The 144,179-nt window shown below is 44.4% G+C and overlaps 1 protein-coding gene and 1 long non-coding RNA gene across 5 annotated transcripts; both read left to right on the top strand.

The window, feature by feature from the left end:
* Positions 1 to 42,885: 42,885 nt before the first annotated feature.
* Positions 42,886 to 64,119, top strand: LOC141085701 (uncharacterized). Its single transcript, XR_012231376.1, has 2 exons — positions 42,886 to 42,948; positions 63,891 to 64,119. It is a non-coding gene; the product is annotated as an uncharacterized lncRNA (long non-coding RNA).
* Positions 64,120 to 68,818: 4,699 nt separating this feature from the next.
* NPL (N-acetylneuraminate pyruvate lyase) lies at positions 68,819 to 128,356 on the top strand. 4 transcript variants are annotated; one of them, XM_073571336.1, is made up of 13 exons: positions 70,766 to 71,021; positions 84,112 to 84,169; positions 97,069 to 97,152; positions 100,402 to 100,475; positions 103,484 to 103,571; positions 107,357 to 107,414; positions 107,694 to 107,769; positions 108,076 to 108,168; positions 108,557 to 108,699; positions 108,782 to 108,828; positions 116,456 to 116,540; positions 125,697 to 125,736; positions 127,124 to 128,356. In XM_073571336.1, the coding sequence occupies exons 3-13, from the start codon at positions 97,085 to 97,087 to the stop codon at positions 127,267 to 127,269; spliced, it is 918 nt and encodes a 305-aa protein (XP_073427437.1). In that variant the 5' UTR covers positions 70,766 to 71,021; positions 84,112 to 84,169; positions 97,069 to 97,084; the 3' UTR covers positions 127,270 to 128,356. The 4 variants fall into 4 exon arrangements, with proteins under 4 accessions (XP_073427439.1, XP_073427437.1, XP_073427438.1 ...); XM_073571338.1 differs by lacking the exons at positions 70,766 to 71,021; positions 84,112 to 84,169 and adding an exon at positions 68,819 to 68,930; XM_073571337.1 differs by lacking the exon at positions 84,112 to 84,169.
* Positions 128,357 to 144,179: the final 15,823 nt, after the last annotated feature.

Here is a 144,179-nt window from a genome sequence, read left to right as displayed (position 1 = left end):
CTGCTGCCACATGTGTCCCTATTACTGCACCTGATACCCCAATACTGAGCCACTGCTGCCGTATGTGTTATGATTGAGTCACCGTAGGAGGCAAAAACATAAACGCTAGCTAAGTCCAGAAAACCAGAGAAGTTGGCAACTATCACATTGCAGACCCCTGAACCTATCAACACAACTAGCAGTAGCCGTGGGGGGTTCCTACGATGACCTAGACCCCTCGATCACAGCCGGAGAGATACATAGGCCTAAAGAAGGAAAGGGGAAATCTAACTGCCCCAGAGCAGACCCCAAAGCAATAGGCAGCCCCCCACATATAATGACGGTGAAGCAAGATGAAAACACTTACACAGACAGAAAGACAGGCTGAGCAAAGACGAGGCCCAAAAACTACCTAGATAGGAACGGATAGGAAGGCTGCTGTCTGCAATCTGCCAAAACCCTATCAGAGACAAAAGCCAACAAGCTGATATAAAAATGGCCCTGAAGCAACTAAGCTTCAAAAACTAAATCAGCACTCAGGTACTTTCAGAAGACAGAGCTAACGGAACACTGCACACTCCAGCAGGGAGTGGCAGAATCCAAAAAGCAAGAAAAACAAAATCTTAAATGCAAAAAGGCAAAACAGAAAACTTAGCTTTAGGAGAGCAGGAATCAGACTGGTGTCCAAGAGTCCACAGAGAAATCACCCGCAGGGCAGAAAGGGCGTAGGTTGCCTTAAATCCAGTCAGTGACTCCACTCTGCCAATCGTCTTCATTAGTCCCAGGTGCCTGATAATCAGGCTCACTACCTTCCTTCACTAGAACAGGGAGTTCACCAGGCCTCAGTGACGGAGGGGAAAATGAACTCACAACAGTACCCCCCCTTGAGGAGGGGTCACCGAACCCTCAACAACGCTACCAGGGCGATCAGGGTGAGCCCGATGAAAGGCACGCACCAATCTTCTGGCATGAATATCAGAGGCAGAGACCCAGGAATTATCCTCCTGACCATAACCCTTCCACTTAACCAAATACTGGAGTCTCCGTCTAGCCAGACGGGAATCCAGAATTTTCTCTACCTCATATTCCAAGTTACCTTCAACCAATACAGGGTCCGGAGGTGTCACCTCAGGCACAACTGGCTCAACAAACCTCTTCAACAAGGACTTATGGAACACATTATGGATCTTAAATGTGACAGGAAGAGCCAAACGAAAAGAGACCGGATTAATAATCTCCAAAATCTTGTAAGGTCCAATAAATCTAGGCTTAAACTTAGGAGAAGCCACCTTCATAGCAATATTTTTTGATGATAACCACACCATATCACCAACCTTAAACTGGGGACCAATGGTCCTATGTCGATTGGAAAACCGCTGGGCCATTTCCTGGGAGAGAGATAACTTATCCACCACTTGGTCCCAGATCTGGTGCATTCTCTCCACCACAGTGTCAACACCTGGGCAGGCAGAGGGCTCCACCTGCCCTGAAGAAAATCGAGGATGAAACCCAAAGTTACAGAAAAAAGGTGACATCAAAGTGGCAGAACTAGCTCTATTATTTAAAGCAAATTCGGCCAAGGGCAAAAATGAAACCCAATCATCCTGATCAGCGGAAATAAAACATCTCAAATACGACTCCAAGGTCTGGTTTGTTCTCTCTGTCTGCCCATTGGTCTGAGGGTAAAAAGCAGAGGAGAAGGACAACTGAATTCCCAACTTGGAACAGAACGTCCTCCAAAATTTAGACACAAATTGAACTCCTCTGTCAGATACAATGTTCTCAGGAATCCCGTGCAAGTGAACCACCTGTTGCAAAAACAGGGGCACCAACTCAGAGGAAGATGGCAACTTAGGGAGTGGTACAAGTGAACCATCTTAGAGAACCTATCACAAATCACCCAAATAACAGTCATTCTTTGAGAGACCGGCATATCAAAGATGAAATCCATTGAAATATGGGTCCATGGCCTCCTGGGGACCGGCAAAGGCATCAACAACCCACTGGAGCGAGAACAATATTTAGACCGGGAGCAAGTCCCACAGGACTGCACAAAATTCCTGACATCATGAGACAAGGTGGGCCACCAAAAAGAACGACTCACCAGATCTCTAGTACCAAAAATACCCGGATGACCAGCCAATGCAGAGCAATGAACTTCAGACATCACTCTCTTCTTCCACTGGTCAGGAACATACAACTTTCCACTGGGACAACGCTCAGGTTTGTCCTCCTGGAACTCTTGCAGAGCAAGTCTCAAATCGGGCGAGATGGCAGAAAGAACTACCCCTTCGCCTAAGATGGTAGCAGGCTTGGTCACCACAGGAGAATCAGCAAAGAAACTCCTAGAGAGGGCGTCTGCCTTGACATTCTTAGTTCCAGGAAGGAAAGAGACCACAAAATCAAAACATGTAAAAAACAATGCCCACCTAGCCTGTCTGGGGTTCAAGCGTTTAGCTGACTCTAGGTAAATCAAATTTTTGTGGTCAGTGAGGACCACAACTTGATGTTTGGCTCCCTCCAACCAATGTCTCCATTCCTTAAATGCCCATTTCATGGCCAACAGTTCCCGATTCCCCATATCTTAGTTACGTTCAGATGAAGAGAACTTTCGGGAAAAGAAAGCACAGGGATTCATTTTAGATGTTACCGGATCCTTTTGGGACAACACTGCTCCTGCACCAATCTCAGAAGCATCCACCTCTACCTGAAACGGGAGTGAGACATCAGGTTGCCGCAGAACCGGGGCGGAGGTAAATCTACGCTTCAGCTCCTGAAAGGAAGCAACCGCCTCCGGAGACCAATTCAACACATCCGCACCCTTCCTGGTCAGGTCAGTCAATGGTTTGGCAATACTAGAAAATTTTGCTATAAATTTCCGATACAAATTAGCAAAACCCAAAAACTTCTGGAGGGCCTTCAAAGAAGTGGGCTGAACCCAATCATAAATGGCCTGTACCTTGGCCGGGTCCATTTCAATAGTTGACGGAGACAAAATAAATCCCAAAAAAGAAATTCTCTGTACTCCAAAAAGGCATTTTGATCCTTTGACATACAGAGAATTCTCTCTCAAGATCCGGAACACAGTCCGAATATGTTCCACATGAGCATCCCAATCCTTGGAGAAGATCAAAATATCGTCCAGATAGATAATCAAAAATTTATCGACAAAGTCTCGGAAAATATCGTTCATGAAGCACTGGAAGACAGAAGGGGCATTAGTGAGCCCAAAAGGCATCACCAGGTACTCAAAATGTCCCTCCGGAGTATTAAACGCCGTCTTCCATTCATCCCCCTGCTTAATGCGGATAAGATTATACGCCCCCCTGAGGTCAAGCTTGGTAAACCAGCAAGCACCTCTGACTCTAGAGAATAGATCCGAAATCAGGGGTAACGGATACTGATATTTAATAGTAATTTTATTGAGGGCACGATAATCAATACAAGGCCTTAAAGAACCATCCTTCTTGGCCACGAAAAAAAAAAACCGGCACCTAAGGGTGAAGAGGATGGTCTAATATGACCCTTCTCCAACGCCTCCTTAATATAGGACCGCAAAGCCTCGTGCTCGGGTACAGATAAATTGAAGAACCGACCCTTAGGAAATTTACACCCCGGGCTTAGTTCAATTGCACAGTCATAACTCCTATGAGGAGGCAAGGACGCAGACTCATTCTCACTAAATACATCATAGAAGTCCGCCAAATAGTCAGGAACCTCATGCGACTGAGGAGAGGTGGAAAAAAACGGAGCCTCACTAAAGGTACACCGGCAACCCCAACTCACCACAGACACAGACTTCCAATCCAAAACTGGATTATGAATCTGCAACCAGGGAAACCCCAGAACAACGGCATCATGCAGACCATGCAACACCAAAAATCTGCAATTTTCTTGGTGGTCTGGGGCGACCCGCATGACCAACTGGGTCCAAAACTGAGGTTTATTTTTAGCCAGAGGGGTAGCATCAATCCCCCTCAAAGGGATAGGCGTCTGCAGAGGTGTCAACGGAAATTCACAACGTTTAGCAAAATCCAAGTCCATTAGGTTTAGCGCTGCTCCCGAATCCACAAAAGCCTTGGCGGAAAATGTGGACAGGGAACAGATCAGAGTAATCGCCAAAAGAAACTTAGGCTGAACCCCACCAACAGAAAACGTGTGTGCAAGCGTTTAGGACAAACAGAAATAATATGTGAGGCATCTCCACAGAAAAAACACAGCTTATTGCGCCTTCTGAATTCCTGACGTTGCGCCTTAGACAAAACTCTATCACATTGCATAGGTTCAGACGTCTGTTCAACCGGTGGCAACACCTCTCGTGTAATCCTTCGTTCACGTAAACGCCGATCAACCTGAATGGCTAAAGACATAGAATCGTCCAGACCAGAGGGAACAGGAAATCCCACCATAGTATCTTTTACGGCTTCTGACAAACCCTTCCGAAAGAGAACAGCCAAGGCACTATCATTCCAGGTAGTAAGGACCGCCCACTTTCGGAACTTTTGACAGTACAACTCTGCAGATTCTCGACCCTGGTTCAATGCTAACAGGGTCTTTTCAGCCTGATCAATAGCATTAGGTTCGTCGTACAGTAACCCCAAGGCTTGAAAAAATGCGTTCACATTAGTCAGAATAGGGTCATCTGGTTTCAAAGAAAACGCCCAATCCTGGGGATCGCCGCGCAGCAAAGAGATGACAATTTTAACCTGCTGCGCGGGGCTCCCTGACGAGTTAGGCTTCAAAGCAAAAAATAATTTACAATTATTTTTGAAACTCAAAAATTTAGATCGATCCCCAAAAAATACATCAGGTGTGGGGACCTTTGGTTCAACAGCATGTGAACGAGCAAGATAGGCGGAAATTCCTCGCACTTCAGCAGCGAGCTGCTCCACACGATCAGACACTTGCTTTATCTCCATTGAGAGAAAAAAAAAAAATTCCCCCTACGGCCTCAGAGATATAGAGGAAAGAATATACACACTCTTTTTTTTTTTTTTTTTTAAACACAATTCTTTCCTGCTATTGAGTACCCCAGGATCTGCGGTTTGGCGGGTGATTCTGTTATGATTGAGTCACCGTAGGAGGCAAAAACATAAACGCTAGCTAAGTCCAGAAAACCAGAGAAGTTGGCAACTATCAGATTGCAGACCCCTGAACCTATCAACACAACTAGCAGTAGCCGTGGGGGGTTCCTACGATGACCTAGACCCCTCGATCACAGCCGGAGAGATACATAGGCCTAAAGAAGGAAAGGGGAAATCTAACTGCCCCAGAGCAGACCCCAAAGCAATAGGCAGCCCCCCACATATAATGACGGTGAAGCAAGATGAAAACACTTACACAGACAGAAAGACAGGCTGAGCAAAGACGAGGCCCAAAAACTACCTAGATAGGAACGGATAGGAAGGCTGCTGTCTGCAATCTGCCAAAACCTTATCAGAGACAAAAGCCAACAAGCTGATATAAAAATGGCCCTGAAGCAACTAAGCTTCAAAAACTAAATCAGCACTCAGGTACTTTCAGAAGACAGAGCTAACGGAACACTGCACACTCCAGCAGGGAGTGGCAGAATCCAAAAAGCAAGAAAAACAAAAACAAATCATAAATGCAAAAAGGCAAAACAGAAAACTTAGCTTTAGGAGAGCAGGAATCAGACTGGTGTCCACAGAGAAATCACCCGCAGGGCAGAAAGGGCGTAGGCTGCCTTAAATCCAGTCAGTGACTCCACTCTGCCAATCGTCTTCATTAGTCCCAGGTGCCTGATAATCAGGCTCACTACCTTCCTTCACTAGAACAGGGAGTTCACCAGGCCTCAGTGACGGAGGGGAAAATGAACTCACAACACGTATGTGTCCCTATTACTGCACCTGATACCCCAATACTGAGCCTCTGCTGCCGTATATGTTCCTATTACTGCACCTGATACCCCAATGCTGAGCCACTGCTGCCGTATGTGTCCCTATTACTGCACCTGATACCCCCTATACACACAAGGCTCTGCTCCACACCCCCTATACACACACGGCTCTGCTCCGTACACGCTGTACACATGCGGCTCCGCTCCATACACCTTGTACACACCTGGCTCCGCTCTGTACACCTTGTACACACACGGCTCTGCTCCGCACACCCCGTACACACGCGGCTCCACACCATACACCTCGTACACATACGGCTCAAATCCGTACACCTTGCACACACAGCTCCACTCCGTACACGCCGCACACACACGGCTCTGCTCTGTACACCCCCCGTACACACACGGCTCTGCTCTGTACACCCCGTATACACTTGGCTCCGCTCCGTACACAAACAGCTCTGCTCACCCCATACACACACGGCTCCGCTCCTCTGTACACCTCATACATGCATATCTCTGCTCCGTACACCTTCTAAACACACGGCTCCGCTCTCTACACTTCATATACACACACAGCTCTGCTACATCCACCCTGTAAACCAATCCTGACCCCACACAGAAACCTACTTCACCTCATCCAGCACCATGACAACCAGCACAGTAGAGACCTGTGCTGAAGCCCCTGATCATGTGACCCCCTGACTCCGCCCCTCCTGTGACCTCATCACAGGTCCTGTGCGCACAGAAAAGCTCAGGACGACATTGCTGGCTGTGAGGTAGGGGGCCCACTTCTGGCACCAGGACCCCCCACCGCCTTCTCAGGAGCCCACAGCGGCTGGGCGGCAGAGTAGGGAGATCGATTCTCCCTGCTCTGCTGCAGAATGTAACTGTATGGGCACGCTGTGCACGCCGATACAGTTACAGTAGCGTAGCTCTGGTGGGCCCCTCAGAGCTCGGGGCCCGGGGCGACCGCCCCCTCTGCCCCCCCGGTAGCTACCCTACTGCTTCACGACCATGTGCCTTACTCCCTGCCTTCTTCATCTTGGTAGACTGATAAAGATAGGCAGAAAAGTACTAAGGGCTTAGTGTGTTTATTCCTGAACAGCTGCTAACAGGTATAAGAAACACTAATTTTATAAAGTGTGGACTAGATTTTAATATGAGCTAATGTGGCCTACACATGGCCATTCCAGAACATTGTAATTGTTCCTCTGCATGAATGCCTGAGTAGATTTGGAGCGGTGTTTTTGATCATTGTCTTGCTGAAATATCCATCCCCTGCGTAACTTCAACTTCGTCACTGATTCTTGCACATTATTGTCAAGAATCTGCTGATACTGAGTTGAATCCATGCGACCCTCAACTTTAACAAGATTCCCGGTGCCGGCATTAGCTACACAGCCCCAAAGCATGATGGAACCTCCACCAAATTTTACTGTGGGTAGCAAGTGTTTTTCTAGGAATGCTGTGTTTTTTAGCCTCCATGCATAACGCCTTTTTGTATGACCAAACAACTCAATCTTTGTTTCATCAGTCCACAGGACCTTCTTCCAAAATGTAACTGGCTTGTCCAAATATTCTTTTGCATACCTCAGGCGACTCTGTTTGTGGCGTGCTTGCAGAAACGGCTTCTTTTGCATCACTCTCCCATACAGCTTCTCCTTGTGCAAAGTGCGCTGCATTGTTGACCGATGCACAGTGACACCATCTGCAGCAAGATGATGCTGCAGGTCTTTGGAGGTGGTCTGTGGATTGTCCTTGACTGTTCTCACCATTCTTCTTCTCTGCCTTTCTGATATTTTTCTTGGCCTGCCACTTCTGGGCTTAACAAGAACTGTACCTGTGTTCTTCCATTTCCTTACTATGTTCCTCACAGTGGAAACTGACAGGTTAAATCTCTGAGACAACTTTTTGTATCCTTCCCCTGAAAACTATGTTGAATAATCTTTGTTTTCAGATCATTTGAGAGTTGTTTTGAGGAGCCCATGATGCCACTCTTCATAGGAGAATCAAATAGGAGAACTACTTGCAAGTGGCCACCTTAAATACCTTTTCTCATGATGTGATACACCTGGCTATGAAGGTCAAAGCTCAATGAGGTTACAAAACCAATTTAGTGCTTCAGGAAGTCAGTAAAAAGTAGTTAGGAGTGTTCAAATCAAGAAAATGATAAGGGTGCCCATACTTTTGCACCTGTCAAATTTTGCTTAAATGCAGATTGCACATTTTCTGTTAGTACAATAAACCTCATTTGAATCCAGAAATATAACTGAGTCCATCAGTTATTAGATATATCAAACTGAAATAGCTGATGCCAAAAACAAAATTGTTATAAGGAAAAAAGGTTAACATTAATAGGGGTGCCCAAACTTTAACATATGACTGTATAGCTCCTGATCAGGAACAATGCAGCATATTAATGAAAAAAATTGCAACTAAGGGTGGATTCACCTCATGTTAACCACTTCCTGACCATTTTCCATTTTTGAACATTTGTTGTTTCCTCCTCTTCTTCCAAGTGCCAGAAGTTTTTCAATGACACCATTCATTTTACCATATAATGCACTGAAAAACAGGGGAAATCCAAGTGTTTCGAAATGGTAAAAAAGTACAAATTCTGCCATTGTTTTTACGAGTTTTGTTTTTATGACCTTCATTGTGCAGCTAAAGTGACCTAGGACCATGGCTCTACATGTCAGTATAACTATGATGACACTAAACTTGGTTTGTGTTGTGTATTTTTGAGAGAGATCCAGAACATTTACATTTTTCTGTTGATAGAGCTGTATGAGAACTTGTTCGTGGGAAGCTGACATTTTGGGGATCAAGTATTTTAGAGTATAACAGAGTGATGGAGGGGTATAAATATTTTGGAATATAAGATAGTGAATGGAAAGTTATTTAGGGGTATAACTATTTTCAGGTATAACACAGCCAGCATTTGTCATGTCATGTGTAGAGCCGGATCAGCTCCTGTCTTGAGCTCACTCCATACACAAGCCCCTGATGTATGATGAATATTTAAGTCACATGCTGCAAAAAGGTTATATTGGTATTGTAATCAACATTTATCATAACCTTTTAACAAAATAGGTCATAAATGTATGATTGCTAAGAGTCTGATCAACCTCATCTGGTCATGAGAAGCTCCCCACAGTGAAAAAAGTGATAGTGAGCATGTGCAACCACGTTTCCATTCACTATCTAAAGCAGTGGTGGTCGCACATGCTCACTACTGTTTTTTACACGCAGAAGGCTTTGGGATCTCCTTTTTGGAGGTTGACTGGGGTCTCGATTGCTGTACTACCAGTGATGATATGTTTATTATCTATTCTGATAACATCTTAGAGGCTTGGAGGTTATTATAGAAGAGGTAAAAGTCACCCAATATGAATAATGATACGCCTTAATAGACTAATTCACTGGTATACAGCGATTTTGGTGCCAACGATGTCTGAATGGTTATGTATTACATGTATAGTACTGATTAAGAATATGACTTCAGCTTTGCCTGATTGGCTCTAGTTTCTGAGATATTTAATAGTTAATTAATTACAGTAGAATTCTGGCTTCAAAAAGTCGCTTTTATAGCAAATTGAAATACAAAATAGTTATAATGGATATTTCATTACCTAAGACACTGCTAAAGAGTCAAAAGACAGAACAAAAGCTATTGCATTGGGGGAACGCATTATTTTCATGGATGAATTATCTCAAAAACTAGAATAAATTCAGCCGAAATAATGGGATTTTTTAATTCCGCACCCTAAAAATACCCTTATCCTTTAAAAAAAAAACCCTTGGCACCTGAAACAACTTTTTTTGTAGACCTGTGAATTATGTTTGTTTTCCTAATTAAAATGTCTCTACAATGAAATATGTGTCTTTTTTTATTTTCAGGCGCACAGATACAGCCATGTCCACTTGGATATGCCGGTAAGAACTATACATTTTAGCTATAATCATGGAGAATATCAAATAATAAGACATCTAGTTTCATTTTTTTCACCGTAAATATTGTGTAAAAAACCTGTTCCAAATTATAGCAATATATAATGGACGCAAACGTCCCATATTCATAATATAGATTCCCTACAGACAAATGTAAGACCTTTCAAAAACTCCCTAGGGAAGATTTATAAAAATGTCTAAAATAAAAGTAGTCATTGTTGTCCACTGCAACCAATCACAGCGCAGCTTTCATTTCTTATAGTGTGCTTGAAAAATGAAAGCTTTGCTGTGATTGGTTGCTATGGGCAACAAACACAATTTTTCTTTCAGGCAGGTTCATAAATCTGCCCCTTATTTATCAAAACTGTATGAAAGGAGCTGTCCACTACTGGGCAATGCCTTTTTAACTGGTGAAGTGCTCCACATACCATTAAAGAAAACCCATTTATTTACCTGCCAGACCTGCGCCGCTCCTGCGTTGTTGGCACTTCCCAGTGGTCAAGTGATATTACTAAAGACAACCCCTTCAATGAGCATTTTTTAAATGAATTTTCCCGTTTTTTGTTTTTTTAAAAAAAGTGGTCTCGTTTCAATAGCACTCATGTAAAATAGCAAAATCAGGCGATAGTCTCCCCAGGTTCAGCGTCGACTCTCCACCATTGCTTTGGTCTCTGTGTTTTGGCTGCAGCGTTGACTACACACATCATTGCTGCAGCCAATCACAAGCTCAGCGACACTGCTAATGTAAATGGCACAACACACTGAGCACAGAGATTGGCTGCAGCGGTAATGTGTGCAGGTGATATGACATCACCGCTTCAGGTTTTCAAAGCACAAACACAGTAGGGAAAAGCTGGCACTGGACCTCGGGAGGGTGAGTACCGTCTTATTTTGTTATTTGTGGACCACTTTTTAAAAACTGGAAACTGTTTTAAAGCAACCTGGGTTATAATCTGTTCCAAGTCTTCTCTGTGGTTCAGTAGAGTTTTCTGAGTCTTACAAACAGCTTTAAAACAATACATTTTTGTAGCTTCTTGGTCTGCAACTCACAACTTGCGGTTGCACATCAGACCCCAATCAGAGGACAATAAAACATCCGGACTCCTTATCTATGAACTGGTCCAATATTTATGTTTCTCCCTCTCCCATATTGATAGTTCTGCTTCACGTCACTTGTCTCATCTATTGCATTTTTTCTGTGCTGTATTGTGCATAAATATGTGACTCTTCAGATTTTGTATTAGTCTATGCCTGATGAAGAGACCTGAGTAGTCTCGAAAGCTTGCAATGTGTTACCATCTTTTCAGTTATCCATTAACCCCTTAATCTCATATGACGTATTATCCCGTCCATGTGCCCTGGGACTTAATTCCCAGGGACGGGATAGTACGTCATAGCGATCAGCGGCGCCCACGTGGTGAGCGCCGCTGATCGCAGCCGGGTGTCAGCTGATTATCACAGCTGACACCCGGCACAATGTGTCAGGGGCGGTCACGGCCCACCCCCGACATGTTAACCCCTTGTACACCACGATCAAACACGATCGCGGTGTACCGGGGGTTAAAGGGAAGCATCGGCAGGGAGGGGGCTCCTTCCATGCTTCCCTGAGCCCCCCACAGCAGCGCAATGTGCAGCGCTGATGCGGGGGGCTCTTTCCCTACAGGCCCCCGCATCCAAGATGGCAACGGGGACCTTCGGGGCCCTGTAGGGAGCTGACTTCCTCACTGCCTGCAAAGCGCAGGCATGAGGAAGTCTGCAGCAGTGCCTGTGACAGATCAGCGATCTGTCACAGGACAGTGATGTCCCACCTGGGACAATGTAATAAAGTTAAAAAAAAAAGTGTAAAAATAATTTTTAAAAAATCGCTAAATAAATTAGTAAAAAAAAAAAATGCCCCAATAAATTCATTTTTTGAAAATAAAAAAAACAATAAAAGTACACATATTTGGTATCGCCGCGTCCGTAACGACCCGCCCTATAAAACTGTCCCATTAGTTAACCCCTTTAGCGAACCCCTTAAAAAATAAAAATAAAAAACGAAGCAAAAAATAATGATTTATTATCATACCACCGAACAAAAAGTGCAATAACGCGCGACCAAAAAGACGCATATAAATATCCATGGTACCGCTGAAAACGTCAGCTTGTCCCGCAAAAAACGAGCTGCCATATAGCAACATCTGCAAAAAAATAAAAAAGTTACAGCTCGCAGAATAAAGCAATGCAAAAATAATTATTTTTTATATAAAATAGTTTTCATTGCATAAAACCGCCAAAACATAAAAAAAGACCTAAATGAGGTATCGCTGTAACCGTACTGACCTGAAGAATAAAAGTGCTTTATCAATTTTACCGCACGCGGAACGGTGTAAACGCACCCCCCAAAAGGAAATTCATGAAACTCTGGTTTTTGTTCATTCTGCATCCCAATAATCGGAATAAAGAGCGATCAAAAAATGTCACGTGCCCAAAAATGGTACCAATAAAAACGTCAACTCGTCCTGCAAAAAATAAGACCTCACAAGACTCGGTGGGTCAAAATACGGAAAAATTATAGCTCTCAATATGTGGTGATGCAAAAATTATTTTTACAATAAAAAGCGTCTTTTAGCGTGTGACAGCCGCCAAACATAAAAACCGCCATAAATAGTAAATCAAACCCCCCGTTATCACCCCCTTAGTAAGGGAAAAATAATAAAATAAAAAAATGTATTTATTTCCATTTTCCCACTAGGGTTAGGGCTAGGGCTAGGGTTAGGGTTAGGGCTAGGGTTAGGGTTAGGGCTGAGATTAGGGTTGCGGGTGTGTTGGGGTTAGGGTTGGAGTTATAATTGGGGGTTTCCACTGTTTGGGCACATCAGGGGCTCTCCAAATGCAACATGGCGTCTGATCTCAATTCCAGCCAATTCTGCGTTGAAAAAGTCAAATGGTGCTCCTTCCCTTCCAAGCTCTGCCATGCGCCCAAACAGTGTTTTACCCCCACATATAGGGTATCAGCATACTCAGGACAAATTGCAAAACAACTTTTGGGGTCCAATTTCTCCTGTAACCCTTAGGAAAATAAAAAAATGGGGGCAAAAATATCATTTTTGTGGAAAAAAATGATTTTTTTATTTTCACGCCCAGGCGTTATAAGCTTCTGTGAAGCACTTGGGGGTTCAAAGTGCTCACCACACATCTAGATAAGTTCCGTGGGGGGTCTATTTTCCAAAATGGGGTCACTTGTGGGGAGTTTCAATAGTTTAGGTACATCAGGGGCTCTCCAAACGCACATGACACCCGCAGACCAATCCATCAAAGTCTGCATTCCAAAACGTCACTACTTCCCTTCCGAGCCCCGACGTGTGCCCGTATAGTAGTTTTCTCCCACATATGAGGTATCAGGGTACTCAGGACAAATTGGACAACAACTTTTGGGGTCCAATTTCTCCTGTTACCCTTGGGAAAATAAAAAAATGGAAACTAATTGATCATGTTCGTGGAAAAAAATACGATTTTTTTATTTTCATGCCTGGGCATTATAAACTTCTGTGAAGCCCTTGGGGGTTCAAAGTGCTCACCACACATCTAGATAAGTTCTGTGGGGGGTCTAGTTTCCAAAATGGGGTCATTTGTGGGGCTTTCCACTGTTTTGGTACATTAGGGGCTCTCCAAAGGTAACATGACACCTGCAGACCATTCCATCAAAGTCTGCATTCCAAAACGTCACTACTTCCCTTCCGAGCCCCGACGTGTGCCTATACAGTAGTTTTCTCCCATATATGGGGTGTCAGCGTACTCAGGACAAATTGGACAACAACTTTTGGGGTCCAATTTCTCCTGCTACCCTTGGGAAAATAAAAAAAATCGGGACTAAAAGATGATGTTTGTTGAAAAAATACGATATTTTTATTTTCACGTCCGGTCGTTATAAACTTCTGTGAAGCACTGGGGGGTTCAAAGTGCTCACCACACATCTAGATAAGTTCCTTAGGGGGTCTAGTTTCCAAAATGGGGTCACTTGTGGGGGGTTTCCACTGTTTAGGTACATCAGGGGCTCTCCAAAAGCAACATGACACCCGCAGACCATTCCATCAAAGTCTGCATTCCAAAATGTCACTACTTCCCTTCCGAGCCCTGACGTGTGCCCATACAGTAGTTTTCTCCCACATATGAGGTATCAGCGTACTCAGGACAAATTGGACAACAACTTTTGGGGTCCAATTTCTCCTTGTACCCTTGGGAAAATAAAAAAATTGGTGACTAAAAGATCATGTTTGTGGAAAAAATACGATTTTTTTATTTTCACGCCCGGGCGTTATAAACTTGTGTGAAGCACTGGGGGGTTCAAAGTGCTCACCACACATCTAGATAAGTTCCTTGAGGGGTCTAGTTTCCAAAATGATGTAATTTGTGGGGGGTTTCTACTGTTTTGGTACATAAGGGGCTTTCCAAACGCGACATGTTGTCCGATCTCAATTCCAGCCAAAAACGTCAAATGGTGCTGCTTCCCTTCCAAGCTCTGCCATGCGCTCAAATAGTGGTTTACCCCCACATGTGGGGTATCAGCGCACTCAGGACAAATTGCACAATATCTTTTAGGGTCCTGTTACCCTTGGAAAAATAAGAATTGAGGGTGAAAAGATCATTTTTGTGGAAAAAATATGATTTTTTAATTGTACGGCTGTATGTTATAAACTTCTGTGAAGCCCTTGGGGGTTCAAAGTTCTCATCACACATCTAGATAAGTTTCTTTGGGGTCTAGTTTCCAAAATGGTGTCATTTGTGGGGGGTTTCCACTGTTTTGGTACATCAGGGGTTTTCCAATCGCGACATGGTGTCCGATCTCAATTCCAGCCAAAAACGTCAAATGGCGCTGCTTCCCTTCCGAGCTCTGCCATGCGCCCAAATAGTCATTTACACCCACATATGGGGTATCAGCATACTCAGGACAAATTGCACAATAGCTTTTAGGGTCCTGTTACCCTTGGAAAAATAAAAATTGGGGGTGAAAAGATAATTTTTGTGGAAAAAATATGATTTTTTAATTGTACCGCTGTACGTTATAAACTTCTGTGAAGCCCTTGTGGGTTCAAAGTTCTCACCACATATCTAGATAAGTTCTGTGGGGGGACTAGTTTCCAAAATGGGGTCACTTGTGGGGGGGTTTCCACTGTTTAGGTACATCAGGGGCTCTCCAAACGCGACATGGCGTCCGATCTGAATTCCAGCGAATTTTGCATTGAAAAAGTCAAACGGCGCTCCTTCCCTTCTGAGGTCTGCCATGCGCCGAAACAGTGGTTCCCCCCCACATATCAGGTATCAGCGTGCTCAGGACAAATTGCACAATAACTTTTGCAGTCCAATTTCTCCTGTTACCCTTGGTAAAATAAAAAAAATTGAACCTGAAGTATTTTTTTTTGTGAAAAAAAGTTAAATGTTCATTTTTTTTAAATATTCAAAAAATTCCTGTGGCGCACCTAAAGGGTTAATAAACTTCTTGAATGTGGTTTTGAGCACCTTAAGGGCTGCTGTTTTTAGAATGGCGTCACTTTTGGGTATTTTCTACCATATAGACCCCTCAAAGTGGCTTAAAATGTGATGTGGTCCGTAAAAATAAAATGGTGCTGCAAAAATGAGAAATCGCTGGTCAATTTTTAACCCTTATAACTTCCTAACAAAAAAAAATTTTGGTTCCAAAATTGTGCTGATGTAAAGTAAACATGTGGAAAATGTTATTTATTAAGTTTTTGTGTGCCGTATCTCTGTGATTTAAGGGCATAAAAATTCAAATTTGGAAAATTGTGAAATTTTCAAAATTTTCGCCAAATTTCCATTTTTTTCACAAATAAACGCAAGTTATATGAATGAAATTTTACCACTAACATGAAATACAATATGTCACGAGAAAACATTGTCAGAATCACCGGGATCCATGGAAGCGTTTCAGAGTTATAACCTCATAAAGGGACAATGGTCAGAATTGTAAAAATTGGCCCGGTCATGAACATGCAAACCACCCTTGGGGTTTAAGGGGTTAAAAGGTATCAACCACTGAGGACTCTCAATTCTGAATATTTTTCTATCTACTGGCTAACACGGTACAAAGATATACATCTTTCCTGCTAGGTCAGGAGCGTTCAGAAGCCGTCAATACATTCTGTTTTTTCTTCCACAAGTTGTAAAACCGTAGTGAGATAAGTATTTTTGCTTTCAACTTCTTTCATTGCTCTTCCAGTTTTAGTTCCTTGCCTTACTACATCAAAACATCTGACAAGTGACACAACAGAGTGAGTATCACGCTATTGCCTTGTGCTTCCATCTACATTATCAGTGATGGTGATAAACTAAAGTGCCCCTCTGAGTGCAAAGTCTGTGTGGTGTGTTGCAGGAGTAATAGACCCTAGAATATGGTGCTGCTACTACAGGAGTCAATAGAGCCTTGTTCACAATAGGATTTGCACGATCAACCTCTAGCGGCAGGCAGTGGAGAATGCTCTTGCTCTTTAGATGGTCCTGGTAATGGAGGTGGCAATGTTGCTAGCATCACTTAGTGACACAGGCACGGTCCAGCCATGTATTGTCGTGGCTCTGATTTTTGCTACTGCCCAGCCAGGGATTAGATTTTTTTTTACAAAACAGCTGGTCAGCAAATGTAATTACATCCTCAATTTCACATTTCACCCCCCAACTTATTTATATGTACAAGGTTGCTTTTTCAAAGACAAGTCCAGCAATACCTTTAGATGGCCAGTCCATTCCTCCGCTACTAAGATATCAGCATTTGAATTAATATGCAAATGAGAGTTAAGGACTATGGTAGATCTGAAGCCTCTGTCCCTCCAACTCTATTCCTCGCCCAGAGCCACCTTGACTGACAGCCTGAATTCCTTGTGACTTCAGGCAAAGGAGCCGTAAGTCAATCAGAAAGAGGCGATGCTAGACGAGGAATAGAGCTGGAGTGACAGAAGCTTCAGATTAACCATAGTCCTTCAGCCTCACTTGCATATCAATTCAAATGCTGTTTTCTCAGTAATGGAGGAGCGGACTGGCCATATACAGGTGTTGTTGAACTTGTCTTTGAAAGAGCTACATATCGATATAAATAATTTGAGGGGTGAAATTCTGTTGATTTTTGCGCTTTAAAAATGAGTCTGCCAGATCATGAGCTAGTCTAATGTAGCAGCTCTCCATTCTGGCTCATAAGAGTATCCTACTCTATTACTTTATCAAGCCCATATGGCAAAATAAGTTGTTTGGACCTGAATTGTCTCTATAATGTAAAAGGCAAATATCAGTGCAATAAGTGAATGAATGTTGCAGCTAAACAGTCATCTGGGAGACACCACACTTTCTCTGCCATAGCAGAGCAGTGTTAGCTGTCCACACACTATAGAACAGACCTGGGCAAACTGCAGTTGTTCCAATTCAGCCCATGGACCGAATGGCTGAAACAGTGGACCACGGGTTGCACCCTAACCTCCAATGCCCACTGTCACCATTATCCACATACTCAGGATACAGACAGCAGTGAATACATTGAAGGAGGAGGGGCCTCCAACCCCTTCTTAAACAAATCAGCATGTTAGACAGCAGACATGACGTCATTTAATTTTTTCAGCTGTGCACTGTGGAGAGTCAGTGCATCGGAAACAAGAGCAGAGTGTTTGTATATACATAGGAGGCTATGTGGGGCTCATGCTGTATATGGGAGGCTATGTTGGGGTCATACTATATATGGGAGGCTTCATGAGGCTATACTGTATATAGGAGACTATGTAGGGCTCATGCTATATATAGGAGGCTATGTGGGCCTCAGACTGTATATGGGAGGCTATGTGGGCTCACACTGTATATGGGAGGCAATGTGGGGCTTATGCTGTATATGGGAGGCAATGTGAGGCTCACGCTATATATGGGAGGCAATGTGAGGCTCACGCTGTATATGTGAGGCAAAGTGAGCCACACGCTGTATATGTGACGCTATATGGGGCTCATGCTGTGTATAGGAGGCTATGTGGGGCTCATGATGTATATAGGAGACTATGTGAGGCTCATACTATACTACTCTTCCGACAAGCCTATAACCTGCAGTAACCACCGATCGACCAAACCGCTGCACGACCAGCTCTACCCTCGCCTACTGTATTATCACCCATCCCTTGAAGATTGTGAGCCCTCGCGGGCAGGGTCCTCTCTCCTCCTGTACCAGTTATGACTTGTATTGTTTAAGATTATTGTACTTGTTTTTATGTATACCCCTCCTCACATGTAAAGCGCCATGGAATAAATGGCGCCATAACAATAAATAATAATAATAATAATAATAATAATACTATACATGGGAGACTATGTGGGGTTCATGCTATATATAGGAGACTACGTGGGGCTCCTGCTGTATATAGGAGGCTATGAAGGGAACAATGTATATGGGAGGCTATATGGGGCTCATGCTGTATATGGGGAGGCTATGTTGAGCTCATGCTGTAAAATGGAGGCTATATGGTGCTCATGCTGTATATGGTAGGCTATTTGGGACTTATGCTATATATGGGAGGCCATGTTTCAGCTCATGTTGTATATGGGGGCTCACACTGTTTATAGGGAACTTATTGTAGTGAAACCTCCATCAGGGGGAGCTGGTGAGGGAAGAGAGGTTATACACTAAGAGCAACAACCCTGAGCAACAGCACAGGTGCCACAGGTAACGAGAGAGAATAGTCAGACGAACCGAGTCAGAAACTAACAGGAGCAGACGTACCAGAAGGAGCAGCAATACACGTAGTCAAAATACCAAAGCCGAGAGTCAGAAAGCCAGAACATGAGCACGGGGTTCAAAACGTGAGACGAAATACGTGGTCGGGGTACAAGCCAGGGAGTCAGATGCCAGAGAGGGAACGTAACAGCAGAGACGAATACCAAGAGACGGGGTCAGAAATCAGTCCGGGTCATACACGTGAATATCAGTCAAAGGCAGGAGGATCACCAGGGTACAAGGGTCAGCGGCTCTAAACTGCAAGCTAGAGCTATCACCAACACTGGTCAGCAGGCTGTGAGGGATTTAAATAGCCCAGCTAGCTCCAGAACGAAGCTGAGGAGATTAACCCCTGCATGACCAGTCCGGAGTGAAGACAGCAGAAGATAAACTCCGGACTGGACCATGACACTTATGTTGGGTTCATACAATATATACAGTGAGAAAAAGAATTATTTGCAAGTTTTCCCACCTACAAAGAATGTGTAGGTCTGTAATTTTTATCATAGGTATGCATCACCTGTGAGAGCCAGAATGTTAAAGAAAATCCAGAAAAATCACATTGTATAATGTTTACATAATGAATTTGCATTGAATCAAATAAGTATTTGGTCACTTGCAAACCAGCAAGATTTCTGGCTCTCACAGACCTGTTAGGTTTTCTTTAAGAAGCCCTCCTTCTCTGCATATAGGTAGGCTATTTTGGGCTCATGCTGCATATAGGAGGCTAGATGAGGGCTATGTGAAGGGTCATGCTGTATATAGGAAGCTATACTATATATAGGGGCTATGTGGGGACTCATACTGTATATAGGAGGCTGTGGGGGCTCATACTGTATATAGGAGGCTATGTGGGGGCTCATACTGTATAATAGAGTCTATGTGGGGGCTCTTACATTATATAGGGGGCTGTGTGCAGGCTTATACAGTATATAGGGGGATGTCACCATATTTAATTCTGCTCAATATTAAGTGATACAATTAACCTAAAATAATTATAATTAATATGTTAATTTTAATATTGAGCAGAATTAATTTCAGCCTATTGGTTCAGACCTCAACAATAGTCATAGTCTTTCATGTGGCCTCTCTGGAAAAATTATTGCCCACCTCTGCTATAGAACAATCTTTATAATCTTTGGGACTGCAGCAGCGACAAGCAGGTGGCAATGTCCAATAGAATTCAATTTTATATTTTATTTTAATTAATATTACTATATTCCTTTTGTCTTGCAGTGTTTATTGTCCAGCTGGATGTATGAGCAAAAATCTTTCTGTATGGGGAACAAACATCTATACAGAGGTAAAACAATGTATATTTCTCCATGATATTTTTATCTTCCCTTACTCCATTATATCATGTGATTCCCAGCCTAAGACTGGGGTCACATGAGCGTATAAAAATATTAGGTCCCATTCTCAGGCAGAAAAATGGTACGATTTTTTTCTCACTTGTCATCCGTGTGCTGTCCGTAAGCAATCCATTTTTTTTTACTCAGCAGCTATTAATCTTTTACTGGACATTTACAATTTCCCATGTAACATAACTGCAATGTATGGATAAAAAAGGGAGGGGGTTCATAATTCTGCAGTCACACAGACTGACTGCAGACATATCGATTTGGTTCGGACAACCCCTTTAAAGGGAATCTTTCAGCAGGATTTCATCCTACAAACTATTTATATGAACATGTAGCTCTTTCAAAGACGAGTTCAGCAATACCTTTACCCAGACCTGCTGGGACTGTTGCACCCGTGCAGCCACGGACAACGGCGTTCGGTGTCAAGCGCTCTTCCCTGGGGTGAGCTTGGTCACAGCTCCAATCCCGAGGTTTTCCTAAACTTCCACTTTCCTCTCTCTTTACTCTGCTCTTGGGACGAGCTCCTCACAGCTCCTGTCCCCTGTACAAACTTTCACAGACGGCCTAACCCTGCCTCCAGGCCAGAACTAATAAGGCAGCTTTATTGAAATGAAAAGAAAATGGTATAAAACCAAAGCCAGCTCACCAACCAGACCATCAGGTGCACGGAACTCCATCCTGATGTGATGTCATCTTGTAATGATAAGAAAAAAAAGTTTGCTCCAGCGCCTTTAAAAAATTTTTATCCTTTAATGATTCCAAAAAGATTTCACACGATTAAAAACTCCACAGACAGTGTGCAAATATGTGTGAAAGCTTTTTTGGAATCATTAAAGGATAAAAAAATTTTAAAGGAACTGGAGCAAACTTTTTTTTCTTATCATAGCTTTCTTGAAACTAGGTTTTGAGCTCCCCCTTCTGGTCTGGAGTCAGGAAAGGTGTTGTATGCTGGTGTTATCTGGCTAGGGAAACCCTCCTTGCTTCCAGGCATGACGTCACCCCCTGTGAGGGAGGCAATGCCACTGTGGCAACTGGACTCCTGAGGTGCCACACAACCGTCTTAAGCCGTTTATATGTGCATGTAGGACATAGGAAGCTGAATAAAATGATACCTTGATATCTGCGATATGATGTTTTAATCCAGAGAAATCCACATTTTGGATATATTTAAAAGAGCTGTTCAGTGCTGCAAGCAAGACACTGATCTCCCTGAGAATCTGCCTCCAGAGATTATTTTAAATGAAAGGGGCGTTATTAATGTGATGTGAAATAACCGCTTTCCTGAACTCACTGCAGAGCTGTATGTGAATATAACAGACATATCTGCAGATTCCTCTCAGCGCTTTAGCTTCCTTCGAATAGGCAGACAGAGCTTCAATATTTGAAAGCTACAAAGGCAAAGGAGCATGATGCCCTCAAGGACAAATGCAATAATAAATTTAATAGGTTAAAAATAACTTTTATTGCACAAAATCTAAAAAGACACAAAAAATAATAATAATGACAGTAACAATATAGGTGAGGATACAAAAAGTATATGCCTGGACAAAGCCTCTAGGCACAACACTAGAAAGCACTAACTTGATTACCCCAAAATTTTCATATCTATGGAGTTTTCTGGATCAGGTCCCAACAGTGCTCAGATGAAATAATCAACAGTGTAGATGCAAAGCGCCAGTGGGATCAAGAACCCAACAATCCACGTAATATTCCTTTCAATAAAGTACAAGAATGAGGCTGAAAAGTATGAAATCTATTGATCAGTATTGCCAATGAGAAGGAGAAAAATAGAGAGGGGGGGCGCTATTCCCTAACTAAAGTGCGGGACATAGTGCAAACAAGGTTAAAAGTGCATGTAAGTGCTTACCCATGTGGGTGGTTATGCAAGATGATCTGCCAGGACCTTGCCCCAACGCACGTTTCGCTCGCTGGGCTTCTTCGAGGGGGCGGTCATTATTTTTTGGTTCAACCACTTAACCCTTGTCTGCCAGTGTGTCCAGTCAAATTGAGCACATGAGCACCAATGTTAAAAGAATGTTCAAAACTATTTATTGAAACATGACACAAAAAGGGGTCAAGGTAATCGTGGAGCTTTCTCTCTCTGTATGGCTTTTCTAAATGCATCTTCTATGTTCTCCAATAATTTGCACATTATAAGCTTCAATATTTTTTCAATTCAGCAGAGCTGTAAGTGCTGCTGCAAATTTGTTTGTTGGAGACAAGATTCAGTTTTACAATTCTGTGTCAGTTACATATAATTCACACTGGTAACATCCCCTTTCATCTAAAATAAGCCCTGAAGTCAGATTCTTGGGGAGATCTATGTCCACCCCATAGATCTTAACAGCTCATTTACAAATAAGTAAAACATGGATATCTCTTGAATAGAACAATCAGATCACAAATATCAAGGTGTCATTTTATTCAACCTCCTATAACATACATGCCCATTTAAGAAACAATACTGAGGCTAAATTTTGGTTGTAAGTAAAACAGTACATGTCTAAAGCCCTGTCAAATGCAGCATGTTGTAGACTTAGCAAATTTTAGAAAGCTTTTGTATTGCCGTATTTTTGTCATGTAAACATCTATAGTTTTTCTTTTTCCCCTGGATAAAAAAAAAAAAACATTTACACTATGAGTTATGCATTTTTTAGAGGGAATTCTGTTGCATTTTTCACAAGTTATGTGAATCTTAGAAGGTCCATGACACTCAAAATTTATGAATCACATGAATATAAACAGTGCATAAAAAATAAGAGCTACCAAAATGTAAGCTGTAGAACACATCATTTGGGGGAAAAAAAGAAATGGAAAAAAAATAATGTACCAAAAAAATTGGTGGCATTTTTACATGTCCTTTTTCATACTTGCTAAAAGCTACCATTTTGCTGAGACAATCTTTGAAAATGGGGTGAGGTTTATGGAAACTTCACTTAAAATAGGGTGCTATTATGTGCTTTGGAAGGATTTCTGAATGGTTTGGGGGGCTGGGCTGAAACCTAGTTTAGTGCGCTGCACTGTTAATGAATAAGTTTTCTTGCAGTAAATGCTGCTGAACATCTCGATATGTGTATGTTTGTATGTGTTATGTTATATGTGTAATGGTTGTCCTCATCTTCTCTACAGAGCACACCCATATGCCTAGCTGCTATTCATGCTGGTATCATTTCTAATGGAGGAGGGTATATTACGGTGCAGAAGATGCCGGGCCAAGAGGCGTACACGGGATCCATTTTAAATGGAATACTGAGCCTAAATTATGGATTATCTACCACCTCCTTTACCTTTCCTAGTTTATCCACACAGATGGTGACTTCTAACAAACCTCCAAGTACTACTCTTTCTACTAATGCTGCCACTGCCAGCACAGCCCTTGCCAGTACTACTCCTAGTACCAATTTTACTTCTACTTTTCAGATGACTACTACTTCTACTACTATTCCGATTCCAACTACAATAGTAACTAATATTGGTAAGATTTTCATGAAATGTACTCTAAAATCTCACAGTTTTCAAGAACATTTCAGTGTTTCATTCCTTTGCTGCTTTTCATAAATATAGACGAGTAATTGACAACTGGGTGCTGATGTAGGTACCAACAGGTTCTTAGGATGCAGTGACGAGACATGAGACTGAGTATGATTTTGGAAAGCAACGTTTATGAACTGGAGCAACTAGGGCTATGCTGAGCAACCAAAAAGGGGTAACAATTATTTGTCCACACAGGGACTCAACAACAATAACAATGCATTTCTTATCGAGACTACGGCTAACCCGGCAGGGCCGGCTAATATAGGCCAAGTACGGCCAACTATGAGTACTTATTTCCTAAAGTCAACTTATCCTTCTGGTCGTCCTTCGGTGTCACTGGCGGGTCTGCTTCGAGGTCTCTGTTGCGGCTGTTTTGACGTCACTGATGTGTCTGCTTTGACGTCGCAACCGCTAGGCCCACCTACTGAAGGATGGCAGTGATCTTAGGCGTCTCAGTATCCAAAAGAAGTTGGGGCACAACAAGCCCTGAAGGATCTGTGCTGTTGGGGCACAACAGGCCCAGTAGTAATCCTGAAGCTGGGGGCACAACAGGCCCTGAAGGATCTTGGCTGTCGGGGCACAACAGGCCCTGGAGTAATCCAGAAGCTGGGGGCACAACAGGCCTTGAAGGATCTTGGCTGTCGGGGCACAACAGGCCCTGGAGTGATCCTTTTTAGAGATACCCCCCCTATCAACACGGTGGGGTCGGCCTTTCAGAAAGTCTTGTCAGGCTTCTCTCTCCAAGCGGGGATGTGACGCAGTTTTTAATAGTATGATAAAATGAAAACCTGGCACTCAACTTAATGCTTGGTGAGGCAGTTTATTGTAGTACCAGAAAACGTTTCGGTCGATATAGACCTTTATCAGTTACTACAGTGTGAAAAAAATAAATAAATAAACAAAAATAAATAAAGTATTTACAAAAATCACATAGAATGCAATTCGGTCGTGGATATATACAATATTATACAAGAAATACTACAACAGAGACCAAAAAATATTCAGTTTTTAATAGTGACCGTTGGCAGGCCTATGCTAAGGGTCCCTCTGTAGGCGGGGAGTAGGCCTCAACTGCCGACTGTGGCGAGATGGCGCCCGCTGTGGCCGGTGATGAAGGGGCCGCAGCCACGGGCTGAGGCAGGGAGGCAGTGTCCAGGTCGCCGCAGCGGGCTGGTGTCTCGTGACAGCGGCGGCTAGGGGTCGCGGACCAGCTGCACCAGAGCAAGGGACAGCGGTAACGGCTGCGGCCGACCGTGGATGGAGAGTGGCCCAGGATTGGGATGAATCACAAGCCTCTTGTTGGGCAGTTCGCGGCTTACCCTCCACAGACTACTGATGATCTCCCCGCTGATCAACGTCTGACATGCCCACTCTCTCTACCTTCCACGGTCTCTCTCCCCCTGTCAGCCTCTCTGCCAACTGAACTCCCAACGCGCTCCCTGCTCCTTTTTCCTTAGCCCCGCCCCCTGCTTGCCCTGCTGTCTCTAGTCGCCCGCTTTACTTCGTTGGCCCCCTGGTACCGTTTCTTCAGGAACCCAGATGGCGATCCCCTTGGTTCCGGTCCAGACACTTTACGGGAGTCCTCCTCCCCACATCATCATGGCATCCAGGTGTACTTCCTCCTTCACACTGACATTCACATTGGCATAAATCTGTCGATGTTTGCACCGGTTAGTCAGTGTCAGACTGTATAGTGACATCCACTCTCAACTGGTGACAACTGGTTGTTAATTAATTTATACATTTCAAGGAGGAATAATAGGGGAAGGGCACAATACAGAACTATAGGAAATAATGCATCAAAGCTGCTATTTCAAGAGAATCTGGCAAGAAATTCATGCTGCCAGAACCATACTTTTAAGATCCAACCAGAGACCATGCATCTCAGATGACTATCCCAAGAAGCTTTTCCCTGCAGCTTCTTCCTGTCAAGCTCCCTTAGACTGATAGGTCTCTCCCTAGGTTTCTGTATAGAGAGAAACCTCTATCTAGAGGTGTGGGGCATAGAGTAGCTCCCGGGCACCGGAATCTGACTAGTCATCCAAAACGTATAGTCCTGGATGAATTTTCAAAGTATTTTTTTTTTTTCTGACACACTGCAGCATTTCAGAAAAAAAAAAAAACAAACACAAAAAAATTTGGATTCATGCTGCCTGTGGCTTGGAGAACATGAATTTCCAGTTAGATTCACAATTTTAATAACATTATGTTTTGTTTCAACCACTGACTTAGCCCTTGTCTGTCAGTGTGTCCAGTAAAATCGAGCACATGGGCACCAATGTTAAAAGAATGTTCATAAATATTTATTTAAACATGACACAAAAAGGGGTCATGGTAATCGTGGAGCTTTCTCTCTCTTTATGGCTTTTCTAAATACATCTTCTATGTTCTCCAATAATTTGCACATTATATGCTTATACTAATTACATGGCAAATAGAGCTATTCAGAACACAGGTACTTTACTTTTTTGATATTTGTCGTAGAATGATATAATCCATATATGCATTATCCGTTGAATTAAATTCATAATACTTTCTCGGGCATCGTATTTCTTTAATTCAATCTATCTTCCATATTCATTTTTACTATGAATTGGGGTCATGCTCTGTGATCCTATATTAGCATTTAACTATTCATTCCTTACATGTTACTACTTTTCTTGTGACAAATAGACTAATTTATGCACAAGTACTTTACATTTGTACTAGACTTTCTGTAAATATATAGAAAAATCCTTTTTGTTCCTCCATTGTTCCCTGCTGATGTTTCATCATCCACTGTGGTTTTGTTCCTACTAAAAAATCTTTTAACTTTGGTGCTCATGAATTCCAATTTTGGATTAGTGATATTTGGATATCTGAGTTTGCACCCATTCTTTTGTCACTCCATTTACGTGCAATAACAATGTCGTTTTCTTTTCTTCATATATAGTATTTTTAAGCACATATTTTTATGCTGTATTGTGGTTTGATTGCCAGCGGGAGAACGCTCACTCCTTAACTATTTGGATGACAGAAAACGGAGAATCCAAATTATAATCCTTTCAGTTTCCCTTTTATTTCTGTCAATATGGAGATAAGATGAAGGCTGTAGATGGGAGTCCTGTAAACCGCCTCTTACTGGATGGCATCCCTTGCTCCTCTTTTGATTAGCTGTTCAGGCGCAATGTCATTGTTGTGGTGTGATGCTCACGTGACATCGTATCAGCCTTTTAATCAAAAGAAGAGCCGGTAGTTAGGAGGCAGGTCACAGAGCTTGAGTCCAGCGGCCACAGATTACTGAGATAACCGCTAGACTGTGTCTTGCGAATCATATCACTACTTAATTCTTAAAAGTTAACTGGAGAGCTGTTTCTTGCAACTACCTGTGCAAAGGTGTACTAAGATAATATACATACAGTAAAGAGCAATGTTTTGAACGTTTGACTTTCAGGCCCAATATCTCGCCATCTACTACTGCTTTGATTGTGAGACTACCATCATTTTATAGACAATCTTCTTGGCTATCTCATACATAAATTTGACTTGCAACTATTAAGCATATGATTAGTTATGCAAATTCTTGTCATGTCACTGCATTGGTAATGTTTTGCTCCTGGTGGTGGAAAAATCTTTTTCTTCCTGAATACTACAAAATTCAACCTGTTCTCACATTACCTCATTGCTCAGTGTGTTATTAGATTGATTCCCAAGTGAAAGGTCATTGATTCAAATCGAAAATCAGCCATGAAGATGATTTCCCAAGAAAAAGAGAAACAGCATCATCCAGCTCATCGATAGCGGTCTCTTAGCTAAGAAAATTGCCAAACTGCATCATATGAGTGTCATGACAGTTGGGAGAATACGAAATGAAGTCCGTCTATCCATTCAGAAGCCAAAGGGTAGACATCCAGGGAAAATATCGGAGTCAACAAGTCGGCTCAACCCAAGGTCTATCAGTTCTGGCACGACAAACTCGGCAGTGGAGGTGGCTAATATGCTTCATAATAGTGAGATCACAGACCAATGCAAGCACCGTGCAACACACATTATACAAGTCTGGAATGGTGGCCCGAAAAAAGGTGAAGAAGCCTCAACTTCAATATTGTTATAAGAAGCGTCAGTTTGAGTTTGCAAACAAGAACAAAAGTGGACATTCAAAGATTTGAAACTGGTGATTTGGAGCAATGCCACGAAAGTCAGTAGACTAGGCTCTGATAGGTGCAAATGGGTCTGAAACAAACAAGTGAAAATGGGGCTAACGGATTGAGAAATGGAATTAAATTTCACGTTCATTGGAGGAAACCTGATTATATTGAATTGTATCACAGCCAAAGGCATTGGATACTTGACCAGGATTGATGTTGGTCTCAATGCTGAGCTATATGTGAGTATCCTACAAGATGAGTTACTTCGTAAACTCAAGTACTATGGGTATGAAAAGGACTACATAATGTTCCAACAGGACAACCTCACGCAGCATAAATTATTATGAGGAAAGGTTGCAGGATTTGGGAATGTTTAGTTTGCAAAAGAGAAGACTGAGAGGAGACTTAATAGCTGTTTACAAATATCTAAAGGGCTGTCACATTGTAGAAGGATCAACTTTATTCTCATTTGCACAAGGAAAGACTAGAAGCAATGGGATGAAACTGAATGGGAGGAGACACAGATTAGATATTACAAAAAAACTTTTTGACAGTTAGAGTGATCAATGAGTGGAACAAGCTGCCACGAGAAGTGGTGAGTTCTCCTTCAATGGAAGTCTTCAAACAGAGGCTGGACAGACATCTGACTGGGATGATTTATCGAATCCTGCTTTGAGCAGGGGGTTGGACCAGATGGCCCAGGAGGTCCCTTCCAACTCTACGATTCTATGATTCTATGATTATTATTATTTATATAGCGCCATTAATTCCATTAGTTCCATTAATCGAGATTGACAAGGAATTGGTTCAATGAGAATGAAGCAGAGGTGCTGGAATGGCCCTCACGGTCCCCAGACCTTAACCCAATAAAACAATTGTGGGTAGAATTGAAGAAAAAAAACTATACATAATCAAGTGAGTCGACCAGTATGCACCAACTTTGGGAACGTGTAGAAGAGACCCGAGATCAAATTTCGGTCCGCACATGTTTGAATCTGATTGAGAGCAAGACCAGAAAGATTCAGGCAGTGATTATGCCAAAGGTAGATTTGCAAAATACTAACAAAATAATAAAAAAATAAAATTTAGATCTTCAGGAGCAAAACAGTAACAATGCAGTGGCATGACAAGAATCTGAATCACTAATCATATGCTAAAATAGTTGCAAGTCATATTTACGCATGAGATAGTCACATACCTCCCAACTTTTGAAGAAGGGAACAAAGGGACAAAGGCTGCGGAAAGAAAGAAGGGATAGAAAGAAAGAACAGAGAGATAGAGAGAAAGAAAGAGGGGAAAGAAAGAATGAACAGAGAGAGACAGAGAAGGAACAGAGAGAAAGAAAGAAGTAAAGAAAGAAAGAACAGAGAGAAAGAAAGAAAGAGGAAAGAAAAAGAAAGAAAGAAAGAAAGAAAAAAAAGAAGAGGGGAAAGAAAGAGCAGAGAGAGCGAGAAAGAAAAAAGAAAGATTAGAGGGAGAAAGAAAGAACAGAGAGAGAAAGAACATGAGAGGGAAAGACAGAACAGAGAATGAGAAAGAAATATGTGGCGCCCCTGAGGCTCAGTCGCCACAGAGGTACTGCACCTTCTCCTAAGGTGTAGTGCCCCACCAACTAGGTAAGTTGGGAACTCCTTTCCGAACTCCTTTCCGCATGTGCTGGGAGGTGGGTGGAGTTAGTATAAAAGAGGGGGAAAGTGGAGAATTGTAGGTCAGTCTGACAGAAGGTCAGTCTGGGGTGAGTCCCAGAGAAGTTCAGTTCTGAAGTTAGTTTTGAGTTCAGTTTGAGTTCAGTTTAGAAAGAGTGCTGCAGCTGCCTCAGTGATCTGAGTCAGCTGGCACAAGAAAGAGAAGAGAAGGACGTAGACCTGCAACCTCAGCTTCCATAAGAGAGAGAAGGAACAGCGCGGAACGAAGGAGTAAGAGAACAGAGAGGAGTTGTGGGTTGGAAGAGGAACACTGCCTATAGGTTCTCAGCGCAAGGCCGGGGCCCAGTCCCCGAGGTTGTATGGACACTTATGGTTCTGCAGCAGACACCTTTGGAGTAGTTGGCTGTAAATGCACTACTCCCATCAAAGACTTGGGAAACAACAGCAACTGGATAGGGAGCCAGGACTTTGGAGAAGGGAGTCCCAATAGAGGCTACAGCTGTCTGTCATACAAGTAAGGTTCTAGGAACATCTGACAGGAGGAATTCCAGAGAACTACGGTACTGGAGTTCTTCACCCTAAAAGGCGCAATAGAGGAGTCGTTCAGGAAAGGCACATGTTGGCGGAGTGTTGGAGAGGAGAACCCTGACTTGCCTGGGAGGTTCACTAAGTCTCTACCCCAGAGGACACGGCATGGAGGCAGGCACCAGTGGGTACCACAAACTGTGAATAAAGCTTTGAAACTGCAAGCCCTGGTGTCCTCCATTCATTCGCCATCAACAACTTCAGCACCGCTACATCTGGGTACCAGCATCTATACCATTCTGCGCCTCTGCTCATCCATTGCACCTACACTGCCCTGGGACTACAGCTCCACCTGTGGGGAGCTATACCATCTTTGCTGCACCACACCATCAGTCCCAGCAGATCTGCATGCAGCGTTGGCTTACCATCTCCCTTGCCAAACACCACGGGTGGCGTCACGAACTATTCCAATAAACTTTAACACCATTAACACCACCGCCATTGATATTGGGCACCCAGGGCCACGGACCGGGTCACTGCTGCTGTGACACCTTCCCCCTGACACTGGCACGGTACCGGGTACACCGCTGCCCTGGGTGTGAGGGCGACCCAATTTTGGCGTCACGAACAGGATGACGAGACCCGATGCCATCGGGTTCTGTGCGCCTGAAATTTGTGAGACTTTGTGCTTTTTGACCTGATTTAATAGACTGTAAAATGGACATTAGAAATGGCCGCTGACGCGGAGAAGAAGGGTGTGAAGAGATGAGAGGTCCTAAGAAAAGACCGCAAAGAGTATTGGGCCTTCCCTGCCTGAATTACTATGTGACAGATACATGGCCCACCCCCCGAGGGGTTCGTATACTGGCTTGGTATGGAGGCAATGGAAGAAGACGCCGCCCCCGGAAGGAGGGGAAGAAGAAGCCAGTGGCGGGAAAGGGGCCAAGGCAGGAAGAAGAACGCCAGAACGCCATTTTGGAGACTGAGGGAAGGAGGCCTGCGGAGCGCGGGGAAACGGATCTCCCTGGCGCCATGGCTGACGGCTCCAACCCGATCCATGAGATGAACTGCCGGCATTTGGAAGAAGAAAGAGTCACGCTGACCACCCGGCTGCGGCTGAGGCAGGAGGCCTTGGGGAGACTGAGCCGGCAGCGCACCCAGGAGGGGCCTACACCTGCAGTACCCGCGACACTGGTACCCGCCGCTGCTGCACTGGATCTTTTCCTGGCCGACCTTGCGGGGCTTGGAGCCGCTGCCATGCCACCAGCAGCGTACTCTGTCCCCTCTTTGCCGCTAATACCGGAGGAGCTGTACGCGGCCCAGGGAGCTGAAGTGGAAGAAGAGAGGCCCCTGCCCAGACCTGGTGCGGCTGCACAGGTCCCGCCTGCGACCCCCGCGGAACCGGAGCTACTATTGGCTCCACCGCCATCCCCGGTGTCTCACCGGGCAGCACCCGCTGCCACCACACCTGCACCGGAGCAGAGGCCGCACCGTCGGGAGCTCCCAGGTATATACCCCGGCCTTCCTAATGGGTTGATGGGGAGGAGGAGGACCATGCTGGTGGGGGTACGGTTGGAGCCGGCGTGCCCGATTCGACATCTACAGGCCAGAAGGGGGTTTGGATCGTTTTGGGACGATGATTTCAGGATTCCTTCACTGCCAAGTCCCCAGGTAGTGGCCTGTCAGAGCCTGCAAGCTGCGGAAGCCCAAGGAGCTAGACCTCGTACCAGAACAGTGGAAACACCTATCGAGGAAGAACAGTTGATGGGCATTGAGATACATCATGGGTTCCATTTGCCACAGCTTCAAGGCCCTTTAACAAGAAGCCAGAATCACGATGATACCACCTCTGAGAACAGTTCCAGTTCAGCTTCCAGAACTCCAGGAGGGGACTACAATTAAGAAACAATTTCAAAATTTCTCGTTACCCAGGAGGGTTTTGTTTGCAGCAGTTGTGCTTTGTTGTTTTTGCTATCATGTTTTTCCGGTAGCACTTTTGTTGCCCTGCTTTTGATTGGCAGCATTTTTCTACATTTGGAAGTAAGGAGATCATGAACGCTGTATGATCCAAAACTTTTATTGTAAATAGTTTGCACCTCTTTAGGTGCCCTTTCTTGGTTTTACATATAAAGACACTTTTTGAAGATGATGGCTACCTCAAAGGACACTGCAAGAGATCCCGGCTGGGAGCGGCATCCAGCACCTTACAAGAATAACTGTTGAATGTTCTACTGTGAAGTATTTGATAATGAGTTTTATAAGAGTATTAGTAACTGAGGAATGGCTTTTATAGAAGAATTAGGAATGTCTGATTTATAGATGAGTGTGAATAAAGAATTGAAAGTAGACAAGTGACGGACCAGGTACTTGCGGTCAGTGTCTTGCGTCTAGAAGAGACAGTGAAAGTAGAAAAATAAATGTGTACTAAAGAAGGAAAATGAGAGAAGATGTGTTACAGAGAATAGCACTTTGAATTGAGAATTGCACTTAGAATTAAAAATTTTAGATAGGATTTAAGATAGAATTGTTTGTAACGTTCAAGATTACTACCTCCTATACTAGGAAGATTAGTATAAGAAAAGTTATTATGCATTACAAAAAATTTTTATGTTTCTTTGCTGTCTACTTTATTATCTTGCAGCCCGCGGACGTGCTGTGTTTAACGGGGGGGTATCTGGCGCCCCTGAGGCTCAGTCGCCACAGAGGTACTGCACTGTTGTGAGCTCATTTTCGGGTTTGCCTCTGGCTCCTGATGAGGGTTATGGAGCTGGCTGTGCTGCCGGAGGAGTAGTGAGTTCTCTATCTGGACTCCCTCTGTTGGTGAAGGGAGGTAATGAAGCTGATCTAAATGGCAGAGACCGGCCACCTGAGGAAGAGGACTGCGATTGGACATCAGGAATTTCTGATTGGATTTAAGGCAGCCGACTCCCTAGTTTCTTGCTGGTGATTTTTCCTGACTGTGGCTTCTGGTTTCCAGTTTGGTTCCTGCCTTCCTAAAGCTAAGTTTTCTCTGCTATTGTTCATATGAGTTTTTGTCTGGTTTACTTAGTTTTTGTGTTCAGCCAGCCCTGGCTGGGACTAGGCTGAATCCCCATTTTGTCTCTGATCAGTTGATCTCTTTTGCTCTGTCTTCAGAATATACCTGAGTGCTGATATAGTGATTTGAAGTCTAGCGACTTCAGGGCCTTTTTCTATCAAGCGTGTTGGACATTCTTTTTGGCAGGGTTTTTTTGCGTGATTGCAGACAGCAGCTTTTCTTACCTGTCCTTTCTAGTTAGCGAGGGCCCCATCGTTTGCTCAGCCTATCTTTCTACCTGTGTCTGTGTTTTCATCTTGTTTCACCGACAATACATGTTGGGGGCTGTCAATTGCTTTGGGGTCTGCTCTGGGGCAGTTTAGATTTTCCCTTTCTTTCTTTAGGCTTATTTAGTTCTCCAGGAGTGACAAGGCGTCTAGGACCACCGTAGGCACGCTCCACGGCTACTGCTAGTTATTGTGGATAGGATCAAGGGTCTGCAATCCGCTAGTTACCAACCTCTCCGGTTTTCTGGGCTTAGCTTGCTTTTTGTTTTTTCCTCCTCGGTGACTCATTCATAACACTGCACCTTCTCCTAAGGTGTAGTGCCCCACCAACTAGGTAAGTTGGGAACTCCTTTCCGCACTCCAACACCTGCATCCCACACACAGGATAGTTCAGTAGGTCCGCCTAGCAGCTTCAGGCTGGGGGTAGCAGAGCACCCTTCGTGGAACCCTGCTTCGTAATACGAGATGTGCTGGGAGGTGGGTGGAGTTAGTATAAAAGAGGGGGAAAGTGGAGAATTGTTGGTCAGTCTGACAGAAGGTCAGTCTGGGGTGAGTCCCAGAGAAGTTCAGTTCTGAAGTTAGTTTTGAGATCAGTTTGAGTTCAATTTAGAAAGAGTGCTGCAGCTGCCTCAGTGATCTGAGCCAGCTGGCACATGAAAGAGAAGAGAAGGAGAAGGACGTAGACCTGCAACCTCAGCTTCCATAAGAGAGAGAAGGAACAGTGCGGAACGAAGGAATAAGCGAACAGAGAGGAGTTGTGGGTTGGAAGAGGAACCCTGCCTATAGGTTCTCAGCGCAAAGCCGGGGCCCGGTCCCTGAGTTTGTATGGACACTTATGGTTCTGCAGCAGACACGCTGCCATTGTAATGCCCACCTGAGCCTCCCGATGCAGGACATATCATAATCAGCTCACATGGCCGACATCCCCGATTCCAAGGCGATCCTGCTGTCCGCGCTGTCGGAGAAGGACAGGGTGATGGATCTGAAGCATTCCTGGTTCCGTCACAATCTCCTCTTGAAATTACCTAATTTCCGGTCAGCTTCCAGCACATCACTTCCTGTGGACCGTCCTGTGCGAGTTTTAAAGTGCTCCTCGGGGCACCACCGTGTACTCCTGTGTCCGTGGGAAAAGCCCGCTTTGTATGCCTCGTACAAACTTGGCTCCCCTCCGTACAGCCTGTACACATATGGCTCCACTCTGCATACCCCATACACACGCGGCTCTGCTCCATACACCAGGTACACACACGACTCCGCTCCATACACCTCGTACACAAGCGGCTCCATACACCTCGTACACACGCGGCTCCGCTCTGTACACCTCATACACACGTCGCTCTGCTCCGTATACCTCGTACACACATAGCTCTGCTCCGTACACCTTGTACATACACGGCTCTGCTCCATACACCTCGTACACACGCGGCTCTGCTCCATACACCTCGTACACACGCGGCTCCGCTCCGTACACTTCATACACATGTGGCTCCGTACACCTGTACATGCGCGGCTCCGCTCCGTACACCTCATACACACGTGGTCCTTAAACCTCGTACACATGCGGCTTCGCTCCGTACACCTCGTACACACACGGCTCCGCTCCGTACACCTCGCACATAAGCGGCTCCGCTCGGTACACCTCGCACACACACGGTTCCGCTCGGTACACCTCGCACACACGCGGCTCTGCTCCGTACACCTCGCACACACGCGTCTCCGCTCCATACACCTCATACACACGTGGCTCCGTACACCTCGTACATGCGCGGCTCCGCTCCATACACCTCATACACGCGCGTCTCCGCTCCGTACACCTCGTACACGCGCGGCTCTGCTCCGTACACCTCGTACACGCGCGGCTCTGCTCCGTACACCTCGTACACGCGCGGCTCTGCTCCGTACACCTCATACACACACGGCTCTGCTCCGTACACCTCGTACACACGCGGCTCCGTTCCGTACACACGTGGCTCCGTACACCTCGCACACATGCGTCTCCGCTCCATACACCTCATACACACGTGGCTCCGTACACCTCGTACATGCGCGGCTCCGCTCCATACACCTCATACACACGCGTCTCCGCTCCATACACCTCGTACACGCGCGGCTCCGCTCTGTACACCTCATACACACGTGGCTCTGCTACGTACACCTCATACACATGTGGCTCTGCTACGTACACCTCTTACACATGTGGCTCTGCTCCGTACACCTCGTACATACGCGGCTCTGCTCCGTACACCATGTACACACGCGGCTCCGCTCCGTACACCTCATACACACGTGGCTCTGTACACCTCGTACACATGCGGCTTCGCTCCGTCACCTCGTACACACATGGCTCCGCTCCGTACACCTCGCACACATGCGGCTCCGCTCGGTACACCTCACACACGCACGGTTCCGCTCGGTACACCTCGCACACATGCGGCTCTGCTCTGTACACCTCGCACACGCGTCTCCGCTCCGTACACTTCATACACACGTGGCTCCGTACACCTCGAACATGCGCGGCTCGGCTCCGTACACCTCATACACACACAGCTCTGCTACATCCACCCTGTAAACCCCTCCTGACCCACACAGAAACTTCACCTCATCCAGCACCATGACAACCAGCACAGCAGAGTCCTGCAGAGTGCAGACAAGGCCCCTGATCATGTGACCCCTGATTCCTCCCCTCCTGTGACCTCATCACAGGTCCTATGCATGCAGCCACTCACAGAACAGCTCAGCTACATCACTGCAGGCTGCAGTGGCTCTCTGGGACAGCGAGGATGGGGTTGGTGCATGGTGGGCATGGTGGCTCAGTGCAATGTGGGAAAAATAGCATCCCGGGCGGGACGCGGGTGGGGGGGTGTCAAAAACAGGACTGTCCCGCAGGAATCGGGATGGTTGGGAGCTGTGTAGTCAAGATAATTGTCTCTAAAAATATGGCAGTCTCAAGTTCAAAGCAGAGTGGATAATGAGATATAGAGCCTGAAAGTCTAAACTGTATGTATACCATGATATTTTAAATGGGTTTTGCGGAACTATTTTTTTGCTTAGAGCGATCACTGACTTGTGCTGGTGATTCTGCTGATTCATGTCAACAGAGCAGCTTTGACTCTTCCAGGCTGTTCGGAGCATAGTGAGGAGGAGCTGATGATCCACAGTGTTGAATGCTGCGGAGAGATCCAAGAGAATTAGCATGGAGTAGTGACCATTAGATTTAGCTGTAGAAGATCATTAGAGACTTTAGTGAGGGCAATTTCAGTAGAGTGTAGAGAGCGGAAACAGGATTGTAGAGGGTCGAGAAGAGAGTTATATGAGAGATTGCGGATATGTCAGGCGTGGACCAGGCGTTCCAGGAGTTTAGAGATGAAGGGAAGACTAGAGACAGGTCTATAGTTAGCGGCACAGTTTTGGACGAGGGATTTTTTTTTTAAGTAATGGCTGTATGATGGCATGCTTAAATGAGGAAGGAAAGATACTGGAAGAGAGAGAGGTAAAATATTTTAGTTACGTGAGTGGTGACAGCAGGGGAAAGGGGATTGGAGGAGATGTGATGGAATGGGGTCACTGGTGCAAGTGGTAGGGCGAGAAGATGCAAGGAGCCTGATTACTTCTTTTGTTACTGGTTCAAAATCAGAGAGTGAGCTAGATGCAGTGGGGGAGGGAGGACAGTGCATGGTATGAGGTGATTGGGAGATAATTTCCTGTCGGATATGGTCAATTTTTTCTTTGAAATAATTGGCCAGATCGTCAGCGTGGAGATCCATGGTTGGGGCCTGCACTCTTGGGTTGAGTTAGGAATGAAAAGTGTCAAAGAGATGTTTTGGGTTATTGGATAGTGAGGTGATGAGGATGTTGAAATAGGTTTGTTTTGAGAGGTGAAAGGCAGTGTTGTATCTTTTAAGCATAAACTTATAATGGATGAAATCTTCGGGTAGATTGGATTTTCTCCACAGACGTTCGGCGCACCTGGAGCACCGCTGTGGGAAGCGTGTTTGCAGGGCACTTTGAAGTGTTTCATTGTAATGCTTCAGTGCAGAGTCAGGACATGAGAGGGAGTAGATAGGGGCCAATGATGAATGCAAGTTCTTCATAAGCTTCTGGGTGTTAATGGCCAGTATGTTTCTAAAAGTGTGGAAAGTGGGGGTGACCTGGGTAGGATGGCAGTTCTTGATAGAGAATGATAAAAGGTTGTGGTCAGAGAGCGGGAGAGGGAAGTTTGTGAAATCATCCACTTTTCTTCTTTTCTGAATCTATTTCCAAATTTAGTATAATGAAAACACATGCAAAAAGTGTAATAAAATATAAAAACATGGTAATATTTTTTAAATTTTCTTTCTCTTCTCCTTACAGGACTAATTGGTTGTCATACCTATTTAGATTTGTTGGAAGGAGATCCGCTTCTGTGAGTAATAGTACATACCAAATATACTCCCACTAAGCTTATAAACAATCATATAAATACTGTAAGTCTATAAGCAAACACCTAATTTTAAAAAGAAAACATAGCCATAAATTGATGCCAGACATTGATTAAAATCACATTAATCTTTATTACTTAATGCATATTTATTGCACAGGTATAAACAACAGGTGTAGGGAGACCAAAAAACAGGAGGCTACCTAGAGTCAGGGACTAAAATAAAGTACCACTTAGACCTCCAGTCGGAGGCCCCTCATCTACCCAAACCAGATCTCCTGTTGTGCACTGAGGAGTGGCAAACATCCCAAAACTTGTGTCTGCAGATGGAGTTCCTGGTTTAAAGGGAACCTGTCAGGTCCCCCATGCTCCCAGAACCACCAACAGTTGTGTCTATGTGATCAAGTTGCGGGATGCAGTGACAGACAGAAGGCAGAGCAAGAGTTAATAACTTTACATTAACAGGGGGGTACTCCACGCAGGGAGGTAAACAGTTAAATGGGAAAATAAGCAGTTAAATGGTAGAATGAACAGTTCAAATGCAAAAGGATATGCAGTGTTGAAGAACAATGGATTCAGTAACGGCAGTTCATTAAAGTTAACTTATCCTGTCAGTCGTTTCTCAGGCTGTGGGTGTTGCTGAACGGACGATGGCGCCAACAACGGCTGGCACGATGCTTGTCTGATGAGGTCCCGTGGGAAACGATGATCCGTCTTCTGACGTCAGCAGTTGGTCTCCAGTACCTTCTGCTGAGCCCCCTAGTCCATATACTGGTGCGGCCAGGGGAGTGTGGGCCACTTTACTGTTTGCACCCACCGTGGTCCGGAAGATATACACTGGGGAATCGGGGTGCAGATGGCGGTCCTGCACCTGGTCTCTCTTAGGCGGCATGCGCACAGTACACACGAACCCGGAGCGCTTGGCACGTCGCTTCGTGGTGACCAATGGGCACACTGCACACCTCTCCTCACAGTCTCTGTCAGCAGTGGTGGCAGCGCTCGGGCGCAGGCCTGCGTTGTACCGATGCTCAAAGGCCGGAGCACTCACTTTTCTCCCCTGCACACTGTCTGTTCCCGCCAAGTCTACCTGTTTCCGCATGCGCTGAGGCTGTAAACCCTTAACCACACCCCGTGCTTCCACCTGCAAGGATTGGTCTGGTCCCTTAAGCTTTCCCCGGACAACAGAGGAGACAGCCCCGACAGTTTCGGAACCGACACAGAACAGGTACCCGCGGCACGGTCCTTCTTCTTACATGTACAAAACTAAATCCCCTGCCTAACAGTCCCTTTATTACATTACATTCATAAACAGATCTTTAGAAAAAGTATTTCTAAAGTCCATTTATGATATGTAAATTAGATATTTGACTTGTCAATGGGGCATTAGAGTCCCTAGACTAGTCGGCCCACTTAGCATGTTATCAGTGTCATAGCGTCATCGCCAGCGCTTTACATACCTTACGCATGCTTGCGGCTTCCTTCCCTCACTTCATTGATCAGCTGATGCCGGGTGTATGCGTTCCGGCTTCAGAGAGTCGCAATGCGCATGATTGGAAGTGAAGTGAGGGAAGGAAGGTATGTATACCACTGGCAATGATGCCAGTTCTTGTACGTCATGTTATCATGCCCACGGGGGAAAGGCTAAGTGGGCCGACTAATATGGTGAAACTAACTCCCCATCGACTAGTCAAATACCTCATTACATATCATAAACAGACATTAGAAATACTTTTTCTAAAGCTCTGTTTATGTGTGTAATGTAATAAAGGGACTGTTAGGCAGGGTGTTTAGGTATGTAGACACAACTGCTGGTGGTTCTGGGGGCACGGGGGACCTGACAGGTTTCCTTGAAGTTCTTATCGTAAGTCATGTAGTAAGGCTCAATATTGACTTTCAGGATTAATACGGCCAATAGGTTGGGCTAGGGTTTACGTCCTCTTCATTTCTGAAGAGGGTATTTGCAAAGTCATAAGAAACAGTATTTCAAGTAAAGAAATATATATATACAGGTAAAAGGGCTTAAGATTAGTGATGGGCAAACCCGAACAGTAAAGTTTGGGGTCCGTATCGAACACCTAGCGTTCGAGTTCAGCACCCCGAACATTGGGTGTTTCCCATGCCATCATCTGCATGACAGCGCGAGAAATACCGGTGGCTCTGGTTGGTGGTAAGATCATTACTGCCTGGCAGAGAGCTGTGGTTCCCCGTACTGTTTTTTTTTATTATTTAAATAAATAATTTAACCCTTTCACCACCTTGGGTTTTTACATTTTTGAGTTTCCTTTTTTTGCTCCCCTTCTTCCCAGACCCATAACTTTTATATTTTTCCATCAATATGGCCATGTTAGGGCTTGTTTTTTGTGTGACTAGTTGTAATTTGGAACAACACCATTGGTTTTGCCATACAGTGTATTGGAAAATGGGAAAAAAAATTCAAAGTGCAGTGAAATTGCAAAAAAAAAGTGCAATTCAACAATTGTTTTTGGGTTGTTTTTTACCATGTTCACTAAATGCTAAAACTTACCTGCCAATAAGTTTCCTCAGGTCATTATGAGCTCGCAGATACCAAGCATGTATAGATTCATTTTTATTAAGACATGAAAAAAAAAAAATTTTCTAAAAAAAAAATTTTACCATTTTCCGAGACCCATATTGTCTCCATTTTTCATGATCTAGGGTTGGTTGAAGGCTTTTTTTAGTGCCAACCTGACATTTTTATTGATACCATTTGGTGTAGCTATGATCTTTTGATTGCCCGTTATTGCATTTTAGGCGTTTCTGGCCCTGCGGATCTGCAGCAGTTTCTGCTGCATTGTACAGTACCATTCTTTGCAATGGTAAAACCAAGAACGCTGTGCACATGCTGCGGATTTTTCCGCGTGGATTTGCTGCGGGTTCCAATCCGCAGCATGTCAATTCTTTGTGTGGATTCCATTGCAGTTTCACACTTTCCCCATTGTGAGGTGTGAAACCGCAGGGCCAAACCGCAGGCTAATCCGCAGGTAAACCGCAGGTATTTTGACCTGCGGATTTTCCCAAATCCGCGGGGACAAATCCGCAGCACCTAAAACTACGTGTGCACATAGCCTTAATGCAATGTTGTGGCGACCAAAGCAACGTAATTCTGGCATTTTGATTTTTTTTCTCGTTACACTGTTTACCAATTGGATTAATTCTTTTTTATATATTGATAGATCGGGCAATTCTGAATGCGGCGATACCAAATATGTGTTTTTTTATTTTTTTTATTTTGAATGGGGCGATTGGGGGTGATTTAAACTATATTTTTAATTTTTTTATATTTTTTAAAACTTTTTTTAACTTTACTTTCTTAATCTTTTTTACTTTACACATTCTTCAAGTCTCCATGGGAGACTAAAAGCTGCGATCATCTGATCACTTTTGCTTCAGCCCACAGGTTAGTAATGTAGGGGCATCTATAAGACACCCCTATTACTAACCCCATAGTTATATTGTAAAAAAAAACACAGCCAGAATAAAGTCCTTGAAAGAAACAGACTCCTTTATTTGAAATAAAAGTAAAAAAGCACAGTTATAAAAGACAGTAAACAATAAACAACCATTAGGCTGTGTTCACACGTAGCGTTTTTTTCGCAGTTTTACCAAATAAACCGCGTCAAAAACGCTTAAAAGAAGCTTACCATTCATTTAAATGAATTCCGCAATTTTTGTGCAGATGTATGCGTTTTTTACCGCAAAAAAAACGCATTGCGGTAAAAAACGCAGCATGCTCATTAATTCGCAGAAAATTCCACATTTTTATCTATTTTCTATGGGTCTGGAACCACGTGGAAATAAACCGCAAAAAACGCGCATTTTTTGCGCAAAAAAACCGCAAAAAACGCGCGTTCTCTGGGAAGGATTCAGGATTTTATGCAGAAATTTTCTGCATACGTGTGCACATAGCCTTCTGCTCACCTTACACTTAATTCATTAAAGCCCATGACCCCCGTACAAAAAGAAAAACAGTAAACAACCATATCCCTTTCCTGTCCGATGTGAAGATTAACAGTACCGCCCCATGCCGTCACTGGTTTACAACCTGAACAGTGCCATGATGCAACCGTCCAGGTTGAAAACCAGGACACAATGAGGTGCTGCGAACACAGCTTCAGTGACGAGCGGTGATGTCATAGATGTAACCGCCGGTCACTGAAGCTGCGTTCCCAAGCTCACTTCACTGTGAGCTGGAAATCACTTCGAGCACCGTGAGAATTTTTTCACAGTGCTCACAGTGAACTCATTGAGGTCACCGCAGTCCATCGTCCCAGCTCACAGTGAAGTGCCAGTGGGATTGCACCTTCAGTGACTGGTGGTTACCGCTATGATGTCACCACTTATCACTGAAGCTACGCACCTCATTGTGTCCTGGTTTTCAGCATGGACAGTCGCATCATGGCACCGCTCAGGTTGTAAACCAGATATTGCAGAGATGGTTTATGGCATGCATTGCTAATCTTCACTTTGGACATGGTTATGGTTGTTTATTATTTTGGGGTTTTACAGAGGACAATGGCTTCAATGGGTTAGGCATAAGGTGAGTATAACTGTGCTTTATTTTTAAAAACATGTGTAAAACAGTGTGTTGATTTTTATTTCAAATAAAGGATTTTTATTCATGCTGTGTGTTTATTTCCAAACTTACTATGGGCTTCGTAATTGGGGCATCTTATAGACGCCCCTCCGTTACTTACCCCTGGGCTTGATGTCACCTGACAATACAAAGTTGACATCTCCCCATAAAATAACCAGTAAAGGCTAACCAAACAGTTGTGAGCTGATATTAATAGCCTGGGAATCTTTAGGAATATATTGTCATAATATTCCCAGAATATTAACATCAGCCATCAGCCGTCCTCTTTCCCTCTACTGCTTATGAAAATTACGGGGCACCCCCACGTGATGTTTGGGCCCCCCATTCATCTGAATGGGGTCCAAGTTCAGGTACCGTTCCGGTACCTGAAACAAATTTTTTTTAAATGTTCAGTCAAATTCGCCAGACTCAAACATTCATGGGTTCACCCATCACTAATTAAGATAGAACTGATCAAAGCATGTACAAACTAAAGTCAATAGGTATAAAAATAAAAATATTACTAATATTCTTTACTTATTTAAGTAAAGAAGTAAAAGTATGAGTCCAGACAGCTACCAACATCCATACTTGAATGGATATATTATTCATATTTATTACAGTATGTAGATATACACACCCCATGGTTTGTTAATAGGAGGTGTGTCCCTTTTATGCAATAAACCCCATGCATGAAGTTTGCCAAGCCTCTGTATGTGCAAATAAAGTCTGTGGAGCCTCTTTTAAGAGTCTCAAACACGGGACTATGTATATGACACTTACACTTTGGATATATGTGGATATTTTGATTTATGCTAATTATAGGGTCTCTTTATTTTTTATTTTTCCTTAGGATTGCGTGCCCAGCAAACTGCAATACGGCATATGTTGCTTGGGGAACTGACATTTACACATCTGTAAGAAATTTTGGTATTCAATAAATGTGTTAAAGTGAACTTGTTGGCAGGATTGTGCACAGTAACCTACAGACAATGTCAGGTTGGCGCTGTTATACTGATTAAAATGATACCTTGGTTGATTAGATCCGTATTGTGGTTGTTGTTTAAACTTTATTTTCAGTTTTGCGTTAATGATATGATCGTGCTCCGGGGCAGCTTGTAAGGGGGTCTTCATGTGGTGCTCTGATTAGGTATTCATCAGTATGGCTTCTGACAGGTCCCTCATTGACCTGCCCCCCTATTTTACATAATGAATGTTATATATATTGAAAAAAAAAATCACCTTCTGCAGGCAGGTACCGGCGATGCAGCATGATCGCATCTATAATGTGTATTTATTTTTTTTTATGGTATACATAAATTTAAAAAAAAAAGTGTGAGAATGACGCCAGCTATGCCTGCGCAGCGATCCAATAGCTGCTATTGTGCCAGCACCATCTTGCAAGAGAAAAAAAAATTGTCTCCTCCAAGATGGCGCCACCAGCACCTGCGCAGTAGCATCTATCGGATCGCCACCGCCTGCCTGCAGAGGGTGATTTAAAAATATATATAAAGTACATATATATATTATTCATAATGTAAATTAGGGGGCAGTTCACTGAGGATCAGTGACCTGTCAGAAGCCATACTGGTGAATACCTAATCAGAGCACCACATGAAGACCCCCCACAGGCCGCCCCGGAGAACGAGCATATCATTAACGCAAAAATGAAAATAAAGATTAAGCAACAACCACAAGACGGATTTCATCACTCAGGTATCATTTTAATCAGTATACCAGCGCCGACCTGACACTGTCTGTAGGTTACACAGCACAATCCTGCTGACAAGTTCCCTTTAAATCAGTCACAAGTTTAATTCCCCTAAACCGCTCCAACTGCTAAATAGAGGATACAGAGATCTCAGAACATGTCTATATGCGATAGCAATAATAATAAGATAATAATAATTAATCACAAATAAATAATAGTAGCAGAAATAAATCACACTCTGAAATTTACAAAAAATTATATGCAAATTGCTTTTGGATCATTCTGCAGCAAGCAAATCTCTCGAGATCTTGAGGACAAACTCTATCTAGGGTTCTAGGCTTATTTCACATCCTTGCAATCAACAGTGAATCATGCTGGAGGCATTAGAGATGTCAATGAAGCCTAGATGACAGATGACATACATTTTTCTTGGACGAGTTCCATCCGTGTTTTTCAGTCTATGATTAGGCTATGTGGCTGTTCGGTCCATACAAAATCGTGGAGACGTGGCTGATTTTGACTAGCATCAAACTCCCCAACGCAAGTCTATGGCTCCGTGAAAAAAAAAAATCACACAGCATTTGTTCATTTTTCACGGACTGTTTGATATGTGAAGCTGCATAAACCTTCATCACAGGAGCTGACATATGGCCAGGGCAGCCACTGCAGCTGCACTGGGGCCTGGAAGTGTAAGTGGCCCTCCAGCACCAGCGACTATTTCAGCTGGAGAACACGCATTCAACTAAAATGTATTGCGGCACAGGGGACTTTCCAACTCCCTGTACTACAATACATGCCACCAGCCTAAAAGAGGTCGGCATATGATGTCTGCATGCCAGTGACTCACAGCACATGGCAGTGATGTCATGCACCATGGCATGCACGACGACGTAAGATGCCATCCTCCTATAGAAGAGGACAGAGAAAGGTGAGCATAATTATTTTTTGTGTGCTGAATAGGAATAGAACAGGGCACATTACCCAAGGAAGTGGTCCAGAATGGGGCACATTACCTCAGGATATAGCATACTACCCCAGGAAAGGGCCCAGGATGGGGAACATTACTCCAGGAAAGACACCAAAATGGGACACATTACTCAGGATGGGGCACATTACCACAAGAAGGAACCCAGGATGGGACACATTATCTCAGGAAAGGGACTAGGATGGGGCACATTACCTCAGGAAAGGGCCCGGGATCGGGCACATTACCCCAGGAAAGGGACCTGAATGAGACACATTACCTCAGGATGGGGAACAAAACCCCATGAAGGGGCCCAGGATGGGGCACATTTCCCCAGGAAATGGAACAGGATGGGGCGTATTACCACAGGAAAGGGACCAGGATATGACACATTATACCAGGATTGCTCACATTACCGTAGGAAGGGGACCAAAATGGGGCATATTATTCCAGTAAGGGGCACATTATTCCAGGAAGAGACCATGATGGGACACATTATCCCAGGAAGGGTCTCATTATCCCTTTAAGGGTACCATTATGGGGCACATTATCCCAGGAGGGTGACCAGGATGGGGAAAATTATCCCAGGATTTCTCACATTATCCAAGGAAGGAGACAAGGAAGGGGAACATTATCCCAGGATGGGGCAAATTACCCCATGAAAGGGACCAGAATGTGATACATTATACCAGGAAGGTGTTAGGTGTAAATTATCCCAGGAACGGGACCAGAATGGCGCACAATACTCTAGGAAAGGGACCAAAATGGGGCACGTTATACCAGGTTTGCTCACATTATCCTAGGAAGGGGACCAGGATTGGGCACATTACACCAGTAACGGGCTCAGAATGGGGTGCATTGCCCAGGAAGGGGTCCAGTATGGGGAACATTATCCAAGGAAGGGCATCAAGTTGGGTCACATAATACCTGGATGCGGCACATTACCTCAGGAAAGGGACCAGGATGAAGCACATTACTACAGGAAGGGGACAAGTATGGGACACATTACCCAGGATGGGGTACATTACCCCAAGATGGGGCATATTACCTCAGGAAGTGGCCCAGAATGGGTCACATTATCCCAGAAAAGGGACTAGCATGGAGCACATTACCACAGGAAAGTGACCAGAATGGGACACATTACCCAGGATGGAGCACATTATCGCAAGTAGGGGCCCAGCATGGGGCACATTATCCCAGGAAAGGGACTAGGATGGGGCACATTACCCCAGAAAAGGGACCAGGATGGGGCACATTATCCCATGTTGGGGTACATTACCCCAGGAAGGGGCCCAGGATGGGGAACATTACCCCAGGAAATGGAACAGGATGGGGCACATTACCTCAAGAGAGGCACATTATCCAAGGAAGGGGACCAGGGTAGGACACATTATACCAGGAAGGGGAATATTACCCCAGGATGGCACACATTGCTCAGGATGGGGCACATTACTGCAGGAAGGGGCCCAGGATGGCGCTCATTATCCCAGGAAAGGAAAAATCTGCAAGGAAAAAAATAAGCAACGTGTCCTTGAGACTTCAGGGATCTCATATGCTTTGCTTGTACTGTAAAACGCTGCATATTTTCCACAACATATCCCTGGGGAAAAAAAGCAACAGAACTGCAACATAAATTATACGAAATTGACCACAATTGCGTCAAACTGATTGGACAGAAAACTCAACTCATTGATACAAGTACAAGAAAGAAGAACTAAAGGCTCATAGAGTATAATCCTAACTTTTTTATATTTTATTGTAATATATTAAAATTAAACAATTAAAATGCAGAGGCTGATAAGTTCCATTGGGTGGAACAGATAAACTGACTGGATAAAGTGCAAACTGCATGACTTAATTTGTGCAAAGTATCAGAATAAATCTATCACAAAAATACTTATATCAAACCAAAGGCGAGAGAAACACACTCTATGTTCAGGGCAGGAAAAAGTGCATGAAAAATGACAACATATCCAGGCTTAACAACAAATAGGCTGAGTACAGCCAAACAAAAGGTGTAGTGTAGTCTATGGTGATAAACAACACTAAATTTGCTTTAGCTTTATAAGAAGTAGAGCAGTGTTACATACAGTATATACCTAAACAGTTAAAGGACAGTATAAAGATACTCACAAAGTAGTTGTGCGAGTCTGTATAAGCCCCTTCGCCCCAACACACGTTTCGTTGCTACTTCATCAGGAGCATGCCCCATACTGCTCCTCTGTATATTAATTGTTTAATTTTAATATGTTACAATAAAGTATAACAATTTTAGGATTATACTCTTTGAGCCTTTAGTTCTTCTTTCTTGTACTTGCAGAAATACAACATGTGCACAGAGCCATCAAATGAATAAGAGGAGAGTCACAGAGATTGATTAAATTATATTTATTGGATGCAGAAATTATAGGTAATGGGGACACAGCACGGCTTATCACTTTATATTTTGAATGGTCTGTGGCTAATAGTATATTTATGGTAGGATACATACAAGTCAGGAGTGCAGTGTGGGGCATTTTTTATTCAGGATACAATATATGTAACCCTGTTATTTTTAGGGCTGCGGTTATCATCGTGGAAAGCCGAGTCATGGCTGAGAGATGTCAACATGAAGGTGTGTCCAGATGGAGAAGAAGCACTACAAAAACAAACTGTACTGAATGACTTGGAGTAATACTGTTATCTGTAAAACAACCTCCATTAGGCCATATGTGAAATGTACGTATGCTGCCAGATTTTTTTTATCGAATGGCACACAGTTTCATAGATCCATTTACATATCCGTGAAAATCACAGATCCAAGAATGACATCTGTGAGACTCAGAGCAGATCTATTTTGGATCCAATTTTGAGGATCAGAGTAGGACATAACTAACGGATCTGTGTGCTGTCCAAGAAAGAAAATTAGGCAGCATACCAACACTTCACATGGATGCAGGAATTCTGAATATGTATGTATGCTCAATATGTATAGCACAGTCCCTGAAGCACATAGTGTACGTTCTTGTTATATATAGTGCCGTTCTTAATTACATAGTTTTCTCTTTTACTATATATACGTAACACCGTCCCTCATTATATAGCTTCCTCTGTTGTGTACAGCGCCAGCCCTTATTTTATAGTATAATCTCTTGTTATGTATAGGACCGTATCTTTCATAAAGTATTGTTGTTATTCACAGTGCCCTGACTTTATTACATAGTTCTCTCTTGCTAGAAATAAAATGACTGCTGATGAAGCAGCATCTGACCAGAAGACCAGTCCATCAACTCCTCCATTAGAGAAGAAGCTTTACCATGCTTCATCAGCAGTCATTTCAGTTTATATCCAACAAGAGAGGACACTATGAAAAAAAGACGGGGCACTATAAATAACAAAAGAATCCGATACGTAAGACACGATGCTGTACGTAACAAGAGAGGGCACTATGTAATAAGGGACAGCAATATACATAATAAGAGGAGACTACATATATATCTGTTGCATTGGTCATGATAATAATAGGGGGTCTAAACACATTTTTTGCACAGGGGTCCCAAGCTGTGAGTGTCTGCCCCTGCTCCATCAGTTCACTTTTTCATCCAAAAAAGAATGATGAAACTCTGACCAAACTCTCATGATAAAATCTGACACACTGAAATTCTAATAAGAAATACTGATGAAACTCTTTTTTTTTTTACCACAAGAATAATCATTGACATCTCAATGACCCATCAAAGGTTGTTAAAACTTTTTGCTGCAATACATAGATATTTTCTAAAATGTCACTAGGCCCTTTATAGCAGTTTAGTGACCTAAAACCTAATTATATATTTCCTATAAAACAACACTAAACCTAGAAAACTTTTTTTAAACTAAACATAAAATACAGTGGTCCTCTCTGTTTGTTAGTCTGCAATATTTTCTGCAAGATTCAGAAATAATCTAGAAGAAATCCCACAGAGAACACAAGGGATAAGGTCAGTCTGATGTGGTTTATTTTTGGCTTATGACTGGCTGAAAGGACGGGACGTGAGATAATGCTTCTGCTGCATCCTCTTGTATCAGGGTGCAGCCACATGTATAAAGCTTGTGGTACCAATGGTCAGACTTGAGATTTGTACAACTAATTCTAAATTCTGTTCTGTATGCACACATCATATAATATATGCAGGTGCGTCTCACAAAATTAGAATACCATCAAAAAGTTAATTGATTTCAGTTCTTCAGTACAAAAAATGAAACTCCTATATTATATAGAGTCATTACAAACCGAGTGATCTGTTTCACGTGTTTTTTTCCATCATGCATGACGGTACCACAAGAGAGGGGATCCGCCCAACAAGGACAGGAAACCTTCAAGATAAAAGGGGCGGCTCCTCTCTCCGCATCAGTTGGTTTCCTGTCCTCGATGGGGAACCCGTAAGATGAAAACCTCTTGAAGATTCTGGAAAAAAGAAGAAAGAAGAGGATGCCTGTGCCTGGGTCGGGTGGTTACTGACAGGCACCGGTCTGCTACACCCGTCACCAGGTACCGGTAGTCACCTCGGGGGCCATATATTCCTATGCCCCCCCCTGAGCGAGTGCATAGCCACAGCCCATGAGGCGAAAGCCCAGGTGAAGTTAGAGCCTCGGAGGCCACATACGGTGTACCCTCCCTGATGACCGACATGCCCCATAGAAGTCCACGGAGACCACTTTGTGCTCCCTCCCTGTTGACAACCGGTGGCCATGCAGCCCGTAAGACACATTGGTGCCCGGGCAGAAGTTAAGCTCCTCGGAGGCTACGTATGTGTACCCTCCCTGTTGAGGCCAGACACCAGACCCCACTGGACGTGAGCCCTGGAAAGAGGTTTTTTATACCTGATTCAGCGGTGGCCAGGGTGATGTCCATGTTCCTCCGGTAAGACGGGTCCGGTGAGATCACAGGTATGAGGCGGGCAGGTGTCATGGCATTGGTGGCATGGGAACGCCAGAGATGGAGCGGGCACACGCACCTGAAGTGACCCAGGTGCGCACCGGAAGCAGAATCCAGGAGCGCGCAGGCAGCGCGTACACCCGGAAGACTGAGGCGCCGACTAGGCAGCAGCAGCAGTGCGCACACGCTCCAGAAGCATAGGCGGACGGGGACAGAGCACACAGCAGGGCAGAGTGTCAGCAGTGCGCACCGGAAGTGGTTAGCGGGTGCGCGCATACATACTGCAGGACGCGGACACTAGTTAAAGTAGCACGCACCGGATGTGGTTGCTGGGTTCGCGCATACAGGTGATCCTCAGCGGATGTGCACAGGCGTATACACCCGGGTAATAGACTGTGGGTTGCCGGGTGCGCGCATAGACCAACGGCAGTGCGCATGCGTGGGGTACATTAGGTAGCGCAGGCGGCCGGCAGGTGTAACCAGGTGGTCAATTAAAAAAAAAAAGAGGGAGAATGCTGTTATTTAAAGGCAGCAGGAAGTGCTGGCAGGCGTCACCACACCATTATTTGGATAGATGTGACTGCTCTCATCACAAAGCAGCAGCAGCTAAGCAGCTTATAGGATGGAGAGCCCTTCACCAGAGCACTTGGAGGTGCAGGAAAGGCGGTCTCGTTCAGAAGAGAAGAGCCAGACACGCCGCAGCAGCAGTTGAAGCCGCTCGGGCATCGCATGGGCGGATCGTCACCGCAAAAAGGAGGGGTCCTTAGTCTCTTTGGGAGACAGTGAGAAGACCAGTCAGCCTCCAGATCCGGTACCCTTCTGTGAAGCGTCCGAGTGGTGAGTGAACTTCGAGAAAGTCCAGCACGCTAATGTCTGTTCTTTTTCTCTCTCTCTCGTCTCCTCTCTCCCCTTTTTTTTACATACATTGGTGGGGTGGAGTATAGGAGGTCCCTAAGAAGAGTAGATCAAAATCTAAGAATAAGGAATGTCCCTTATGCAATAGTCCCTTAGGAGCATCTTGGAATAAAAAATTGTGCCAGGACTATATTAATAAAACAGTAGCGGAAGAGACACCCTCTTTTTCTGATAACCTGAGATTCCTGATTCAGTCAGAAGGCTGTAAATCAGTGAGGGCTTTACAATCAGCAGATACGGATAGCAAAGCAAGAGATAGGTCCAGCCCCTCAGTAGTCTCTCAGGAGGACTCCACAGGATCAGAGGAGGACTCAGATAAATCCTGCTATTCAGATAGCAGTTCCGATGAGGAAGACGCATTCCCAGTAGAAGCTACAGATAAGCTTATAAAAGCAATCCGATCTACCATAGGACTGGTAGATGAGCGAGCAAAAAAGACAGCTCAGGAACTCATGTTTAGCGGGTTGCAAAAGAAGAAACGTAGAGCCTTCCCTATTAATGAACAGTTGGAAGGGCTCATAAAAAGGGAATGGGAAAAACCAGAGAAGGAGTCCCAGAAAATCAATTTCCTGAAAAGGAGGTACCCCCTTTGATGAAGAGGCATCCTCCAAAGATTTACGTAGCGATCTCAAAAGTCGCCAGGAAATCCTCCCTACCCTTTGAGGATTTAGGTTCCCTAAAAGAACCTCTGGACAGAAAGACAGATAATTGTCTTAAAACAGCCTGGGAGGCCTCGGCTGGGGCACTAAGACCCACCATCGCGGCCACTTGTGTGGCTAGATCCTTAAAAATATGGGTTGATAACCTAGAGGATCAGTTAGGGCAAGGAGTCCCCAGGGAGTCTATCTTAGAGGCAATACTGGCCATCAGAGCAGCGGCAGTTTTTTTGACTGAGGCTTCAGCAGATTCAGCCAGACTAGCAGCAAAATCAGCAGCTTTAACTAATGTGGGACGCCGTGCAGTATGGCTCAAATGCTGGCCGGGGGATACACAGGCGAAGATGAAGCTCTGCTCTCTGCCGTGTGAGGGAAATTTCCTGTTTGAACCGGCATTGGATGACGTGTTGGAGAAAGCCGACGACAAAAAGAAGAATTTCCCAAAACAGCCATTTCAGGCCTTTCGGCGCTCCTTTCAGAAGGGCCGAAAATTCAGAAGACAGCAGTACAGGGATCGAGCCAGAAATAACTCTGACAAGCGATCCAGAGGAGGGAGAAGTTTCTACTTCGGCAAGCCCTCCAAAGACACCAAATAACCCTCCCAGTGACGGTCCTTCTCAGGTGGGGGGAAGGCTCTCTCACTTCCTCCAAGGCCTGGGAGAAGATCTCGTCCAGCACCTGGATCCGTCAAATTGTGGGTTCAGGTCTGGAGTTAAGGTTCCACCACTGGCCGCCATGAAGATAGATGCAGACTCCAGTATAGTCCTCTCATGAAAAACAAGAAAGTCTGGAGGGGGAAGTAATCTCACTCCTAGACAAACATGTCCTGGAAGAGGTTCTGGAGGAGGCAAGAAAGGAAGGTTTTTACTCCCCCCTTGTCCGTGACAACATAAAAAAAACAGAAATGACTCTGAGAAGGGCCTTGTCAGTGTTGGGGTCCCTAACATCCTGAATACCGGCAGTGAAATGGGCCCAGTTCCACACAAGAGAACTTCAGTGGTGTGTGCTACAAAACGACCAGAGGCTTCAGGGACAGTTAGAGCAGACGCTCACCCTCCCGGACCCTGTACTGCAGTCACTCAGGTGGGGGTTACAGATAGAGTCATCTCCAAGGGGAGTATCCTGGACATGCGCAGCCTCCACGGTGGGCACAACGGACGCCAGTCCTTGGGGGTGGGGAGGCCACCTAGACACACTATGGCTCCAGGATCCCTGGGCCCAGAAGAAAAGAAATCTATCCTCAAACGAGTGGGAACTGATAGCGATCGAAAGGGCACTAAAAGGATTGTTGACACACCTAAAAGGACACCATGTGAGAGTCCTATCAGGCAACCGAACAGCGGTCGCATATGTAAACCACCAGGGGGGCACTCGTTCTCAGTCCTTGATGTAAATAGCAAAAAGGTTCATGACTCTGGAGGAACACAAGTTCCTCTCATTATCGGCCCTGCATATCCGAGGTGTAGACAACCTGAAGGCAGACTTTCTGAGCAGGAACCACTTGAGGCAAGGAGAATGGTGCCTAAAAGAGTCCATTTTTCAACGGATAGTGCACATGTGGGGGAAACCCAGCATAGATCTCTTTGCCTCAAAAGCCAACAGGAAGGTTCAGAAATTTTGCTCCCTAAGTGCAGCAGACAGGCCATTGGCAGTAGACGCCTTCAGGATAGAGTGGACATCAGGTCTCCTGTACGCCTTCCCTCCAATATGCCTCATTCCAGCAGTTCTGAGGAAGATCAGGGAGGACTGAGACAGAATAATTATGATAGCTCCCTTTTGGCCGAAAAGACCATGGTTCTACTGGCTGAGAGTGATGTCAGTGACGGACCCATGGGTGCTCCCAGAGGACCACGACCTTCTAACACAGGGTCCCTTCAATCACCCTCAGAAGTCCGGGCTGCATTTGACAGCCTGGAATTTGAAAGGTCACTGTTAGAGAAAAAGGGATTCTCAGCAGGGTTAATATCCACCTTACTCAGTAGCAAAAAAAACAGTGACTACAAAAATTTATGGAAGGATATGGAAAAAATTCTTATCTACCTCAGGCCCAATACGGGAAGGGGAAGTCCCGATAGTGGCAGTATTGGAATTTCTGCAGAAGGGTTTAGAGTTGAGGTTAGCTGTCAGTACCCTCAAAGTACACGTCTCAGCCTTGGGAGCCTTATTCAATTGCGACCCGGCAAACAATAGGTGGGTGGCCAGGTTTATCCGGGCCTGTACTACTTTACTTGAGCTGACTCTGTCCCGTCCCCTACTCTTCCTCCTTGAGATCTAAATTTAGTCCTATCATCTCTGACAGAGAGTGCATTTGAACCACTAAACACAACAGATAAGGTTCTAACACTAAAAACAGCCTTATTAGTGGCACTCACATCGGCCCGTAGGGTTGGGGACTTACACGCAATATCATCAGATCCTCCCTACACTCAGGTCATGGAAGATAGAGTTGTGTTAAAATTAGAGCCAGCATACCTTCCCAAAGTGGTATCAAAATTTCATAGGGCTCAGGAGATAGTCTTACCATCCTTTTGTCCTAACCCTAATAATCAGAAGAAGGGGAGGCTCCAATGCCTAGACGTTAGAAGATGTATCCTGCAATATTTAGAGGTAACAAGACCCTGGAGAAAACAGAGGGCCTTATTTGTCTCATACCAGGGGGCAAGGAAGGGCCTTAAAGCTTCTAAACAAACTATAGCTAGATGGGTGAGAGAGGCCATCATGCTAGCGTATAGTAGTGCAGGCAGGACTGTTCCAGAGGGCCTGAAAGCCCACTCCACGAGGGCTATGGCGACGTCCTGGGAGGAGAGAGCAGAGGCCTCCATTGACCAAATCTGTAAGGCGGCCACTTGGTCCTCTCCGTCTACCTTTTTCAAACATTATAGGTTAGACCTATCTGCTACCTCTGATCTCACATTCGGGAGAAGAGTATTACAAGCAGTGAGCCCTCCCTAAGAGAATACAAAGCTCTGTAACTCTCTCGTGGTGCCGCAATGTATGATGGAAAAACACGGGTATTACATACCTGGTAATGTGTTTTTTCATGAGACATGACGGCACCCTTATATTCCCTCCCTATTGATCACATCATTAGTTGGGTGCATTATTAGCATTATACACTCCATTGTGTGTTGGAAATTTAGTAGTGTAAAGGATGTATTATTTATATGTACACTAACCTGCGGAGTTCCTCTCGTGCTCTGTAAAACAACTGATGCGGAGAGAGGAGCCGTCCCTTTTATCTTGAAGGTTTCCTGTCCTTGTTGTGCGGATCCCCTCTCTCGTGGTGCCATCATGTCTCATGAAAAAACACATTACCAGGTATGTAATAAGCGAGTATTTCTGTTAATGTCATCTGCTAATGTCTCTTGTCATCTGCACCTCAAAAACATTTCTAGAATTCGACCTTTTCTTACTTTTGACTCCGCAAAAACTCTTACTGTTTCTCTTATTCATTCTCGTCTCTACTATTGTAACTCTCTTCTAATCGGTCTCCCTCTTACCAAACTCTCCCCTCTCCAATCTGTCTTGAATGCTGCAGCCAGGATCATATTCCTCACCAATCGTTACACCGATGCCTCTACCTTGTGCCAGTTGTTACACTGGCTACCCATCCACTCCAGAATTCAGTATAAACTTATTACCCTCACCCACAAAGCCCTCCATGGCTCAGCACCACCCTACATCTTCGCCCTTGTTTCAGTATACCACCCCTACCCGCGCCCTCCGTTCTGCTGATGACCTGAGGTTAGCATCCTCAATAATCAGAACCTCCCACTCACGTCTCCAAGACTTTACACGTGCTGCGCCAATTCTTTTGAATGCACTTCCCAGGTCAATATGATTAGTCCACAATCCCCACAATTTTAAGCGTGCCCTTAAAATGCATTTATTCAGACTGGCCTACCGCCTCAACACATTAACCTAATCTATCCCTGGATGGCACAGTCAAAAGTTTTACCATAACCAGGTTCCCCGCATCATGTTCCCAGATGCTTTATGCATCCATTAGCCCTCTGTGTCTGTACTGTTACACACTTAACATTATGGCTGGTCTAAACCATCAGGGCAATTGTTACCACCCACCTTTCGTGTCTACCTCTTTCCTCATAGACTGTAAGCTTGCGAGCAGGGCCCTCATTCCTCTTGGTATTTGTTATAATATATGTGATTATTGTTATGCTGTAATGTCTATTGTCTGTACAAATCCCCTCTGAAATGTAAAGTGCTGCGGAATATGTCGGCGCTATAGAAATAAAATTTATTATTATTAATGTTGATGATTATGGCTTACAACCAATGAAGACCCAAAAGTCATTATCTCAGTAAATTAGAATACTTTATAACACCAGCTTGAAAAATAATTTTAAAATCCAAAATATTGGAATACTGAAATGTATATTCAGTAAATGCACTCAATACTTGGTCGGATCTCCATTAATGCGGCGTGACATGGAGGCAATCAGCCTATGGCACTGCTGAGATGTTATGGAAGCCCAGGTTGCTTTGATAGCAGCCTTCGGCTCATATGCATTGTTGGGTCTGGTGTCCCTCATCTTCCTCTTGACAATACCCCATATACTCTCTATGGGGTAAAACGTCAGGCGAGTTTGTTGGCAATCAAGCACAGTGATACTGTTGTTTGTAAACCAGGTATTGGTAATTTTGGCAGTGTGGACAGGTGCCAAGTCCTGCTGGAGAATGACATTTCCATCTCCAAAAAGATTGTCGGCAGAGGGAAACATGAAGTGCTCTAAAAGTTCCTGGTAGACAGCTGCGCTGACTGTGGTCTTGATAAAACACAGTGGACCTATACTAGCAGATGACATGGTGCCCCAAACCATCACAGATTGTGGAAACTTCACACTAGACCTCAAGCAGCTTGGATTGTGGCCTTTCAGCTCTTCCTCCAGACTCTGGGACCTTGATTTCCAATTAAATGCAAAATTTGCTTACATCTGAAAACAACACCTTGGACCACTGAGCAACAGTCCAGTTCATTTTCTCCTTGGCCCAGGTCAGACGCTTCTGACGTTGTCTATTGGTCATGAGTGGCTTGACACAAGGAATGTGACACGCTTAAACACTTAGGGTACCGTTACACTTAGCGACGCATCAGTGATCCCAACAACGATACAACCTGGTAAGGATCGCTGGTGCGCCGCTAAATGGTCGCTAGTGAGCTGTCAAACAGACAGATATACTCACCGATGCAACAGCGATCCATACAACGACCTCAGCGATCGTTGGTATCTTGTCACACAGCGGCTATTCAGACGACTCCCGCCTGCGTCAATGTGTTCTGCGTCACCAACGAGGTCTCTCATTGGTGTCAAACACTGTGATGCGCGCTGGCCAGCGGGACACCAGCAATCAGAAAATGGCCCAGGCCATTCGAGTACGATCAGCGAGATCGCAGCGGGGGGGGGCCGGTCGCCGCTATGTGTCACATGTAGCAAGATCGCTAGCGAGATTGCTGTTGCGTCACAAAATCGGTGATGCTTCAGCGATCTCGCTAGCGTTCTCGCTATGTGAGAAAGGGCCTTTAGGAAGCCTTTGCAGGTGTTTTTTGCTAATTATTCTAATTTACTGACATAATGACTTTTGGTTTTTCATTGGCTGTAAGCCATAATCTTCAACATTAACAGATATAAACACCTGAAATAGATCACTCTGTCTGTAATGACTCTATATATGAGTTTCACTTTTTGTATTTTGTATTGAAGAACTAAAATAAATTAGCTTTTTGATATTCTAATTTTGTGAGAAGCACCTGTATGTACTATAAATATTTTAGAAGTGTATGTCCCTTGTGCAGTGCTAATGTGTAATATATTCAGGTTTTTTTATCCTTCAAGCTGCTTTTTGGTTTTGATCAATGACTCAAGGCCATAGTTGGACTGGCCACCGGGCAAATCTGGCAAATGCATCATTTGCAATACAGTTAATAGTATCGGCATCCTTCGGAAGAAAATACTGATAGCAGTTGGGCCTGAGCACGAACCACCAGTTCCGTGCTTTGTCATTTACCCCAGCAGGCCGCAGGACAATTCCAGCTGGCTGGAGGTCTGGGGAGGTTGTGGAGATGATCATAATGTTGTGGGGAGCAATGGTGACCATCATACTGTGTGGAGGAATGGGGGAACCTTAATTCTGTAGGGGGGGATCAATGGGAGAACCATCATATTGTGGGGGGGTCAGTGGTGACCATGGTCCTAGGGGGTGCTGTAGTGACCATAATACTATGCAGGGCTGCTCTGTCATTTACAATCATACTATGTATTATTCTGTCTGGGGGGCTGTGGTGACTATCATTCTGTGTGTGAGGCTGGTGTGACCATCTTACTGTGTGGGCTTTTGTGGGGTCATCATGCTGTATAGGTGGAGGAATGTGGGAATATCATTCTGCGCGGGGGCATATTTTTGATCATTATACTCTATAGGGGCCATGGGAGGGGTATGATAGTGTGTGAGAACACTGAAGAGATTACTGCAAGTGAACATTACTGTCTAGGGGCACTGTTATTGTGTGTGGCTCAAGATTATGGTACTATTACTACGCATGGCACAGAGGGGGCATTATTAATGTCTAGGGCACTGGTTATAGCACTATATGGTGGTTTGTGTAGAAGTCAGGGTATGTGAGGATGGTCCTGGAAAAGCAGTAAGTCAAGGATGTTTGTGTGTTGCATTTTGCAGGGACGAGTCATGGATGGAAGAAGAGGTCATGGTGGTCAGGACCTAATGGAAAAAGAAAAAGGAAAGTTAATGACTTCAATCAGCAAGAAGGGTAATGGTGCGTATCTTATATAGTAGTATTTTTGGAAACAGTTCTTGTAGTAAATCTTGATTTCCTGCAGGTGGTATAATATACAGTTGTGGACCAAAGTATTGACACTCCTGCAATTCTGTCAGATAATACTCAGTTTCTTCCTGAAAATGATTGCAAACACAAATTCTTTGGTATTATTATCTTCATTTAATTTGACTTAAATGAAAAAAACACAAAAAGAATTGTCCTAGAGCCAAACTGGATATAATTCCACACCAAACATAAAAAAGAGGGTGGACAAAAGTATTGGCACTGTTCGAAAAATCATGTGATCTTCTCTAATTTGTGTAATTAACAGCACCTGTAACTTACCTGTGGCACCTAACAGGTGTTGGCAATAACTAAATCACACTTGCAGCCAGTTGACATGGATTAAAGTTGACTCAACCTCTGTCCTGTGTCCTTGTGTGTTCCACATTGAGCATGGAGAAAAGAAAGAAGACCAAAGAACTGTCTGAAGACTTGAGAAACCAAATTGTGAGGAGGCATGAGCAATCTCAAGGATACAAGTCCATCTCCAAAGACCTGAATGTTCCTGTGTCTACCGTGCGCAGTGTCATCAAGAAGTTTAAAGCCCGTGGCACTGTGGCTAACCTCCCTAGATGTGGACGGAAAAGAAAAATTGACAAGAGATTTCAACGCAAGATTGTGCGGATGTTGGATAAAGAACCTCGACTAACATTCAAACAAGTTCAAGCTGCCCTGCAGTCTGAGGGTACAACAGTGTCAACCCGTACTATCCGTCGGCATCTGAATGAAAAGGGACTGTATGGTAGGAGACCCAGGAAGACCCCACTTCTTACCCCGAGACATAAAAAAGCCAGGCTGGAGTTTGCCAAACTTACCTGAAAAAGCCTAAAACGTTTTGGAAGAATGTTCTCTGGTCAGATGAGACAAAAGTGGAGCTTTTTGGGCAAAGGCATCAACATAGTTTACAGGAGAAAAAAAGAGGCATTCAAAGAAAAGAACACGGTCCCTACAGTCAAACATGGCGGAGGTTCCCTGATGTTTTGGATTTGCTTTGCTGCCTCTGGCACTGACTGAGACACAACAAGAAAACAGATTTGCAAAAATACTCTGCAGTAAAATATATGACAGTAATCAGCAAGTGCTGGATAACAAATACAGGGTATTTAGTCGATACTTTTTTTGCAAAAAAATGTATACCAAGCTGCTTCACCGCGTCAAGGTAACCCGTATTGAAGCAGTCCCTATCTAATGTATTTAAAACCTGAACATCTGAACAGTGTCTAAAATTAACAGGATTCGGACAGGTGCTTCTTAGTATGGGCTTGTGGTGCAAGACAGCTCTTTTGTGCATGCCACACAAGAGAGGGGTGGGGTCTCTCAAACCATGCTAGGCATGGAAAAAACGGATTAAAAACACATGTGACATGCACAATGTGAACAAGTCGGTAAGACAACGTTCACACCACCCACTAACTGAGACACAACAAGAAAACAGATTTGCAAAAATACTCTGCAGTAAAATATATGACAGTAATCAGCAAGTGCTGGATAACAAATACAGGGTATTTAGGCGATACTTTTTTTGCAAAAAAAAATGTATACCAAGCTGCTTCACCGCGTCAAGGTAACCCGTATTGAAGTAGTCCCTATCTAATGTATTTAAAACCTGAACATCTGAACAGTGTCTAAAATGAACAGGATTCGGACGGGCGCTTCTTAGTATGGGCTTGTGGTGCAAGACAGCTCTTTTGTGCATGCCACACAAGAGAGGGGTGGGGTCTCTCAAACCATGCTAGGCAAGGAAAAAATGGATTAAAAACACATGTGACATGCACAATGTGAACAAGTCGGTAAGACAACGTTCACACCACCCACGAACTGAGACACAAGAAAACAGATTTGCAAGAATACTCTGCAGTAAAATATATGACAGTAATCAGCAAGTGCTGAATAACAAATACAGGGTATTTAGTCGATACGTTTTTTTTCAAAAAATTGTATACCAAGCTGCTTCACCGCGTCAAGGTAACCCGTATTGAAGCAGTCCCTATCTAATGTATTTAAAACCTGAACAGTGTCTAAAATGAACAGGATTCGGACGGGTGCTTCTTAGTATGGGCTTGTGGTGCAAGACAGCTCTTTTGTGCATGCCACACAAGAGAGGGGTGGAGTCTCTCAAACCATGCTAGGCAAGGAAAAAACAGATTAAAAACACATGTGACATGCACAATGTGAACAAGTCAGTAAGACAACGTTCACACCACCCACTAACTGAGACACAAGAAAACAGATTTGCAAAAATACTCTGCAGTAAAATATATGACAGTAATCAGCAAGTGCTGGATAACAAATACAGGGTATTTAGTCGATACTTTTTTCCAAAAAAATGTATACCAAGCTGCTTCTCCGCGTCAAGGTAAACCGTATTGAAGCAGTCCCTATCTAATGTATTTAAAACCTGAACATCTGAACAGTGTCTAAAATGAACAGGATTCGGACGGGCGCTTCTTAGTATGGGCTTGTGGTGCAAGACAGCTCTTTTGTGCATGCCACACAAGAGAGGGGTGGGGTCTCTCAAACCATGCTAGGCAAGGAAAAAACAGATTAAAAACACATGTGACATGCACAATGTGAACAAGTCAATAAGACAACGTTCACACCACCCACTAACTGAGACACGACAAGAAAACAGATTTGCAAAAATACTCTGCAGTAAAATATATGACAGTAATCAGCAAGTGCTGGATAACATATACAGGGTATTTAGTCGATACTTTTTTTGCAAAAAAATGTATACCAAGCTGCTTCACCGCGTCAAGGTAACCCGTATTGAAGTAGTCCCTATCTAATGTATTTAAAACATTAGAGGCTTTGCTGCCTCTGGCACTGGACTGCTTGACCGTGTGCATGGCATTATGAAGTCAGAAGACTACCAACAAATTTTGCAGCATAATGTAGGGCCCAGTGTGAGAAAGCTGGGTCTCCCTCATAGGTCATGGGTCTTCCAGCAGGACAATGACCCAAAACACACTTCAACAAGCACTAGAAAATGGTTGAGAGAAAGCACTGGAGACTTCTAAGGTGGCCAGCAATGAGTCCAGACCTGAATACCATAGAACACCTGTGGAGAGATCTAAAAATGGCAGTTTGGAGAAGGCACCCTTCAAATATCAGGGACCTGGAGCAGTTTGCCAAAGACGAATGGTCTAAAATTCCAGCAGAGCATTGTAAGAAACTCATTGATGGTTACGGTTGCAGTTATTTTGGCTAAAGGTTGTGCAACCAAGTATTAGGCTGAGGGTGCTAATACTTTTGTCTGGCCCATTTTTGGAGTTTTGTGTGAAATGATTAATGTTTTGCTTTTTGCTTCATTCTCTTTTGTGTTTTTTCATTTAAGACAAATTAAATGAGGATAATAATACTAAAGAATTTGTGTTTGCAATCATTTTCAGGAAGAAACTGAGTATTATCTGACAGAATTGCAGGGGTGTCAATACTTTTGGCCACAACTGTAAGTAACTAGCTGAAGAGCCCGGCGTTGCCTGGGCATAGTAACCAACTGTGGTTAGTTATAACAAATTATAATGATTATATTGCACATAAAATCTGTGCATCTAATCCTATCCTGTGGGATACTGACTGCTGAGCCGTGTATCTAATGCTATTCTGTGTGATACTGTCTGCTGAGCCATGTATCTAATACTATTCTGTGTGATACTGTGTGCTGAGCTGCGTATCTAATCCTATCCTGTGTGATACTGTCTGCTGAGCCGCTGTATCTATTCCTATCCTGTGTGATACTGACTGCTGAGCTGTGTATCTAGTCCTATCCTGTGTGATACTGACTGCTGAGCTGTGTATCTAATCCTATCCTGTGTGATACTGCCTGCTGAGCCATGTGTCTAATCCTCTCCTGTGTGATACTGACTGCTGAGCTGTGTATCTAATCCTATCCTGTGTGATACTGGGCTCCCCCTGCAGTCTGTGTCAGAGGGTGGTCTGTGTTGGTACACTAATAAATTGTTTTATTTCCAGCTTTACAGAAGGACGATAACACCATAGAAATGATAAGAATAATAGGCTTCAGTTACCACAACTGTCTACAAAGAAAACTTGCTGATAGCAACCAATCACAGCTCATTTTTCATCTTTTAAACAGCTCTGGGACAGCGTGGCGAGTTTTGAGTGGCGACTTTTGTGTTTTGACTTTTATGTGGCGAGGTTGGTGTATGTGTGGTGAAATGTGTGCTGAAGGTGGTATATGTGTTCAAGCACGTGGTAGTGTGTGGCACATTTTGTGTGTGTGTTCATATCCCTGAGTGTGGTGAGTATCCCATGCCAGGGCCCCACCTTAGCAACTGTACAGTATATACTCTTTGGCGCCTTCGCTCTCATTCTTTAAGTCCCCCTTGTTCACATCTGGCAGATGTCAATTTGACTCCAACACTTTTCCTTTCACGTTTTCCCCATTATGTAGATAGGGGCAAAATTGTTTGGTGAATTGGTATGCGCGGGGTTAAAATTTTGCCTCACAACATAGACTATGAAGCTCTCGGGGTCCAGACATGTGACTGTGCAAAATTTTGTGGCTGTAGCTACGACGGTGCAGATGCCAATGCATACACTTTTTCCCCATTATGTAGATAGGGGAAAAATTGTTTGGTGAATTGGAACGCGCGGGGTTAAAATTTTGCCTCACAACATAGCCTATGATGCTCTCGGGGTCCAGAAGTGTGAATGTGCCAAATTTTGTGGCTGTAGCTGCGACGGTGTGAAAGCCAATCCCGGACATACATACATACATACACACACGCAGATTGAGCTTTATATATTAGATTTTAAAGACACCAATCTGGGGATGGGAGCGGAGGACAGCATGGGCTTGTGCGCATTTGAATGACGGCTGAATTTTAGTCCCAGTCTGTCCCTGCTCACAATGACTCGGCATAGTTTAAAGTCCATAGTATTTTTTAATATAAATGCTGAGCTCAGTTATAAAGGAGAGTTCTCTTGGCAATGTTAATTATCCATGTGCTAAGTTCACATTACACCGGCCAGCTGACTAAGCCTAGTTTCACATTAGCGTTTTTTTGCGCAGCGCATCGGGCGCATAAAAAACGCAAAGAAAAACGCAAAACAAACGCGCGTTTTTTTAACGTCATGCGCACGCTGATGCGTCAAAAAACGCAGCATTGCTTGCATTTTACATGCGTTTTTGCATGCGTTTGCGTTTTTTATGCACATGCGTTTTTATGTGTGACATTTTTTTCCATTGCCTAGAGAACATTCTAGACTTGTTTACCTCAAAAACGCATGCGCAAAAAAACGCAATCGTGCGCAAGACCATGCGCACACATGCGTTCCCATAGACTTCAATGTGTTGTTTTTGCGCATTCCGTGCGCAAGCGTGCGCATGCGTTTTTTTTACGAGACAGGGCGGACCAAAAAATGCAACATGTTGCGTCTTGCGCGCCTGGCGCAAAAGACAAAAAAACGCATGCGCACGAAAACGCAAGTGTGCGCAAGACCATGCGCACGTCATGTTAAACATAGGTGCGCAGTGCGCATGTGCACGGGTGCGCACGATGCGCTGCGCACAAAAGCGCTAATGTGAAACCAGCCTTACAAAGCATTTTATCCAAGATGAGAGACATAACGATTCCGAATTTAAGCACTACCCCATCCCCACCTTATCTTCCCCCAAAAGAGGTGTAAACGCACTCTTATTTCTCATTCACATGATGGCAAAAATCAGTATGTATATGGATGCACACAATAGAGGGATTGGGCTCTGCATGCATTTCCATGTACTGTTATGTGTCTTTTTCTTCATTACATGCACTCCCAGAAGTCACAGAGATGTTTTTATACAGATTTGTATGCGCAGCATATCAATTAGTGTCAATGTCTTTCCTAGGACTCGGATCTGTGTCCAACAGCTATTCATGCAGGAGTGATCACTGTCTCCGGTGGATATGTGACGGTAAAGCGAGAACCTTTGCAGGACAAATATATTGGATCTTCTCGAAACGGAATTAGCACCTATAGCTCATCATCATTATTTATTGTGGAATCCTATAGATTTCTGTAACAGATACCATTACCCTATGTAGAAAATGATGTAATAAAATGCAACATTCAGAATGTGCAATGTGTTATTCAGTATGAGACTAAACAGCTTATTTTGCAGTTGAAATATTTGTTTTATTGAGACTTCATGGTCTGCAAAAACTTTCGCAGACATTCTCAGGAAATATTTTTGATTAAGCCTTTACATATCAGCCTTTTTCTGCATGAAGAATGTTTTTATTTTTTCCCCTATGAAATAAAACCTTGTTCTATCAGACTACAAGGATGCATTCTTTTCTGCAATATTTTTAATGAGTAACTAAATTTTTTTTTTCTTTATAATTGCATTGAATGTAATTTAATCTTGCTTATCAATTGTTAAAGGGGTTGTCTAGGCATGTGGAATTGATGACTAAAAAGTGAGCAGCAGCTCTTTAAGCTTTTTGGCTTCAGTCCTGTAAAAAAAAAAAAAAACCTTGCATCTAAGGTGCCTCCAAACCACAACTTACTCTTTTTTTTTTTCTGTACTCTGTTACTATGCACTGGGACTACAAAACTCTAGCAGTGGAGAGAGAGGCACATTAGGAGTGTGCTTGCTCCCCTTCAGGGTATTTAGTGCAGGTATCCACCTCTCAGCGCTCAGGACGATCGTGCTGTGTGTCCTACATAAGCAATACTACAGCGAGCATTTTCTGCACTGTTTCATCAGCAGTGATTCCTCCAGCATGGTTGTAACCAGGGCCGGACTGGCCATCTGGCAATTCTGGCAAATGTCAGAAGGGCCTGTCTGGCCGTGGGCCACCTTGTCTGCTACGTTAACTGAATCGATGTTCTCAAGACACCTATACTGTTAAGAGTTGTGATTGAGGTATCATTAGAAATATTGATCTTGTAGTAAATCTTGCTTTCCTCTATCCAGGGTAATATTACTAATATATCCCTATCTGGTGCTTGGGGATGGGGACAGCATGGGCCTGTGTGATTTCAAATGCCCGGGCTGAATTTTAGCCCCAGTCCGTACCTGGTTGTAACCAATGCTAGTGAGATTAGGCAGTACTGCCATGAATCTCAAGGAGGGGAAATGTTTTCCAATAAACTATATAAAAAAAATGAGGTTTACATTTTATATGAGAGTTATGAAAGAAATGCAAAGGAACAAAAGTTGCTGCTATAATAAGTATGTAACATTAATATCTACGATAATGCATAAAATAGAAAAAAGCGGATGGCACCGCTGTTACCGTGAGAAGGTCAACTTGTGCGCGGTTGTCGGTTATAGGCTTGCCTGCAGCCACGGGTGCACGTCCTGGAAAATCACAGCAATGTCCAAATACATGTAAAGAAAAATGGACCGCACTCTTCAGGCTGGTGAGGAAACGCTGCTATTTTATTGGCACATACAACACATACTGGCCGGGGGAGTGATAGCAGGAGTGAGCAGAAAGCTGACAACTGCCGTTTCGCTCTGCACCAGAGCTTCAATGGGACCCATTGAAGCTCTGGTGCAGAGCGAAACGGCCTTTGGACATGGATTTGGACATTAATATCTACACTCAGGAATGTTAATTTTACCTTGTTCCCCTCTTTTTTACTGGAAGTGTGGGCCCTAGGTCTGCATCTATGCCTTTTGACATCACTTCTTTATGCTTCAGCAATCTAGCAGGTGCAGGTCGAGTCTCTGGCTGTTGCAGACAATTGAGGATTCAGCGGAGAAGACAGAAGAGGTTTATTACCACTTCTGCCTTCTCTTTCGTTTGCTATACAGCGCTCAATGAGCACAACGTAGTGAGCAGGATCATGTTGATGCTTTTATTTGACCTTGCAATTACATGATCGTCCGGTGTCTACTCTTCATAGCAGTCACAGAACATCTACTCTGCTAGTAAATGGACATTGTTTTACCTGTGATTGGGGCTTCTATGGCTGCCAGTTAGAAGTCGTTCATACAGCCATATTTTCGGTCCGAGTGCCATCAGTAAAGAAAGCTAAAGGCTCTCTGACCAATTTTTTTTTTCACACAACGAATCTCTGCATGTGAAAAAATTGCAGCATGTGCTCGTTTCTCTTGTAAATTGAATGAGACTCACCCATTCATGTCCATGGGAGCGCAAAAAAGAAAATCAGATGACATACAAAGTCAGTATAGCATCCAATTTTTATGGATACATTGCAATTCTGTAACATAGGAAACTGTAAATGGTCTTGTAAATGTTTAACAGGTGCTACTGTAACAAAAAAAAAAGCACCAAATGAAAAAAACTTTCAAAAATGGGCTAAAAATATATTTTATTGAAACAATTTAAGATATATAAAAATTAATAATCAATAATAAATAGCAGTAAAAACAGGAATAAGACAAAGGTGGGTGCACCTGGATATAATTAACAATGGATCAACATTCTAAAAATATATTAACCGCATGGTCCTGGGGAATGCATATCATGAATATAAGGATCTGCACTGCAGTAAATATGCATGGGTTTACTTAATTTATATTTTTGCAAAAACATGGTTTTATTATGGGTGGTATGGTTAGGGTCTGTATTGTAGTTATAGGACATAATATTAAACTCTTTATCCAATGTTATAGGTTTTTGTATGTGGATATGTCTTTTGTCATCTGGTCAATGATTTATTTTATCCATTAGCACTTGAACTTTATCTTATTTGGACTTTTGCATTGGATCCATAGATTCATGATATGTATTCCCTAGGACTATGAGGTTAATATATTTTTATAATGTTGATCCATTGCTAATTATTTCTATGTGCACCCACCTTTGTCTTGTTCCTGTATTTGTTTTTCCTGCTATTTATTATTGATTATTACTTTTTTTATTTATCTTAAATTGTTTCATGTTTCAATAAAATATATTTTTAGGCCATTTTTGAAAGTTTTTTTTCATTTGGTGCTTGTTTGATATCTTTTGCTTTTCTGTGGGCATTTATTTTGGGATTTTTTGGTCCTTTTTGGTGTTATGTAAAAAAAACAAAAAAAAAAACAAACAAACAGATTGCTTATGGATGACAAGTTGGAAAATAATCGTCCCATTCTTCTGGATGAAGTGCTGAACAAGTTTTTTGTGCGCTGGTGTGAACCTACCCTTATAGTGAAAAAATGCTTAATTAAAAAAAAAAAAAAGAAAATGTTCCCAGAAATCTTTAATGTATTCTTGGGGGATGTGTTAGATAAAACATGTAATTCAATTTAAAACATAAGGAACTATACATTAGGTAAGTACATTTTGTAGAGATCTGATACAAACCCGTTATAACCTGAAGAATAAATTCAATGGGCATGCTGTCAGGATTCTACGGTGTCATCAGGAAGAAGAGGCAGTCACTTGACTGCAAGTATGCAATTTGCATACTCCCGGCTATATCCAACTAGACGCACTCAACCTCACTCAATCCACTTGTTGGCACATGACAAATCAAGCATATTTGTGGTTACATGTCTGCTCGCTCTGACTAGCAGCACCAAAGAATCCTCACAGCGTGCGGTTTCACACACTGTAAGGATTCAGAAGTCTGTTCAGGAACCTATCTGCACTTTATTATATACAGAAGCAGTGGTTTGGTTATATACTGTAGGTATCTTTATGCCAATAAAAATGATACTTTTTTGTAGAGAGCTGACCTTCTATTAATGGGAAAATTGGCATAAAAGCCATAAGCAAATCAGGCTGCACATGCGCTGGGCACGTGTCAATGCGCTTAGTCTGCTTATTGCTAGTGCACGGCCACTCACCCAGTGCACTTCCACCCTGATTTGCATATGGGTCCTACACTAGATTTCTTCTCACTAGTACATCAGATCTCTAAAAAATGTGTTTTGCTTTTATGTGGGACAAGCGCTTGTACAGCTGTACCACAAGTTTATTGGCAAAAATGTGCTGGCACGTTCTGTTTAAATCATTCGAATTTAAAAGAAAATTAAGTTTCAAAGACAAGGAAATAGAATACCGAGATCTTGTGTGAGTCTTTACTATACACTGTCCAAGAGGAAGAACTCCAGTTTGTCTTTGAATCTTCCAAGGTTCCTGGTACTACGCCCACTCTGTCCTACTCTGAGGACAGAGTGGTGAGAAGTATACTAGTCATGATGAAGAGAGAAGTAACATTTCTTCTTGTGGACTGGAGTGAATCTGACACTGAAGAGAAGTCGTGGTGGGGGTTCATGAAGGAAAGTCTGGCTCCATTTCTTCTGCAGACAGTCCTCACGGGCTTGAAGAAAAAGGGCCATAATGGGGGGGTACTGTAATGCCTATGCCGGCGGCCTTGCAAGCTTCCCCTTCCCCTCCATGCAGGGACGCCGACATACTCACGGCCGCAGCCGTGCGGTCACCTCCCCAAGTCTTCCTGCTTGTCTCTACAGCCTTCCTGGTGGCACACCTAGTGCAAACGCTCCCCTGCTCTTAATGGGGTAGCACGTGCAGTTTGAAAATGCCCCCAGCCAATAGATGGGAGGTATTTGGTATAAAAGGCACCCTCCCCAAAATGGAGGTGCTTGAGCAACATGTTCCCATTAGTGAGTGCTTGTGCAACTAGTGAGTTGCTAAGTCCCAGTTTCAGTCCCAGTCTCCTCTGGTCCTTGTGCGGACAGAGTCAGAACCCGAGCCCAGGGTCCTTGTGCAGCCAGATTCTGAACCCGAACCCCTGGTCCTTGTGCAGCCAGACTCTGAGCCCGAACCCCTGGTCTTTGTGCGGCCAGAGCCTGAACCAGAATCCCTGCTCTTTGTGTGGCCGGGGCCTGAACCCACATCCGATGGTATGTGAACTTGAAACAGCATCGCGGTATTCAAACCTGAAACCAGTCAGTATTAGAACCTGCACCTGAGTCAGTCCTGGCTAAAGGGAATCGGTCACCACTTTTTTGGGCTACCAGGTAAAAATATAATTAAATGTAGTGTCACCTATGCATTACACGAGTACCTTTGATACCCCTTGACTCCCCACGTATGATCCATAAATACCTTTTTTATTCCTCCCGCGCTGTATGTCAATAAGCCAGGTACGGTCCAATGGGCGTGGCTTATTTTCCATCTCTCCACCCCTCACTTGCTCTATGCATTCCTTTTGGTGAATTTCTGTGATTGCGTAGAGTTTTCGCGCATGCGCATTCAAATGGCCTCTCACGCGCGAGCAGTATCCTTTGCCCAACTGTGGGCAAAGCCAAAAAACAGTATTGTGCATGCGTCGGCATACACGATTGCGTTCTATGGCCATTTGAATGCGCACGCGTGAAAACTCTATGCGATATGTGAAATTCACAGAAAGGAATATGTACATCAAGCCCGACCCCGTGGCATAGTGGGTCCATAAACCACGTGCATCAACTGCAGGTGTGACCAATATTCTGCAATAGCAAAGTAAGTTATCAGATTTTATATGCTTAAGGCTGGGATCACATATGCGAGGAATAGGGCCGAGTCTCGCATGTTAATACCCGGCACTGCCGCCACCACTCAGGAGCGAAGCGTGCGGCTCCATGTATTGCTATGCGACCGCATGCTCCGCTGCAGAGTGCCGGCGGCAGTGCTGGGTATTAACATGCGAGACTCGGCCATATTCCTCGCATATGTGATCCCAGCCTTAGACAAAACATAAAGCAGAAAGACCCACATACAAGCAACAACTGATGTCAGCTGCAGTAAAGGCGGGCAAAGCATCACAAAGGAGGAAACCCAGCGTCTGGTGACATCCAAGGCTTCCAGACTTCATGCAGTCATCACCTGCAAAGGATTCTCTAGAGAGTATTAAAAATTAATATTTTATTTATGATAAAGTTAATTTGTCCAATTACTTTTGAGCCCCTGAAATAAGGCTTTGTAGAAAAATGGTTTCATTAAGGCTGGTTTCACGGCGCCTGCGATCGGCGCACCCTATCTTTAGCATAGGGTGCGCAGATCGTGCGCAGGCCGTGCGCTAGTTGCGCTTTGACCTGCGCTGCGCACTTTTGACGGTGCGCCGAGCACGCCGAAATCCGAAAAGTTTGATTTTGGCGCGCACGGTGCACCATCAAAAGTGCGCAGCTGTGCGCTAGGAGGCGGCGCTACAAGCAAGGGGAGGGCACGCCGGGCAGAGAGCCGGCTCGGGGGCGGAGCTACCCCCGGCCGTGCGTGCGCTTAAAAAGCGCTAATGTGAAACCAGCCTTACAAACATTTCACATAATTTTTGTTCAACCCTTTTAATTAAACCTGAAAGTCTCAACTTCAATTGCATCTCAGTTGTTTCATTAAAAAACAGCCACCTGCAGAGCTGAAATCACGAAGATTCGGTCACGGTTCCAATATTTCTGCACCTGACTGTATATGTATATACAGTATATATATATTTCACAATCAGACAATTCCTGAAAACTCGGCGCGTGAAATCTTTGTGGAATATGGAAGTACAAGCTTCGCTTCTTTCTATCATGTCCATGGCTTCATATTACATTATTATCGCAGACTACGCTTTCTGAGATTACTCACACATCCTGCACACATGATAGCTGGCGTCAGCTAATCAGCAGGTTTCTTTCCTCTCACTTCCCTCACACAAACAAAAAAAAAAAAAAAATAGTTCTTGGTAAATCAGAACTTTCCCTGGAAAAGTTCCAGATTTCACTTCAGGTCTCATGAATGTGAGCAAACATTCCCTGTCACATGATACTGAGAGCAGGAGAGCTGCTGATCAGTGGTGCACAGGATTGTGGGAGTTGTAGTCTGAGGAGGACTTGCATGTAGTAAGCTGTGTGGTCAGGCAGTGATCACATCGCTTGTGCACAGGTTGTGAACACTCCCACAGACTCTCACATCCCCCCACACATCACACAGGAAGGGGCTGCATATCCTGTAATTACAGGACTTGACAAGCAGAAGCAAGAGGACTGCTGCTCCCAGCATGCAACAGGAGGGGGATGTCATGTGACCCTAGCTTATATCCCTGGGCTCCAGAGCTGTGCAGGGCAGAGAAGAGGCTGCTGGCAGCACAGGTAGGACACATGGTGCTTCCTGCGGGGGATTAGGATGCATCTTATTAATGAGGGTTGAGCCTAGACTGTGTGGGCTCCTTCCAGGTCCTAACTGCAGCCCATACAGTCTAGCCGGCTCACTGCTGAAGATGCAAGACTACGGGCTCCTTCCAGGTATATATTCTTGAAGATAGCAGACATTAAGGCTATGTGCACACACTGCGGATTGGTCTGCGGATTTTTCTCTGCAGAACCGCAGGTAAAACCACAGGTAAAATACCTGCGGTTTTGCCCTGCGGTTTGCCACCTGGACAATGGAATAGGTGGCAAACCGCAGCAGAATCCACAGAAATAATTGACATGTCAATTGTTTCTGCGGATTTAAAACCGCAGCTTTTCCGCAGTTAAAAATCCGAAGCGTGTGCACAGCAGAAAGTTAATCCCATAGGATAACATGCTACTGTACACTGTCTGCAGAACTGCTGCAGTTCTGCTGCGGCCAAAACCGCAGCAGAACCGCAGCAAAAACCGCAGCGTGTGCACATAGCCTAAGGGCTGCTGCCTGGCCCTGACTGCAACCCATACATGACACTAGAATGTATGTGCTCCTTCAAGGTATAAATTATTAATGCCAGCCAAATACGTGGGCTCCTTCCAGGTCCTAACTGCAGCCCATACAGTCTAGCCGGCTCACTACTGAAGATGCTAGACTGTACGGGCTCCTGTCTGGTATATATTATTGTAGATATAGACTGTATGGCTCCTGTCAGGTATATATTATTGTAGATATAGACTGTACAGGCTCCTGTCAGGTTTATATTATTGTAGATATAGACTGTACGGGCTCCTGTCAGGTATATATTATTGTAGATACAGACTGTACGGGCTCCTGTCTGGTATATATTACTGTAGATATAGACTGTACGGGCTCCTGTCAGGTATATATTATTGTAGATACAGACTGTACGGGCTCCTGTCAGGAATATATTACTGTAGATAGACTGTACGGGCTCCTGTCAGGTATATATTACTGTAGATAGACTGTACGGGCTCCTGTCAGGTATATATTATTGTAGATACAGACTGTACGGGCTCCTGTCTGGTATATATTACTGTAGATACAGACTGTACGGGCTCCTGTCTGGTATATATTACTGTAGATACAGACTGTACGGGCTCCTGTCTGGTATATATTATTATAGATATAGACTGTATGGGCTCCTGTCAGGTATATATTATTATAGATATAGACTGTATGGGCTCCTGTCAGGTATATATTATTGTAGATATAGACTGTACGGGCTCCTGTCAGGTATATATTATTGTAGATATAGACTGTATGGGCTTCTGTCAGGTATATATTATTGTAGATAAAGACTGTATGGATCCTGTCAGGTATATATTATTGTAGATATAGACTGTATGGATCCTGTCAGGTATATAGTATTGTAGATATAGACTGTACGGGCTCCTGTCAGGTATATATTATTGTAGATATAGACTGTACGGGCTCCTGTCAGGTATATATTATTGTAGATATAGACTGTACGGGCTCCTGTCAGGTATATATTATTGTAGATATAGACTGTACAGGCTCCTGTCAGGTATATATTATTGTAGATATAGACTGTACGGGCTCCTGTCAGGTATATAGTATTGTAGATATAGACTGTACGGGCTCCTGTCAGGTATATAGTATTGTAGATATATACCTGACAGGAGCCCGTACAGTCTATATCTACAATACTATATACCTGACAGGATCCATACAGTCTATATCTAGAATAATATATACCTGACAGGAGCCTATACAGTCCATATCTACAATAATATATACCTGACAGGAGCCCATACAGTCTATATCTACAGTAATATATAACTGACAGGAGCCCGTACAGTCTATACCTACAGTAATATATACCTGACAGGAGCCCGTACAGTCTGTATCTACAGTAATATATACCAGACAGGAGCCCGTACAGTCTGTATCTACAATAATATATACCTGACAGGAGCCCGTACAGTCTATCTATAACATTTCTCGTACTGAGAAACAGGCACTTGATTTGTTATCTGCTAATGTCAATATCGTGGTAAGAAATTCTGACAAGGGGGGATCTGTGACCATATTAGATACTGGGCTGTATGAAAGAGAGGTGAGGGCTATGCTTTTTAATAGTGAGGTATACAAGGGAATTATAACCCTACAGATAACATCAGAATGGAATTACAGGAATTGTTACATAGGGGTTTTAGTTTGGGAATTATTAATCAAAAACAATGTGAATTTTTCTGTCCTTTATATCCCAGAGTTCCTTTGTTACATGCACTTCCAAAAGTTCATAAGGAGGTTTTTCCACCTTTGTTCCGTCCTATCATATCGGGCATAGGATCTCTTAATGAAAATTTGTCAGAATGGTTGGATGCAAGATTAAAACCTCTAGCCACTATTTCACCTAGCTATGTGCAGGATTCCAAGCATGTTCTTAGTATTTTTTCTCAGGTGGAATGGCGAAGTTCCTTTTGTTGGCTCACTTGTGATGTACAAAGTTTGTACACTTCCATCCCACACGATTTGGCTATTTTGGCTCTTACTACTTATTTACAGAAATACAGTAATTTTTCAGAAGATTTACAGATGTATTTGATTGAAGTGACCTATTTTTTGTTAAAAAACAATTTTTTTTCTTTTTTGGATGATCTTTATTTACAGGTGCAAGGCTGTTCCATGGGTTCCAAGTTTTCACCGTCTCTTGCTAATATTTTTATGGCCTGGTGGGAGGAGGAGTATATTTTTTCTGAAAAAAATCCTTTTTCTTCTGATATTTTTCTTTTCTTGAGATTTATTGATGATGTTATAATTGTGTGGGATGGTGATGTATTTAATATTGAGAATTTAATGTTCTATATTAATAATAATCCATGCAATATACGTTTCACATATCAATTTGATGCCAAGACAATTTCGTTTTTGGATATTCTTTTGTCGGCAAATTTGGAAGAAAAAAAGATTGATTGTGATATTTTTAGAAAACCTACGGCAGGTAATTCACTGTTACACGCATCTAGCTGCCATCCACGTCATGTTATAGCCAATATACCTACAGGGGAGTTTGTAAGAGCAAAAAGAACATGTACCACGCCTAATTTATACGATAAACAATGTGAGATCATTGGTAAACGTTTTATAAAGAGGGGTTATACTAAGGTAGACATTCAGAAAGCTAAGCATAGAACGGATGAAAAAAGTAGAGAGGATTATTTGCAGAAGGAAAGCAGAAAAACACCAAATTCTGTGGAGGGTCGGTCACCTATTGTTTTTTCAACTAATTTTAGTACTGACTACTACAGGATTGTTCATATTATTAAAAAATTCCTCCCTATTTTGTATGTTGATGATACATTAAAGAATATACTGAAGGATGGGATTAGATTTGTTTCAAGGAGGAATAAAACTATTGCTAATAAGGTATCTCCAAGTGATCATACTAGTGCCAATAGACATGCTAATAAAATTTTTTTCAGACAGTTCAGCAAGTATAACTAATTGGTTACCCACTTGTGGATCTTTTAAATGTGCTCAGAAAAACTGTGGGCTATGTAGGTTTATGTGGAACACAGAAAAAATAGTATCTTCTGTTAATGGAAAGGAATTTAAAATAAAATCTTTTTTGAACTGTGGTTCTACTGGTGTGATCTATGTCATAACATGCGTGGATTGTAATATTCAGTATGTGGGAAATACTTCACGCACCTTGAGACGTCGTATTTCCGAGCACGTTTATGACGTAGGTCACACTACCACACGCAGTTTGTCTGCTGCTTCTCGACATTTTTTGCATATACATAAAGGAGATCTCAGCAACTTTAGGGTTAATGCCATAGAGAAGGTGCAGACAAAAAGGGTAGGTGGAAATTTAAATGATTTATTATTACGCCGAGAGGCAAAATGGATGTTATTGTTACAAAGCAGAGTTCCAACGGGTATGAATATTAGGAGTGAGATTTTGAGTGTTTTGTAAGTGTGATTTTGACTTACTACCTTCTATTAATCAGCTGGCTATGTTTAGTCTTGATTGTTCCTTGACTTCCTTTGTTTCCCTTTATAAGCATGTGTTCAGATGTATTATGTGTTGTCTTAGAATAAGGACTGTTTTTTTTTTTTGTCCGAAACGCGTCCAACTACACGTCCTGATGCGTCTCTTATCATGATGGAGAATCTTATGATTTTTTTAAATTTTGGAATAAAGGAATAAAAATTTTTTTAATCTAATTACTGATCTGGATGCTGGAATTTTTTTCCATATTACGCTTTGCTGCAGAGGGATCCTGTTTCCACATTCCGTGCACCGATCAGACTTATAGCTGTCTTCTTTGGGGTGAGCTGAAAAAATTTTCTTTTTTTACCTTACTGACAGGAGCCCATACAGTCTATATCTACAATAATATATACCTGACTGGAGCCCATACAGTCTGTATCTACAATAATATATACCTGACAGGAGCCCATACAGTCTATATCTATTATTGTAGATACAGACTGTATGAGCCCCTGTCAGGTATATATTAGTGATGATATCAGAATGTATGGGCCTGTCAGGTATACAGTTGTGCTCAAAAGTTTACATACCCCGGCAGAATTATTGCTTTCTTGGCCTTTTTTCAGAGAATATGAATGATAACATCAAAACTTTTTCTCCACTCATGGTTAGTGTTTGGGTGAAGCCATTTATTGTCTTATTACTGTGTTTTCTCTTTTTTAATTATAATGACAACCCAAAACATCCAAATCACCCCTAAAAGTTTACATACCACATTTTTTAATGCCGTGTATTGCCCCCTCTAATATCAATAAATGACTGCTTGAAGTCGTTTGTGGTAGTTATGGATAAGGTTCTTTATTTTCTCAGATGGTAAAGCTGACCACTCTGACCACTAAAAAGTTTTGGTGTTATCATTCATATTCTCTGAAAAAAGGCTAAGAAAGCAAAAGTTCTATGGGGGTATGTAAACGTTTGAGCACAATTGTATCAGTGATGACATCGGAATGGAGTATATATAAAGAGAGAGAAAAAAATCTGCATCACCATTAAAAAATAGAAATAAATGAAAAACTTTATTCAAAACATTAAAATCATGAAAAATAACGCCCACAGGTAACTGCTCTATCAGTGATCTACCGCCCACACTGAAAAAATATTGCAACATTTGTTAATAGTAAGCTGTACTGCAGGTTGTGAGTTCAGAAGCAGAGGATATACAGTAAGTACAGAGATACATTGCTATGTACAATGTATCTCTATGTTCTTATATTGTACAGTTGAAGAAAATATTTTTTTCATATAAAATAAACTTAAAAAAATGCCAATTTCACTAACCTTTTCATCCCCCCAAGTATTTTTTAACTTTAATGACCAGATCACTCCTGGGAAGTTTCAACACCGTACCATGTTTTCTCCATTTGTGGATAATGGGTCTCACTGTGGTTCGCTGGAATATCAAAGCTTTAGAAATGGCTTTATAACCTTTTCCAGACTGATAGATCTGAATTACTTTCCATCTCATTTGTTCATGCATTTCTCCGGATCGCAGCATGATGTCTACCTTTTGAGGATCTTTTTGTCTACTTCACTTTGTCAGACAGGTCCTATTTAAGTGATTTTTTTTTTATTGAGGATAGGTGTGGCAGTAATCAGGCCTGGGTAGGGCTAGGGAAACTGAACTTTGCTTTTCAAAAATGTGACAAAACACAGTTAAAAAAAAAAAAGTAGGGGGCAATAACTTTCACACAGGGCCTTGTATTTTTTTCCCCATTAATAATGAAGACCTTCATTTACAAATTGAATTTTGTGTTTACTTGTGCTATCTTTGCCAAATATTTTAATTTGTTTGTTACTCTGAAACATTTAAGTATGACAAACATGCAAGAGAGTAAAAAATCAGGAGGGGTGGGCAAAAAGTATTTCACATCACTGTACACTACCGGGCCACACAGATCTTTATATGAAGTATGTACCCACCACATCTCCTGTATATACAGTAATGACCCCCTACAAGTAGTGCCTTAACCCCTTCCCGACAAGTGACACAGCTTATGCGTCCTGAAAGTCGGTGCCAATCCGACCAATGATGCATATGCTGTGTCATGGATTTAAAGCCCCCCTGCGGGTCAGGTGACCGGGGTCAATGAAAGGTCACCTGACCTGCAAATACAGGGGGCTTTGTACTTCACCACAGAGGGGGTGGCTTGGCCCCACGTGGCTACGATCGCTCTTTTATTGATGAAATATTATTATCGCTCTGAAGTGAAACAGCCAGTCAGAGCGATAGTAATATTTCATCAATGAAATATTACAAACCAGCCATGGCCGATGCTGCAGTAGCATCGTACATGGCTGGAGACACTCATCTGACCCCCCCACCACCACCACGGTTAACGGGGGTGATCTGCCCCCCCCCCCCCGCCGATGAATGACAGAGGCGATCGGCCGCCGCTCTCATCATCTGCACCACCCGCCTTCCGATCAACTCCCCTCCCACCCCCGGTACCTTCCGAGTGCCGCTGTTGCTCCCGGTGTCCCGCGGTCCCGGATCATGGGCGCCGCCATCTTGTAAAATGGCGGGCGCATGCGCAGTGCGCCCGCCGGAATCTGCGGCTGCAGATTCCATTCATTCATTTTGATCACTGTGATATACTTTCATAGTGATCAAAATAAAATAAAAAGTAAATAAACCCCCCCCTTATCACCCCTTTAGGTAAGCACATATAATAAAATGAAGAAAATATTTTTATATTTCCATAAGGGTTAGAATTAGGGTTAGGGTGGAATTAGGGTTAGGGGTGGATTAGGGTTAGGGGTGTATTGGGGTTAGGTTTGGAGTTAGAATTGAGGGGTTTCCACTGTTTAGGCACATCAGGGGAACTCCAAACGCGACATGGTGCCACCATTGATTGCGTTCAAAAAGTCAAACGGTGCTCCCTCCTTTCCAATCCCCGACATGTGCCCAAACAATGGTTTACCCCAACATATGGTGTATCAGCGTACTCAGGAAAAATTGCACAACAACTTTGGGGGTCTAATTTCTCCTGTTACCCTTGGGAAAATAAAAAATTGGGGGCTAAAAAATTATTTTTGTGGAAAAAAAATGGATTTTTTTATTTTCACGTCTCTGCGTTATAAACTTCAGTGAAGCACTTGGGGTTTCAAAGTGCTCACCAGACATCTAGATAAGTTCCTTGGGGGGTCTAGTTTCCAAAATGGGGTCACTTGTGGGGGGGTTTCTACGGTTTAGGCACATCAGGGGCTCTGCAAACGTAACGACGACCGCAGACCATTCCATCAAGTCTGCATTTCAAAACGTCACTTCGATTCCGAGCCCTGACGTGCGCCCAAACAATGGTTCCCCCACACATATGGGGTACCAGCATACTCAGGACAAACTGGACAACTTTTGGGGTCCAATTTCTCCTGTTACCCTTGTGAAAATTTCTCCTATTAGCCATGTGAAAATAAAAAATAGCGTGCTAAAAAATCCTTTTTGAGGAAACGAAATAATTTTTTATTTTCACTGCTCTGCGTTATAAACTTTTGTGAAGCACTTAGGGGTTCAAAGTGCTCACTACACATCTAGATAAGTTCCTTAAGGGGACTAGTTTCCAAAATGGTGTCACTTGTGGGGGGTTTTCACTGTTTAGGCACACAGGGACTCTCCAAACGTGACATGGTGTCCGATAACGATTGGAGCTAATTTTCCATTCAAAAAGTCAAATGGCGCTCCTTCCCTTCCGGACCCTGCCGTGCGCGGAAACAGTGGTTTATGACCACATATGAGGTATCCGTGTACTCAGGAGAAATTGCCCAACAAATTTTAGGATCCATTTTATCCTGTTGCCCATGTGAAAATGAAAAAACTGAGGCTAAAAGAAAATTTTTGTGAAAAAAAAGTACTTTTTTTTTTTTTTAAAGGATCAATTTGTGAAGCACCTGGGGGTTCAATGTGGTCACTATGCATCTAGATAAGTTCCTTGGGGGGGTCTAGTTTGCAAAATGCGGTCACTTGTGGGGGAGCTCCAATGTTTAGGCACACAGGGGCTCTCCAAACGCGACATGGCAACCGCTAAATATTCCCGAATATTTTCAATTCAAAAAGTCAAATGGCGCTCAATAATAATAATAAATTTTATTTCTATAGCGCCGACATATTCCGCAGCACTTTAACTTTCAGAGGGGACTTGTACAGACAATAGACATTACAGCATAACAATAATCACATAGATCATAACAGATACCAAGAGGAATGAGGGCCCTGCTCGCAAGCTTACAATCTATGAGGAAAAAAGGGGAGACACGAAAGGTGGGTGGTAACAGTTGCCCTGATTGTATGGACCAGCCATAATGTTAAGTGTGTAACAGTACAGATGCAGAGGGCTAATGGATGCATAAAGCATGTGGGAACATAATGCGGGGTACCTGGTTATGGTAAAAACTTTTGGCTGTGCCACATAGGGATAGATTAGGTTAATGTGTTGAGGTGGTAGGCCAGTCTGAATAAATGCGTTTTCAGAGCACACTTAAAATTGTGGGGATTGGGGACTAATCGTATTGATCTGGGAAGTGCATTCCAAAGAATTTGCGCAGCACGTGTATAGTCTTGGAGACGGGAGTGGGAGGTTCTGATTATTGAGAATGCTAACCTCAGGTCATCAGCAGAACTCAGGGCGCGGATAGGATGGTATACTGAAACAAGGGAGGAGATGTAGGCTGGTGCTGAGCCATGAAGAGCTTTGTGATTGAGGGTAATAAGTTTGTACTGGATTCTGGAGTGGATGGGTAGCCAGTGTAATGACTGGCACAAGGTAGAGGCATCGGTGTAACGATTGGCGAGGAATATGATCCTGGCAGCAGCATTCAAGACAGATTGGAGAGGGGAGAGTTTGGTAAGAGGGAGACCGATTAGAAGGGAGTTACAATAGTCGAGACGAGAATGAATAAGGCTAGCTTCACACGACGCAACCAAACTGCAGCAGGTCGGCGCACCGTCAAAAAGGCGCATGCGCCGCCAAACGCATACTGCGCACGGCCTGCGCCCCCTGTGATAAAGATAGGGGACGCAGGGCGCATGCAGCGTCATGCGCCGGTAGGCGGAGCTACCGGCTGAGGCGCGGCAGGGGGCGGGGCTTAGCGGCGGCCGTGCGCAGGCCGTCGCTGCGCTCATAAACGCTAGTGTGAAACTAGCCTAAGAGGAACAGTCAGCGTTTTTGTGGAGTCAATAGTAAGAAAAGGTCGAATTCTAGAAATGTTTTTGAGGTGCAGATAACAAGAGCGAGCCAGTGATCGTATGTGGGGTACAAAGGAAAGCTCGGAGTCAAGTATGACCCCAAGACAGCGGGCATGTTGCTTGGGGAGTAATAGTGGAACCACACACGCTCCTTCCCTTCTGAGCCCCGCCGTGCACCCAAACAGTGGTTTATGACCACATATGAGGTATCCGTGTACTCAGGAGAAATTGCCCAACAAATTTTAGGATCCATTTTATCCTGTTGCCCATTTGAAAATGAAAAAATTGATGCTAAAAGAAAATTTTTGTTGGAAAAATTAAAATGTCCATTTTTTCCTTCCACTTTGCTTTATTCCTGTGAAGCACCTGAAGGGTTAATAATCTTCTTGAATGTAGTTTTGAGTAGCTTGAGGGGTACAGTTTTTAGAATGGTGTCACTTTTGGGTATTTTCTGCCATATAGACCCATAAAAGTGACTTCAAATGTGAGGTGGTCCCTAAAAAAAATGGTTTCTTTTGTAAATTTTGTTGTAAAAAATGAGAAATCACTGGTCAACTTTTAACCCTTATAACTTCCTAACTTAAAAAAAAAAATTTTGTTTCCAAAATTGTGCTGACGTAAAGTAGACATGTGGGAAATGTTATTTAGTAACTATTTTGTGTCACATAACTCTCTGGTTTAACATAATAAAAATTCAAAATTTGAAAATTGCAAAATTTTCGCTAAATTTCTGATTTTTTTCACAAATAAATGCAAAAATTATCGACCTAAATTTACCACTAACATGAAGCCCAATATGTCACGAAAAACAATCTCAGAATCGCTAGGATCCGTTGAAGCGTTCCCGAGTTATCTCATAAAGGGACACTGGTCACAATTGCAAAAAATGGCCTGGTCATTAAGGTCAGAATAGGCTTTCTACTCTGCTTTCTGTGCCACTTTGAGGCATGGCAAGCACAACGTAGGAATGTTCTCATGTGTGGTCTGATGCCTGGCGGGTACAGTATAGTAACGTCCTCACGTGTGGTCTGAGGCACAGTATAGTAACGTCCTCACGTGTGGTCTGAGGCACAGTATAGTAACGTCCTCACGTGTGGTCTGAGGCACAGTATAGTAACGTCCTCACGTGTGGTCTGAGGCACAGTCTGGTAACGTCCTCACGTGTGGTCTTAGGCAGAGTCTAGTAACGTCCTCACGTGTGGTCTGAGGCACAGTCTAGTAACGTCCTCACGTGGGGTCTGAGGCACAGTCTAGTAACGTCCTCACGTGGGGTCTGAGGCACAGTCTAGTAACGTCCTCACGTGGGGTCTGAGGCACAGTCTAGTAACGTCCTCACGTGGGGTCTGAGGCACAGTCTAGTAACGTCCTCACGTGGGGTCTGAGGCACAGTCTAGTAACGTCCTCACGTGGGGTCTGAGGCACAGTCTAGTAACGTCCTCACGTGGGGTCTGAGGCACAGTCTAGTAACGTCCTCACGTGGGGTCTGAGGCACAGTCTAGTAACGTCCTCACGTGGGGTCTGAGGCACAGTCTAGTAACGTCCTCACGTGGGGTCTGAGGCACAGTCTAGTAACGTCCTCACGTGGGGTCTGAGGCACAGTCTAGTAACGTCCTCACGTGGGGTCTGAGGCACAGTCTAGTAACGTCCTCACGTGGGGTCTGAGGCACAGTCTAGTAACGTCCTCACGTGGGGTCTGAGGCACAGTCTAGTAACGTCCTCACGTGGGGTCTGAGGCAAATGTGAACAACATCTTATACTCATCTACGGGCGGTCTGGTATTATGTTTGTCACTGTTCTTTTTCCAGTACAGTCCTCCATCATCCACACAACCTCCCCCATCACGCTTCTGTGCAGGAACACGTCTCTGCCCTGCCGATCACAAAGCAAAGTATTGCAAAGCGCAGAGAGAAGTAAGTCTGCACCGGAGCGCGATGGAAGACACTCTATGGATGGACTTGGGACGCGTCGTCGACTCAAAGAAAGGACAGTGATAGAAGAGGAGGAGGCACCGGATTAAGACTAGCGAAGCCCAGTGGATGGGACTGCCCCGCAGGCAAATCTAATAAAAATAAAGTTATGCAGATTGGCATTCTAGAATGTTGTGTATATGTAAGGGCATTCAGATAGTGGACGTGCTTTATAAAATGCTGTATATAGAGGGTATACAGGTAGTGGTCGTACTATATATACAGCATTCTAGAATGCTATATATGGCGACATACAGGTAGTGGTAGTACTTTATATGGGGGGGGGGACATAATGATTGAATACCCTGTAGTAAATTAACAGCAATAATGCATGAATATATAAGGTGCTTAGTTAACACGCTCGATTTAAAAAAAAAATGCAAAAGCCATAAACCATCCTACCATTTCATAGTGACCCTAATTGGGACAGTCCTAACTAATATTAAAAACCTTTATATATCAATGTGGTTTCCCATTCCTGTGTGTCCACTATTTGGGCCTAATCCTTCAGTCCTTATCCACATGCAAGTCACAGGACAAAGCGGTAAGGTTTTTAATATTAGAGTTAGGACTGTCCCAATTACGTCACCGTGAAGTGGTGGGATGGCTTTTTTTTTTTTTTTTAATAAAGAACATGTTAACTAAATACTCTATATTATTTTCATGCACTATGCTATTTACTGCAGGGTATTCAATCATGGTTGTCTGTTTTTTTTCTGTTCAGTGGCCGTGTGAACATGCGCTTACACACCAGTTTCTCGTTTTTTTTTTATGATGAATCCTGGTGACAGGTTCCCTTTTGGCAGGTTTACATCTATGCAGCTTGTACAAGTGAACTTCACTGTTTCAAAACTGGTTTCCCTGTCTAACCCAGTTATTACAGTACCTTCCATGTGTTACACAGATGCATCATGGGCTTGTCCATGCATGAAATAAAAGGCTAAATTACAACATGGAGACTTATAAATCAGAGCAATGTTTTATATACATTCAGAACCAGTTTAAGAGGAACAAACTAAGATTTCCCACAGAAATCTCAGACTTTTACTTACAGAAATATTGGCTAAATAACATTCTAACATATATAGAAACCTTTCTAATTCTATAAAAGTGCATTTTTTGCATTGAAGACTTTTGCTAGTTTCATGTTATGCATTTCTTATGTTTTATACAACTGTAATATGCTGTTGGTGCATGCGGGCAGAACTGATGGGTCTGTGGCTCGGCCCCCCGGGCCTGCTTCCGGTGACTAGAACCAGATATCATAATACCAGCCTTGAATAGTGAAGGAGATGGCAGCCAACCCTGAGAGACATCCAAGGTGGGAACGCCCCGTCATGCCAAAGGGAGTCTGTTAGATCCAGGCCTAGCAGACCAGCGCTGATGGGTTCGTGGACGCCAGGATGGGGTTGGGCCTGAAGGAAGGTTTCTTTTCCTAGCGGGTAGGAGAGTTGTCCTGTTGGTTGCTTTTTTGGACTGAACATTTCCGAAACAACCACAATTGGACTGTGCACCTCTTGGGAAGCAGGAGTTTAGTCCTCTGTTGCAGAAGAAAAGTACTCTTACGCTGATAGGCAGAGGGCAGGAAGCACTATAAAGTTGGCGTGCATGATTGTTCAGGGCACTGGCGGTGTGGCCCGGCCACCAGAGGCTAGACAAGAGCCTGGATTTTTTTAAGAGTAGGGTCTCAGGAGCCTCTTTCAAACGTGGAGGCCGCATGAATAGGAAGGTTTCCCCAGGAGATGTCCATATTGCTCAGGGGAAAACTAGGACATATTTGTCTTGTCCCTTCATTTTTTCAATGGAGCCCCCTCACTGCCTGGTAGGATATACCTGTCCTGAAGATTTCAAATCCTTCTTTGCAGACTGGTGATGAAGATGGGCATGGAATAGCCTGAACACAGACTTTCGGTCGACTTTCAGGTAACTGATTTGTCTTCCTGCCCTACTCTATCTGGCTCTGGGGGGCAGGAGGGTAGGGGATTAGTGGTAAGGACCGTCCGCCGGAAAACCGCAAACACTCTTAATGTGTTAGAGCCCTACCTCATAGACCACAGATGATGTGGTTGTGACAATTCTAGGTGGGAGATCAGAGTGATACTTCCACTCTGTCGCCCTTAAAAGCCATATCTGAAAGAAAAAGGGAAATCATTAATAAAAAAAATCAAAACCTAAGGCAGAAACCAGCCTGGGTGGTCCGGACCCATGTCTGCCTCCTGACACTAAGCTAAAACGGATTAGCTTCATTCCAGTTCGTGGTGTACCCTCCTAGCATAAGCAGCATACAACCATAGTTTTTTTGTGTGCCCCAATGAAGCTTTAACCACCCCACACACCAACCAGAGGGCCACACAGAGTACCCCCCCATCCAATCATAAACCTCCACCTCACACTAATCAGTGGACCCCACATAATAAACCCATCAAAGCCCAAATGCCCCCTTCCCCCAAGCGTAACTCCCCATCAGACGTCCGCTCAAGCATAAATCCCCATCATGCACCCTCCACCCCCAAGCAAAACCCCCAACGGATGCCACCCCAGCTTAAACCCCCCATTGGACGCCCCTTCCCCACAGAATTAACCCCATCGGATGTCCAACCCCCAAGCATAAACCCACACGCCCCCAAGCATAAACCCTCATCGGACGTCCACCCCCCAGCATAAGCTCTCATCAGATGTCCACCCCCCTTAAGCATAAACCCCTATCGAACGCCACTCCCAGCATAAACCCACATCGGATGTACACCCCCCCCCCCCGGCATAAGCCCCAATCGGACGTCCACACGCCTCCAAGCATAAGACCCCATCGGACGTCCACACGCCTCCAAGCATAAGACCCCATCGGACGTCCACACGCCTCCAAGCATAAGACCCCATCGGACGTCCACACGCCTCCAAGCATAAGACCCCATCGGACGTCCACCCGCCCCCCAGAATAAACCCCCATCGGATGTCCACCCCCCTTAAGCATAAACCCCCATCGGACGTCCACCCCCTTAAGCATAAACCCCCATCGGACGTCCACCCCCTTAAGCATAAACCCCCATCGGACGTCCCCCCCGGGATAAACCCCCATCGGACGTCCCCCCCGGGATAAACCCCCATCGGACGTCCCCCCCGGGATAAACCCCCATCGGACGTCCCCCCCGGGATAAACCCCCATCGGACGTCCCCCCCGGGATAAACCCCCATCGGACGTCCCCCCCGGGATAAACCCCCATCGGACGTCCCCCCCGGGATAAACCCCCATCGGACGTCCCCCCCGGGATAAACCCCCATCGGACGTCCACCCCCCTTATGCATAAGCCCCTATCGGATGCCATTCCCAGCATAAAACCCTCATTGGACATCCACGCCCCCCCCCTCCCCCCCGCATAAAACCTCATCGGATGTCCACCCCTGACCCCTCCCCAGCATAAACCTCATCGGACGTCCACCCCCCCTTAAGCATAAACCCCCGTCGGATATCCAGCTTCCCCAGCATAAACCCCCGTCGGATGTCCAGCTTCCCCAGCATAAACCCCCGTCGGATGTCCAGCTTCCCCAGCATAAACCCCCGTCGGATGTCCAGCTTCCCCAGCATAAACCCCCGGACACCCCCAAGTATAACCCCCCCCCCCCAGATGGCACCTCTTCCCCAAACAAAAAGCCCTACCAGTCGAGCGCCTACCCCAAAATCAATCGCCCCTTTCAAGTCACAACAGATGCAGACAGGCCCGGGAGTTAATGCACACTTCTGGGGTCTGTTTGTCCCCGGGGGGGTGCTAATGCACGTTTGTGGGGTCTGGTTGGGCCCTACTGGGGATAATACACGCTTGTGGGGTCTGGTTGGGCTTCTGGGGGTCGATTAACGCAGGGTTCCCCAACTCCAGTCCTCAACGCCCACCAACAGATCATGTTTTCAGGATTTCCTTTGTATTGCACAGGTGATGCAATTATCACCTGAGCAATACTAAGGAAATCCTGAAAACATGATCTGTTGGTGGGCCTTGAGGACTGGAGTTGGGGAACCCTGGATTAACGCATGCTTGTGGGGTCTGGTAGGGCCCTGGGGGAGGGTTAATGCACGCTTGCGAGGTCTGGTTGGGCCCTGCAGTAGACCCCAAGGAGCCCATCAGACCACAAAAGCATGCATTAACCCCCTTCCCCGTGAGCCCAACCAGACACACATGCGTGCATTAACCCCTCCACGCTTGTGGCATCTGGAGGGCTTCTGGGGGGGGTGTTAATGCACACTTGGGGGGTCTGGTTGGCTCCTGTCCTGGGGTGGGTTAAATCGGGGTCCATCCAGACCCCGCAAACATGCATTAACCCCCCCCAGGACCCAACCAGACCCCACAAGCATGCATTAACCCCCCCCGACCCAAGCAGACCCCGCAAGCGTGCATTAACCCCCCTGGGAGCCCTAGCAGACCCCATATGCATGCATTAGTGGGGTCTAGTTGTACTTCGGGGGCTACAAGTGTACATTAACCCCCACCCCCCTACCCAAACAGACCCCACAAGCATGCATTAACCCCCACGGACCCCAAATAGACCCTCCAAGCATGCATTGACCCCCCCTGGGAGCCCAAGCAAACCCCACAAGTGTGCATTAACCCCTACCCCCCTACCCAAACAGACCCCACAAGCATGCATTAACCCCCCCAGACCCCAAATAGACCCTGCAAGCATGCATTAACCCCCCTGGGAGCCCAAGCAAACCCCGCAAGCAAGCATTAACCCCTCCAGACGCTAAACAGACCCCGTAAGCGTGCATTATCCTCTACCCCCTACCCAAACAGACCCCACAAGCGTGCATTATCCCCCCTGCCCCAAACAGACCCCACAAGCAAGCATGCATTAGTACCCCCCAAAGTACAACCAGACCCCACAAGTGTGCATTAAACCCCAAGGCCCCTGCCCCAAACAGACCCCACAAGCATGCATTAACCCCTCCCGGACCCCAAACAGACCCTGCAAGCATGCATTAACCCCCCCCTGGGAGCCCAAGCAGACACCACAAGCAAGCATTAACCCCTCCAGACCCCATAAGCATGCATTAATCCCCCCGGACCCCAAATAGACCCTGCAAGCATGCATTAACCCCCCCGGACCCAACCAGACCCCACCAGCGTGCATTAATCCCCCCACCGGGAGCCCAACAGCTCCCAGATAAGCCCCCAAATCCCACTAGTTAGCCCCAAATATCAGCCCCCAGCAACCAAACATCTAAGAAGACACCAATCTGTTACTTACTAAACCCTTCTGTCTGTCACTGACGCCGCTGACCTCCTCACTGCTGCTCACAGATGCTGGCACCAGACAGCAGAGACAAATGTGTAATGAAGGCTTCTCTCCCTGCACCAGACGGCAGAGACACGTGTGTAATGGGATTGGTAAGGATCTGACTGCTGGAAATCACCCAAATGAAGGGGAGCTATAGCTGATTGTATTGGTCAGGACTAGTGATGAGCGAGTACTCGTTGCTCGGGTTTTCCTGAGCATGCTCGGGTGTCCTCCGAGTATTTTGGCGTGCTCTGAGATTTAGTTTTTGTTGAAGTAGCTGCATGATTTACAGCTGCTAGACAGCCTGAATACATGTGGGGATTCCCTAACAAACAGGCATTCCTCACATGTATTCAGGCTGTCTAGCAGCTGTAAATCATGCAGCTGTGTTGACACAAACTAAATCTCCAAGCACCACAAAATACTCGGAGGACACACGAGCATGCTCAGGAAAATCCGAGCAACGAGTATACTCGCTCATCACTAGTCAGTTGCAGATGGAAGAAACAGCTGTGTGCTTTGTTCTATTGCAAAAGTGCTCACTTTACCTGTATGACATCTTTAACTGGGAGGTTGTGCATCATCACCATTAATAATAATAATTATACAGCGCCAACATATTCTGCAGCACTTTACAATTAAGCAGCGACATGTACAGACAATAAAAACAATACAGCGTGACACATTTCAACAGTTACAGGAGCGAGAGTCCTGATCATGAGCTTACAATCTATAGGGGGGGGCACAATAGGTAAAACGTACGGACCAGCCATCATTATGTTAAATGGGACATTTCAATTTGCACGATTCGGTCATCAGTCAGTATCTAAGTACAGTTATCAATTGGGTGCATGGAGAATGTGGACACAGATGATTAGGAGGGACCAGGTTCTGAGTAAAATTAAGAAAGCGGGAACGTGGGAGAATTAAGTTGGTGAGTTGAGGTGATAGGCTTGTTTAAAGAGATGTTTTTAAAGCACGCTTAAAAATGTAGGAGATATTAATCGGATCATCTAGGGTAGTGCATTGCAGAAAACTGGTGCAGCACGAGAGAAGACATGGAGATGGAGGTGCGAGGTTCAGATTATGTAGGATGTTAGCATTGTTTAGTTGCAGAACAGAGAGTACGGGTAGGGTGATAGACAGATCTGAGAACTGTGGAAAGCTTTGTGGGTGACAGATCAGTTTGTATTGTATTCTGTAGCGAGTGGGCAACCAGAGTGATGACTGGTAGAAGATGGAGGCATCGGTATAGCGGATGGGCAGAAATATGATCAAGGCTGCCGCATTCAGGATGGCTTGGAGAGAGTTTGATCTGGAGACAATCATTAGAGGTATGCACTAACCCAGACGAGAATGAATAAGAGCGACCGTAAGAGTTTTTGCCATTTCAAAGGTGAGAAAAGATCGGATTCTGGAGATGTTCTTCAAGGGAACCTGTCAGCAGGATTGTACTCAGTAACCTACAAACAGTGTTATTTCGGCATCATTATATTGATTACAATGATACCTTTGCTGATGAAATCCATCTTGTGGTTGTTGTTTAATCCTTATTTTCAGTTTTGAGTTAATGATATTCTCATGCTCTCGGGCGGCCTGGTGGGGGGGGTCTTTATGTGGTGTTCTGCTTTGGTAGATATTCGTCAGTATGGCTTCTGACAGATCACTGATCCCTCAGTTACCTGTCCCTTAGTCTACATAATGAATATTATATATATAAAAAAAATCTCCTGCAGGCAGGCGCCGGAGGCGCCACCTGTACTGCACCATGATAGCATCCATACTGTGCATATAAGTACCGTATTCTTTTTGATGGTATCCATAGATTCCTTTAAAAAAAAATCAGTTTGAAAATGGCACAGGCCGCACCTGTGCACTAGCAGCTATTGGCGATCCGATAGCTGCTACTGTGCAGGCACCGATTGCGCCATCTTGCTAGAGAAAAATTTGCCTCTTCAAAGATAATGCTGCCTGCACAGTAGCATCTATCGGATCACCGATGGCTGCCACTGCGCAGGCATGGCCGGTGCCATTTTCAAACTGATTTTTTTTTTTTTTGGAACCTATGGATACCATAAAATACTGATGGCATAGAATACTTATATGCACATTATATATACTATGGAGGTGCAGTGCAGGTGCCAGCGACTGTATGCAGAAGGTGATTTTTTTTTTGTTTTAATATATATAATATTCACTATGTAAACTAGCGATCATAATGTGTGCAAACTGTAAAGCGCTGCGGAATATGTTAGCGCTATATAGAAATAAAGATTATATTATTATTAGGGAGCCGGTCAGTGAGGGATCAGTGACCTGTCAGAAGCCATACTGGTGAATACCTAATCAGATCACCACATGAAGACCTCCCCGGAGCACGAGCATATCATTTAACACAAAACTGTAAATAAAGATTACAGAACAACCACAAGACGGATTTCCTCACCAGGTATCATTGTAATCAGTATTACGACGCCGACCTGACACTGTAGGTTACGCAGCACAATCCTGCTGACAGGCTCACTTTAACCCCTTCACGACCAATGACGCCACATAGGCGTCATGAAACCTGGTTCAAATCTGACCAGTGACGCCTATGTGGCGTCATGACTTTAAAGCCCCCCTGCGGGTCGGGTGACCAGGGTCACTGAAAGGTCACCCAACCCGCAGATACAGGGGGCTTTGTAATTCACCACAGGGGGCGTGGCTTCGCCCCCACGTGGCTACGATCGCTCTGATTGGCTGTTTCACTTTTAACAGCCAATCAGAGCGATAGTAATATTTCATCAATGAAAATTGATGAAATATTATAATCCAGCCATGTCCGACGCTGCTGTAGCATCGGACATGGCTGGAGACACCGATTCCACCCCCCACCGGCGATCGCCCCCCCGCAACTGAATGACAGTGGCAATCTTCTGCCGCTGTCATCATCTGCCCCCCTCCCATTCCCTCTGCTCCCCGCCAGCCTCCGATCCCCCCCCTCACCCCCCCGGTACCTCCTGAGTCCCCCCCCGTCCCACCCGGTGTCCCTCGGGTCCGGATGATGGGCGCCGCCATCTTAGAAAATGGCGGGCGCATGCGCAGTGCGCCCGCCCGAATGTGCCAGCTGCAGATTCCATTCTTTCATTTTGATCACTCTCACAGTGATCAAAATGATAGAAAAAGTAAATAAACCCCCCGTCTCTGCGTTATAAACTTCTGTTAAGCACTTGGGGGTCCAAAGTGCTCACCAGGCATCTAGATAAGTTACTTGGGAGGTCTAGTTTCCAAAATGGGGTCACTTGTGGGGGGTTTCTATTGTTTAGGCACATCAGGGGCTCTGCAAACGTATTGACGACCGCAGACCATTCCATCAAAGTCTGCATTTCAAAACGCCACTACTTCCATTCCGAGCCCTTACGTGTGCCCAAACAATAGTTCCCCCCCATATATGGGTCACTAGCGTACTCAGGACAAACTGTACAACAACTTTTGGGGTCCAATTTATCCTGCTACCCTTGTGAAAAAAAAAATTGCTGGCTAAAAATCATTTTTTTTTGAGGAAAAAAAATATTTTTTATTTTCACGTCTCTGCGTTATAAACTTCTGTGAAGCACTTGGGGGTTCAAGGTGCTCACCACACATCTAGATAAGTTCCTTGGGGGGGTCTAGTCTCCAAAATGGGGTCACTTGTGGGGGGGTTCCACAATTTAGGTACATCAGGGGCTCTGCAAATGTAACATGATGCCCGCAGACCATTCCATCAAAGTCAGCATTTCATAATGTCACTACTTCCCTTCCGAGCCACGATGTGTACCCAAACAGTGGTCATCCCCCCCACATATGGGGTATCAGCGTACTCAGGACAAACTGGACAACAACTTTTGGGGTCCAATTTATCCTGCTACCCCTGTGAATAAAAAATTGCTGGCTAAAAAATCTTCTTTTTTTTTTTTGAGGAAAAAAAAATATTTTTTATTTTCACGGCTCTGCATTATAAACTTCTGTGAAGCGCTTGGGGGTTCAAGGTGCTCACCACACATCTAGATAAGTTCCTTGGGGGGGGGGGATCTAGTCTCCAAAATGGGGTCACTTGTGGGGGGGTTCCACAGTTTAGGTACATCAGGGGCTCTGCAAATGTAACATGATGCCCGCAGACCATTCCATCAAAGTCAGCATTTCAAAATGTCACTACTTCCCTTCCGAGCCCCGACGTGTGCCCAAACAGTGGTTCCCCCCGACATGTGGGGTACCAGCGTACTCAGGACAAACTGGACAACAAATTTTGGGGTCTAATTTATCCTGGTACCCTTGAGAAATTAAAAAATTGCGCACTAAAAAATAATTTTTTGAGGGAAAAAAATTTTTTTTTATTTTCACGGCTCTGCGTCATAAACTTTTGTGAAGCACTTGAGGGTTCAAATAAACGCAAAAATTATCAACCTAAATTTACCACTAACATGAAGCCCAATATGTCACGACAAAACAGTCTCAGAATCGCTAGGATCTGTTGAAGCGTTCCTGAGTTATTACCTCATAAAGGGACACTGGTCAGAATTGCAAAAAATGGCCTGGTCATTAAGGTCAAAATAGGCTTGGTCATGAAGGGGTTAAGGTGCAGGTAACTTGAAGTGAGTGATTGGATATAGGGAAGAAAGGAAAATTCTGTTTGAAATATGACCCCATGACAGTGGTCGACCTTGATGCTTGAGAGTTATGGTTGAACCTTCGAAGGCCATTGCATTATTGGGTATAGGTAGATAGAGAAAACATCAGAAGTTCAATTTTGGAGAGATTCAGTTTCAGATAGAGGGAGGACATGATGTAAGAGACAGCGGACAGACAATCCTTTGTATTTTGTATTGGGGTGTGGGTGATGTCAGGAGAAGAGGTGTGCGATTGGGTGCTTAGAGATGATACTGGAGACAAAATCTGCCCATGGTTTGTCCTGTCATTTCCATTGAAAGAGGATCGTTTCACCTGATTTTTACATATAACTGAGTACCATTCTCCATTTGCCACTGATTCTGGATCAGTTTTCCTTTTTTCTTGTTTGCTCCATGGTTCCTAAACTCTTCACCTTCCCCCCCCACCCTCTACCCCTCTGTTATATAGAATGCCAGCTATGTACCGTATATACTCGAGTATGAGCCGAGGCACCTAATTTTGACACGGAAAACTGGATAAGCTTATTGTCTCGATTATAAGCCGGGCATGCATTGTCCCCCGTCCTTGTCATGCTATATGTGGCTCCCCCCTTCTCATTGTTGTATGCATGGCTCAGCGCCCCCTGTCCCATCGTTGTATGCATGGCTCGGCTCCCCCCCATTCTTACTGGCCCTCCTCGCGCCGTCGCTACATCTCCAATGGTCTCGGCATGGCATCTCTTCCTGTGCTGAGCGGTCACTTGGTACTGCTCATTAAGGTAAAAAATATGCCCTCCATGCCTTTGGGAGTGGAGACGCGTGCATATTCATTACTTTAGTGAGCAGTGCCACGTGACCACTCAGCACAGGAAGAAATGCTGGCGCCGAGACCATTGGAGATGCAGCGACGGCGCGAGGAGTATGAGTATGATGTCTTCACAGCCGCCGCCTGCCGGTGTCACTGTGCTACAGCCGCTGGCTCCTGCCACCGCTCCCCCTCCCCCACCGGTTTTCTGGACAATGTACTCGTGTATAAACCGAGGGAGCGTTTTCAGCACAAAAAAAAGAGTTGAAAATCTTGGCTTATACACGAGTACATACAGTAAATATTCCCCTTTAACCAACTGTGCACATATACCACAGACCTTCTCAGATATATGATGCTAGTCAATCAAAATACGGCTTTGTTACAGGGAGAATGCTATTGGAGCACCGCTGCACAGCAGAACAGCGCTGAATACTCGCAGCGTTGGACTTCCCTGTTATAGACAGTGCACTGTGCTGCTTTTCTCCTATGCTCCAACTGCAGGAAGGGACTCGGTGACTGCAGAGTTTTCTGCGTGGTCACATAGGACAAAACTTTTTCTTAGCTGTGAACTTCTCTGTGAGCATTTGCGTTTTCATCCTCTGTGATGCTGCCGTGTATAGATTGGTCAGTGTCATAGAGGAGAAAAGCAAATAACCACAGAGAAGTTCCGTGGTATACACTGTTACTTGCCATAAGTGAGTTTGAATGAGCATCACATGCTTGATACAAAGTTGTTTACCCACAATTTTGGAAAGGTGCCAACAGTATTGTCTGGCCCATTTTGGGGGTTTTGTTTGAAATTATGTCCTGTGTGTGTGTTTTTCTAATACACACAAAGGAAATAAACGTGTAATTACAATAATTTTCTGGGAGAAATACTTCATTTTCTTTAACAATTTCAAGACTGCCAACACTTTTGGCCATGACTGTACACGCGACGGGAAATTTCTGTTGTCTTAGATTAGACTTGACCTCACGAACCAAGGGTGTGTGTATAGGGAATGCAGAAGCGGCAGACTTACCCAAGCCCTGGTGCCCCTCTGCCACCTTAGAAGATCCCCACTATCATAAATGGCGCATGTTCTGTAAGACTTTGCATTACAACTTAACAAAAAAAATAAATTCCTATAGTGTCACTAGTTGTATTTGTGCCATATTGTTTCTAGGAAGGTGGATGTAGTAATTGTGCAGTCTCAGCAGATCTGTGTCTTTTTCCTCTGCTCTGAAAAACTGAACTAGAACTGGATGTAAAAGTCACGCTCTGCTGACATCTTGTTCTCTGCACACCGGCTGGTTACTTATCAATATCATTAAATTACTTTTAAACGTTATTAAGAAACTATATAGCAGAGGAATGCCGGCACTTAATCCTTGGCTGAAGCAGCTGTATACCACATGTTCAGTCTTTTATCAAACCACTATCAACCATCGGAGTACAGGTGCATACCATAAAAAGCCTTTGTAATAGCAATGTCCATAATAGAGGAAAAGATGGCGCTCGCCCTCCGATTAAAACTTTCTTTATTCAGTCATGTAGTAACGGGTTCGGGTTCAGCGGGAGGAATTTGGGGGACTTCAGGAAACGACGGCCGTTTCGCACTCAATGCGCCTCAATGGGTTTCATGCATAAGGGGAATTGACGAGGGATGCATCTAAATACAAGTGAACACCCAATAAATGATATTGTTACCTTCCACCTGTTGACATATATTGCACTGTGAACATACAATACAAATAAAAAAAAAATTAATTGAGATATGAAAATGCCATATGTTGCAGTTGTTATATGCAACCTAATCTATAAAAAAAAAAATAATAAAAAAAAGTAATGTCAAACTTATCATTTAACCCTGCTGGACTTTGTGCTCTTGTGCCGAGAATCCACCTAGATTCTCTCTGCAACAGAAGTCTGTGGAGATCCCCACCTTGTTTTGGCAGTTGGACTCTCTCCAGACCTGCAAAGGTTAACAATTCAGGATTACCCGAGTGGAACTCCTGCATATGGTCCATCAATCTCCTGGAGCCGTTTCCTGTGACAAATGACCCAAAGTGTTTTTGAAGTGAGCAAACAATGGATGTATTGTCTTTGCGATATAGAGGAGACCACATGGACAAAATATTATGTACGCTGCATGGTGAGTTTTGTAAGGAATGAAATCTTGTACACAGTGAGAAATTGGAGCTATTCTTAAAATTTTATCCTTAAGATGGTAACGGCAAAATGATAGAAGCAGCCACCCACACACCTAGAAAATTATGGAAGGGTTGGCTGCCTTGTAGAAAAAATGCACACAAGTAGGGCTTGAGTAGAATGCCAGTCACACAGGTATGTGTGATGCAGTTTCTGGCTAACAGCCTATTGATGACGCCCATAATATTAGCAGGCGGGCTGCCAGCACTATATATATGCACCCCACAGAGACAGATGCCCCCGGTACACCAAGCCGACAAAAAGGGGCCTAGCTGCATCCTGCAAAAAGATAAACTTGCAATAAAAGATTAAAAATATACATTTTTTTCATCTTTTATTGCACTTTTTATCTTTTTTTTTTTTTTTTTTGCAGGATGCAGCTAAGCCCCTTTTTGTCAGCTTGGTGTTATGTGTGTGTGTATATATATATATATATATATATATATATATATATATATATATATATATATATATATATATATATATATATATGTGTGTGTGTGTTTTGAAGAGTGTTTTTTTTTTAAACTGTGTACAGTGTTAGTTTATAATGCTATTTTAACATGAGTTTTTACATGGAGAGAACTGCTCTATGTAAAACCTCATGTTAAAATCGCATTGCATACGCATGTCATAGGAAAAATCGCACGGAAATCGCATTACACTCGCATGACACTTGCATAGCACTCGGCCGATTTTTTTTGGCCCTGAAATCGGACCTTTTTTTTTTTTTACTCACAAAAGGGTATGAGCCCTAAGTGCAGAATTGATTACAAACGGTGAATAATATTTGGACAGACACGTTTAAACTAAAAGGAAACTCTTAGGCTAAGTGCACACGCTGCGGATTGGCCTGCGGTTTATCACCTCTACAATGGAGGAGATGGCAAACCGCAGCAGAATCCGCAGAAAAGAAGTGACCTGTCATTTCTTTCTGCGGATTCAAAACCGCAGCTTTTCCATAGCTAAAAATCCGTAGCATGTGCACAGCAGAATGTAAATCACATAGCCTTACATGCTACTGTACACTGTCTGCAGAACTGCTGCAGATCCGCAGCGGCCAAAACCGCAGCGGAACCACAGCGTGTGCACATAGCCTAAACGTGGTCATTGTTCATTTTGCCTTTACCATCTTACGGATAAAATTTTAAGAATAGTTCCAGTTTCTCACCGTGTACAAGATTTCATTTCTTACAAAACTCTCACCATGCAGTGTATGTAATATTTTATCCATGTGCTCTCTTCTATACCGGCAAGACAATACGTCTATTGTTTGTTCAATCCAAGTGCACGGTTAACCTTTGCAGGTCTGCAAAGAGTCCAACTGCCAAGACAAGGTGGATTCTCCGCACCGGAGTCCTGCGGGGTTAAATGATAAGTTTGACATGACATTTTTTTTTTTTTTTTTTATAGATGAGGTTGCATATAAGAACTGCAACATATGACATTTTCATATCTCAATGAATTGTTTTCAATTTGTGTTGTATGTTCACAGTGCAATATATGTCAACAAGTGGTAGGTAACAATATCATTTATTGGTGTTCGCTTGTATGTAAATGCATCCCTCTTCACTTCCCCATATGCATAAAACCCGTTGAAGCGCATTGAGCATGAAACGGCCGTCGCTTCCTGAAGTCCCCCACTGAACTCAAACCTGCTACTGCATGACTGAATAAAGACAGTGTTAATCGGAGGGTGAGCGCTACCTTTTCTTCTATTTTGAACCTTATTAAGAAGTTTGTAATAGATTTTTGAAGTTGTCTGCATCGTGGCTTTACCCACTGAATGTAGAAAATACACTGTAAATGCACATGCTTTTGATTTTTAGCTGCAGGGTGTGAACAGGGTTGTGTGGAACATATGTTATTTTAGTAGTTCAGTTTCCTCATTTTATAAAAAGAAATTCTGAAACTTTTTTTTTTCTAGTTTCCTAAGCAGAATAATGGCGTCTGATGGGAAGAGACTGAAGGGCCTGGTAGCTGCCACTTTCACACCAATGAATCTGAACTGGTAAGTTTCAAACTGCCTGTATTAGCGATTACCAACCAGTAATAACAATTACAGTTGTGGCCAAAAGTATTGACACCCCTGCAATTTTGTCAGATAATACTCAGTTTCTTCCTGAAAATGATTGCAATCACAAATTCTTTGGTATTATTATCTTCATTTAATTTGTCTTAAATGAAAAAACACAAAAGAGAATGAAGCAAAAAGGAAAACATTGATCATTTTACACAAAACTCCAAAAATGGGCCAGACAAAAGTATTGGCACCCTCAGCCTAATACTTGGTTGCACAACCTTTAGCCAAAATAACTGCAACCAACCGCTTCCGGTAACCATCAATGAGTTTCTTACAATGCTCTGCTGGAATTTTAGACCATTCTTCTTTGGCAAACTGCTCCAGGTCCCTGATATTTGAAGGGTGCCTTCTCCAAACTGCCATTTTTAGATCTCTCCACAGGTGTTCTATGGGATTCAGGCCTGGACTCATTGCTGGCCACCTTAGAAGTCTCCAGTGCTTTCTCTCAAACCATTTTCTAGTGCTTTTTGAAGTGTGTTTTGGGTCATTGTCCTGCTGTTAGACCCATGACCTCTGTGGGGGACCCAGCTTTCTCACACTGGGCCCTACATTATGCTGCAAAATTTGTTGGTAGTCTTCTGACTTCATAATGCCATGCACACGGTCAAGCAGTCCAGTGCCAGAGGCAGCAAAGCAACCTCAAAACATCAGGGAACCTCCGCCATGTTTGACTGTAGGGACCGTGTTTTTTTCTTTGAATGCCTCTTTTTTTTTTCTCCTGTAAACTCTATGTTGATGCCTTTGCCCAAAAAGCTCTACTTTTGTCTCATCTGACCAGAGAACATTCTTCCAAAACGTTTTAGGCTTTTTCAGGTAAGTTTTGGCAAACTCCAGCCTGGCTTTTTTATGTCTCGGGGTAAGAAGTGGGGTCTTCCTGGGTCTCCTACCATACAGTCCCTTTTCATTCAGACGCCGACGGATAGTACGGGTTGACACTGTTGTACCCTCGGACTGCAGGGCAGCTTGAACTTGTTTGGATGTTAGTCGAGGTTCTTTATCCAACATCCGCACAATCTTGCGTTGAAATCTCTTGTCAATTTTTCTTTTCCGTCCAAATCTAGGGAGGTTAGCCACAGTGCCATGTGCTTTAAACTTCTTGATGACACTGCGCACGGTAGACACAGGAACATTCAGGTCTTTGGAGATGGACTTGTAGCCTTGAGATTGCTCATGCTTCCTCACAATTTGGTTTCTCAAGTCCTCAGACAGTTCTTTGGTCTTCTTTCTTTTCTCCATGCTCAATGTGGTACACACAAGGACACAGGACAGAGGTTGAGTCAACTTTAATCCATGTCAACTGGCTGCAAGTGTGATTTAGTTATTGCCAACACCTGTTAGGTGCCATAGGTAAGTTACAGGTGCTGTTAATTACACAAATTAGAGAAGCATCACATGATTTTTCGAACAGTGCCAATACTTTTGTCCACCCTCTTTTTTATGTTTGGTGTGAAATTATATCCAATTTGGCTTTAGGACAATTGTTTTTGTGTTTTTTCGTTTGACAAATTAAATGAAGATAATAATAAAGAATTTGTGTTTGCAATAATTTTCAGGAAGAAACTGAGTATTATCTGACAGAATTGCAGGGGTGTCAATAGTTTTGGCCACAACTGTATGGACCATAATGAGCTTTTAGTGGAGCATGTGCAAATGTGTCCCTACATGCCCTCTAATCTTGGCAGCATGCAGCCAGTATAATAAGAAAATTATTCAACAGGTACATGTTAAAGCAGATGTCTCCCACTTAATAGGCTGCAGCACTATGTACACATATTCCTGTAGTTATAGGGCCAAAATAGCACAAGAATGTATGAGTCCGGTGTGTGTGTGAGTTGCACATGCCTGTCTTTCCTCGCTTCCACCCATCAGGGATGTGATTGACAGGCTTCCATGTACGCATGTATACACAGCAGCTTGTCAGCCACTGCAGAGAGTGGTGGGTGAGCGCTTTCTGCATTAAATCAACTCCTAAACACATCTAATAGCCAAGGGGCACAATTATTGGTGCCTTTTGGGCTATTATCAGTACAGATTTGTAGCGGTAATATTAAAGTAAGCGAATAGATCTGCTTTAAAGATTATGGTCACTTTTACACTGACGTTATTTGCTTCCTAAATGTAAAATTAAGCAACATTCTAAAGAGTCGTCACTAAAAAAATGTTTGCTTCTATGGAATCCTGTGTAACCTCTTCATGTAGGTGACTGTCCTGTTGCCTCTGACACACGTTAGACAGCAAACTGAGGGCTCTCTCTGCTATCCTCTTATGCTAGTGTTAGAGAGAAAAGCAGGGGGTTGTACACTGCATTAGAACAGTGAGTGAGGAGAGCATCCACGTTATCAGGGTTGGCAGATCACACAGGCTGTAGATGGGGAGGAAAGCACACACATCAGTCTGCACGTGTGTAAGTGGAGCGAGAAAGCCGATGTTAAACTCTGGCAGCAAGGGGTGGTCACACACTCTGTAACATCAATGTCTGTCAACACAAGGGAGAAGAGTTCATTCGTTGACTGTAGAAGGAGACAGTGATACAGGACTCAAGCAGCAGTTTCATGGATACAAAGATTTCACATGCAGCATGTTTTACTTAGTTGGACATGTCAACATAAGGAGTCTGAAACTAGGTGCCGGTGCAAACTGAATAATAGTCTGTACAAGGAATGAATCCAGCTTGAAACTCCTGAGTTGCCATAACAAATCTCCAACTTCTTTTTCAATATTTTTATTGGGTTTTAACAGGGGTAAAAAGGTGGGGGGGGAGGGAGTGAGGGAAGGAGGGGAGGGGGAGATAAGCAAGGTAAGTAGGGGGAGATAAGCAAGGTAAGTAGGGGGAAGGGCAAGGTAACAAACATAACAATACAAGAAGAATGGCTGGCAACATAATAGCCAAAATATAGGGAGGGATGCAACCCTTAAGTTCAATGATATTGCAAATAAGCGATACATATTGCACATTTAAAGTACCATGAAAGCAGTAGCATAACACATCTCCAACTACTACCTCTTTGCCCTCCATGGTATAATATCTCTACAGAAAGAACTTATGTGCAGAGAAATAATGGACCCTTCAAGCATTTGCATGACATGACCGCTCTCAATCTTCTGCAAAAATAGACAAAACATATCAAACATATAGCACTGGATATATCTGGTGATATTTTTCTTTTCTTTTTATAGTGATATCAATCTTTCCATCATCCAGCAGTATGTAGATTACCTGGTACAGAAGCAGAAAGTTAAGAATATTTTTGGTGAGTTTCTACAAATATAACTTGTTGCCAGTTCACAAGTCCAATGTCGTAAAGCCCACCATATTGGTGAACTGTAGTTGAATAGAGGAGAATCCACTCATTCGTTTTATACTCAGAATGGTGGTTACAAACCATGTCTCTCGCTTCGGAGGATCAGTATACTGCGCCCATTGATTTAGTTGGAAGGGACCTCCTGGGTCATCGTGTCCAACCCCGATCAATGCAGGATTCACTAAACCATCTCAGTCAGATGTCTGTACAGCCTCTGTTTGAAGACTTCCAATGAAAGAGAACTCTCCAACTCTCGTGGGAGCGTGTTCCACTCATTGATCACCCTCACTGTCAAAAAGTGTTTTCTAAAATCTAATCTGTATCTTCTCCCTTTCAGCTTCATTCCATTTCTTCTTGTGTTTCCATGTGCAAATGAGAATAAAGATGATCCCTCTACAATGTGATAGCCCTTCAGATATTTGTAGATGGCTATTAAGTCTCCTCTTCGCCTTCTTTTTTTGCAAGCTAAACATTCCCAGATCCTTTAATCGTTCCTTGTAGGACATAGTTTGCAGTCCGCTCACCTCCTGGTAGCTCTTCACCTAACTTGTTCCAGTTGTTCAATGTCTTTTTTTAAAGTAATGGTTAATTTTCCAGTAGCACCATAAAAGGAAAAATGAAACTCTCCTTGTTAGGTTTCACTCCATATTACAGCTTGTCTGTGGAGATGGAGCAGTGGGAAACACTGTAGCCATCTTAGCGTCTCTTGAATAGGAGCTGATCTGCAGTACTGGACAGCTGCTGCTACACATTGAACGGATCTGTGCAGTAGGGCTTTGCTCAATGATTATGTGCAGCCACAGGTGCTAATAACAGCTGATTGTGGGGTGTCTGACCCCAAAATTCAATATCGATGACCTAATGCAAGGATAGGTAATCAGTCTATGCATGGGTAACCCCTTTTTATCCTCTATATAGGACAAATATACTGCTCAAAAAAATAAAGGGAACACAAACAGTCTGTTGCAAATGGAATAGCGTTTCCCTTTATTTTTTTGAGCAGTATATTTAGGTAGGAAATTCTTCACCTGGGGCAAAGTGACTCCCACCGAACACTCAGTCCCATGCCCCACAGTTGTCCTCTTAGCAGTTCCCATAATATAGGGATTGGCAGTGTTGTATGCTTTCTCCTAACAGCCAGCATACTGGATCCTGTGGCATATATATATATATATATATATATATATATATATATATATATATAAAATTGTGGCCAAAAGTATTGACACCCCTGCAATTCTGTCAGATAATACTCAGTTTCTTCCTGAAAATGATTGCAAACACAAATTCTTTGGTATTATTATCTTCATTTAATTTGTCTTAAATGAAAAAAACACAAAAGAGAATGAAGCAAAATGCAAAACATTGATCATTTCACACAAAACTCCAAAAATGGGCCAGACAAAAGTATTGGCACCCTCAGCCTAATAGTTGGTTGCACAACCTTTAGCCAAAATAACTGCGACCAACCGCTTCCGGTAACCATCAATGAGTCTCTCACAATGCTCTGCTGGAATTTTAGACCATTCTTCTTTGGCAAACTGCTCCAGGTCCCTGATATTAGAAGGGTGCCTTCTCCAAACTTCCATTTTTAGATCTCTCCACAGGTGTTCTATGGGATTCAGGTCTGGACTCACTGCTGGCCACCTTAGAAGTCTCCAGTGCTTTCTCTCAAACCATTTTCTAGTGCTTTTTGAAGTGTGTTTTGGGTCATTGTCCTGCTGGAACACCCATGACCTCCGAGGGTATACCCAGCTTTCTCACACTGGGCCCTACATTATGCTGCAAAATTTGTTGGTAGTCTTCAGACTTCATAATGCCATGCACACGGTCAAGCAGTCCAGTGCCAGAGGCAGCAAAGCAACCCCAAAACATCAGGGAACCTCCGCCATGTTTGACTGTAGGGACCGTGTTCTTTTCTTTGAATGTCTCTTTTTTTCTCCTGTAATCTCTATGTTGATGCCTTTGCCCAAAAAGCTCTACTTTTGTCTCATCTGACTAGAGAACATTCTTCCAAAACGTTTTAGGCTTTTTCAGGTAAGTTTTGGCAAACTCCAGCCTGGCTTTTTTATGTCTCGGGGTAAGAAGTGGGGTCTTCCTGGGTCTCCTACCATACAGTCCCTGACGGATAGTACTGGTTGACACTGTTGTACCCTCGGACTGCAGGGCAGCTTGAACTTGTTTGGATGTTAGTCGAGGTTCTTTATCCAACATCCGCACAATCTTGCGTTGAAATCTCTTGTCAATTTTTCTTTTCCGTCCACATCTAGGGAGGTTAGCCACAGTGCCATGGGTTTTAAACTTCTTGATGACACTGCGCACGGTAGACACAGGAACATTCAGGTCTTTGGAGATGGACTTGCAGCCTTGAAATTGCTTATGCCTACTTTCAATTTGGTTTCTCAAGTCCTCAGACAGTTCTTTGGTCTTCTTTCTTTTCTCCATGCTCAATGTGGTACACACAAGGACACAGGACAGAGGTTGAGTCAACTTTAATCCATCTCAACTGGCTGCAAGTGTGATTTAGTTATTGCCAACACCTGTTAGGTGCCACAGGTAAGTTACAGGTGCTGTTAATTACACAAATTAGAGAAGCATCACATGATTTTTCAAACAGTGCCAATACTTTTGTCCACCCTCTTTTTTATGTTTGGTGTGGAATTATATCCAGTTTGGCTTTAGGACAATTCTTTTTGTGTTTTTTCATTTAAGTCAAATTAAATGAAGATAATAATACCAAAGAATTTGTGTTTGCAATCATTTTCAAGAAGAAACTGAGCATTATCTGACAGAATTGCAGGGGTGTCAATACTTTTGGCCACAACTGTATATGTATGTGTGTATATATATGTATGTATATATATATATATATATATATATATATATATATATATATGCACACACACGTATGTGATATTTTTATCACATTTATTTTTGCCTTTTTGCATTTTCTACAGTGAATGGGACTACAGGAGAAGGGATGTCCCTCAGTGTCCTGGAGAGAAAGAGGCTTGCTGAGGAGTGGGTGAAGCATGCCAGAGGAAAGTGAGTGGCACTGGCTTAGGGTAAAACCACAGTGAAGTATATAATTTAGTGCACTGGAGATACGTTCATACAACACTCCACATGCTGACATGATGTAATATCATACTATATTGTTCTTTAGTTGTGAGGCTTTTCTTGTATTGCATTGTTCCTAGGTTAAACTTCTTAGAAGGGTTCATAAATGGATAGTTTCTGTAAATAAAAGCAATTTAATGCTTTGTTACTATTTTCAGCTATTATTGAGATATTACCTTTTCTCCTGTTTAGAGTTCGTTGCTTTGGAAACTGACAAGCAGAACATGCACCGTGCTTACAAGCTCTTTTCTCTCTAGCTTGTAAGAATTGTTTGGAACTGGCCAGGATTGCTGGAGAGCACCATTCCCTCCTAATCCCAGCTAGTTTTAATGCACTGCTAGCAACCTAAACAGCAGCAGTGGTCGGTCTCCTAGGCAACAAGCTGTTAACAAAAGTGTTGATATCTCAAAACGGGCTGTAAATTTTAATAGGCAGTCGTGTGCAAGTGTGCTTTGTGTTCACAAGCACTATCTGATAATATCCATCTATGAAGATAGGAATAACCCTATAAAGAGAATCTGTCCTCTTCTTCAAGCAGCCTGAACAAAAGGCAGCATGATTCAGAGAGCGGCTGCGTTATTGCATCCTGGTATGTTTTATGCTACATACTTTGAAAAGCCATCCAGAGACTATGCATCTCAGATGACAAGTCCAAAAGGCAGGTCCTCTGTCTACTTCTCCTCTCCCAGCTTCCCTAAACTGATTGGTCTCTTCCATTTGTTTTTAGGGAAACGACATGATGACGTCCGGGTCACCCAGCTACGGAGAGCCTCGCTTCCGTCCCTCCCTCACTATTATCCACTACAATTGTGCCCTTTGTACAAAGAATTTCCCCATAGTTCTGGCCTCTGCCTTCTGCCGAAATTGCACCCCTTGCACCATGCAAGCCTCGCAGAAGCCACCCAGAATGAGAACACACCATCTCCTCCATAGTGGGCTGTCGCTATTTCTCAATCAGAAACTGACCTAACCAAGGTATCCCAGTGAGTGGTGCAGGTACTTGAATGTTTACCTAACCTGTCATTTGCCACCAGTGCTCAGATCGATCCATCGGACGAATCGCAGGCACCTATCCACCAATCTCAGCTTGGCAGGTCAAGAATAAGGTTCAAGAAGCAAACCCACTCCAGTTCCTCATCTCACTCACCTTCTCCTTCTACATCCTCCAGGACGCCCTCAGTATCCCACTCCTCCTCCCCTGAGGAGGCCCCGGGTTCCGATCTTGATTTTCAGTCATACTCTGATCTTGACACGGACCAAACTTCAAAACTCAGGATATGGTCGACAGCCTCATATCTGCCGTCAATCAGACCCTTAGTATTAAGGAGGAGGAGTGTCCTGCCCCAGATAACCGTTTGAGGGAATCTTTACAAAGCAGTGGGAACTGGTAGAAGGCAGTTGGATGTGTGATATCCTTTCGGTCTTGATCTCCTCAGCAAATAGGCAGAATCCCCGGCTGTGAACCCACCAGTCTCACGCCTGTCTGCTAAGACTGTCCTGTCACGTCCTGTTGTCTCCTCTCTCAAGGACTCCACTGACAGACAGATCAAGGCCCTTGCCAAGTCAGCTTTTTAGACTGCTGGCGCCTGTCTTTGTCCCGCCTTCGCTTCTACATGGTTAGCCAAGTCTGATAACACCTTGGCAAAGCTCTTTCGGCAAGGCATTTTATCAACAGCCTCACCAGATGAACCGACCAATCTTGCGGACTAGATTGCCCACGCAGGTAACTATCTACTCGCCACATCTCTTGAAGCCGACAGCTGTTCCGCCCATGTTACCTCCAATATTGTAGCCATGTGCAGAGTCTTTTGGCTAAAGGCCTGAAATGCAGTCCTAGTATCCAAAAAGTCCCATACCAATCTCCCCTTTCAGGGATCACTACTTTTTGGGTCTAAACTGGATCAGCTCATCTCGGATGCCACCGGTGGCAAGAGTACTTCTCTTCCTCAGCCTAAGCCTAAACGCCCATTCACCAGGAGACGTTCTGTTCAGTTTCGTCCCTTTTGTCTTTTCTTTTCCTTTAGGCCCTTCTCCCAGCGAGAGAGAGGAGGAAACCATCCTTCAAGCCTGACCCATCATGGGGCTCTAAGAACCCCTCTGCCAAACCCTCTGGTGCCCGATCCAACAGATTTTCTTCTGTATGAAACTCTCAACCCAACCACTTCAACCAGAATTCTCTGTCTCTCAATTTAATGGCATGGCCATTGAGACCGCAGTCCTGAGAGAGGCAGACCATGATCGAGGCAAGGAAACCTTCGACCTCATGCATTTATCACTGGACCTGGAAGACTTTATTTCACAGGTGTGAGGATAGCCACATAGCACCCATGTCTTTTTCTTACCTTCCATCCTGGCGTTCTTACAATCAGGGCTGGAATCTGGTTTGTCCCTTAGTACGCTGAAGGGTCAGGTATCTGTGCTTTCAATTCTGTTTCAGCAGAATTTGGCCTCTCGTCCTCAGGTCAAGACCTTTAACTCAGGGTGTTACCCGCCTAGCGCCATCATATTGTACACCTGTGGGACCTTAACCTAGTCTTGCGTGTTCTTCAGAGAACCCCCTTTGAAACCTTTGAGCACATCATGTCTTCTCTTCTCTCCTGGAAGGTGGTCCTTTTGGTTACACTTCTATGAGACTGGTCTCAGAGTTAGATTTCTTGCCTCTCTACTTTCCTTGTCTGACTTTAGGACAAGTTGGTCTTGCGACCAGTTCCTTCATTGCTTCCTAAGGTAGTCTCTCTGTTCCACATCAATAAGGTTATTGTCCTTCCTTCTGCTCGTCCCTTGGAAATGTCTCTTTACAAGCTGGACCTAGTCCGAGCCTTATGCCTCTGCCTCTCAAGGACAGCATCCTTCAGGTGTTCGGATGCCTTTTTTGTCATTCCTGAGGGTCCACGTAAAGGACTCGCTACCTCCAAGTCTACTACTATCCTTTGAATCCGTTTGGCTATGCTGGAGCATAAACGCGTTAAGGGTAGACTACCCCTTCCGGGAGTGAGGGCTCATTCCACCCGGGTAGTGGGGGCCTCCTGGGCTATTTGCAACCAGGCCTCTGCAACACAGATTTGCAAGGCCGCTACCGGGTTGTCTCTTCATACTTTTGTAAGATTCTACAGGGTACCTACCTATTTTGTACAGCATGATTAACTGATTTAAGGATACAAAAACTGAAAGTTTGTAAATTGCAAAATTTTTCTAAATCTTCTCAAATTCCGATATTTTCACAAATAAACACAAAACAATTAGATAGACATAAATTTACCACTAACATAAAGTAAAATATGTCACGAAAAAACATTCTCAGAATCATAGAATCGTAGAGTTGGAAGGGACCTCCTGGGCCATCTGGTCCAACCCCCTGCTCAAAGCAGGATTCGCTAAATCATCCCAGTTAGATGTCTGTCCAGCCTCTGTTTGAAGACTTCACTGAGATTCGTTGGTGTTCCCAAGTTATTACCACATAAAGTAACAGTGGTCAGAATTTGAAAATGAGGCTCAATCAGGAATGTGACAAAGGTTCAGGGGTAAAGGGGTTAAGTAAATGTCAAATGTATTCAATTTTTTTTTTTTTTTAGTAATTCACCAGTGGCTTTATTACTTTCCAGACTCCAAACTATATCTTAATGTCTGCCTTTAGAAAACTCATACATTGCAGGTAGCGTATATACAGCACATTATGTCCAGGCTCACCAACTTATTTCCATCTCTTGTAGGATGGACAGTGTGATCGTACATGTTGGTTGTCTGAGCCTGGAGGACTCAAAAGATTTGGTGAGTGAGCCTGATATATCATTACTTGTTCTCATTTATGTTTTTGACACCTGCATTAATTAACAACACAAGAAGTGGTTGAGGGCTTTTATTTCCCCTCTGCTGCTTTTCCGCGTTTTACCATAATGTGCCATATGGATAGATTCTTGTAATTTATTTGTTGGGGAATTACTCATAACGCAAGTCAATAAATATTATCAAGGCATGGTGAATGTTGTAGTACCACAACAGCTGTATTCTTAACAAAACCTCATATTTTTACCTATTCCTCTTCATCAGGCTGCTCACGCTGCCTCCTGTGGAGCCGACGCCATCAGTGCTGTGAGTCCCTCATTCATCAAACCGTCATGTCCAGGTATAGAATTACTTATTCTTCAGAAGTTAGTCTTATGTCAGAGAATGGCGCTGTTGGGTCACTAGCTGAGGCTAACTAGTACAGGTTCAGGAATGTCTAGATTTCAAATACATATTCCTAGATCTTTTTTTCCCCTATATCAGCTTGGCTTTGCAAGTCTGAGTCAAGATTATCTAAACCTTATAATTATACAATAAATCTATTTTTTTTTTTTTTATTTGAGTTTTTGCTGCATTTCCAACTTTTTTCTTTATGGTGTTTGGTTACTACTACTCCTGTGCCACTCATCACATTTCTGTCCTATAGATGCCTTAGTTATGTACATGAAGGAAGTGGCGTCTGCTGCACCAAGTCTTCCGTTCTATTACTACCACATTCCTAGCCTCACTGGTCTAACGTGTGAGTATACATTTCCTGGAAATTTGGGGTATACTTAAGTGTGTGTCCATGTTTTCAAACATTGTTAATGATCTAATGTATCTAAAATTAAAAATGAAGCCACTTTACAAAAATATTTGTGTAACCCCCTTCCCTTTTTTTGAGCTTTAATTTTTCCTTCTCTCCTTCAGAGTCGGAACTATTTAACTTTTCCTTCTATTTAGCCATACAAGGGCTTGTGGTTCTTTTTTTTTTTTATTTTTTTTATTATACGATTGATGGAGCTGTCAGGGCTTGGGTTATTTTTTGCGTGTTTCAAACTGACTTTTTAATCATACCATTTTGGATTGCAAACATTATTTTTAAGGAGTTACCATAACCAAAAATATTTATATTTTATCTCTTACAGTTCAGGTGAATGATTTGACTGGCAGGATGAAAGCTCACATCCCGACGTTCCGAGGAGTGAAGTTTAGTGGCACTGACCTTTTGGATTTCAGTATGTGTATCCATGGATATAAAGAATATGATTTTTTCTATGGCGTAGATGAGGCAAGTGTCTCTCTTTATAATTTACAATGTAACATGAAACATATCAAAGTCAGTAAGATTTACATTTTGTTTTCTTTTGTAGCAACTTTTGGGAGCTTTAGTATTCGGGGCTCATGGAGCTGTGGGCAGGTAAAGAATGACTGCTTCATTCATACATTTAATGTTTAAAGTTTTTGACGTTGCAGATTTTCTCTACCCATTAATTAAAATGATTACTTGCATTTTTCGAATGTATGCAGAGGAAAAAAACTCAGTGAAAACTCATCATGGGAACGTAAACTCAAGGCACATTTACAAGATTGATATTTAGGAGTGCAGCTGCCTTCTTTTTTGCCAGCAGTGACATTGTTGTGCCACCAGCCTGAATTGTGTGGTAACCAGTGTCGCTTGCAGAGGCAGCTTTGCCTCTGCAACACTGGAAGAATACGTGACATAAAACGTGTGCAGACCCAGTTATTCTGTCAGCTTCACAGTAGAGCTTGCAAACTATTCAGCAAAAACTTGCCAGCTCTGCTCTTCTTTCCTAGGAGACCGGTCACCTCTGATACTCAGCAGAGGTGGCTGATAACTTGGGCAACTAGTAGTAAGCAATAGAAAATAATAATGGAATTTGCGCTCAGAATACCTTCCTTACTGCTAGATCTAGAGAGCATATAGAACTAGTGGGGTGAGAGACCATGCAGAAGCCGCATGTTAGCGGGAGTATAGGCACTGAATAGTAAGTGATGCCAGTTGAATCTATAGAATTATAAATAGGTATAGGTCCACCCAAGGTGATCAGCCTGAATGTCTCAATGACTGTAGAGGCATTCTATAGAATGGAAAGCAGGTATATACCCCCGGTCTCGTAGTGGGTGTCTCATGTGGTGTAAATAAAGTCAGATATACCCAACAATATACAAATAGATTTACTGCAGGGTTTGTGTTGACTGCAGTATAAGGGAAGTGATATCATTCCCATGGTGAGGTAGATGCCAGATCTGTAGATCAATAGTGCAGGGTAGCGATCTTCCCTGCCATCTCCTGTAGGTGTGGGGACATGTGGTGTGTGAATAGAGTCAGAGCGCTGTCCCGGGTGGTGACAGGCTCTCCGTGCGGCTCTTACGATCAACAGCGGGGATTATGGCCATCGCAACTACATTACCGTTCAAAAGTTTGGGGTCACCCAGACAATTTTGTGTTTTCCATGAAAACTCATACTTTTATTAATCAAATGAGTTGCCAAATGAATTTAAAATCTAGTCCAGACATTGACAAGGTTAAAAAAAAGACTTTTATTTGAAATAATAATTTTCTCCTTCAAACTTTGCTTTCGTCAAAGAATGCTCCCTTTGCAGCAATTTCAGCATTGCAGACCTTTGGCATTCTAGCAGTTAATTTGCTGAGGTAATCTGAAGAAATTTCACCCCATGCTTCCAGAAGCCCCTCCCACAAGTTGGTTTGGCTTGATGGGCATTTTTTGCATACCATACAGTCAAGCTGCTCCCACAACAGCTCAATGGGGTTGAGATCTGTTGACTGCACTGGCCACTCCATTACAGATAGAATACCAGCTGCCTGCTTCTTCCCTAAATAGTTCTTGCATAATTTGGAGGTGTGCTTTGGGTCATTGTCCTGTTGTAGGATGAAATTGGCTCCAATCAAGCTCTGTCCACAGGGTATGGCATGGCACTGCAAAATGGAGTGATAGCCTTCCTTATTCAAAATTCCTTTTACCTTGTACAAATCTCCTACTTTACCAGCACCAAAGCAACCCCAGACCATCACTTTACCTCCACCATGCTTGACAGACGGCGTCAGGCACTCTTCCAGCATCTTTTCAGTTGTTCTGCGTCTCACAAGTGTTCTTCTGTGCGATCCAAACACCTCAAACTTGGATTCACCTGTCCATAACAATTTTTTCCAATCTGCCTCTGTCCAATGTCTGTGTTCTTTTGCCCATATTAATCTTTTCCTTTTATTGGCCAGTCTCTGATATAGATTTTTCTTTGCCACTCTGTCCTGAAGGTCAGCATCCCAGAGTCACCTCTTCACTGTAGATGTTGACACTGGCGTTTTGCGTGTACTATTTAATGAAGCTTCCAGTTGAGGACCTGTGAGGCGTCGATTTCTCAAACTACAGACTCTAATGTACTTGTGTTGTTGCTCAGTTGTGCAGCGGGGCCCTCCACTTCTCTTTCTACTCTGGTTAGAGCCTGTTTGTGCTCTCCTCTGAAGGGAGTAGTACACACCGTTGTAGGAAATCTTCAGTTTCTTGACAATTTCTTTCATGGAATCCACCCACCTTTCGTGTCTACCTCTTTCCTCATAGACTGTAAGCTTGCGAGCAGGGCCCTCACTCCTCTTGGTATTTGTTATAATCTACTGTATGTGATTATTGTTATGCTGTAATGTCTATTGTCTGTACAAATCCCCTCTGAAATGTAAAGAGCTGCGGAATATGTCGGCGCTATAAAAATAAAATTTATTATTATTATTATTATTATGGAATAGCCTTCATTTCTCAGAACAAGAATAGACAACTATGAGAGTCAAAATGACAAAACAAATCCAGGAAATCAACTTGTCTGATCTGGCAAGATTTATTTTTCAAATTTTGATGGAAAGTAAGTATTTGGTCACCTAAAAACATGCAAGATTTCTGGCTCTCACAGACCTGTAACTTCTTCTTTAGGAGGATCCTCTGTCCTCCACTCATTACCTGTAGTAATGGCACCTGTTTGAACTTATCAGTATAAAAGACACCTGTCCACAACCTCAAACAGTCACACTCCAAACTCCACTATGGTGAAGACCAAAGAACTGTCGAAGGACACCAGAAACAAAATTGTAGCCCTGCACCAGGCTGGGAAGACTGAATCTGCAATAGGCAAGCAGCTTGGTGTGATGAAATCAACTGTGGGAGCAATAATAAGAAAATGGAAGACATACGAGACCACTGATAATCTCTCTCTATCTGGGGCTCCATGCAAGATCTCACCCTGTGGGGTCAAAATGATCACTGAAACGGTCAGCACAAATCCTAGAACCACACGGGGGAACCTAGTGAATGAAAATACAAGGAGCTGAGACCACCGTAACAAAGGCTACCATCAGTAACACACTATGTCGCCAGGGACTCAGATCCTGCAGTGCCAGATGTGTCACCCTGATTAAGCCAGTACATGTCCAGGCACGTCTGAAATTTGCTAGAGAGTATTTGTATTATCCAGAAGAGTTTTGGGAGAATGTCATATGGTCTGATGAAACCAAAGTATAACTGTTTGGTAGAAACAAAATTTGTCGTGTTTGGAGGAGAGAGAATGCTGAATTGCATCCAAAGAACACCATACCTACTGTGAAGCATGGGGGTGGCAACATCATGCTTTGGGACTGTTTCTCTGCAAAGTGACCAGGATGACTGATCCGTGTACATGAAAGAATGAATGGGGCCATGTATCCTGAGATTTTGAGTGCAAACCTCCTTCCATCAGCAAGGGCATTGAAGATCAAACGTGGATGTGGTGTTTCAGCATGATAATGATCCCAAGCAGTGGCGTAGCAACTGTTTGTGGCGCCCGGGGCGGTCGAAAAATTTGCCGCCCCTTTGGTCGCTGATAATCCGGAAGAATCCGAAGAGCCCACACTACACTCAAAGATCTAATTTTTAGTCTACTACTAACTCTGCTGTTATTATTTCTAAATTTCTAGACTTTCATCTTCTTGCAGTTCTCTCTCTCTCTCTCTCTCTCTCTATATATATATATATATATATATATATATATATATATATATATATATGTATGTATTAGCGTGATGACCCTACTGAACCTCCACCACTGCCCTGCCGAGAGCTGCACCATAAAACAGTGTAAGGAGACCCACGTGTCTTCCCCCTGCACAGACCCACAGTACACCCCCTACAGAGCCCTCATGTTCTCCCCTTGCACAGCCCCCCTCCCCCGTGTACCCCCCTGCACAGCCCCTCCATGTCCTCCCCTACACAGCCTCCCCATGTACCCCCCAGCACAGCCCCCCATGTCCTCCCCTACACAGCTTCCCCATGTACCCCCCTGCACAGTCCCCCATGTCCCTCCTACAGAGCCCCCCCATGTCCTCCCCTGCACAGCCCCCCCATGTCCTCCCCCTACAGAGCCCCCTCATGTCCTCCCCCTACAGAGCCCCCTCATGTCCTCCCCCTACAGAGCCCCCTCATGTCCTCCCCCTACAGAGCCCCCTCATGTCCTCTCCCTACAGAGCCCCCCCATGTCCTCCCCCTACAGAGCCCCCTCATGTCCTCTCCCTACAGAGCCCCCCCATGTCCTCCCCCTACAGAGCCCCCTCATGTCCTCCTCTGCACAGCCCCCCATGTCCTCTCCCTACAGAGCCCCCCATGTCCTCCTCTGCACAGCCCCCCATGTCCTCTCCCTACAGAGCCCCCCATGTCGTCCTCTGCACAGCCCCCATGTCCTCTCCCTACAGAGCCCCCCCATGTCCTCCTCTGTAACAGCCCCCCATGTCCTCTCCCTACAGAGCCCCCCCCATGTCCTCCCCCTACAGAGCCCCCCCATGTCCTCCCCCTACAGAGCCCCCTCATGTCCTCTCCCTACAGAGCCCCCCCATGTCCTCCTCTGCACAGCCCCCCATGTCCTCTCCCTACAGAGCCCCCCATGTCCTCTGCACAGCCCCCCATGTCCTCTCCCTACAGAGCCCCCCATGTCCTCCTCTGCACAGCCCCCATGTCCTCTCCCTACAGAGCCCCCCCATGTCCTCTGTAACAGCCCCCCATGTCCTCTCCCTACAGAGCCCCCCCCATGTCCTCTCCCTACAGAGCCCCCCATGTCCTCTGCACAGCCCCCCATGTCCTCTCCCTACAGAGCCCCCCATGTCCTCCTCTGCACAGCCCCCATGTCCTCTCCCTACAGAGCCCCCCCATGTCCTCCTCTGTAACAGCCCCCCATGTCCTCTCCCTACAGAGCCCCCCCCCATGTCCTCTCCCTACAGAGCCCCCCCATGTCCTCCTCTGCACAGCCCCCCATGTCCTCTCCTTACAGAGCCCAACTCTTTTGCATAATATCAGCTATATGAAGATGTAGGCAATCCAACTCCAAGGATTAGGGAGCCTCAACTTTAGAATTAGTAAATGGGGGAGAGGGAGTAATTACCTAGATGCCGCCCCCTGTAGCATAACATTACATGATGGAATGAAATTCAAGGGGCAATCACATACCGCGGTGTCTCCCTCCCCTCACAGACATCAAGGGCAGGCTGGGCAGCGCTTCCCGCCGTCCCCCTCACTCACCGGCTCCTGTGTCCCGGGATCCGCTCCTCCTGCGTCACCTCAGCCACACGCCAGGTGTTCTTCTGGCAGCTCCGACCGAACAACCAGCCCCGAGCGGCCAACACCTCCGCCCAGCACCGGCTCAGGAGCGGAAAGCAGCCGGGGCTCCGAGTCCGAGTCCAGCAAGGCAGTGGCGTAGAAGGTAGAAAGCGCCTGCACTGTGCCTCCGCGGAGTCCGCGCTGTTCTCCCAGTCAGAGGAGAGGAATTGAATTGCTGCTGCCGCGCCGCCCCCACACACGTGCCGCCTGGGGCGGACCGCCCCCCCCACGCTACGCCACTGATCCCAAGCACACCACCAGGGCAACAAAGGAGTGGCTTCGTAAGAAGCATATGAAGGTCCTGGAGTGGCCTAGCCAGTCTCCAGATCTCAACCCCATATAAAACATTTGAAGGGATTTGAAAGTCTGTGTTGCCCAGTGACAGGCCCAAAACATCACTGCTCTAGAGGAGATCTTCAAAGAGGAATGGGCCCACATACCACCAACAGTGTGCCAACCTTGTGAAGACTTACAGAAAACGTTTGACCTCTGTCATTGCCATTAAAGGATATATAACAAAATTTTAAGATGAACTTTTGTTAATGACCAAATACTTATTTTCCACCATAATTTGAAAAATAAATCTTGCCAAATCAGACAAGGTGATTTTCTGGATTTGTTTTCTCATTTTGACTCTCATAGTTGTGGTCTACCTATGATGTCAATTACAGGCCTCTCTCATCTTTTTAAGTGGGATAACTTGCACAATTGGTGGCTGACTAAATACTTTTTTACCCAGTGTATCTGTCAGGTTTAGTAAAAACCTGAATAATTCAATCTCACTATTTAACCCCTTGGGTTTGAAAGAGTCTAGCAGGAATATCCTGGGCTCTCAGCCTTAGACATTTGTATTATAAACTCCCCTTTTCTCCAATGCTAGTGAACAATTTCTCTGCCCATTACAACCATATATTGCACCGATCCTCCATGATGTTCCAGAAAGTGTTTGGACAAGGGGTGACCCACAAACTTCTTCTTAATATTCCGATGGATATTCCTGCTTAACTCTTTCAAACCCAAAGAGTTAAACAGCGAGGTTGAGTTATTCAGGTTTTACTTAACCTACACCTGACAGATATCAGCAAATGTATTTAAAGCCTCCCTACCACGAGCAGGACCATCCCTGAAAAAGGAAACTATAGTTTCCGAAGCGTGTAGGAACTCAGCTCCTCTTACCGTTTACCAGTCATAAGGGTTTAACATGACCACTGATGTCACACAGGTCCTACACGAACTGGACTTTGCCAATACACAGAACCTAGTTGTGGTGGCCGTAATCCCGCGGTTGTTTGGAAGAGTCGCACGGAGAGCCTGTCACCAGCCGGGACAGCGCTCCGACTCTATCCACTCTCCACATGTCCCCACGCCTACAGATGTAAGTGTGACCCTGGCCTAGGGAAGGTATTCTGAGCACAAATTCCATTATTATTTTCTGTTTATTTTGACATTTTTGTGGTTATTGTGGTATTTGCAGCTGAATCCTTTCCAACATATATCAGCTCCACTAACTACTTATTGAACTAGTAGTAAGCTATAGCATTAAAAACGCCTCCATTCTTGAGGTTGAGGTCGCACAACCATATAATAAATTGACAGTTTCAATCAGAAAACTTGATTATTTTTTCTCATTTGTCATCTGGTGCAATCCACTTTTTTTTTTTTTTTTTTTGTAAAGCATTTTTTTGTTATAGCAACAGTTATTGTTTACAAGACCATTTAGTTTCCTATGTTAGAGAATTGCAATGTATCCTTTGAAAAAAAATAAGCAACCTGATTCTATATTGATGTTCCATATGGGATAAATGCAAATGGATGAGTCTGACCCTACATACAGAAGAAACTAGTGTATGTTGCATTTTTTTTTCACAAGCAGATTAAGTCTAAAAAAATGAACAAAAAAAACCATGTCTGAAACTGCCCAATTAAATAGCATTGGTCCTAGTGCTGTCCATTTTTTCACGGACAGCTCTTGGACTAAAAATATGCTCGTGAGAACCTGCTACAATCATAGCGAGCAAATTTCAAAGGTTCATTTTGCCACAACTAGCCAGTTATCAAGTCGAATAAACTCATTTAATGCATTTGTGCCAAACTGTTCAGGATTTAGAGCATGGTTCACGTTTTCTTTAGCAATTAGATATTCTAATGTCCAACACTGATAAAAATATATAGAGGCTTAAGCCATACATTTCTGATAGGTGACAGTGCAAAGCAAGAAACGGTGTTCAGCTACAGACTGAACAGAGAGAGGGTCATGGAAATTTGAATGACCAAGAAGCATCCCTTAAAATGAACTATCTTTTTTTTTTTTTCTTTGTATCGACTGGGAATCATTGATTTGGAATCACTGAAATTATTTTTAAAATATATATTAATATGTTGGCTTTTTTTTAACAGCACATACAACTATTTAGGAGCAACCACCAATAAAATGCTGACTGCATATGCGGAAGGAGACCTAGAAAAAGCCCGAAAGATTCAGGTATGCTGTTCATGGGAGTGTATGTCAGAAAATAACATGTCATGTTAAACAGATTTTTATTATAGCTTGGGGCAGCCATGGTCTCTGAAAAGGTGAAGCACAGTTATTTCAAAGAAAACCACCATGGTTTTCTAACTTTTGGAAAATCCCTTGCAAATCCTGATGGTAAATACAGGTGCACATTTTATTTCCCTGTTATGTACGGCTGATAAGAAGCAAAATACAGGCACCATTAGTTCTCATGTGAAACCGGCCCAAAGCAGGGTGCGCGAAGGGACAAAGTCTCATGGGGATATAGTCACCAATCGGCAAGCAACAATGATTTCTCGTTCGCCTTATTGGGGGACACAGAGACCATGGGTGTATGCTGCTGCCACTAGGAGGCTGACACTATGCAAAAAAAGGTTAGCTCCTCCTCCGCAGTGTACACCCCACCGACCGGCAGGGATTTCCTCAGTTTAGCTTAGTGTCAGTAGGAGGTGGACACGGGTCTTTCATTAGACCCATATCTACCTCGTCGTGCGTCGTTCCTTTACAGGTTCTACGGAGGGATACAGAGTGAACAGACACATCTGTACTCCCACATGGAGTCTGCGAGTACGGCGTGTATTGCCACCCCGTATCCTTGCAGTTCTCCGCGACAGGACCAGCAGCCCAGACGGACGCCGACACCAAAGACGTGCCAGTGACTCCAGGGGTCCTTGTCGCCAGTCTCCCACCCACTCGCCTACCAGAGCCTGTCGGTTGGAGGAGACACAGGAGCTCTTCATTCCAGGTAATGGATCGGCGATGGTTGAGTATGGCCTTTTTTATTTTACCTGGCTGCCCATTCCCGACGGACAGGGGGTCCTCTTCATTGGCACAGGGATGCGGGCGCGCAGCCACCCTACGGGCACATCATCCTTATATTGCTGCCCTCCGCTCTTCCCCTTCCCTCCCCCTTTCTGGGGACAGAGAGCACAGGGCCTCTCCCTCCCCTTCGTCCATGCTGAGAAGCGGCTTCCAGCGGCGGCGTCCTTGTCCCGACCTCCGCGCCGACCCCCTGCTGACAGGCGGCCGCCGCAACTAATTTAGGCCCCGGCTTCTGTTCGGGCCTACCGCAGGGTCGCGGCCACGCCCCCCGCCCCTTTCTTATAAGCGGGCTTTTCTCCCGCTCTCCCCAGGCCCTCCCCCCGCCTTTCCTTCTCCTGCTCAGCCTGTTATGGCCAGAGGGCAGCGATTGGGTAACCCTACGGCGATCTCCGCCCTTCCCCTTCTCCTGGACGCTCGCTTCTCTACAGGCAGGCGCCATCTTCACAGCCTGTCAGCCGGACGCACATCTCCGGATATCCAGCAGCCTGTGCATTGGGGACACCGGTCCGTGAGTAGCTCTGCACTGCAGACTGACCCTTCTCAGCCTTCTGTCCCCCAGTTGCCCCTGGACACTTCGGCAGGGCCCAGCAGGTCCCAAGAGATTCCATCTGAGTCAGCCAGCGTTAGTCGCAAACGACCCAGGCGAGATCCCCAGCCGGAATCCTCTCCTAGCCCCATCTCACCGCATAGCCCGTCTCAGCAACCTCCCTCTCGGGCCTCCTCTCCCGAGTCAGGTGAAGCGTTTTCGGACAGGTCATCTGAGGGGATTTTAGAGCTGGATTCAGACCAGGATGCGAACATGAAGGTCACAGTGCAGAACCTCATTGCAGCGATCCATCATACCTTCGATATTGCTGAATCCCCTGTGAAATCCTTAGATCAGGAGGTTTCATTCAGACGGGCAGAAACTCCCTCCAGGGTATTTCCTTTCCATTCCGAGTTTGGAAAGATTTTTACCAGGGAAAGAGAAGATCCGACCAGACGCTTTCAAAGAGGGAAGCGTCTCGGCGTACTCTATCTGTTTGCTAAGGAGCTCACGGACAACTGGTCTGCTTCTCCCTCGGTGGATCCGCCCGTGTCCAGGCTTTCCAATAACACGGTTCTCCCGCTTTCAGGCGTGGCGTCCCTAAAAGATTCTAATGACAGGATTATAGAATCCCTGGCAAAGTCTGCTTTCGAAGCGGCTTCAGCGGCGGTATGTCCAATCTTTGCTTCATCCTGGGCAGCAAAAGCCATAGCGATGTGGGCAGACGACCTCCGTCAGGGCATCCTAGATAAGGCGCAACCGGAGCGTTTGGCCGATCTCGCCAATTAGATCTCCCATGCGGGGGACTATCTTCTTTCCGCTTCCTTGGATGCAGCATCCTGCGCAGTTCAGGCGTCAAGCAACGTAGTTGCAATTCGACGTACTATTTGGCTAAAGGCCTGGCAAGCGGACTTGTCTTCTAAAAAGTCCCTCACTAACCTGCCTTTTCAAGGGGTGCGCCTTTTTGGGTCCCAATTGGACCAGATTATTAAGGACGCCACCGGAGGCACGAGTTCACTCCTCCCTCAGTCCAAGCCTCGCAGACCTCCACTAAGGCATCAGTTTCGACCCTTTCGGACTTTCCGCCGTTTCAATACGGCGGACAACTCCTCCAATCAACAGAGGCAGGCACGCCAGGATAGGAAGAAAGTTTCTTTCAGACCCACTCCTTCCTGGCGATCCCACTCTTCCCAGGGCAGACCGTCCAGATCTAGATCTGGACGGTCTACATCAGCATGACTGTCGTCGGGCACCCGAGGGGCCCTTCCAATTGGGAGGTCGACTTCTTTTCTTCAGAGAAGTTTGGCTGGCCTCCGTAGAGGACGCTTGGGTCAGGGAGGTCGTATCCTCAGGATACAAGATAGAGTTCGTCTCTCTTCCACGGGATCGTTTTGTTCGAATCCCGGCCTCCAAAAGATCCAGCCTTGATCCCGGGGTTCTCTACGGCTATCGCCTCTCTTCTCAGTTCTGGAGTGATTGTGCCCGTTCCCGAATCGGAGCGCTTCTCAGGGTTTTATTCGAACCTGTTTGTAGTGCCGAAAAAAGACGGCGCAGTTCGTCCCATCTTGGATCTCAAGCTGCTCAACAAGAGAGTCTGCCTTCGCCACTTCCGAATGGAGTCGCTTCGCTCGGTCATCGCTTCCATGGAGGAGCAGGAATTCATGTGCTCATCCAAGATGCCTATTTACATGTTCCAATCTTCTCCGGACATCAGAAGTTTCTGCGTTTTGCGATTCGGCAGCACCATTACCAATTCGTCGCACTGCCCTTCGGTCTCGCCACCGCTCCCAGAGTCTTCACGAAGATCATGGCTGCGTTGATGGCTTTGTTGAGAGTCAGAGGTCTCACTCTTTTTCCGTACCTCGACGATATTCTGATCAAAGCTCCCTCATTTCAACAGGCTCACCAAAGTTTGTTAATCGTCCTGGACACTCTTTCCAATTTCGGGTGGATCGTCAACAGGAGAAAGTCCTGTCTGGTTCCTACCCAACGTTTGGTCTTTCTAGGCCTACTGTTCGACACTCGTCGGTCAAGGGTCTTTCTCCCTCAAGAGAAGATCCTTTCCCTGCAGCAGGAGGTACGATCGCTGCAGATCACACGATCCCCGTCCCTCCGTACAGCCATGAGGGTCCTGGGAAAGATGGTGGCGGCGATAGACGCGGTTCCCTTTGCCCAATTTCACGCCAGACCTCTCCAGCAGGCCATTCTGTCGAGATGGAACAGGTTGCCTCTGTACCTGGATCGCCCTGTCCATCTTTCATGCCGGATCAAGCGGTCTCTCAACTGGTGGTCGACGTCACCTCTCATCCTATCGGGTCGATCCTTCCTTCCCATTCACTGGCAGATAGTAACCACAGATGCCAGTCTCCTCGGCTGGGGTGCAGTGTTCCGCAACCACACTGTTCAGGGTCGATGGTCGGATCGGGAATCGGCACTACCGATCAACGTTCTAGAGATTCGAGCGATCCATCTGGCTCTCGTTCACTGAGAGAGGCTTCTCAAGGGACTGCCTGTTCGGGTTCAGACAGACAGTACCACAGCGGTGGCATATGTCAACCGCCAAGGGGGAACACGGAGTGTCTCAGCCCTGGCGGAGGTGTCCAAAATTCTTCTTTGGGCGGAGATTTCCGTTCCGACAATTTCCGCGGTCCACATCCCCGGCGTAGACAACTGGGCCGCCGATTTTCTCAGCCGCGAGGGTCTCGCGGCGGGAGAGTGGTCCCTACATCCGGAGGTGTTTCATCGGCTCTGCCTTCGGTGGGGAACCCCGGATGTAGATCTCATGGCGTCTCGCCTCTACAGGAAAGTCCCACAATTCGTGTCCAGGTCTCTGGACCCTCTGGCAGTGGGAGCCGACGCCCTGGCCGTTTCTTGGTCCCAGTTCGATCTTCCCTACCTGTTCCCTCCTCTGCCTCTTCTTCCCAAGCTGTTGAGGAAGATCAAGGCAGAAGGAATTCCAGTCATTCTCATCGCCCCGAATTGGCCCAGAAGGTCTTGGTTCGCGGACATTGTCAATCTTCTCGCGGACGCTCCCTGGAAGCTTCCGGACAGAGCAGATCTGCTGTCCCAAGGTCCGATTTGCCACCCCAATTCTCGGCCGCTCAATTTAACGGCGTGGCTGTTGAGACCGAGGTTTTGAACCGAGCTGGATTTTCCGACCAAGTAATTCAGACCATGATCCGAGCCAGAAAGCCTTCATCTTCCAAGATCTACTACCGTACTTGGAAGGCCTATTTCACTTGGTGTGAGACCAATGACATCGCGCCCATGTACTTTTCGCTCCCTTCAGTCCTAGCCTTTCTCCAGGCAGGATTGGAAGCGGGGCTTGCCCTCAGTTCCTTGAAGGGGCAAGTTTCGGCGCTGTCCATTTTCTTTCAGAGAACGTTGGCTTCCCGTCCTCAAGTCAAGACCTTTCTTCAGGGCGTGGCTCACACGGTTCCGCCGTACAGGGCGCCCGTGGATCCATGGGATCTTAATCTGGTTCTTGAGGTTCTGCAAGGTTCTCCCTTTGAACCTCTCAGGGAAGTTTCCCTTTCTCTTCTTTCTTGGAAGGTGGCCTTTCTGGTGGCCATCACCTCCGTCCGGCGCGGGTCGGAATTGGCGGCTTTTTCTTGCCGCTCTCCCTTTCTGGTGCTTCACCAGGATAAGGTAGTTCTGCGGCCTCCGCCCTCCTTCCTTCCGAATGTGGTGTCCTCGTTTCACCTCAATGAGGATATCGTGCTACCGTCCTTCTGTCCGAGTCCAACTCATCCCTGAGAGCGGTCTTTGAACAAGCTGGACCTGGTTAGGACAATAAGAGTCTATCTGTCTAGGACGGCTTCCTTGCGAAAGACAGTCTCTTTTCATTATTCCAGATGGGGCGCGGAAAGGTCTCCCGGCGTCAAAGGCCACTATTGCTCGCTGGATCAGATCGGCAATTTTGGAAGCCTACCGAGTTAAGCGTCGCGGAGCCCCTCCGGGGATCAGGGCCCACTCTACTCGGGCGGTGGGTGCCTCCTGGGCGGTACGCCACAGAGCTTCCGCGCTGCAGCTTTGCAAAGCTGCAACATGGTCATCGGTTCACACGTTTGTGAAATTCTACAGAGTCCACACCTACGCTTCGGCGGACGCCAGCCTAGGTAGAAGGATACTGCAGGCCGCGGTGGTGAGTCCGCTGGCCTGATGGAAGTTTGTTTCCCACCCCAGGGACTGCTTTTGGACGTCCCATGGTCTCTGTGTCCCCCAATAAGGCGAACGAGAAAACAGGATTTTTGGGTTGCTTACCGTAAAATCTGTTTCTCGGAGCCTTCATTGGGGGACACAGCACCCTCCCATGTTCTACAGCTCCTGTTCTTACTTTGGTTGAATGGTTACAGTTGAGTTGTTTGTTCTGTTTTCAATCTATTCTGTTACTTCTCCTACTGCTTTCTCACTAACTGAGGAAATCCCTGCCGGTCGGTGGGGTGTACACTGCGGAGGAGGAGCTAACCTTTTTTTGCATAGTGTCAGCCTCCTAGTGGCAGCAGCATACACCCATGGTCTCTGTGTCCCCCAATGAAGGCTCCGAGAAACAGATTTTACGGTAAGCAACCCAAAAATCCTGTTTTTTCTACTGAGAGACAAACGTGATTTATGCTAAATTGAACCCACTGATTAAAAATATGAACTCCAAATTTGCCTGAGATGTCTACATTTTAAGTTACACATGCAAAGCCTATTTAAAGCCTATATTAATGCATTATAAATTTGAAATATTTTAACGAGACGTGCACAGACCGGTCCAGACGCGGTCCGACAGGTCTATCGGCTGATGCCAGCAATAAGTGTACTGTATATAAGGCAAACTGGATAGCGTTCAATACAGTGATCTGTTCTATCGCTATCAGTTTTGAGACTTAAGGTGGAGAGACACAAATGTAGCAATTTCTGCTACCTATGTGGCAAATACACTACTTCTGATCGGCGCAAGAATCTGACAAAGCGAGTGCTAATTGTTAAAAGTATTACTTTGACTGTCAAATTCGAGCTGAAGAGAAATCCAGGTCCCTTGTGTTTGTTGCACTGTTTGTTACTCTGGATTAATGCAGTGATTGAACGGGTAAAGGAAAGGAATGGCTTTTGCAATGATGATGGTTTGACGTGAGCAGAAAGATCTCCATTCAGACTGTTATTTTTGCATGATTAAAATCGCCGGATATTCGAGGACAAGCGATAAATTATGTATCCTGACTGTGAGTCTGCTCTTAAATCAGTACCACCCGATGTAGAGAATTTGGAACTTTCAGCATTTGTGCTAGTAGCGCAGAACTTTCTTGGGAACAGATGAGCTGAAAACTATGCTGAACTAGTAAGGAACATGTTTAAAACACATAAACAACTTGGCTTCCGAATGTCATTGAAAATACATTTCTTACATTCCCATCTTGACTTTTTTTTCCACTTAATTTGCGACATTTAAGTGACGAACATGAAGGGGGATAGCCTAAAGATATTTCTACACTGGAGAACAGATATCAAGGCCGCTGGACTCCCAACATGATGGGGATAACTGCTAGTTTTTGCAACGGGCACCAAAGCAGATGCCTGAATCACTTTTCCCAGAATACGAGATTTTTTTTTTAATTTTGTTCTTCGATTACATTTTCATAAACTGTTTACTATGAAAACATTGATGTATATCCGGTACTTGTAGTAAAACTTGTTCTATACAAAATTATCCAATGCTTTCCAAGTGCTTAACTCATTTGGACAAACTCATACATAACTAAATATTCTGACTTGTTACAACAATTCTGGCTTCACATTTGGAATATGCACCCTCCATTTAGTATGGGACATACGGTTTTTGCCCAGTAGCAGATGGTACTTTTATTTTTTTTCTGCCGTGTAACGTTTCATTCTTTAAACTGTATAGTTGTATAGTGCGCACAATTTCTCAGTGGTTTGCTTTCTGAGAAAGCCGTCTAATCTCAGCTGTCTCGACTTAGGCTATGTGCACACGCTGCGGTTTTTGCTGTGGATCCGCTCCGGTTTTGGCCGCTGCGGATCTGCAGCAGTTCTGCAGACACTGTACAGTAGCATGTAAATCTATGTGATTTACTATCTGCTGTGCACATGCTGCGGATTTGTAACTGCGGAAAAGCTGCGGTTTTGAATCCGCAGAAAGAAAGGACATGTCACTTCTTTTCTGCGGATTCTGCTGCGGTTTACCATCTCCTCCATTGTAGAGGTGATAAACCGCAGGGCAAAACCGCAGGCCAATCCGCAAGTAAAACCGCAGGTCATTTTACCTGCGGTTCCGCAGATACAAATCTGCAGACCAATCCGCAGCGTGTGCACTTAGCCTTAGGCTATGAACCCACGTATGCAGAAAATTCCTGACGGAAAACCGGACTCCTTCCCAGAAAACACGCGTTTTTTTTCCTGTGCGTTTTCCGCGCTTTTTTTATGCGTTTTTTTTCCGGAGCGTCCCCAGTCTCATAGAAAATAGTTAGAAATGCGGATTTTTCCGTGAAATTAATGAGCATGCTACGTTTTTTTACCACGATGCGGTTTTACTCGCGGAAAAAAACGCATCGATATGCACAAAAAGTGCAGAATTCATTAAAATGAATGGGATGCGTTTTTTAAGCGTTTTTGCTGGTAAAAACGCTTAAAAAATGCGACAAACGCTTACGTGTGCACACACCCTAAAGGTTTGTTTTGAGCACAAAACAACCACTGATCAGCAACTTGTTTAATAATTTGTTTTCCCCATGCCGACCGCGCCTAACGATCGCTGGACGAATCGCAATAGATCATTCAGTGTGCATAGGCTGCCATTGTTGTTAGCAGCACACAACCTGTTTACACAGGGTGATGCAATGCCAAGAGCAATGATCATTTGTACACACCAAAAGATCGTTTCACCTGACGAACAAGTATTTTTCTCATTCGTCAGATGACAGGCAGCCAGTTTACACTCAAATTATGGGGGGAAACCTGCGTTCCTAGTATTGTTGTAAGAAAATAGACCCTATATTTGCATCAACTATTAAATTACTGACTTTGTGCCAGAAATGTGCATCACGTTTGGCTTTTTTTTTTAGTTCACAATGTTATGCCATGTCCCTTTACTACAATCTGTGGCCCATTTGGTCAACAAGTTGTAAAAAAAATGTCTAAAATACATAGGTATAGGTCTTGAAAGAATTTGTTTTATGGTTTCTCTTTGCAAATTACACCAGAATTCTGGTGCGTTTAGCTTGACAAATCATCCCCATTGTTCTAGATAACTATCAATTCATCTACATAAATATTACATGTGCGAGGCACGTATTATGGGGCAGCCATATTACCTAAGCTGTTAATAGGATTCAGAGAGATACAATTAACTGAAGATGTTCATTGACTTCTGTGAGGAAGTCTTCTAGGCATGTGCTGAATCCTGTGCAGAGGTCTTTGTGCAGAGAGGGGAGTTGTTTAACCTATTGTAAATGGTGGATCCTTGTTATCTTTATACAGATGTCACTTTATGATAGAGTGATGACTACAGACAATCTCCACTGTCTACATTGGCCAGTGAAAACTGCAAGATTTTAGGATGTTTATTTTTTTTTTTTTTACACTATGAAAAATTAAACTTCTACATATCGCCTTAATGCAAATAACATAAAAATTAGATATCAGTGATGGGTCATTATTAATATAATATTAAGAGTAAGCGGTCCTAATATATTTGCTAAATGTCTGATATTTGTGGATGTGCTGATTATTAAAATTATTACTATTTCAATAAATGTTGTACTTTTCTGTTTCAGGTCAGGACACAGGAGTTCATAGCCTTTGTTTTTTCCCTTGGTATGTGATGCTAAAAAATTTTAAGGGCTTGTCCAATGAAAACAAGTTATCTTCTTTCCACAGGATAGGTGATAACTTATGGATCTCTGGGGGACCTGCAATGAAGGGGCGGAAGGGAGAACTTTTATCCCTGACAAGTCATTTTAATCCTCATTATAGTATAGGGTGGAAGGTCAAACGACCGACCGACTGCTACTCCATTCATTTTCTATAGGGCTGTCAGAGCAGAGCACAGCCCACGACAGCCACGTGAAGCGGTGGTTGAGCGTTTGCTGTGCTGCTCCATTCTAACTATGATAAAAGTGGCCCATTCTGTCCTTAGGTGGGTTAGGTGGGGATCCCAGTGGTTGGACCCCAACCTCTGTAGAAGGTATAAGGTGATGTGTTCTTCTGCATAGTTCAGTCATAGCCTTCTAATAATGCCTAGAAAGCCTGTTTGTCTAAAAGCCACCAAATGCAGAACTTCCCCTTTAAAGGGGTTCCTTTCCTCCCAGATAAGTTAGTTATGTTTTGGGTTTTTTTTTCTGGACATTTAAGCAACAGGATTGTCCAATAGTTAACAACCCCTTTAATTTGTGCCTAACATAAAGTTTTCCTACTTTAGTAAGTGATTGCATATTACTAGGATGTGCCCTCACTTACTGATCTTTGAGATCCATTTGGTGAAACTCCCCACTATCCTTATAATTCAGGGGCCCATCCACCTGCTGCAACACATTAAGCTTACAAGTGTTTCCTCCATTACCCACTCTCGTCTGCAGTTTAAACTGATGCTCATCCACAAGGGGACAAGTCCCATTTAGTGTCACTTTGGCAATCTCCACAGCAAAACGCAGCAGTATGACCGGCGGTGTGGTTTTCCCATTGATACAATGAGGCTCGTAGAGTATGCTTTTTTTTCGAGAAGATTTGATGTCGAAAATGTGCATTTTTCACTCCATGCGAATAAAGTGAACATACCCCTAAGGATGATAACCACCAGAGGTTAAACGTTATCTCACATTAGCTGAAAGGTTTTTCTGCAACAGCGCTACTAATTTCCTTAGAATGCAATCAGACTGCTGTATAAATTGGACCGGGATCGGAACGCAGTGCACGGACTGGTCGCCGGCTTACCCGAGCAAAATACATCAAGGTGTCACACTTGGGTCGGGATAGCTGCCAGCTAGTCTGTGCTCTTATTTCCGATTTTGGTCCCATTTGTACAGCCGCCTGAGTGCGCCCTTAGGGTGAATGTGCCATTGCAGCATATCCCAATCCTCTCTTCCTTTTATGTTTAGAAGCAAAAACTCATGGACTTGCGGGGCTTGAAATTTTGAATATGTGGGTGTGTATTTTATGATGTCCAGAAAAATATATTACATTTATTTCTATTCTTCTTGTGAAGGTTGGGGATTACCAGAATTTAAAGACATTATGTCTACGGTGTCTGGAATTGATCTAGGACCACCAAGACTACCACTGGTCTCAGGCTGCAAGCTAGAGCATCTGGAAAAAATCAAAGCGGAAATGAAGAGGCTGGATCTTATATGAAGAAGAAAAACCACAACTGGACATATAACAAACAAGGCCAACACGTTTCTGACGTGTATGGTGGAGCTGCTTTGTTGTCTACCGCTGTAGGATATGGTGCAGTCATCTTCCCGAAGACCATGGAGGCAACAAAAATGTCTACTAATAACAGCTGCAATCTTCATCTCAAACTAACCCAAACATGAAATCAGTGATTTTGCCAAGTTTTATATAAAGACGAAATGTATTAAATAATTAAAGGGTTGTTCTCATCCTTCCTCTGTCTTAAGGAGCACGCTTTCTGTTTACCTGGGGACGGTGCACCACTAGTCTGAATTGGGTGCTCGCCAACACTTTTAGCAGAGACCGCTTTGCCTCTGTAGCATCAGAGGAGAACAGAGGCTCCAAAGCTGGTAGGATGAAGCTAACCGGCCAGTTTCAGAGCAGCGCTTACAAGCTTTATAGCAAACAGATTTCAAATGTGTTCTCCTTGAAAACCAGCCACTGTTGATATACGGCAGAGGTGAACAGTAACCTAGTAAACGAATTAAAATTCCTCCGATCTTGAGAATAAAAACGTTATTCAATAAGAAGTAAATTGTGAAGTTGCTTCTTTTACAAGCACTTTGCAATTCTAACCACGTAAGACGTTAAGACAACACCTTTTAATATATGCGTGAATATTGTCCTATTTTACATATGATTAATATCTGCCTAACTCTGTTTTTGCTACAGCGACCTTTTTTCTAAAACCTTTAAAAATCAAGCACTTTGAAAAATTTTAGCACTAAGTTATGAAAAAAAAAAGCAACTTGATCACACAGGATCCATTATGGAGAAATAAAATTGGGGGGGATAGGAGGAATATTTTATATGCAAACTGGATGATGTTACACTGTTCTCCACCTTTCCTATAAGAAACTTTGCTTATCTTACTGTCATCACTTTGAAAAGAAAAAATATATATACTTTTTGTACTTTCGTATGTTGTATCATCAGTTTGCTGCTGACACAGCAATTGTCTGTATTTTCCTGGCCATACGGATTCAAACAATAACACGTCTGTGTGAAAAAAAGAAATCCACAATAAACAGAACTTGCTTGCAAATTTTGTTTTTTTCTCGTGTATCATCATAAAATTACCTATTGTAATTTGATCAATTTTGTTAAATTTTTCATATAACTATTTTAAAAATTAATCAAACATCTTTCAATTTTTACACTGGCCTTTCCAGCTGTCTTATCACAGAAAACGATGTGTAACACCTATATACCATGGGTAGCACAGGACCCACGATACACGCTAGGTGATGTGTCACCGTCCACCCTCCCTTGACAATGACCTTTCCCTACATCAGAGCATGCCCAGAAGATGCTTGTATGCGATTTGACAGGAACAGAGCTGGTCCATTGCTGTGAATGTCCACGTGGCTGGTGAACAGGCTTCATGAGTCAAATATTAGGCCTACTGGAGTGTATAATAATACCAACACAATGCTGAGAGCATACCAATAAATAAATACAAAGACGCACTAATCACCTATAAATACCAACCCCAAAAATTTGGGCTATAAAGTCTCATAAATGTTGTCTTAAAGTAAATATTTGATTTAATGACAATAAATTACAAACATTGCAGAGTACCCTATGGAGGATAACCGCAAATAAGTATATATAAAAGCATAGTATAAGAATAAATTAAATATAGAAATCCTTCAGATGGAACCTGAAAACTCATCTCTTCAGATAAGCTTACAGCCTGCAATGACCCCGCTGCCTCCTCACCACTACTGGAGCTACCGCCTCACCATCACTGGAGCTGCTACCCCCAACCTACTGTCTCCTTCCCCACCATCCTATAGAATGTAAGCCCCAAAGGGCAGGATCCTCGCCCCTGTGTATCAGTCTGTGATTGTTAGTTTGTTTACTGTAAGTGATACCTGTAATTTGTATGTAAACCCTTTCTCATGTACAGCACCATGGAATCAATGGTGCTATAGAAATAATAATCCCAATGTCTATAAAGCATATCCCAATTCATGTTTAAGAAGGCAGCAAATCATCAAAGTTACTGCACTTGCATCAAGTGATGAGACAATTGGGATAGGTGCTATGTGGTCTAGGTGCCCCAAAGTGCGTTTCACCCTAGCTTTGTCAAGGGGTGTATCAAGCAAGAAAAGAATTGTGGGTAAGGGAAGTGAACATCAGCCAATAAACATTTGGAATATGGTTGTTGAAATAGGCAATTGCAGACACTGAAACGTATTGAAGCAGCCAATCATGTAGTGAAAAGACTCATAACATAAATGAATGAATGCCAAGATGGGCTGCCAACCAATAGGGGCATGGAACGTCCTGTGCATATGTTCTGTTACAGACCATGGAAGCTACTTTGTCACATTCAGGTGTATGCTCAGAAAACAGAGCCTATGAAGATATGCAACGTCATTTGAGAGAGGTGTCCCACTGACCGAGACCACGTTGACGGCACAAGCGCAGTTGGTATCATAGCCATCAGGAACTTTCGGCCACCGGAACAGGAGATTGGAGCGTGCAGCATCACCAAGGGGATGGTTTCTCCAACGACGCAGGCACTCGCTGATCCTAGAGTGTATAGTGGGACACGTTGTAGAGGGAATCTGTCAGCAAAATCAACCCCACCCCCAAAACAGCATATATGAGCATATACGTCTTCGAAACAGAAATGCACTGACATGTTTATATCTTCTACCTGATGTTTCATTTTTGTGTATTTAGTGATTTAAATAAAATGCAAATAGGCATTAAGTGCTCTGTGTATGATAAAGCAATAAAGGAGCCACTGCCTCCCGAGATTATTGTCCTGCGCATCACCAGCCTTTTTAGCTTGTTTGATAACCCATTAATATTCCTGCTTGATGTTGCTGGAAAACAACCTGGTGATTCAGTGGAACCTTGTGATAATCAGCCCAATGCCAGATCGCAATGCACGGACTGGCCACACATTTTAATATTCCTATGATGCTGTCACGCTTGGGTCAGAAGATGTGTGGCCAGTGCATGGATTGCGATCCAACATCGGACCTATTATCATGGACATCTGAAAGAGCTCTAAGGCCCCCGTCACACATAGCGATGCACCATCGATCCCGACAACTATATGACCTTGTCAAGATCGCTGGTGTGTCGCTACATGATCGCTGGTGAGCTGCCAAACAGGCAGCTTCACCAGCGATAAGGACAGCGACACGCGGGTAACAAGCGAGGTCGTCACTTAGATACCAGCGCGCTGGTGCAGGGAGCTGGTAACCAAAGTAAACAGCGGGTTTCTAAGCGCGGCGCTTAGAAACCCGCGGTTTACCTTGGATACCAGCTCACTGATCACTGGTCTCCCGCCTGCCACACGCAGCGATGTGTGCTGGCCAGCGGGAGACCAACGATTAAAAAAAATGTCCAGGGCTTTCCAGAACGACCAGCGATACCCGGCGGGGGCGGTCGCTGATACCTGTCACACACAGCGATATCGCTGGTGAGATCGCTGTTGCGTCACAAAACTTGTGACTCAGCAGCGATCTCGCTGTGTGTGACGGGGGCTTAAGTGTTCTGGCATGCTGGGATCTCTTAACACATCATTTGAATTCAATCACCCAACTACTCAAGAATGCAACAACAGGTAGAAGAGATCAAGGTGTGGATGGATTTACATTTCAACGACCTGCATGCCCATATATGTAATTTGGTGGGGATGAGTTAACTTTACTGACATTCTTTTTAAGGCTATGTTGGTAACCATACAGCAAATTTACTATAATATAAACCAGAAAATTTCCATATGTTGTAGCTAAAATCCACACCAGCAAATGGTACTTGTGCTAGTCTGCAACCAATTGTCCATTGGAGTACAGAGCGTCAAATGTATTATCACTTCCCATCAGAACAAATTTCAATTTTTCGCTTTAATTTTTTTGCCTTCTCTTTTTCCAAAACCCATGAGTTTTCTTTATAACTGTATCATAAGGACTTGTTTTTGCAGTACAAGTTGTAGTTCTGAATTACACAATTTACTTTACAATGTAGAATACTGAAAGGTGGGGAAAAAATTCAAAGTAGGCAGACCAGCTGAAAAAAATATATGTATATTATCTAATCATTGTATTTCAAGTTCTATTTTTATGGCTTCCAACCTATGGTAAAAATGACCAGGCACTGAGATTTTACCATGTTAGTTGGTACCAGGCTTATATTAGGAAACACACGTATACAGCTCTGGCAAAAATTAAGAGGCCACTGCACAGTTTTATAAAAATCAGCTTCTCTACATGTCTGACAGCCATTTCGTTCCAGTGTCAGTTGAATTCCAACCAGAGTACACCTCATTCTACTTAATGTGCTTCTGATTAGGTGATCACCTGAACCAAATTTTATTTAACGAAGGAAAGTATAAAAAACCCTGCTGTGGTGCTCACAATCCTCTTGCAATAGGACAAGGTGAATGGCAAAATAAGTGCTAGTAATATCCAAAAAGTAATAGGAATGAAAAAATAACTTTTAACCATGCTAAAGGAGTTGAAAAGAAAAGTCTTGAGTGAGAAAAATGGCTCAATTCTGGCTTTACTAGCAGAGGGATACAGTGAGCATTATATTGCCTCCATCTGTAAAATTTCTAAGACGGCAGTCCATTACAAGAAGGTCAAGCAGCAGATATTGGGGACAACGAAGCTACAGACCGGCAGAGGGCAAAAACGACTCTCCACTGACTGGGATGACCATCATCTTGTTTGAATGTCACTCAGCAACCGCAGGATGACATCAAGTGACCTTCAAAAGGAATGGCAAATGGCAGCTGGGGTGAAGTGCAAGGAAAGAACAATTCATAACAGGCTCCTAGAGGCAGGGCTCAAGTCATGTAAAGGTAGAAAAAAGCCTATCCATGAGAAGCAAAGGAGAGCCAGGCTGAAGTTTGCCAAAGACCATAAGGATTGGCCCATAGAGGACTGGAGTAAGGTAATCTCTGATGAGTCTAATTTTCAGCTTTGCCCAACACCTAATGGTTAGACGGAGACCTGGAGAGGCGTACAAGCCACAGTGTCTTGCACCCACTGTGAAATTTCGTGGAGGATCGGTGATGATCTGGGGATGCTTCAGCAAGGCTGGATTTGGGCAGGTTAATCTTTGCGAAGGATATATGAATCAAGCCGCATACAAGGTTATCCTGGAAAAACAGTTGATTCCTTCTGTTCAGGCAATGTTCCCCAACTCTGAGGACTGGTTTTTCCAGCAGGACGCCATGCCATACAGCTCGGTCAAGCAATGTGTGGATGAAGGACCACCACATCAAATCCCTGTCATGGCAAGCCCAATCTCCAAACCTGAATCCCATTGAAAACCTCTGGAATGTAATCAAGCGGAAGATGGATAGTCACAAGCCATCAAACAAAGAAGAACTACTTAACTTTTTTTTACCAGGAGTGGCATAAGGTCATCCAAAAGCAGTGTGAAAGACTGGTGGAAAGCATGCCAAGACGCATGAAAGCTGTGATTAAAAATCATGGTTATTCCACAAAGCATTGATTTCTGAACTCTTCAGGAGTTAAAACATTAGTTTTGTTGTTTCTAAATGATTATGAACTTGTTTTCTTTGCATTATTTTAGGTCTGCAAGCACTGCATTTTTTTATTATGACCAATTCTCATTTTCTGAAAATAAATACAAAATTTAGTGCTTGGAAATTCGAAGACATGTCAGTAGTTTATAGAATAAAAGAGCTATTTCTCTATCGCCTTATTGGGGGACACAGAAACCATGGGTGTATGCTGCTGCCACTAGGAGGCTGACACTATGTATAGAAAAAAGGTTAGCTCCTCCTCCGCAGTGTACACCCCACCGACAGGAAGTAGGATGATCAGTTTAGCTTAGTGTCAGTAGGAGGTGGACACGGGTCTTTCATTAGACCCTTATCTACCTCAGTGTGCGTTGTTCCTTTTCTGGTACCAGGAGGGATACAGTGTGAAAGGTCACAGCTGTACTCCCACAAAGAGACTATGAGTACGGCGTGTACTGCCACCCCGTATCCTCATATGTCTAGCCGGCAGGACCCAAACCCCTAGCACAGAAGCGTGCTTAGGTGATACAGACCTGGTCCTGGCCCTTCGTCTCCCACCTACTCGCCCACCAGAGCCTGTTAGTTGGATGAGACGTGACGTCCTGCAACAGGTTTCCGGACGTCTGACACCCTGGGAAAGAGGTAAACGTAAGAAGATGGGCAAAGAAGAGGAAAGCCCTCCCCTATCCCTGGCTGCTCTCCGGCCGCTCATGTGGGGAGCTTATTCCCTGCCGAGGTTGGCAATTCCCTCACCTTTCCTCGCCGAGTGCTGTATGCTCCAGGCTCCCCTCAGCTGGTTCCCTACTCGGCAGTATAGGCGACGGTGGGCAGCAGCCTACTCTCCTCGGCGCGGGGCTCCCGCCCCACGCTACCTAGCTCCCTTCAGCCGAATCAGGGACATTGCGGAATATAAGCCCCTCATAGAATAATTAAGCAGGGCCACACTTTACGTAGGTACGGTGTCGGAGCAGAGAATCCACCTTAGCAATTGCGTCTCACGTGATAGGCGCTATAGTCGTACAGTCTCTGGAGCAGTACAGCCACTAACGTAATGGTTTTCTGGAGCTGTACAGTCTATGAAGTAATTGTGCGCTAGAACTGTACAGTCACTGCCGTAATAGTACTCCGGAGTCGTGTAATTTACAGGCGTAAATGTAATCTTCTGCCGCACAGCCTCTAGTACATCAGTATGTCTGATGTCATGGCACACAGAGCCTTGTAGAGCCACGCTGCTGTCTTCTGTGTTTGACGCATGGCGTTGATCTGGTAGAAGGTTTCACTCGCACGTTTTCCGCTGATTCTGTCTCGGCTGTTGGGTTTTTCGGCCATTGCACATATGTGCCTTGATTTCAGCAGAGCACCACTCAGCCATTGCTTCACACATAAAGGTGCTGGAGCCCTGGCATAGCATCTGCTCCCACATCTACTGCCCACAGGCACTCGCCCTTCCCTTTTTTTCTGCAGCCCCCTCCGGACGCGGGCTTCATACGGCTCTAAGCAGCTACGGTTCTACCGTCAGAACAATTGATTGGTCAGACTCTAATTTTACTACAGACTTCGTGGTACGGCTTACTACACGTGAAGTCGTTATTCTATCTGATGTCATCAGGTTTGCAACACAGATGCTGTTCTTCTGCCTAATGCCGTCAGGTATTCAGACCTAGACAGCTACACAGAAGCCGTTATTCTGTCTAATGCCGTCAGGTATCCTGACCTAGCCCGCAACACAGAAGCCGTTATTCTGCCTAATGCCGTCAGGTATTCAGACCTAGACCGCAACACAGAAGCCGTTATTCTGCCTAATGCCGTCAGGTATTCAGACCTAGACCGCAATACAGAAGCCGTTATTCTGCCTAATGCCGTCAGGTATCCTGACCTAGACCGCAATACAGAAGCCGTTATTCTGCCTAATGCCGTCAGGTATCCTGACCTAGACCGCAACACAGAAGCCGTTATTCTGCCTAATGCCGTCAGGTATCCAGACCTAGACTGCACCGCAGCACAGAAAGGGCTGTCTCATACCCTTCTCCGAGTTCTCTCCACGCTGATTTGTTCACAGGATACTTGGAGCCGATTGCAGCTGTGCTATATCTGCTATACAGGCTTCAAAAGCACCACCTACCAGGTACAGTAGTTCGAACAGCCGTATTACAGTGGAGACGTGCCCGAAGTTCACTACTTCAGTGGTACTGGTGTTCGGTACCGTACTCAGGTGAGTTAGACGCTCTAGCCTTCAAGTTTCTCGCGTTCTATTGCAGCAGTATCCTATCCCTTATTGGGTACTTGGATGGGCCTCTACCAGACATATTTGTCAATACACGCCGTCTTTCTGGTAACTCAAACGTACCCGAGGTACATCTACTACACCGGTCCGGCTCCACTGTCTCATTTTCAGGTGAGTCAGGAGTGTCCTCTCGCGTTCCTCGGTGTCTTTTGCAGCCTTTGCCTAAGCTCCTGTCTAATCACCACTCGGGGTGAGGTGCCGGCATTTATTGCGCCTGACGGGCTGCAGCTGCGGTTACAGGCCGCTTCCAGATGAGTCAAACACACCTTTCAGATGCATATTTCATTTTTAATAACATCTGTGGTTTGTTAACAGTTAAACGTAAGCATTACCATGTTCAGACGGAGCAGATCTCTGTACCACAGAGTGGATCTCGGTAGCAACATAACTGGATACTCCACCTTCAGGTGGGTCACACACTCTCGTGTCGGGTACGGTGGATCGCGATTTGTCTGCGGCATGCTCTGGACCCTAAGTGTTACGCCTATCTTTAGGTTTGGCCAATAGTAGTTTACAGGTCCTAGTCTGTCCTAAGGGCCTTCAAGCTACCACAATGCCTAAGCTATTTATCTGTCGGAACTTACCTATTCTTTCTTACAGACGCCAGGTAAAGCCTCCGGCAGCGCAGGCATGGGACTTCTAACCGTGACGGGAAAGAGTATCCCACCTCAGACAGGAGTGGGATCTGACTCTGCGCAAGCATCAACCAGAGTAAAAGCTGCTCCAGTCTTGGATCCAAGGATAAGTCTGGTGATAACGCGTTTCTTCCTTCAGCTACAATTGTATCTTTTCCACGTTCTCCTCGAGCGCTTCTTTTCTTAGACTTAGGCAAGTGGGTCTACACACCGCAATTCCCTCCCTGCTCTAGAGGGTCCAGTATGGATTTGGTCGTCTACTTCGTCATACGGATGGACCTGCCTTTCGTCAGCCTAGTTGTCTTCGGGTGTCTATTTGATCTACCTAGAGCCAACCTTCCTTACACATGGACGTTCCTTGCTCGACTAATCTCTTTTCTAAGTCCAGCTGGACTAGTTTTCCATATCCACCCTCATCCCTGTAGGCTGGGTTATCTTCCCTTTGATCTCAGTCTCCAAGGTCATCCAGTAGTCTTCGTTCTACCGGCTTAGTCGAGCAATCAGTTGTCTCTCCATAGCCATCCTGAGCCAACATCGCGGCGATGGGATCCAGGTTCCGTTCAGTACGTTTTCAGTGTTCGACTCTTTAGCAGGTTCTCAGTGCCCTGCTCTCAGGTCTTGCCATTTTCTCACAGAACGGATTTCAGCCGTTTCCAAACAAGGGGACGCCTCGGTATATATATTTTTTTTTCTCCCGAGCGTTTTGCAAACTAGACTACTTCTGCGACTACGAACCCTCCAGTTCCAAGTCTTCTACTACGGTCCTTCCTCTCTCAGAAGTGCATCCCTCAGGGATACCAATGGTGAATTCACACAGTAATTGGCAAGGTCAACCTTCAAACCACCCGCCGCTATATCGTGACCTGCCTTAGTCTCAACCCGTGTTGCAAGGTTCTATAGACACGTGGCCTAGCTTGCTCATTAGAGCATTCTTCCCGGAGGCCGGTCAGAAGATGACCGGCTTCACTGTCCTAATTTTTCTTGCATAGGGACCTTGGTTTTCGCCTAATCGTTCCCATCTAGGGGTCCACTTGGCTTTCAGTTTCACACCAACATCCGTTCCTTCCAGGTGGCTCCAACAGGCCAAATTATTGAGAGGGTCACCGGAAGGACAAGAGCTCTCCTTCCTCAGACTGCACCCTGTCGTTCTTCAGCGCATTTTCCTCAGCGTGCCTTTTCGGGATCTAGGATTGAATTCATCCTTGTTTTTCTCAGGAAGAGAATTTTTCTTTCAGCATTTGCCTCCTGTGAATCGTATGTTTGTTTTTCCATGAAGCTCTTATCCAGGTCCTGATTTCTTCAGGGCTTTGGCGATATCTGCTTTGCAACGGACGGGTTCATTTTCCTTTCAGTTGGTAGCCTTCCCTTTTCAGGGTCTCCACCACTCCTAGGGTCTCACGGACTCTGTACCAGCTGTGGTGCTCTTCCTGTGGATCAGTGGTCCACTCTCCATCATTCTGGATTTCCTTTCTTTCGTCCGCCTCAGATTTTTCTTTGTGGCGCTCTCTCATCAGGCTACCTGGCCACAACAACGGTACTTATCAAGCTCAGGCTTGAAGTATAGAGGTCCTCTGGTCTCCAGGTCAGCGTTGGATCGCGGAATCTTCTGGTCGACATTAGTAGGGTTGCTGGCTCAGGAAGGACTGTGTTCTTTTCAGTACGATGCACCCTGCCCAGGCAGTGGGTGTCCTCCCAGCGGTACTCTTTGGGCCTTCGTCTGGCATCTCTGCAGTGCGGTGCTATGTCCTCCACAGGTCCATAAGGTTTTTCACAACCCATGCCTAGCTTCGGCAAGTGCCGGTCGGGGTAAAGAAGACCTCGCAGGTGACCTTTGCAGGTGACGAGGGTGACTCCCTCGTCCTGATTGAGTTATTTGCTGTTCCCTCCCCTTGAGGACTGCTTTGGGACGTCCCATGGTTTCTGTGTCCCCCAATAAGGCGATAGAGAAAACAGGATTTTTAGTTGCTTACCGTAAAATCTGTTTCTCTGAGCCTTCATTGGGGGACACAGCACCCTCCCAAGTTGAACAGCTCGGTTTACTGTATGATATTGTTACAGTATGGATTTCTGTTTTCTGTGGTTTTTATCTCATTTACAGATTGCTTCTCCTACTGCTTTCTCACTAACTGATCATCCTACTTCCTGTCGGTGGGGTGTACACTGCGGAGGAGGAGCTAACCTTTTTTCTATACATAGTGTCAGCCTCCTAGTGGCAGCAGCATACACCCATGGTTTCTGTGTCCCCCAATGAAGGCTCAGAGAAAAAGATTTTACGGTAAGCAACTAAAAATCCTGTTTTACATTTTACTCAAAAATATACCTATAAAGAGAAAAATCAGACAAACTGAAAATTTTGCAGTGGTCTCTTAATTTTTGCCAGAGCTGTATATATATGTTATTTTTTTATTTTACTTTTTTGCTGGTTTTAAATAATTTAAAGCTTATATATATACTGCATGTGTATGTATGTATGTATGTATGTGTGTGTGTGTATATATATATATATATATATATATATATGCATACACACACACACACACACACACACACACACACACACACAGTGGGGCAAAAAAGTATTTAGTCAGTCAGCAATAGTGCAAGTTCCACCACTTAAAAAGATGAGAGGCGTCTGTAATTTACATCATAGGTAGACCTCAACTATGCGAGACAAACTGAGAAAAAAAAATCCAGAAAATCACATTGTCTGGTTTTTTTTCATTTTATTTGCATATTATGGTGGAAAATAAGTATTTGGTCAGAAACAAGCAAACAAGATTTCTAGCTCTCACAGACCTGTAACTTCTTCTTTAAGAGTCTCCTCTTTCCTCCACTCATTACCTGTAGTAATGGCACCTGTTTAAACTTGTTATCAGTATAAAAAGACACCTGTGCACACCCTCAAACAGTCTGACTCCAAACTCCACTATGGTGAAGACCAAAGAGCTGTCAAAGGACACCAGAAACAAAATTGTAGCCCTGCACCAGGCTGGGAAGACTGAATCTGCAATAGCCAACCAGCTTGGAGTGAAGAAATCAACTGTGGGAGCAATAATTAGAAAATGGAAGACATACAAGACCACTGATAATCTCCCTCGATCTGGTGCTCCACGCAAAATCCCACCCCGTGGGGTCAGAATGATCACAAGAACGGTGAGCAAAAATCCCAGAACCACGCGGGGGGGGGACCTAGTGAATGAACTGCAGAGAGCTGGGACCAATGTAACAAGGCCTACCATAAGTAACACACTACGCCACCATGGACTCAGATCCTGCAGTGCCAGACGTGTCCCACTGCTTAAGCCTGTACATGTCCGGGCCCGTCTGAAGTTTGCTAGAGAGCATTTGGATGATCCAGAGGAGTTTTGGGAGAATGTCCTATGGTCTGATGAAACCAAACTGGAACTGTTTGGTAGAAACACAACTTGTCGTGTTTGGAGGAAAAAGAATACTGAGTTGCATCCATCAAACACCATACCTACTGTAAAGCATGGTGGTGGAAACATCATGCCTTGGGGCTGTTTCTCTGCAAAGGGGCCAGGACGACTGATCCGGGTACATGAAAGAATGAATGGGGCCATGTATCGTGAGATTTTGAGTGCAAACCTCCTTCCATCAGCAAGGGCATTGAATATGAAACGTGGCTGGGTCTTTCAACATGACAATGATCCAAAGCACACCGCCAGGGCAATGAAGGAGTGGCTTCGTAAGAAGCATTTCAAGGTCCTGGAGTGGCCTAGCCAGTCTCCAGATCTCAACCCTATAGAAAACCTTTGGAGGGAGTTGAAAGTCCGTGTTGCCAAGCGAAAAGCCAAAAACATCACTGCTCTAGAGGAGATCTGCATGGAGGAATGGGCCAACATACCAACAACAGTGTGTGGCAACCTTGTGAAGACTTACAGAAAACGTTTGACTTCTGTCATTGCCAACAAAGGATATATCACAAAGTATTGAGATGAAATTTTGTTTCTGACCAAATACTTATTTTCCACCATAATATGCAAATAAAATGAAAAAAAACAGACAATGTGATTTTCTGGATTTTTTTTTCTCAGTTTGTCTCCCATAGTTGAGGTCTACCTATGATGTAAATTACAGACGCCTCTCATCTTTTTAAGTGGTGGAACTTGCACTATTGCTGACTGACTAAATACTTTTTTGCCCCACTGTATATACCCCCTTGGAAAAGAAGACTGGAAACAAAGATCAAGGTGACACGCAGGGAAGTCAGCCAACTAACAGAAATACAGAAAGGTGTGAAGATCAAGAATAAGACCAAGCTCGACAAGTGCAAAGGCCTTGACCCCAACTGAAGCCTTAGAGACTGCTGATACACTAGAGAAGCTAAGGCCAAGAAGATAAATGCCCTGTTCTCCAGAGAACCATCCAAGGTGTATCCCAGCTGTTGCACAAAGGCTACAACTCCACCAATAGCAGAGACTGAACAATACTGGAGGAACATATGGGAGAAGGAAAAATCACAACACCAGTGCAATGTGGCTTGCAAGATGTGAGAATGAAACACAGCAACCACCTAAAGCAAGAACCAGCAGACATCCAACAGCGGGTCAAGAACATGAAGAGCTGGACAGCACCTGGCCCAGACATGTTCCAAACCTACTGGCTAAAGAAATTAACAGTGGTACATGAACGCATGGCAAAGCAGATGAACTAACTGCTAGAAGCAGGCCATCACCCAGTTTGGCTAACACAAGGAAGAACAGTGCTGATCATGGTGGATCCTCACAAAGGAACAGTTCCATCCAACTACTGCCCAATAACCTGCCTTACAACAACATGGAAACTCATGTCAGGCATTCTAGCCACCAAGCTACAGAACCATATGATCCAGTACATGAATCCAGCTCAGAAAGGCATTTGGACCAACACCAGATGATCTAAGCACCAGCTCCTAGTAGATAGAGCAGTCGCTCAAGATCCAGACAGACCAATCTCAGCACAGCCTGGATTGACTACAGGAAAACCTATGACTCAATGCCACACACATGGATCTGTGAATGCTTGGCTCTCTACAATGTCCACAGGAAATTAACCTTCCTCAGAAACTCAATGGGGCAATGGAGAACAACAGTGGAAGTCAACTCACGACAACTAGCACAAGTGGCTATCAAATGTGGCATATACCAAGGTGATGCATTATCCCCATTGCTGTTCTGCATAGGCTTTGTCAGGATCCTGACAGCGCCGGCGTACAGCCTCCGCTGAGCAGGGACTCACCCGCACTGTAGGGGGCCCGAGACAGGTACAGCCAGAAAGTACAGATGCACAGGACCTGTGGACGCTGAAGTTTAGCAAGCAGTCACAGGACCTATGGTCCTGTGACTGCAAGGGGGTGGGGCTTAGCGTCCGGCTTTCAGAGATGGCAGGACACTATACAGAAAGCTCAGAGTCAGGCAAAACGGAGGTCATACACAGTACAGGCAAGTGAGGTACAGGAGGGATATACAGATGGGAGGTCAGAAAAAGCCAAAGGTCATACACAGTACGGGCAAGCGCGGTACAGGAGGGATATTCAGGAGGGAGGTCAGACAAAGCCAAGGGTCATACACAGCACAGGCAAAGCAGGTACAGAGTCAGCAAACCAGAGACATAAACCGTAACAGAGCAGGGTCAGAATACCAGGCAGACGGACAATGATTGGCATGATGCACGGTCACACTCAGATAGGAGTATAAGCGATGGGACGGCTCTCCCCTGAAGCTATAAAAACCCTCCCCAGATCCACAGAGAGGCTCTCAGAGTTAACTCCTACACCACCTACCCAAAGCTCAAAACACACCATGACAGTACCCCTCCTTCAACGGGGGACCTAAGGACCCCCAGGTCTCCCAGGATACCGAGCATGGTAAGCTCTAACCAGACGATCAGCGTGCACTAACCTGGCTGGTACCCACGATCGGTCCTCCGGACCGTACCCCTTCCAATGTACAAGATGTTGCAAGGAACCGCGTACCCACCGAGACTGTACAATGTTTTGCACTTCGAACTCCATATGACCGTCTACCAACACTGGAGTTGTGAAAGACCGGAGAAAAATAGAGTCTAGGCTAGTTAGCAAACAATGAACAAATATTTTATTGATCATAAAAAGTGACACAAAAATGTCAATATATGCAGAAAAACATACTGAACACAGTATATAAGTGAGCAGGCAATATGAAAAAGAAGTACTTATATGATAAATAGTGACCTCAAAACCCTAGAAAGTGGCATGAGAATCCTGGAATCACGCTTAGTGCATATAGGGTAATGTAGATATATATGTATACTGCCACCAGTCACAGTAGTCTAAATAAGCAAAAATAGTCCCAGATGTAGCAGGCATAATGCTTGAACCCAGATACCGGAGTTCCTCCAATTTCAATCAATGTCATGGAAAAATAAATCCAACAGTGCTACAATGATATGGAGGGGCCCCGGATACTGAGACATAAAAAGGGACTACAAATCCATCACTAGTAAGGAATATATGGGGCAGAACGGTGGGAGAAAATAACCCAACCAAATCACATTGCTAATGTATAGTTACCCGTCATGCTTCCAAGCGTGAAGGCAGGAGAATAAACCCCAACGCACGTTTCGATGTGTAGATCTTCCTCAGGGGGCGTGGCTTTAATATGCCTAGGTTCCCATTTAAATACCCCACTCGTTTACAAGATGGCCAATAAGAATGTAATGGAGCGCATAAATATCAATGTGACCGCCCATAAAGGTCACACGTGGTCCCCAATCACATGTGTCAGCCAATCAACAAAGAAAAGAGAAACGCCCCACCAATAATGTACTTAAACGTCAATGCTGCCAGGCAGGAAGTGAGGGGGCGTGAACCTTCACTCATGCCAGTACAATACACACACGTCACTTCCGCCCTTAGTGTGGGGCGGCAAGCGGCAGCACAGGGGGCGGGCATGCTGCAAATGAGCCCGCACGTCACCACCGCTCTGCTGCTACGTCACGTGGGACGGCCGGCGCCTAGCCGTCACCAGGTAACGCAGCCAAGCAGAGAACGGAAGGGACGCACCGAGAACATCCAGCAATAAAAATAAAAAACGTGTTGAGGGTGACACATAGTGAAATGAACATATAGATATGGCAACCATTACCAAATAACTTACGGAAATAATGATGATGTAAAAAATAATAACATAAAAATAAACATAAGAACCGCTCCACTCAAGTATGGACAAATAGGATTGGACATAACATGAACTGGTAACAATATTGGCATTAGGCAAAAATAAAATAAAACAATATGCAATCATATATCTACATCATTGATAGAATGTATGAAAAGACACTTGTACAAATAAACAAATAGGATATATTGATATATGTATATGCAAATGAGATACCAGTAGATTATACAAAAAAGAAGATAACCTGCAGATCAAAAGGGGAGGCCAAACAGTACTGTCTGCACAGGCATGATATTAATTGTTAAAGCCCTACTAGATTACAAATCATTTATGCAATGGTCAGATCGGGCCAACTTAATATGATGCAGGTATTTCCTTAATGACATATTGTTCATGTGCCTAAAGTAGGCATCACATCCGCAGATCTTGAATATTGGTCATAAGACGACTGTAGGGACATCAAAAGGGATCACCTGAGTGAGGCTGAAGATGTTGGTCACTGAAAGGGACAAAATGGAAGCAATGAACAACAGACAATAGATATAAAAACCAACAAACATAAATAAAAGCCGAATTAAAAATGGTGGGAGGTGGAAAGACAAACCTCATGAGACAAAAAGGAGATTACAGACCACAGTCAAATACAACGAACAAGAAGGGGTAGTTCAAAAACATTCACAGGAAGGAAGCAAAGCCCTGTGATTCGTTTAGACCACAAGGGGACATTGTTCCTAGGATGGTGATCCACCTGCACTCTTTTTGTGCTAGTAGGCATTGTATATCACCACCTCGTATTCCAATATGAATGTGTTGAATACCCCTAACCATAAATGATTTAGGGTTACATTGGTGGAATTGTTTATAGTGCCTGGGTATGGTCTTTAGAGTCGAGAGGTCAGTGACAGCAGCCGCTGCCATAATGTCACGAACGTGCTCCCTTGTGCGAGTTCGAAGTTGGCGGGAGGTAAGGCCTACAGTATATAGATTTTTTGACAGCCACAGGTAGCATAATATATCACCTGTGTTGTGGTACAGGTGATGTATTGTTTGATAGAGAATTGCTGACAACCGTCGGCAGATGTAAAAGTATGAGTACGCATGATGTTTTTGCAGGCCACACAGTTCCCACACGGGAAACATCCTTGTGGTGGACCCGTTGAATTAAAAGGATTTTTAATCCGTGGGGCGTAGTAACTATGCACAAGGGCATCCGACAAATTATAGCCCCTTCTAGCTGTCATGAGTGGCCTTTCAGACAGAAGGGGTGCTAAAGA

The sequence above is a fragment of the Dendrobates tinctorius genome, unplaced genomic scaffold (assembly GCF_039654945.1).
Source record: "Dendrobates tinctorius isolate UK_male_01 unplaced genomic scaffold, ASM3965494v1 ptg000029l, whole genome shotgun sequence".
Lineage (NCBI taxonomy): Eukaryota > Metazoa > Chordata > Amphibia > Anura > Dendrobatidae > Dendrobates > Dendrobates tinctorius.
Note: the sequence above shows the minus strand (reverse complement) of the source record. Positions and strands in the feature narration are given on the sequence as shown.

Excerpts from the sequence above, each read along its gene's own strand:
- NPL (XM_073571338.1), top strand. The coding sequence starts at position 97,085 with ATGGCGTCTGATGGGAAGAGACTGAAGGGCCTGGTAGCTGCCACTTTC. Across the intron at positions 108,700-108,781 it reads TTTTCTATGGCGTAGATGAG|CAACTTTTGGGAGCTTTAGT; the intron begins GCAAGTGTCTCT and ends TTTCTTTTGTAG. Across the intron at positions 125,737-127,123 it reads AGCCTTTGTTTTTTCCCTTG|GTTGGGGATTACCAGAATTT; the intron begins GTATGTGATGCT and ends CTTCTTGTGAAG.